At 37.7% G+C, this 144179-nt stretch overlaps 3 protein-coding genes and 1 long non-coding RNA gene across 5 annotated transcripts in view; 1 reads left to right on the top strand and 3 right to left on the bottom strand.

Annotated features, from left to right (window-relative positions):
* The window catches only part of TRAFD1 (TRAF-type zinc finger domain containing 1), a 32997-nt gene extending 21277 nt beyond the window's left edge, over positions 1–11720 (bottom strand). The window contains exons 1-5 of one of the 2 annotated variants that reach the window (XM_077159889.1): positions 11595–11720; positions 8359–8424; positions 4036–4171; positions 3870–3923; positions 1–379 (exon numbers count right to left, since the gene is read on the bottom strand). The exon at positions 1–379 is cut by the window's left edge and continues 27 nt beyond it. In XM_077159889.1, coding sequence (XP_077016004.1) covers positions 1–379; positions 3870–3923; positions 4036–4171; positions 8359–8405 — 616 coding nt within the window. In that variant the 5' untranslated portion in view covers positions 8406–8424; positions 11595–11720. The remainder of the gene's footprint in view (positions 380–3869; positions 3924–4035; positions 4172–8358; positions 8425–11594) is intronic. The other variant, XM_077159890.1, reaches the window with a different exon arrangement.
* A 663-nt stretch (positions 11721–12383) lies between these two features.
* LOC143682247 (uncharacterized) lies at positions 12384–31224 on the bottom strand. Its single transcript, XR_013175045.1, has 3 exons — positions 31165–31224; positions 30950–31020; positions 12384–13197 (listed from the first exon to the last, which is right to left on the bottom strand). It is a non-coding gene; the product is annotated as an uncharacterized LOC143682247 (long non-coding RNA).
* Positions 31225–50295: 19071 nt separating this feature from the next.
* NAA25 (N-alpha-acetyltransferase 25, NatB auxiliary subunit) lies at positions 50296–125802 on the top strand. The gene is made up of 24 exons (XM_077159882.1): positions 50296–50399; positions 57957–58042; positions 58674–58812; positions 62663–62781; positions 78819–78893; positions 80044–80151; positions 80566–80644; positions 82394–82505; positions 83252–83341; positions 85663–85832; positions 90220–90332; positions 94487–94694; positions 96029–96118; positions 101895–102075; positions 102718–102817; positions 107291–107442; positions 107921–108046; positions 109840–110083; positions 110483–110606; positions 111217–111282; positions 112625–112722; positions 113885–113995; positions 118083–118229; positions 119431–125802. The coding sequence occupies exons 1-24, from the start codon at positions 50342–50344 to the stop codon at positions 119551–119553; spliced, it is 2919 nt and encodes a 972-aa protein (XP_077015997.1). The 5' UTR covers positions 50296–50341; the 3' UTR covers positions 119554–125802.
* ERP29 (endoplasmic reticulum protein 29) lies at positions 124862–131927 on the bottom strand. The gene is made up of 3 exons (XM_077159883.1): positions 131606–131927; positions 127359–127497; positions 124862–125661 (listed from the first exon to the last, which is right to left on the bottom strand). The coding sequence occupies exons 1-3, from the start codon at positions 131747–131749 to the stop codon at positions 125162–125164; spliced, it is 783 nt and encodes a 260-aa protein (XP_077015998.1). The 5' UTR covers positions 131750–131927; the 3' UTR covers positions 124862–125161.
* Between the last annotated feature and the right edge of the window lie 12252 nt (positions 131928–144179).

The following is a 144179-nucleotide window of genomic DNA, read 5'->3' as shown; positions in this document are numbered from 1 at the left end:
ATGTCACATTCCTTTGGTTGGTAGTCCTACTGTGGAAAAGATCTGACTCAAAGGACCTCAGGTGCCTTTGAGGTAGCCTCATGGGTGGGTCAAGAGCTTCAATTTGTCTGAGGAGTTGGGATGCAATCCAGATTCCATCTTGACTCCAAGACTCATCACACGCATCAGGAGGCATGACAACCTCATCTCTCTTTTCCTCCCCCTCTCTCCCACAAACTTTAGGGTGATTCTTCAGATCTTTCACCAGGATATTACGCCTACAACTGCCACATAGCTCTGTCCGGGCACCACAGTAATCCTCGTGGTCCTTCAGTTTAAGAACAGAAAGTTCCAAATCACAGTGCTGGCAGAGGGCAAGTCGCAGAGGGCACTCAGTCTCCTGCAACACAGAACAATGAGCCGGTTAATATATGTATCTAAGAGAGGCCATGTTAGCAAAGGGTAAGGAAAACAAAAATCATCTACTCTAATATCTTCCAGCACTAATTTCACCTGCCATGTTTTCCTATGTATTTGAATTATAACTTCCTTTTATATTACTGCCACAGAGTTCTACAAAGGGAGAAAATCTCTTAAAAGGAATCCATTCAGCCATCACAATCATCATCAATTTACACACATTATTAAAGGACCCACAGCACCTTTTACTGGTGGGACCCGCAGACAAACATGTGCCACGAGCGCCACCTACTGGGCAGGATAAGAAAAACAGAACCCAGAGATTTCACAGAAAAATCTTTCAACCTGTTGGGTCCAACACCCAGAGAAATCTGACTAAATGCCCAGACGCCAGCAGAAGATAACGGATCACGCTCAGAAAATTGAAAATATGGCCCAGTCAAAGGAACAAACCAATAGTTCAAATGAGATACAGGAGCTGAGACAACTAATGCTGAATATACGAACAGAAATGGAAAACCTCTTCAAAAACGAAATCGATAAATTGAGGGAGGACATGAAGAAGGCATGGGATCAACAGAAAGAAGAAATAGAAAAACTGAAAAAACAAATCACAGAACTTATGGAAGTGAAGGATAAAGTAGAAAAGATGGAAAAAACAATGGATACCTACAATGATAGATTTAAAGAGACAGAAGCTAGAATTAGTGATTTGGAGGATGGAACATCTGAATTCCAAAAAGAAACAGAAACTATCAGGAAAAGAATGGAAAAATTTGAACAGGGGATCAGGGACCTCAAGGACAATATGAACCGCACAAATAAACGTGTTGTGGGTGTCCCAGAAGGAGAAGAGAAGGGAAAAGGAGGAGAAAAACTAACGGAAGAAATTATCACTGAAAATTTCCCAACTCTTATGAAAGACCTAAATATACAGATCCAAGAAGTGCAGCGCACCCCAAAGAGATTAAACCCAAACAGGCGTTCTCCAAGACACTTACTAGTTAGAATGTCAGAGGTCAAAGAGAAAGAGAGGATCTTGAAAGCAGCAAGAGAAAAACAATCCATCACATACAAGGGAAACCCAATAAGACTATGTGTAGATTTCTCAGCAGAAACCATGGAAGCTAGAAGACAGTGGGATGATATATTTAAATTACTAAAAGAGAAAAACTGCCAACCAAGACTCCTATATCCAGCAAAACTGTCCTTCAAAAATGAGGGAGAAATTAAAACATTCTCAGACAAAAAGTCACTGAGAGAATTTGTGACCAAGAGACCAGCACTGCAAGAAATACTAAAGGGAGCACTAGAGTCAGATACGAAAAGACAGAAGAGAGAGGTATGGAGAAGAGTGTAGAAAGAAGGAAAGTCAGATATGATATATATAATACAAAAGGCAAAATGGTAGAGGAAAATATTATCCAAACAGTAATAACACTAAAAGTTAATGGACTGAATTCCCCAATCAAAAGACATAGACTGGTAGAATAGATTAAAAAACAGGATCCTTCTATATGCTGTCTACAGGAAACGCATCTTAGACCCAAAGATAAACATAAATTTACACACATTACATAGTTACCCACAATCAGTCAGAGAACCCCAGGGACAAATATCAGGAAGCATAGCAATTTAAAAATGTCTGACAAAACTTCAGCAACCCAATATCCTCTTATCATTCCAATTCAGTCTTAAATACCTGGTAAGGAGGAAAAGAGACCGCCATCTAAAAAGATACTGCTTTTATGCACATCTGTTTACAGCACTGGCTTTAAATTGACCAAATAAGCTAGGAATCCCGAGAATATAAATTACCAGCAGATAAAGCACAAAACTTAATTGGAATTTGCTGCTAAAACACTAAAAATATTTTAAAAATAAAAAGGAAAATGTTAACTATATTACACACTTTTTAAAACTTGGGAGCTTAAGCTGAGAACTTTCATGTAACAACATTTCAGAAGTTTAGATACTTTACAGCCATTGTGCTGAAGAGCAAAAATTTCATTTATTTCTTTTCACACTACTTAAACCCAAGTTTTACTCCAAATGCTACCTCAAACTTTTTTAGTACTGTTTGTGTATGCATGGATTATCTCTTGCAGAAAATACCAGAAACTGGTAAAGAGGGCATAAGTAGCACAGTGGTAGAGGAAAGATAATTTTTGCATATCTCCTTTTGGGTCTTTAAAATGATATACCATGTAGATGCTATACCAATCCAGAAAGAGTTTTGTTGTTTTTTTTTTTTTTTAAGTCTTTTTTAACTGAAAAATGACACTGCTTTAAATTACTCTATAGCAAAAGGGCTAATTAATCAGCTAGCACATCCCATATATTAAGTATTTGGTTAACAATTCTAAAAAGTGCTGGTAACCCCCTAGAACAGCAAATGAAGTATAAAGTATTTTTTAAATGGCAAAATCTTTTAAGACTCTATCTAAGTAGTTCATTTCTGATCTAAAATTGTCATACACTTTCAGGAATGTTAGAGAACACTCTGTATTTTTACTTTTACAATGACAGGCGTATTACCACAGAAAATGCCAGAAGAAAGGGGGATAGTTTGTTGGAGGTTGTTTTACATAGCAGATTGAGGCTGGAGACAAAGAAATACTGATTATTATTGTTAATGTGACCGTAATAATACGTTCTAGGTTGGTGAGGCCTCATAAAACAAGTCAAATGCACAGAAAAAAACATGAAAGAGTGTCAAAGTATTTATGAGATGTTTTTCTCTGAGCTATGGGGCTATTAAGAGGTTCTTTTTTTCTTTTTCATACTTTCCTCTATTTTCCAAATTTTCTACACTGAACCTGAATCACCTTTTATGATTAAAGATAATTCAATTAAAAGTGAATAAAAACAAGTTGAATTTGTTTTGAGGTAGAGAGAAATGCACAAAACTTAAGAATATAACTTGAAAAATTTTTACATACATATATACACTCCTATGTAACCACCACCTAAAGAATTGTTGGATTTTTAAATTGGTGAATTAATATGGTCATTCATCTATGGCCACTTTTATCTCAATTAGGGACCAAACAATACCATGTTCACTCTCATCAAATGCCCTTGAGGAATTTCTTTGGATGTAAACAGTACGTAATCCAAGCGATCAAGAAGTCAAAATACAATTACAAGATTTCAAAAAGGTTGTGTGCTAAAGAATTTGTAGCACACTGGCAACACCCAAACTGGCTTACCCCACAGTGACACTGCCACCAGCCAAACGCCAACAGAAATAAAAGATGTGGTTTCAAAGGGAAAGATTCTGAGGTATCTGGCACAACAGTCATGCAGGTGAATCTGGCCACAGTAGATAGTAAGACTTTGAGAAACAGTGTGACCTAGAGAATAAAGACTCAAGTAGACTGGCTTTTAGCTCTGCACATGCTTCTGTAATTTCAGCAGAACCGGACACAGAGAGTAACTCACTCCCTTCATAGTGCAAAGAGACTGACCTCATGCTTCTTTAACTGTCTCTTCTCCAATTTCTGGTTACATTTGCAGGTTACCTAGAGTAAGAAGTGAGAATCAATACATTGGCTTTGTGACAACATGCTCACTTGCTAATACACAATAGCAAGTATAACACATTTATGAACATTTGGGAACTTGGTGGTTCACCTGGCAGTGTTCTGTAGCCATGTGAGTCTCCATGTCAGATTTGGGAAATGGTTCTTTGCAGACAGGACATACACCAATGTTCCTTTGACAGTGGATCTCATGGATAGTAAAGTTAAACACAGGAATTTCTTTTTTGCTAGAGAAATAGACCAAAGGAAAAGGCAAACATTAATGACTTATCTATGTCTTTCCTGCCTAGCAGTATCACATGGAAATTCATCCGGTCCAATCTTTGACTCACATAATTTTTCTTCAGTGAATATTTAGTCTATAAATTCTAATGATCGTCATCTCTCTTGCTTTTCAAGAATTAAATCCTGAAGGTTGAGTCTTCCGTGTAACACTCTTAAATTATCAGTGCTACACACATTACCTTGAAAAGTTCATCCTCACTTTATAGCCACAGCTGATCATAACCAATAACATGAAATCAACTGCCAAGAACCAAGCCAGGTTTTTCCAAAACGATCCATGCCCCAAAGCAGAATGATTCACTCAGGGATTATAAAGAAAACAGTCTACCATTTATTTTCACTCAGTTTTAAGATGTTTTATCTCACTGGATTTTATTTCATGAAAAGTCAAATAAAAAAGAATGGGAACGACCTCCCTTAAACTTTGTGCTTGGCTGCCATATTGTACTAGACTTAGTTCTTTCTGTTTTCACATCTCACTTTTACACTGTCTCATTTCTGTCTTCACGTTTCCTCTGAAGTGATAAAATCTCCCCACTCCAGTCATTTTGGCTGGGCAGAAACAACCAAAAAAAGGGATATAAAGAGGAAGAGGGGAAATTGTCTCCTTATGTTTTTATATGCCTGCCAAAGCAGGCTGGATACTAGTCAGGAACATACTCTCTGCTTGGGTTGGTAGAAACTTCACAGAACGGCACAAAAATGAAAAAAATTGAACTCCTTCCCTCAATCCTGCCTCTCACTCACTTCCTGCTATTCTCCTTTAGTTTATGGAATCCAATCAAAAATAATAACTAAGTTGCAGAAAAGAAGAAAAAAAAAACTGAAACATGACAATTTTAAGAGAAAGAAAAGAATAAGACTATTTAAATTTGAAAAAGTGTATATAAACTCAAGCAACAGACAGATTCATTCACTTTCTATTAACTCCCCTTTTTAGAACTCCCTCAACATAGTTATTCATATATTTTCTTAGTATTCAAAGTATTCAAAGGCCTTACTTTTACTTATTTGGATATGACTCCTAAAAATCTCCAATTTCACAGTCTAGCTATAGACTGCATTAAAAGATACATCAGCTAGGATAACATTTCAGAAAAACAAAATACCACAGATGACAGTCATACAACAAATCTATAATACCCTATTTTGCTTCTGAAACAATACTGCAGAGGCCCTCTCCCACACTAACTTGTAGACAGCTTATTTTGCCTTTATAGTTGCAATATTCACACATAGTCTTAAGAAGAATTTCAAAGTAGAGATGATGCACCTCCAACTATAGTCACACACCCAAAGTAAATTCATTTTCACCCAATGTATAACTAACAGATTTGGGACTCCAAGGTGGCTCTCAATGCAGAGGTGGAAGATGACAAAAGAATAATGAACTGTGAGAAAAGGGGAGAAAACTCAAATGGAAAGAGAAAATTACCAATGATGTGAAAATTTTAACTTCCCATTTCTCCCAAATTTCTAGCTGTCTAAGAAACCACTAGCTTTAAATTAAATTAATTCAGTTAAACATTTTTTAAAATGTTAAAATATAGAGTTGAAAGAGCTGTAAATCAGTTATCATCTTAAATCTATTACATGAAAAAAAATTAAAATCATTGAATCTCATTGCTAAAGATGAGATGAAACTAGGACCCTATTACATTCCTGGTGGCTGTGTAAACTGGTTAAAAACAGCCTCAAAATGTATTTTTTTAGTACCATAAAATTTTATACTCTTCAAACCAATAATTCTATTAGGATTACACATGAAGATGTTCATTACAGGGTCATAAAATGAAAAAGATGAAAAATCACACAAAGTGTCCAAACAATAATGGAACAACTAAGTTAAATAAGGTACATAATTCCATATCTGGACAAATTCCTAATATCTCATTTTAGACAGAAATGACTAAAAGACTAGCCAAGGCTTCCAGAAAAATTCCCAATCACCTTTCAAATACTAAACACAATCAGTCAGAAATCAAATCTTTGTTCATGCACAAATAAAAAGTCAAAGGCTTCTAAAACATTGACGCTCCATTTCTGTTCCAAATAAATTCTCCCGAACACCATCACCCCCTCATCCTTCCACACCCTAACCACCCCCCAGCCCCGCACCTGGGCCATCACAACAGTATGAAAAAACAAATTACAAAACGATTTTCAATCACAATAAACACTGTTCTTTTTATTACTGGTTGTTCAGTTAGGTCTAATCAGGGCTCAAATTCCTAAGAGTACCTCAACTTTTTCTTGGGGAACAACAATGGGGATAGGCTCTAAAGACAAATATTAAAACCTAGAGTTTAAACAAGGTTACTTAAGAGATCTATATTGACTCAGCCTTCCACATTGATCTGTTTTCTTTAAATAAACTGCTTTATCTCTGAGCAATCTTGCTTTCATTTGCTTTCTATTAACTCACCTTTTTAGAACTCCCTCAACATAGTTATTCATATATTTTCTTAGGCTTGTGATTCCTTCAAATTGCAGTAAACTGATAAAGTAAGAATATCTTAAGTAATGCTAAATCCAGTATGTCTGTTTTCTTATAAAATCACAATGTTTCTTGTGATTATTTGCTCTATTAACTATTTTTTATCAGTATGTATGCATACAACACCCAAACTAAGTTGCAGTATTTTATGAAATGGCACAAAGTGACCCTGGCATAGTAGGAAAATGTAAGACACTCTCAGTAAAATCTCAATTCCAATCAGGAAAGACTACCGTGTTCAACAGTTGCTCTAATTACATTCTAATTCTGCTGAACATCAGGACAGAAAGAAAAAAGGAACAACAACAAAAAAAAATTATCTCACATAAATCTTTCACCAATGTAAACTAAACGATTTTCTTTATCCCACATCACTTTCCTATTGCCACAATGAGGTAAGCTAAACATACCACAAAAATTCTGTTTTGCTTTTCTCTAGCTTTCAATAAGAACACTCTTTCATCAGTAAAATACTGAGGTAAGTTCTTGAGAAATCCCCACCAAGAACCAGCTGATTATTAACTGCACTCCTTAGGTTTCATTTCAGCAGGAAAGAACTGCTTTCTCATCAGTCACGTGGATTAAAAGAAAAAAACACTGAAAAACAGGAAGCTCCACATTCAAGACTGTATTCAGTCTTTACTAAATCTTAGATTTAGAATCATGAAATGATAAATCAGGACTGCTTTAAGAGTTCAACAAGTCACCACACACACCCCTCTTTTTTTAAGCAGAGAAACACTCCTCTTCAACAAAATCCTTTATTAAAAAAGTTAAAATTGATCTGATCTAAAGGGGTATAGAAAAAAAATAGGGGAAACAAAGGCTAAAATATATTGGGTAGATGGAAATACTAGCAATCAATGAGAGGAAGAGGTAAGGGGTATGGTGTGTATGAGTTTTTTTCTTTTTTCTTTTTATTTCTTTTTCTGAATTGATGCAAATGTTCTAAGAAATGATCATGGTGATGAATATACAACTACGTGATGATACTGAGAGTTACTGATTGTATACCAGGAATGGAATGATCATACAGTAAGAACGTTCATGTTTGTATGCTATGTTTAAAAAATTTTTTTAATAAATAAATAAATAAATGACCTGATCTAGTTGAACTGCTCTGCCACTAGATCTAATGCCAAGTTCATAAACCTTGCTTCCCATCAATCTCAACACAAATATTGTGGCCACTCACAGAAATTCCTGAAACATATTCTGAAAAACATTGATCTTGTCCAACACATTTTATTATATTTTCAGTATTTTTAAAAAATGTAGGCTATTTTCCAAACATAGAAAAAAGAAGAAAGCACCCTATTTCTATATCAGAAAAACCAGGCTCCAAAGCAGTCAAATGATTTATCAGAAGTCATTAACTAAGGCCAGGAGTCAGATCCCTCACCACCAGGCTCATCCCTTCACTCAAGCCATTACTTTTACACTGTCTTAAACCAACCATCTAGTCAAATTACAAAAGAGTCACCTTATACAAAACTGTTATAAAGCTCTAGTCTCATATATTTTCACAATGTATTATATGGCCACAATTTTAACCTGTTAACAAATAAACCAACTCTTTACAAAAGAAGTTTGTTCTCATTCCAATAAAATTTTTTAGATTTGATTTCTTACCAGTTGTCACACAGTTGAGTGTCCTGGTCATGTATAAATTCAGCCATCTTTTGCTCTTCCTGAGACCTACAAAGGAAGAAATGTGAACTTTCAATTTCATTTCTTCTTTAAGGATGTCACGCAAAAAACAAAACAAACAAAAAGCCAGTTCACATGCCCCTACTTGGGACATAACATTAAGCGGTAAAAGTCTCCCTGACAACATGGGACATGACTCCCAGGAATGAGCCTTGCCCTAGCACTTCCAGACCAAAACAAGGTCTTTCAGACCAAATGGGTGAAAAGAAATGTAACAAAATAAGGTATCAGTGGCTAAGAGAGTTCAAATGGAGTCCAGAGGCTTCTCTGCAGGCTACTCTTACACAAGAAGCTAGATATTGCTAATTACCATGGTTTGCCAAACCCCAACCAATATCATTCCTCTTAACTTTAAAGAACACCCAGGGCTCTTACTTGAGACTCTACGAAAGTTTCACACACTACGGTTACTTTTCAGAAACCTAAAAAACCTTCAGATGGTTCCTAGGCCACATAAGTCCTGAAACCCAGAGGAGTCAGTTTCTCCATGAACATCAACCAGTTCCAACCCCCATCCCATACTGTTAACTTTTCAACATGAAAAAGTTAGAACAGGCATAGCCCAAATATCTCTAATGACTGGGAGAAGGATCAAAGGAGAAGGAGGACTTATAACAGAGAACCTTGGATTTCACAAATGAGTATGACTACTGAATCATTATACTGATTATCTGTTTGGTCTCCAGTGTCTTGGAACAGCTAGAAGGAAAAACATGAAACTGTGGAACTATAATCCATACCAAACTTTGAAATCTGTTCTATAACTACTAGTTAAAATGTACTGCTTTTTTGTATGTTATATCTCACAATAAAAAATGTTAGAAAAAAAAACCCCACAAAAACAAAACAGTGCACAGAAAGTACACCACAACCAAAGTTATTTAAATACCCAACACACTTGGGTTGGTTTTGTTTTTTAAGTGTTAAATAATGTAATTTACAAAAGAGTTGTAAAAAGAACTCCAATACACTCTTCACTCAGCTTCCTTAAAAGTCACATCATAAATAATCATAAATTTTCAAATGTAGGAAATTAACATGGATAAAATAGTAGCCTGTATTCAAATTTCACCAAGAGTCCCAGTAAATGCCCTTTTGTCCCAAATCAAATCCAGGATCACATATTGCATTCAGTTGTCATTTCTCTTTAATCTTCTTTCATCAGGGAGAATGCTTCAGTCTTTGCCTTTTAAGACTTTGTTAAGCATACTGGCCAGTTATTTTGTAAAATGTCCTTCAGTTTGGACTTGTCCAAGGTTTCTTCATGATTAAATCCAAGTTACGTATTCTGGCAAGAATAGAAGCGATGTGTTCCCATCTCACTGCATCATATCAAAAGGCACATGACGTCAACTGTCTTAATATTACTGGTGATATTAACTTTAATCACTTATTTGAGAAGATGTCTTCTAGGTTTCTCCAGGATAAAGTGTTTCCTTCTTTTTAAACAAAATGTTAGTGAAGAAAACAAAGCCTGGCAACTTTACATCCAATTTTTATTTTACTCCTTTCTATAAGGCAAAAATAGTCTTGAATACTACCCTCCTTCTTGGCATTAACAAACCGTCACTTTTCAAAACTTGTGTTCATTAATCAACATGCTTCATGCTTATTAAGAACTTATTGTGTGACAGATACTGACCACTGGCACTAAGGATCCTTTACAAATTAAATAAATACAGTGTCTGACCTAGCAGAGCAGTCTAGTGGTCAAGAAAGAAAGAAATACAACTTAAGCTGAATATTTTGTTGGAAAAGTACACAGATAAATATGGGTGGGGTGGAGGGGAATCTATTTTAGTTAAGGGGTAGTCAGGGAAGAACTTTCTGGGGAGGTGGGGAGGTGACATTTAAACTAAGACCTGCAATAGAGAGGATAGAAACCCAGGGAAAACCCATCCACATAGTGGAAAGAGAAGGGAAAGAGAAAGTAAAGTTAGATCTGGTAGTGCATAATAAACAAAGGGAGTGGTGTTAAGAAGAAAAGCTATACATGCAGGACAGAAAAGATATTGGATTGTATTCCAAACTGGTTCAAGATGTCACTGTTATGAAATGTAAGCCAGGAGACAACAAGGGATAGGAAGCACCTATCTATGGAAACAAATCACTTTCCCTTAAGGGTTGTCCTACTGATTCCAGGTGTGCTCTACTCCAGCACACCGAATAGTCCATCTGAGCCAAGACCAGAGCCTCAGATGAAGGAAGGGCCCAGTGTTTTAGCTTCAACGGATCGGGGGTGGCATGTGGGGCTGAGAAGCATTACATCTGGGGGTCAGATTCTGTTCTGCCACTCAGTACAGATGTGTGATGTAACTACTCTGGCCCTCAGATTCCTCAAGCTGACAGTTGTCAATACTTCAAAGGTCGTTGGAAGGCGTCAGTAGCAGAATGCACAGAAGTGCTCTGGCACAGTAGAAATTTCCAACGCTGGAAGGAACCGGTTCGGGGTGGCCAGGTCTCTCGAGGTTTTGGGGACGGCCTCTCAGCCCAAGCCGCCGAGCTGCCAGGGCGGGTTCCAGAGCCGGGGACGATGCCCAACTGCCCCCTCCCCCAACGAGATCGAAACAGGAGGTGGGGAGCGGGAAGAGGCAAGCACGCCAGCCTCGCCAGAAACAGTAGTTAGTATTTACTGCGAGTTTAAGTACTAAATGCTTTTCACAGTTAATTTTTTCAATCCTATGAGATAACTGTCATTATCCCCACTTTAAAGCCTAAGAAAGCGAAGGTCCGGAGAGACAGTTTACTCCTCAGAGGCCGCGCTCGGCCTCCGCCGGACCCCAAGCCGACAGCTCCAGGCTGGAGTCCGGCCCCGCCCACCCCACTCCGAGCCCAGGCCGCCGCCGGGCCCAGCTCGGTCCGGGGCGCGGTGCCTACAGAGACGCTCCGAGAGACGCCCGCTGCCGGGTCCCCGGGGCAAGACCAGGAAAGGGGTGGTGCCGCTGGAGGTGGTTGAGACTTCGGTTCCCTGAAGAGGAAGTGCAACCTCCCCGACTGGCCTGAGGAAACGCCGCGGCGTAGGTACCTTTCTCGTTACCGCCGCGACCCCCGGGGTCTAGAACTCCTTCGTCCACACACTCCCTCCCTCGGAATGCGGGCCGCCTCCCGAAGTGGAGGCCACAGAGGATACGAAGGCGCCAGCCGCCGCTACATCTCACCTGAGCCGAGAGGAAAGACGTCGAGCCGACCCGCCAGCCACAACCACACAGCCTCCTCAGTCAGCCCCTGCACAGAACAACGGCCCCCAGAGCCGCCTCACCACTTCCGACCACCGTGGAGTAGCACGCTCATTGGCCAAGTGGCAGCTCGACCTGGCGGCTCATTGGGTAGCTGAGTTGTCGCTCCGAGTTCCCCATTCTATGCTCGCAGATTGGCTCTTCGGAGCCCCGTGGGGGCGTGTCCCTGGAAATCCCAACCCCTACAGCACAGGATAAAGGGGCAATACTGTCTAAGCTGTGAACCTGGTGCTGGACCCAGGAACTGCCCCTGACGTGGGCTAATAATATTTGCATGAATAATATTGTGCAGACATTACTAATATGCTTAATATATTAAGATAATCAATGGCGTTTGTTCTCTTGTCATGGGCCATTAATACTTATTAGTCACTCGCTGCTATTATAATACTCTTATGTCAAACTTCTCCAAGGCTCTGACCATACTTGCGCACTTTGCTTCTAGTGGTGGGAGGGTGATGGTAGCTTTTTTTTTTTCTTTTTTAATTCTTTTATTTATTTATTCATTTTTTTTAGAAATCATACCATTCCACATATGCAATCAGTAATTCTTAACATCATCACATAGATGCATGATCATAGTTTCTTAGTACATTTGCATCTGTTTAGAAGAACTAGCAACACAACAGAAAAAGATATAGAATGTTAATATAGAGGAAAAAAATAAAAATAATAATAGTAAAAAAAAAAACCTATATCTCAGATGCAGCTTCATTCAGTGTTTTAACATGATTACTTTACAATTAGGTATTATTGTGCTGTCCATTTTTGAGTTTTTGTATCTAGTTGATGGTAGCTTTTTAAAAAATTTTTATTAATAAAACCAATCAGTATACAATATAAACTTTTTTATCACATAGTTGTAAATTCATCATCATGATCATTTCTTAGAACATCTGCATCAATTCAGAAAAAAAATAAAAATAAAACAAAAAAATTCATACATACCATATGCCTTACCCCTCCTTTTCATTGATCACTAGCATTTCAATCTACCAAATTGTGATGGTAGCTTTTTTTTTTTTACATTGCAGAAAATGTGTCTATTTACTGTGCAAAGTTTTATTAACATTTGCATGAAACACTCTTATTTACACAGTGATGTCTGGGGGTCAGGACAGCAAGGCAACACAGAGCCACCATCGGGCATCTGGAAATGTGCGACGGTCCTTGACATCCAGTTAGACAGCCCTCCCGGAGAGAACTCGGCAGCACTGGGAAAGGTGAGCCGGAGCTTACATAGTTCAGTTTTCCTGCCTTCATTCTTCTTCACTTTCATTTTCAGGATCTAAATCAGAACCTCCATTTAATTCTTTTTCACTTGTCACATCTCTGTCCTCACCATTTTCATCTTTTTCTTCAGCATCTTCATCTTCCTCTTCATCAACATCTTCATCTTTCTCACTTTCCTCTTCCTCTTCCTCATCCTCATCCCAATTATCATCAGATGTGATGGTAGCTTTTGATCCAGGCTAGAGTCCAAACTTCTCCTCTTACTGCCTGCATGAAGTTGAAGCTCTTCTTCCTTCAAATGAAAAGGGGAGAGTGCTTACTTAAGTATATTGATCACATACAATTTAAAATTATTGTTTTACTGCAGATTATAATTGCAAAAATTTCATAGTACTAAACAGGGAAAGCAAGTTACAAAGCAAATTTACAACAGGATAGATTACTTAGATTAAATAAGCAACATATTACGCATGATTCGGAACATATAAAGTTCAAAGCAGGCAAAACAAATGTAAGGTGAAAGAAGTTAGAATAGTAATTACACTTGGAGAGTACAGCCTGCAAGGGGATATGAGAAAGATTTCCAAGTCCAGGAAATGCTCTGTATCTCAGTCTGCAAAGTGGTTAACATGAATGCGTTCATTAGCAAATAGTAATTGAGCTGTACGTTTAAGATTTAAGCACTTTACTACGGTATATTTCAATAGAGGTTTACAAAAAAAGAACAGTCATTAAGGATTAAGGAAAAATAAAAATATAAGTATGAATTAAGTGTATGAATGTATTAAATATATGTAAAGTATATATACTGATAAAAAAAACAGGAAGAAGAAATATGTTTTTCTTCAATAAAGAATTATAGCAAAAAATCTTAAAAATCTTTTTTAAGACTCTGAAAAAAAAGCAGACAAAGTAAACAGTATCTATAAAACAGAAAGTCTGCACAGACAAGATTGGAAGGCAATAAGAGGGTAATAAGTGGCAAAGTTCTATCCAAAAGTTAGTATTACCACCAATGGCTTTTGGCCAGCACCTAATGTAGGCATGTACTTTGATTACTCAATTGTAACTGAAAAAAGACCCAAGTGGTGTCTGGAGTAAATAAACACCAAAAAAAAAAAAAAACTTTCCGATATTCTTTATTTTGTATTTTGAAGAAGTATAAGAGAAATAAAACATTAGTTCTTACTTTCATAATCAGATAATCACAGATAACCATTTTTTAAAGTAATATTTAAGGTTAAGAAGTCAAATGATAGAGATGAGTAGTAAGAGAAAAGTAAAAGCCTCTTTCCTACTCACTACCTCCTTTCTCCAAAAATAGCAGTTTATTTGAATTCCTCCCTGTGCTGGTTTGAAAGGATGTATGTCCCCTAGAAAAGCCATGTTTTAATCTAAATCCCATTTAATAAAGGCAGAATAATCCCTATTCAATATTGCATATTTGAAACTGTAATCAGATCATCTCCCTGGAGATGTGATTTAATCAAGAGTGGTTGTCAAGCTGGATTAGGTGTCGACATGTCTCCACCCATCTGGGTGGGTCTTGATAAATTTCTGGAGTCCTATAGAAGAAGAAACATGTTGAAGAATGAAAGAGAGTCAGAGAGAGCCAGAGAAGAATGACATAGCCACGAGAAGCAGAGAGCCCGCTAGCCAGCGACCTTTGGAGATGAAGAAAGAAAACACCTCCCAGGAAGCTTCATAAAACAGGAAGCTAGGAGAGAAAGCTAGCAGATGATGCCTTGCTCGCCATGTGCCCTTTCAGCCAAAAGAGAAATGTGACTGTGTTTTCCATGTGCCTTCTCACTTGAGAGATAAACCCTGAACTTCATTGGCCTTCTTGTACCAAGGTATCTTTCCCCGGATGCCTTTGATTGGACATTTCCACAGACTTGTAACTGCCACATTTTCTCGGCCTTAGAACTGTAAACTAGCAAGTTATTAAATTCCTCTTTTTAAAAGCCATTCCATTTCGGAATACTGCATTCTGGCAGCTAGCAAACTAGAACACTCCCAGAAAAAAAAAAACTAAACTAAATATATGCATATGTATACGGGGTCATTTGCATTTCTTTTTAAATATTTACACAAAGAGAATTTACCATTCGATATTATTCTGCATCTTGCAGTTTTATTTTATTATTATTATTATTATTATTATTATTATTATTGCATCGGCAGGTACCAGGAATCGAACCTGGGTCTATGGCATGGCAGGTGAGAGCTCTGGCTGCTGAGCCACCATGGCCCCCCAAGCTGAGCCACGATGGCCCACCCCTTGCCGTTTTATTTTAACTACATAATCTCTCTTGCAGATCTATCCTTTAATAGCACATCTATCTAATCTAGAGCAGCATCAGTCTTGTTCGTGGTTGCATAGTATTCCATTATATGGATATACCATGACTTAATCAATTTCCTGTTGATGGATAGTTCTGTTATAAAGTATTGATTTCAAATCAAGCTTAACAAATACATGAAGCTCAGGAAACTTTTCTGCACCTGCCTCATCAATTTACTCAGCAAAGTATGAAGCATACGTATGTGATAGGCCCCAGACAAGATTATGAAGTTTCTATGGTAGAGAAAGACATGGACTTGCCCTCCATAGTTTACCAATGGTATGACAAGGGCACTGATGCATGCTTTAGTGGGGGGAGCCCAATTAAGCTAAAGGAATCCCTAAACAACATTGAAGGTCCACAAAGTCCTGGAGTCACAATGAATTACATGTGACCTCTGCTTGCAGTGAATTTAGATTATTTATAAACAAGTTCTGAACTTTGATTTTCCCATAAAGACAGTGTTAAGGTATTATTTCCAGACTCAGGCTGACCCACAAAAGTCATTCAACCTATAACAAAGCTTTCCAGTAATTCTATGAATTACATAGCTTCCTTTTGATGCTCATAACTTGCAGCTATAGCAACAAAAATGGAATATTATTTTCTCTTCCTTTAAGTTGTTTAGGCTTTTGACCAAGCAAGTTGGCCAAGAAACCTCTAGGAATTCACCCTACAGAAATCATCAGGCTGGATAATCACAAGGATATCTTGTACTGTTTGCAATTTTATATAGACAGAAATCAGGGGAATACCTGTGGTAACAGGTATTAAGGGTTTTGGATAATGGTGGGAGGACATAATGTTGGATCAGCCTGAATTTATTGGCATGGGCCCACCAAGTAGAGATTCTGGATTCAAAGTTGTAGCTCGAGGGGTAGGAAAAGGCTTGAACAATTTGTTTGGGTGGGTGGCTGAAACTCTGATCAAAAAGTAGCTGACTTCCCAGTGCCTGCCCATGAAAATTAAAAAAAAAGGGGTCGGGTGCTGACATTACCCAATATCAAAATGACAGAACTGCCATGGTATAATGTGGATGAGGGGATCCAAAGGCTTAGGGAGCATGAAATGTTAGAATGTATTTACCATGTAAGAGCTGCTCACCCACCCCAGGAATATGCAGAGGATGCACCTTTCACCAGAACTGTGAGGAATAAATTTGTGACACTTATTCCATCATCTCTGAAGAGCTCTGTAGTCTCCCTTCTCTGTAGGTCAGATATTACTGTGGGAACTGCTGTGATGGAACTGGAATCCATGAACACAATGGGGATGATCGGATCCCAATTTGGAAGAAGTCATGTGGTAGCACTTAATCACCAAAGACAAAGTGGGCATGGCCACCATAATGCAGACTAAAAGAAGCAATCAAAATAACCTGACTGGCAGAGACTTACAGCATTGGTTAATAGATCATGGGGTATTGAGAAGTAAAATAGATGGGGGCTCTACTAATTCTTACTTTATCTATGTGAGCAGAAGGGTTCTAGGTCAAATGAACAAAAGTCTTACTTGAAATACAAAGCAGAAAGTCATGGCCCTTCAATCAATTGCCAGACTTGAGATAGTTTACAGACTTAGAACAGTAAGACCAGGTCCCCAGAGAAAGGTCCCTGTGACACTGGCAAAAATGTATCCTGTTAATCTTCTTCCCAACCTTTCCCTAAAAAGAACTATGGCCTTCTACCAGGGTAACTGTGTACTGGGGAAAAGGAAACAATCAGAGATTTGGGGGATTATTAGACACTGGCGCAGAATTCCAGGAGACTCAAAATGTCACTGTGGTCCACCAGTCAGAGTAGGACTTACGGAGGTCAGATGATCAATGGAGTTTCAGCTCAGGTCCGTTTCACAGTGTGTGTTGGTTTGGAAGCTGCTGGAATGTGATATGCCAGAACTGGAATGGCTTATAAAAAGGGAATTTAATAAGCTACAAGTTTACAGTTCTAAGCCTACAAAAATGCCCAAACTAAGATACCAACAGTAGGTTACTTTCAATGTAACCTACTGAAAGGCCAATGGGGAGGGGCCGGCGCGGGCCCCAGCCGCAGATCCGTTGACGCTGCTGGTTAAAAGGAGATTTAAAAAAATAAGTAGAAAACAACAACTTTTAAGTCTTGGTGAAAGATTTTAAACAATACCTGAGCCGATGCAAGAATGTATAACCTTGGCTGGAAGACACTGTAAAATTGTGATTCTAAAATTAATTCACGAATGTATAATCTTTCCACCAAAATCCCAATTGGGGCAGAAAAGATGGTGGCTTAGTAAGACGCGCGGGTCTTAGTTCCTCCTCCAGAAAAGCAACTAAAGAAACAGAAACAACACGAAACAGCTCCCGGAGTCACGACAGAGACCAAAAAGACAGCGTACCCCATTCTGGAACGGCTGAACGGGCAGGGAGAATCCACTGCGGTGAGATACCCAAGGGGCGCACGTTTTCCTGGCCAGGGCGGCTGGCGAATGGGGTCCCCTCCACGCATGTGGCTCCCCTGTGGCTCCCCGATCTGACTAGGAACATTGGATAGCGGGGCCCTCCCGTCACGCTTGGCGTCTCGGGCCAGCTGGGCAATTTGGACCAGCACTCCCCCAAGCCACGGCCAGCGACCCCCGCCTCCATGCACGGTTTCCCGGGCCGACTGCCCCGCAGACAAACGACCGCCACGAGCACCACCTACTGGGCAGGAAAAGAAAAACAGAGCTCAGAGATTCCACAGAAAAACCTTTCAACCAGCTGGGTCCCACACCCAGGGAGATCTGATCAAATGCCCAGACACCAGCAGAAAATAATGGATGACGCTCGGAAAATTGAAGATATGGCCCAGTCAAAGGAACAAACCAATAGTTCAAATGAGATACAGGAGCTGAGACAACTAATGCTGAATATACGAACAGAAATGGAAAAACTCTTCAAAAACCAAATCAATAAATTGAGGGAGAACATGAAGAAGACATGGGCTGAACAAAAAGAAGAAATAGAAAATCTGAAAAAACAAATCACAGAACTTGTGGGAGTGAAGGACAAAGAAGAAAAAATGGAAAAAACAATGGATACCTACAATGGTAGATCTAAAGAGACAGAAGCTACAATTAGTGAACTGGAGGATGGAACATCTGAATTCCAAAAAGAAACAGAAACTATAGGGAAAAGAATGGAAAAACTTGAGCAGGGAATCAGGGAACTGAATGACAATATGAAGCGCACAAATATATGTGTTGTGGGTGTCCCAGAAGGAGAAGAGAAGGGAAAAGGAGGAGAAAAACTAATGGAAGAAATTATCACTGAAAATTTCCCAACTCTTATGAAAGACCTAAATATACAGATCCAAGAAGTGCAGCGCACCCCAAAGAGATTAGACCCAAATAGGCATTCTCCAAGACACTTACTAGTTAGAATGTCAGAGGTCAAAGAGAAAGAGAGGATCTTGAAAGCAGCAAGAGAAAAACAATCCATCACATACAAGGGAAACCCAATAAGACTATGTGTAGATTTCTCAGCAGAAACCATGGAAGCTAGAAGACAGTGGGATGATATATTTAAATTACTAAAAGAGAAAAACTGCCAACCAAGACTCCTATATCCAGCAAAATTGTCCTTCAAAAATGAAGGAGAAATTAAAACATTTATAGACAAAAAGTCACTGAGAGAATTTGTAACTAAGAGACCAGCTCTGCAAGAAATACTAAAGGGAGCACTAGAGTCAGATACGAAAAGACAGAAGAGAGAGGTATGGAGTAAAGTGTAGAAAGAAGGAAAATCAGATATGATATATATAATACAAAAGCCAAAATGGTAGAGGAAAATATTATCCAAATAGTAATAACACTAAAAGTTAATGGACTGAATTTCCCAATCAAAAGACATAGAATGGCAGAATGGATTACGACCCAGCAATACCACTGCTAGGTATCTACTCAAAGGACTTAAGGGCAAAGACACAGACGGACATTTGCACACCAGTGTTTATAGCAGCATTATCTACAATTGCAAAGAGATGGAAACAGCCAAAATGTCCATCAACAGACGAGTGGCTAAACAAACTGTGGCGTATACCTACAATGGAATATTATGCAGCTTTAAGACAGACTAAACTTATGAAGCATGTAATAACATGGATGGACCTAGAGAACATTATGCTGAGTGAGTCTAGCCCAAAACTAAAGGACAAATACTGTATGGTCCCACTGATGTGAACCGACATTCGAGAATCAGCTTGGAATATATCATTGGTAACAGAGACCAGCAGGAGTTAGAAACAGGGTAAGATAATGGGTAATTGGAGCTGAAGGAATACAGACTGTGCAACAGGACTAGATACAAAAACTCAAAAATGGACAGCACAATAATACCTAAGTGTAATGTAACTAGGTTGGAACACTGAATGAAGCTGCACCTGAAATATGGTTTTTTGTTTGTTTGTGTGTTTGTATCTTTTGTTTTTGTTTTTTTTTCTTTTTCCTTTTTATATATATATATATTTTATTAGTATTATTATTTTAATTCTCTTCTCTATATTAACTTTCTATATCTTTTTCTGCTGTTTTGCTAGTTCTTTTCCTAAATCGATGCAAATGTACTAAGAAATGATGATCATACATCTATGTGATGATACTAAGAATTACTGAGTGCATGTGTAGAATGGAATGATTTCTAAATGTTGTGTTAATTTCTTTTCTTTTTTTTGATTAATAAAAAAAATTTAAAAAAAAAAAAAAAAAAGAAAGGCCAATGGGTCAGATGGGTAGCCACATGGCTGGCATCTGCTAGTCCTTGCTCCTGGGCTCTGCTGCCTTCAGCCTCTGTTCCTGTGGGGGTTCCTCACTTTGCTTTTCTAGGGCTGGATTTCATCTCTTGGCTTCCCTTGGCTCTCTCCAGGTTCTGACTTGCTTAATATCTCATGGCGATGTCTACTGGGCTCCAAGCATCTCCAGGCATCCACATCTTTGTTCTCTGAAGCAACTGTTCTCCGAGCATCTATATCTACTCTCCCATTGGCTCCAAGGCTTCTGTCATTTCTGATTCTCTCCAAAATGTTTCCTCTTTTAAAGCACTCCAGTAAACTAATCAAGACCCATGTGGAATAGGTGAAATCACATCTCCATCTAATCAAAGGTCACACCCACAATTGGGCATGTCACATCTCTGTGGAGACAATCTAATCAAGTTTCCAACATTCAGCATTAAATTAGGATTAAAAGAAACATCTGCTCTCAAAAGATTGGATCAGGATTAAAACATGGCTTTCCTGGGGTACATAATACATTCAAACTAGCACACAGTGTGTCCAGTTGGTCCTCGAACCCATTCTGTGGCTATTTCCCCATTTATAGAATAGATATATTCCGTGACTGGCAGAACCCCCACATTGGTTCCCTGACTTGTGGAGTGAGGGCTATTATGGTAGGAAAGGACAAGTGGAAACCACTAGAACTACCCCATCTAGCAAAATAGTAAATCAGAAGCAACGACAGATTCCTGAAGGGATTGCTAAGATTAGTGCCACTCTTAAGGACTGGAAGGATGGAGGGGTGATGATTCCTACCACATCCCCATTTAACTCTCCTATTTGTCTGTGCAAAAAACAGATGGGTCTTGGAGGATGAAAGTGGATTCTCATAAACTTAGATGGATTGTTAACTTGTTAAGCAGCATTAAGCAACAGCTGCTGCTCTAGATGTAGTATCATTACTTGAGCAAATCAATACAACCCCTGGTGCCTAGTATACAGCTATTGATCTGGCAAATGCTTTTTTCTCAATTGCTGTTAGTAAGGACCACCAGAAACAGTTCGCTTTCAGCTGGCAGGTTCAGCAGTATGCCTTCACTGTCCCAATTCAGAGGTATAACAACTTTACAGCCCTATGTCATAGTCCTGTCTGCCAGGGATCTTGATCATTTCTCCCTCCCACAAGACATCACACTGGTCCATTATATTGATGATATTATGTTTTCCTGGGCCTAGAGAGCAAAACATAGCAACTATTCTAGGCTTATTGGTAAGGTTGCATGTCAGAGAATGAGAGAGAAATCCAACAAAAATACAGAGGCCTTCCACCTCAGTAAAATTTCTAAGTGTCTAATTGTGTGGAGCATGTTGAGATATCCTTTATAAGGTGAAGGATAAGCTTTTTTATCTGGTTCCTCCTATGACCAAAAATGAGGCACAAAGCCTAGTTGGCTCTTTGGATTTTGGAGATAACAATTCCTTATTTGGGTGTGCCACACCAGCCCATTTATTGAGAGACCAGAAAAGCTACTAGTTTTGAGTGGGGACTAGAACAAGAAGAGGGTCTGTGACAGGTCCAGGCTGCTGGGCAAGCTGCTCTGCCACTTGGGTCATATGATCCCACATATTCAACAGTGCTGGAAGTATCAGTGGCAAATACAGATGCTGTCTGGAGCCTTTGGCAGGGCCCTATAGGAGAATCACAATGCAGGTCCTCAGAATTTTGTAGCAAAGCCTTCCCATCCTCTGTAGGTAACTACTCTCCTTCTGAGAAACAGCTTTTGGCCTGCTACTGGGCCTAAGGAGAGACTGAACACTTAATCATGGGCCACCAAGTTACCATGAGACCTGAGTTGCCTATCATGAGCTGGGTGTTATCAACCTGCCAAGCCATAAAGTTGGGCATGTACAGCAGCACTCCATCATAGTCCAGAAGTGGTATATACAAGTTAGGACTCAAGCGGACCCTGAAGGCAAAAATTACATGAGCAAGTGGCCCAGACACCCACGGTCCCCACTACTGTCACATTATCTTCTCTTTCCCAGACCACAGCTATGGCCTCTTGGAGAGTCCCTTACTATCAGTTGGCTGAGAAAGAGAAAACTCAGGCCTAGATCATAGATGGTTCTGCACAATGTGTGGGTATAACCTGAAAGTGCACACCTGCAGCACTGTAGCCCCTTTCTGGGATGTCTCTAATGGACAGTGGTGAGGTGAAATCCTCCTAGTGGGTGAAACTTCAAGCATTACCCCTAGTTATTCATTCTGCTTGGAAGGAGAAATGGCTGAAGGTGCATTTGTATACTGACTCATGGGGCTGTTGCTAATGGTTTGACTGGATGGTTAGGGACTTGGAAGGAAAATGATTGGAAAATTGGTGACAGAGAGGTCTGGGGAAGATCTATGGATAGATATTCTTGAGTGGGCAAAAACATGAAGATATTTGTGTCCCATATGAATGCTCACCAGAGAGAGACTTCAGCAGAGGAAGATTTTAATAATCAAGTGGAGGAGCCAAGATGGTGGCTTAGTGAGGTGTGGGATTTAGTTCGTCCTCCAGAGCAGCTAGTAAACAGCCAGGAACAGCATAGAACAACTGCTGGGGCCACATCAGTAACCAGACACACAGCATACACCAGTCTGGACAAGCTGGACCAGCTGTGATCCCACCCCAAGCTGTGAGCCCCCAAGCTGTGGTGGCCAGAGCCCAACCCCCCACAGACTAGTTCCCAGAGGGGAAAAGGAAAGAGACTTTACTACCAGCAAAGGGCTGAGCTCAACCAAGCTCAAATCTGTGGAGTTAATTAACAAATCCTGACTACTAAAAATAGACACCCCCCACACCCCCCACCCCCCACCCCCACCCCCACCCCCACCCCACCCCCTCCCTGCTCAGCTCAGCTCAACCTCGAGTAAAAGCTGAAGTTGCTAGTTTTTGCCCTGGCACAGAGGGGGCAGGACTGACAAAAAAAAGAAAAAAAAAAAAACAGATTTTTTTGGAACGGACAGTACAAAATACTTGAAAGGGTCTGGGCCCTGAAGGAAAGGAGGGAGCACATAGGACCTGGAGAAACACAAAGCAACATACCAACTCAAGCCCTTAATTGGCAAACCCAAGGAACAGGGGTCCTGATCTGAAAAGGAGGATTTTTTTCCTTTCTTTTTTGTGGCTGGGTTTCTACTGCAACTGCCCTTTGGACACAACTGCAAGGATTCTCAGGCTCCAATTGCCAAAGGCAAGGGTGAAATTAAGCTTGTCTGAGAGCTTGTCTGGAGGCTGTACCTTCCCAAGGAGAGGGGTGGGGCCCAAATCACATGGAATCCCTCCCTCAAGGAATTCAGACCCCAGGGTCTGGAAAACAGAAGCGATTAAAACCAGCCTAAAATTTCTCCACTGTCTCAACCACACCCCAAGCAGGGAGAGTCTGTTGAAGTTAAAGGCACCACATTACCTTATGCTGGTGGGACCTGCAGGCAGACAAGCACCACATACTGGGCAGGATAGGAAAAACACGGAGTCTAGAGGCTTCATAGAAAAGTCTTTCAACCTGCTGGGTCTCACCCTCCTGAGATGAGGCCAGTTTGATCTGGGAAAATCTGATTGAAGTCTTTAATATCTAAGTAGACCCTCCTAAGGGGGAAAATAAAAGGCATCACACAGGCAGGGCACGAAACAAGAAAACAAGAACTGAAAATTTTTGATCTGTTAAATAAAACCTAAGCTAGAGGTCTAGAATAAGCTGAGCTGAATGTCAAAGAACAAATAGACAATAAAGTTATCCAGCAAGAAAATCCTAGGTTAAAAAAAGCAAAAATAATCTCCAGAATAAACTAATTAAGGAAATTAAATACCTAGATGCCAGCAAAAAGTAAGAATCATACCAGGAAAATTGAAGCTATGGCCCAATCAGAGGAAGAAACCAACAATTCAAGTAAGATACAGGAGTTGAAACAATTAATTCAGAATGTTCAAACAGACATGGAAAACCTCATCAAAAAACAAATCAATGAATTAAGGGAGGATATAAAGAAGGCAAGGAATGAACAACAAGAAGAAATTGAAAGTCTGAAAAAATAAAACGCAGAACTTATGGGAATGAAAGGCACAGTAGAAGAGATGAAAAAAAATGGAAACCTATAACATTAGATTTCAAGAGGCAGAAGATAGGATTAGTGAACTGGAGGATGGGACATCTGAAATCTGACAAGAAAAAGAAAATATAGGGAAAAAATGGAAAAATATGACCAGGGACACAGGGAATTGAATGACAACATGAAGCACACAAATATACATGTTGTGGGTGCCCCAGAAGGAGAAGAGAAGGGAAAAGGAGGAGAAAAACTAATGGAGGAAATTATCACTAAAAATTTCCCAACTCTTATGAAAGACTTAAAATTACAGATCTAAGAAGTGCAGCATACCCCAAACAGAATAGATTCAAACAGACATACTCCAAGACACTTACTAATCAGAATGTCAGATGTCAAAGAGAAAGAGTGACTCTTGAAAGCAGCAAGAGAAAAGCAATACACCACATACAAGGGAAGTCCAATAAGACTATGCATAAATTTCTCAGCAGAAACAATGGGGGTGAGAAATCAGTGGTATGATGTATTTAAGTTACTAAAAGAGAAAAACTACCAACCAAGAATTCTATATGCAGCAAAACTGTCCTTCAAAAATGAGGGGGAAATTAGAACATTTTCAGACAAAAAATTATTGACAGAATTTGTGACCAAAGACCGGCTCTGCAAGAAATACTAAAGGGAGCACTAGAGACAAACTGGAAAAGACAGGAGAGACAGGTGTGGAGAAGAGTGTAGAAATGAAGACTATCAGTAAAGGTAAAAAGAAGAAAAATTAGGTAAGACATATGTATTAGTTAGGGTTCTCTAAAGAAACAGAATCAACAGGGAACACCCGCAAATATAAAATTTATAAACGTATCTCATGTAACCATGGGAATGCAGAGTCCAAAATCCGCAGGGCAGGCTGTGAAACTGATGATTCTGATGGAGGGTCTGGACAAACTCCACAGGAAAGGATCGCCAGCCAAAGCAGGAAGAGAGCCTATCTCTTCTGAATCCTTCTTAAAAGGCATCCAGTGATTAGATTAAGCATCACTCATTGCAGAACACACACCCCTTGGCTGATTACAAATGGAATCAGCTGTGGATTCAGCTGACATGATGATGATTTAATTCTATGAAATGTCCTTACTGCAACAGACAGGCCAGCACTTGTCCAACCAGACAAACAGGCACCACCACTTCGCCAAGCTGACACATGAACCTTACCATGACAGTCCACCCCTTGACAACTTGGCAGTTATACATATCACCTTAAACCATACCTAATTTCTAAATAAAAAACAATAAAACACACATTTTTTCTTTAATCTAACAATAGTCAACTGTCCTGCATATAACTGGAAACACATTAAAACTCTCCAGAAAAAGTTGCAAATCCTTGGGTAATATTCATTCTTAAATTTAATATCTTACAACTTAAATAGTATAACATGAACATAACAGCATTACAGCCCTCATTTCTGTAACTGATCACATGGTCGAAGTTCTTATTTATCACTACTTTTTTCTACTACCCATTCCACGTTCACTTTGCCCTCAGCAAGCACTTCAGCTGGACATGGTTCTTTGCCTGGTGGGATGACCCAAACCTTCATTCCTGAAATTTCAGAGCCATTGGTAGTCCTGCTTGGATTGGGTTGTTGCAGTTTTCCATTGATTTTAATCACAGCACATGGTAGTACTAAAAGATGCCCTAGGGGATCTCCTACATTCCAAGAAAATCCTTCTTTACCTCCATTGTGTAGTTGTAGTCCTAATCCCCCTGATAGTCAGGGTCAATCACCCCAGCTGCATTAGTTAGGGTTTTCTAGAGAAACAGAATCAACAGGGAACTCACAAATATAAAATTTATAAAAGTGTTTCAAGTGACCGTGGGAACACAGAGTCCAAAATCCGCAGGGCAGGCTGTGAAGCCTACGATTCTGATAGAGGGTCTGGATGAACTCCACAGGAGAGGTTCACCAGCTGAAGCAGGAAGAGAGCCTGTCTCTTCTGAATCCTCCTTAAAAGGCTTCCAGTAATTAGATTAAGCATCACTCATTAAAGAAGACACTCCCCTTGGCTGATTACAAATGGAATCAGCTGTGGATGTAGCTGATGTGATCATGCTTTAATTCTATGAAATGTCCTCATAGCAAAAGACAGGCCAGCACTTACCTAACCAGACAAACAGGGACCACCACGTGGCCAGGTTGACACATGAACCTGACCATAACACTGGTGCAAATCAAAACCACAATGGGATATCATCTCCCACCCACCAGAATGGCCATTGCTGGAGAGGATGTGGAGAAGGAGGCACACTCATTCATTGTTCGTGGGAATGTAAAATGGTACAACTGCTGTGGAAGGCAGTTTGGTGGTTCCTCAGGAAGCTAAGTATAGAATTGCCATTTGATCCAGCAATACCACTGCTAGGGATCTACTAAGAGGACATGAGGACAAGGACACAAACAGACATTGGCACACCAATGTTTATAGCAGCATTATTTAAAATTGCCAAAGGATGGAAATAGCCCAAATGTCCATCAACAGATCTAAACAAGCTATGGTATATACATATGATGGAATATTATGCAGCTGTTTAAGACAGAAGAAAGTTATGAAGTATGTAAGAACATGGATGGACCTTTAGGACATTATGCTGAGTAAGATTAGCCAGAAACAAAACAAAAAGGACAAATCCTGTATGGACTCACTGATATGAACTAACATTAATGAATGAACTTGGATAATTTCAGATAAGAACAGAGGTCATCAGGAGATAAAAATAGGGTGTATATTGGGTAATTGGAGCTGAAGAGATACAGATTGTGCAATAGGACTGATTATAAAAATTCAGAAATGTCATGATGATGAATATGCAACTATGTGGTGATATTGTGAATTACTGATTATATATGTAGAACAGTATGATCAAAATAGGAATGTTTGTATTTATTTGGTGTTTTTTTGATATTTAAAAAAATCATTAAAAAATAAAATAAAAATAATACCCCCCCCAAAAAAGTGAATACTACTAAGAATTTGCACTATTCTGGAGAGATTTAGTGTTTCCAGTAGTATGTAGTTGAGTATTATTAGGTGAAAAATATGACTGTTTTTTATTTAGACAATCAGTAAGGTACAGCTGCCAAGTTGATAAGGGGTGAACTATGACGCTTAGGTTCATCTGTCAATTTGGCCAGGTAACAGTGTCTAGCTGTCTGTTCAAGCAAGCACTGACCTAATTGTTACTGCAAGGGCACTTCATGGACTTAAATTATCAGTGAGCTGATTGCATTTATGACTGATTACATCTACAACCAAGTAAGGAGAGTTTCTTCAGCAATGAGAGACATTTCATCCAATCAGCTGAAGGCTTTAAATGAAGAAGTGATGACTTCAGCAATCAGAAGAGACAATTTTCATCTCTACTTCAGCCAGCCAGCTTCTCCTAGGGAATTCATCAAAAACATTTGTCAGAGTTGCCAGTTTGCAGCCTGCCGTTATGGAATTTGGACTGACGTATCCCCACAGCTGCTTGAGACCCTTGTATAAAATCTTTACAGATATCACCTGATGGTTTTGTTTCCCTAGAGGGACCTGACTAATACACACACAATGTACTGATGAGAGAGTTATGAGTCATAATTTTGTCCCTTGCTGATTGCTCTGTATGCCTTATTGCTTGAATGATTCACGGCACAGTTTTGTTTTGTTTTTTTTTATGCTAATTTTTCCCACTTTTTATTGAGGCATAGCTTACTTACAATAAAAGCACACATTGTAAGTGCAGGGCACAATGTGTGTTGACAAATGTAAACATGACTACACTCAAGATATAAATTCTTTCTATCACTTGTCCCCTGCCAGTCCCTGCTCCTCACCCAACCCCTGGCTGTCACTAATTGACCCTTTATTACTATACAGATTTTTCTTTTCTAGAATTTCATAGAAATGAACTCATATAGTATGTCCTTTTCTGTGCAAGATTTCTTTCACTAATCATATTTTTCAGATTTATCCTTGCTGTTGATAATATCAATGGTTTATTCCTCATTTTTAATTAATTTTTAAATTAAAAAAATAACAACAGACACATTCTTAACATATGATCATTCCGTTCTACATATATAATCAGTAATTCATAATATCATCACATAGTTGCGTATTCACCATCATGATCATTTCTTAGAACATTTGCATCAATTCAGAAAAAGAAATAAAAAGACAACGGAAAAAAATTTATACATACCATAGCCCTTACCCCTCCCTTTCATTGATCACTAGCATTTCAATCTACTAATTTTTTTTTACCTTAACAAAATATGCAGGAACATTTAATCAGAGTTGGATTTACAGTAATTTAACATATCCTTATTTTTAACTTAGCTTAGTAAGGTATTCTTTTAAAGTCTTACCATCTAAATCAACAAAATAGAAGAAAATTTTTTAATTTAAAATGTTTTAAAAATAGAAAATATGGAAAATAACATGAAGAATGTCCATGAAACCACCACTCAACTTTGTCAAATGTTAACCATCTGCCATAGTTATATCAGATTTTTAAAGAAATAAAACACTAGAGTCATTCAAGAATTTTTGTACATGTTCCTCCTCATCTGTATTCTCCTCCTTCTGAATCCTTTCTGAAAGTTATTCACTATTCTGAAATTGTTTCCTATTCCTGTGCATGTTTATGTACTTTTTTTTTTCAGAGATAAAAAGTTTATTACAAGGCGCGTAGTAGGAAATCAGATGGCCTATTGGCCCAAAAATCTGTCTCTCTGAACTGCAATAATTCTGATAGTTTTATAGCATTAAAAGATGGGCAGGTTTTAGGATAATGAACACGATGGCCCCAGACGATGTAATTAGAGGTGATTTAATTACTGAGCATGCACAGATTGGTTACATGCTTAGTAACAGAATGTATATAAGAAAATGGAGGACTTAATATGATGATGGGTATGATTTTTGGTAATATAATGAGGTAAAGGTGACTTGTAGTTAAAGTCTAAGCCACTGCACATGTTAAGCAGGCCCATTTTGGTTAGATTCAGTCTTGGTTATCTAGATAACTTTGGACTTGGGGTGGGTTAGTTCTGGACTGACCCTGGACCCTTCATTAATAAACATTAGGGGCTGTCTTTAGTGGTTACAAACCTCCAAAGTAAAAAAAACTGGATAAATGGGTATAAGTGAAGGTTAGTCACAGGGTTTTATAATCACAAGGGCACAAGATAAAGTCAATACAATCATCATCAGAGATCAAAGCTGCTGAATTACAATTCAAAGATTTCAGGTATTTCCCTCTGTCTAGTCTAATACACCAGAAGGCAAAAAGGAACATATACAATAATTAAGTTGACAAAATCACTCTTTAAATCCCAATTTCTTGGTTACAAGTTTAGGACTTCTCCCTCCCCACCTGTGTTCTTTTTTTTTTATTATTATTTAACATTTGTTCCCCCTATTATTCATCTTTATTCCATATGTTCTACTCGTCTGTTGATACGGTACATAAAAGGAGCATCAGACACAAGGTTTTCACAATCACACGGTCACATTGTGAAAGCTATATCATTATACAATCATCTTCAAGAAACATGGCTACTGGAACACAGCTCCACATTTTCAGGCAGTTCCCTCCAGCCCCTCCACTACATCTTGACTAACAAGGTGATATCTATTTAATGCGTAAGAATAACCTCCAGGATAACCTTTAGACTCTGTTTGGAATCTCTCAGCCATTGACACTTTGTCTCATTTCATTCTTCCCCCTTTTGGTCGAGAAGGTTTTCTCAATCCCTTGATGTTGAGTCTCAGCTCATTCTAGGGGTTTTCTCAATCCCCTGATGCTGAGCCTCAGCTCATTCCAGGATTTCTGTCCCACATTGCCAGAAGGTCCACACCCCTGGGAGTCATATCCCACATAGACAGAGGGAGGGTGGTGAGTTTGCTTGTTGTGTTGGCTGGAGAGAGAGGCCAACAAAAGAAGTTCTCTGGGGGGTGACCCTTAAAGTTTCATATGAACAAACCCCAAGATGGGGGCTCAACCTATAGCTTTGATTGTCCGCATTGCTCGTGAGACTATCAAGAATTCACTTTGGGGAAGTTGAATTTTCCCCCTTTCTCATCATTCCCTGAAGGGGACTTTCCAAATACTTTTTTATTCACTGTTCAAATCCCTCTGGGATTTATCGGGGCATCACTCTGGACAAACCAACAAAATCTCATGTCCTACTCAAGGTTCCATGCACTTATGGTGTTCAATTAAGCTGTCTATGTAAGTTATATTAGGAAATGCACTAGTAAAAAAACATAAATTTTATACCAAATAAACATTTTTTAATTTAGTCTACACATAAGGTAAAATTTTTAAATATTAATTACCATCTATTTTCAGCACCCTGCAGTAATGACATTCCTTTGTTCTTCCTCATGCAAAAACATTTTTAAAATTTGTTCTAAATTTATTTTAATATTTGTTCCCCCTATTATTTATTTTTATGCCATACGTTTTACTCATCTGTTGTGGTTCATTTCTTTTTAACACATAGTCATCCGTCATATGGATATACTACAATTTGTGTTGACAGAAAAAGAGTCGTTTCCAGTTTTTGGCTAATATGAATAAAGCTGCTAAAGATATTTTTGTACAAGTCTTTCTGGGGATATGTGTGATATTTTTCTTAGATAAATACCTACCTGTGGAGAAGCTGAATCATATCATATATAAAAGTTGCAGTTTTAAAAGAAACTGCAAAACTGCTGTCCAAAGTGATTGTACCATTGAACGTTCCCACCAACGACATGAGAGTCTCAGTTATTCCGCATACTTGCCAACACTTGGTAAAAATACATTTTGAATAAATAAACAAGAGAAATGCTCACCTGTCTCCTGGGAATAGATAACTTTCTTCTCCTGCATCGGTGACCTAAAAGAAGTTTCTCTGAACTCAGAGCTTACAGTGAGAGAAAATATGAATCAGGATAGCAAGGAATAAAGCAGAAACAGTAACAAGCGCAAACCTCACCTAATCCCTTAGGGTACCTTATTTTTGCTGGCCCATACCCAGCAGCAGAAATGAAAAAGAAAGTTTACTTACATCTTATTTCTAACCAAAAAAGACAGGCAGGACATGGTGTGATTATAGCGGCAGCAGAAAGGAAACTTGAGGAAGATCTACTTCCTGGTTTACTAAGAGGCAGTCAATTTGTTAAGAGGCGATTCCAGGAGGTCCCTTTAGGCATTGTTTCTCCAATTGCAGTTTGAGCTCCCTCCCTCATTCCCCCTTGCACCAGAATCCATCTGCCCATCCTCACAAACATATCCAGATTTCCTTAGTCTGAATTTTCTGGGAACATGGGCTAAACTTGCTTTCTGGTCCCTAGCAGATTCGGTGTTGGCTTCAACAGAATTTTGATAAAGCACTGGGAGAGAGGTGTTGCCCTGCTCCTTTCATCCTAGATCAGGGCCCAGCCGGATCGGGGTGGGGAATCCTTGGCTTCCAGCCAAGCTGTCACCTCCAAAACTACAAAGCAAGCCAGTTTGGACATCACCCACCCACCCATCCCCAAACCCTGCTCCCTTCAGTCTGCCAACTCCCTTACCTTCCTCCCTGTCCCCCGCTCAAGGTTAGGGAGATTTTCCTAGACTAAACACTGCTTTTCCTTGTTTCCAGTCATCAACCTCTTTCCTTCCTCCCATTTCTACTTTCCAACAGCTGCTTAGAGTCACATATTCCTGGACTTGTGCCTAGCAGGGACTCTTGACGCTTGGAAGGCACTCAATTCATACTTGGGGAATTACATCAAGGTGTTCTTAATGGTTATCTCTGGCTTGGAATAGTAGATGGTTTTGTTTATGTGCTGCTTTATTATAAACATTAAAAGATGGCTTTGTTTTATGACCAAAACCACATTTGTTTTCATGGAATTGAACTGCATGTTATTCTCTGGCTTCCGATCTTTTGTATTTCTCCCAGACCTTCCTCAGTGTTCTCCTGTCTTTTTAGGCCTCCGATTCTGCCTCCCCATCATTGATCCTCCTGGCACCTTTTTTGGGCACAGCAAGGGGGAACCCTCGTAGTGAGTCACTGTCTCCTGGGTGTCCAAGTGGGACAAATGCTTATCATTTGCCCTGTCCCTTTCCACCTATCTTGTCAAATATCTCTGTGAGGATGACACTGCTATTTCTTGTTTGTTTTCTTTTAATTTTTATTGAGGCATAAATTACATACAATAAAGTATATCAAATCTTAATACATTTTTGTAAGAGTTTATTTTTTCATATAACATATAATTCACCCATTTGAAGGGCAAAATTCAATGTTTTTTAGTATATTCATAGAGTCGTGCAACCATGACCATAATCTAATTCTATAACATTTTTAACACCCAAAAAAGAAATCCCATTCCTTGTTGGATCCACCCCTGACTGGCCTGACAACCATGCCATTTTTGATGCTGTATAATATTCCATTGCATGACTAAATCACAATTTAGTTACCAAGTCTACTGTCGATGAAAATTTGGCTGGTCCCTAGCTTGGGACAAGTATGAATCCACTTTTTGTCTACATGGATTTTTCTACCCAGTATATTTCAGATAATATTCACTCTTAAGCTTTGATATCCTATAACTTAAATACTATAACATGCACAATACAATTTATATCATATAAGAAGAAAATAAGATATTTGCTTTATGTACAAATACAAACACACTCATAACAAAACAAGGAAGAACTATTTATACCAGTCTTCATTTATACACAGTCTTCATTTCTGTCACTGGTTACATGGTCGTAGTTCATATTTATCACCACCTTCTTTTACTGCCCATTCCATGTTCCCTTTATCCTCAGCAAGCACTTCAGATGGCCATGGATCTTTGCCTGGTAGGGTGACCCAAATCTTCATTCCTGAAGTTTCTGGGCCATCGGTAGTCCTGCCTCGACTGCGTTGTTGCAGTTTTCTATTGACTTTAATCACAGGGCAAGGTAGTAATAAAAAATGCCCTTGGGGATCTCCTATATTCCAGGAAAACTCTTCTTTACCTCCATGGTGTAGCTGCAGTCCTGTTTCCCCCTGATAGCCAGGGTCACCCCAGCCAGTAAGGTAATCCCCTTCCTTGCCTGTTAATTCAGAAGAATGAGAAGCACAAAGTGGCCAGGTGGCAATCTTAACTTTGAGTTTAGTGGAATCACTGTTGTGTCTCCTGGTAGAAGCACTCCTTCTTTTGGAACTAAGACCTATGGACCAGCAGAACTTAAGGTTTCAGGGAAGGAAGGAAAAATTTTTCTAGTGGGTCACTAGGGGTGATAGCGAATGGTGCCACTACCATTTCCACCCTTTGATTCCTGGACCCATAAAGCCTGGCTATGGGAACAAAAGCACATAGAGTGGATGCTGATTCAGAGCATATACAACCTCCTGGAGAACACTGCCCCAAGACCTGCAAGGTATTGCCATTTCTCTCTCCGGCCTTCTTTTTTTAAGCCAACAGAACTCCCCTTGGTATTTCTTGTAGGATAGGTCTCTTGTTAACAAATTCTCTTAGCATTTGCTTATCTCAGAATTTTAAACTCTCCCTCAGTTTTCAAGGACAGCTTTGCTGGATAAAGAATTCTTGGCTGGCAATTTTTCTCTTTCAGAATCTTAAATATATCATACAATTGCCTTCTTCTCGCCCCCATGGTACCTGATGAGTAGTCAGCATTTAGTTTTATGTGGCTTTCCTTGTATGTATGGATTCGCTTTTCTCTTGCTGTTTTCAGGACTCTCTCCTTGTCATCAGCATTTGACAGTCTGATTAGTGTGTCTTGTAATAGGTCTATTTGGATTTATTCTATTTGAAGTTCATTGCATATTTATGTCTTTCATAAGGGTTGGGAAGTTTTCCCTAATTATCTTCTCAAATAATCTTCCTAGCCCTTTACTCTTTTCTTCTCCTTCTGGGACACTAGTGATTCTTATATTTGTGCGCTTCGTGTTGTCAATTATTTCCCTGAGGTCCAATTCAAATTTTTCCATCTTTTACACCATTTATTCTTTTCTGCATTCCAATTCAGTTGCTGTCCTCAATTCACTTATTCTTTCTTCTGCTTCTTCTTTTCTGCTATTGTGTGTCTACAGTATATTTTAAATTTGATCTACAGTATCTTTCATTTCCATAATTTATTTCATTTCTACTTATCCTTTCAGATTCTTCTTTATGCTCTTCTAGTGTCTTCATGATATCCTTTCTCTCTTTAGTGAACTCACTGAAGTTATGTAGGAAATTTCTATGAACATCTTTGATTAGTTGTTTGAAACCCTGAGTCTCCTCTGGCTATCTGATTTGGTCATTTGGGTTGGCCATATCTTCTTATTTCTTCATGTGCTTTGTGATTTTTTGTTCATTTCTTGGCATTTGATTATCTTGATAAGGTGATATTGAACATTGATTTCCCTTTCTTGTCTAAGATTTTGGAGTTGGTTGGGTTTGCACTGAATGCCTCCTTTGTCATTTGGTTTGTTGGTTATTCCTAGCCAAACCAGGGTTGGGGCCTCACACAGTAGGTACAACCCTTTTCAGAAGTCCATTCCGGGCTGGACAGAGAAGCAGTTTCCCAGTCTGCACTTTCCTTGACATTCCAGTAGACGGTGCTGTTTGCCTAGCTCGTCTGCACAACCCAGCCTCTCCCCGACTGCAGCAGCCCACCGGGCTCTGACCAAACCAGGTAACAATTCAGTCAAGGCTGCAATTCTCTGTGTGTGCTGAAAGCCACCAGCTCTGGGGGCAAGTGGGGGGGGGGCATTATGCACCTTGACTGAGGCACCACCTGTGGGCACAATGTATCTGGTAATTTCCAAGCTCCTGCGTAGAAAGATTTCAGGGCTGCAGGACTGAGAGGTTCAACTTCCCTAGCCAGCAGCTAGGAGTGCACTGCCTTTCACCAGTCAGCAAGATCTGGGTTTCTATTAGGGCACTGCATCAACAGTTGGGTTGTCTGTATTTCTCAGCCAAACAGGGGTACCCATACAGGGGATGTAAACCAACTCCAGTGAGCCTGGGATAGGGTCTGGAGAGGCTCTGAAAAGCCCTGAATTTCCAGCTTCCCCAGGAGATGGTGCTGTTCAGTGACTTAATTGTCCTCAGAAGCAGTTTACCTCCAGGAGACTAGGCAGTGTCTAACTGGGTTGGGCTGTAGTTGCTGGGTTCCTGTGCCCTCACTTTGCCAGCCAAAATCTGGCTCAATGTGGGGCTGTGCCCCTGACTTTACTTATGGTGAAGGACTCCCCCAGCTGCCCCAGTCTGCAGCCATCCCTCAGGCAAGGATCAGGGTTCCTGCTGCTGTTTTCCTGGGGGATAGGTACCAGGATCCAGGGCTGGAAACACAGTCTCTGCCCACATTTTCTCAGACTCCTCATCCGTCACTGACCTGGGCCTTAAAATGTCCTCTGCTGTCCCCTGGGTCCCCCAAACAGTTCATTTGGGTATTTTCTGCTTGGCTACTTGCTGCTTTTAGTGAAGAGGTTATGGTTCCCTCCCTTATTCTCCATTTTGGAATTTCCTCCTTGCTGCCCTTTTGTATTCCACCCTTTCCTGCTGCTTAAGTCCTTTCATGAGTCTCTGTGGTCTTGGGTCTCTGTGTCTGAATATAGGTGGGGACGTGTCTCACTGCTTAAGAGATTTTATGGTCTGTGTTCCTGGGGGGAGACGGGAGAGATTCCGGCTGCTGCCTCTGTGCACGTCCCGAAGCGTGTGACTGAGTAGGGGAAGGGAAGAAAACCGGTTGGGTCTGGGACAGAACTTTCCCAGTTGATATGTTTCTCTTTCTTTGATTCACTTTTGTGGGATCCTTCTCGAGTTTATACCTTCCTCCAGAGTTATGAATAAGTGAGAATTGTCGTTTTTTTCACTGAATATTTGGCAAGAGGTTTTCAGTAGCTGTTTATGGTGCCATGTTGATGAAATCACTCCTTGTGCAATATTTCAGATGTTATATTCACTCAGACACTGTGCTTTGCTTTTCATTGCTGTATGGCATTCCATTGCATGAATATACCACAACTTATTTACCAATGCTAGTGTTGAACATTTGGATTGTTTCTAGTTTGGGGCAACTATGAATATTTTATTTGCTAAACATTCATTTTTTTTGTTAGGTGTACACCCAAGAATGGAACGGTGGGGCTGGGCTCTACGGTATAGGTTATTTAGCTTTTGGTTATTAAGTGTTCCAGCCACCTGTGTGTTCATAAATATCTACTTAGTCTCATGAGTTTGTAAGGCTAAAGTATTAACATTTAGCTACAGTTGTTTCATTTATTTTTTTAAATCTCCACCCACAAGCTCTGCAGTTTTTTCATCTTCTTATATTTCTTGGAGACCCCAAGGTATGCCCCATGTGTTAGGTCCTCACTCATTAGCTGGCCACATGATGATAACTCAGAGGGGCTTAGACAAATGACATTCATGCCCCCAAGAGACTCTACCAGGTAGTAAGGGTGGAGGACTATCTATTAAGGAAGCAGACAACAGTCTGCTATAGGAAGGATGCATCCAAACACTCTTACTTCATAATGGAGTGAGGGGATGAAGGAAGACTTTGTTCGATTTTATAAGTACCTACTCACAAGTACTGCATCTATTACTGGAAAAGCACCTGTGAAACCACTATTAGAAAACAGTTTTCCAATTGAGGTGCCAGGCCCTGAAACATCCTATGGGTCTGTTCTCAGGCCCTGAGTTGTTTTGCATTATTTTGTCAGTTCTGAAGCAGGGAGATGGAGATGTCACCAACAATTGTGGAGAGGAGGAAGGGTAAGGGATTCGTGGGCGGGGTGGGGTGGGGTAGTATTTAGAAATCCAGCGGACATCCAGACACATTTCTGTGAAGTGAATGAGGATAGGATCAGAGCAGCCTGGGAAATTTTCCAGACTGCACGGTTACTATGCAGAGTCTCCAGGAGATGTTGCTCCCTTCCCTTGGCAGGTTGATCCCTCAGACACCTGCACAGAGCCCTTCTAATTTCTAGGAGGAGACGTAGAATTGCCTGTATCATAGTGTTATTTTCCAGGAGAGCCTTCAATTCTCTCACATCCTGACAGCATAGGAAAGTCCTTCCTGGTTCACCCAGGGAAGTCTCTGAATGCTACATATGTGCTTCTCAGAAGGTGGCTTGAAAACTGTTGGCATTAGCATCACCTGGTGTACTTATTAAAAACGCTGATTCACAGGCCCACTTGGCACCTGCTGGATAAGAATTTCAATGGTGGGTCTTGCCCCCCACCTCCTAGTCTTCCCCAGCACCTTCTTAAATGATCAATTAAAGGCAAATGAAAAACACTGACACATTCTTATGACTTTACCAAGTTCCACCCACCTGCTTCAAGCAAACTGAATACAGTGCCATACAATCCACCCTTCTTCCTGCCAGGTCTTTGCAAATGCTGTTTCATTTCCTCTGTCACAACCTGTCTGATTTTTCTTATCCTTCAAGAATCAGCTTTGATTTAACATATTATGAGATGCCTTCTCGGAAGTCCGGGGAAGGTGCCCCTCCCTTAGCCCCTCCTGGATCTCGGGAATACCCCAATCAGACCCCTAGACAGCTGCAGTATGATTGCCTGTGTAGGTGCCCGTCTGTCCCTTTAGACTTAGCTCCTGAAGGGCTGGGCTGACATGGTTTTCACAGGTGTGTTTCTGACCCCTAGCATAAGCCAGGGTGCACAGTAGTCACTCAGTAAGCACAGAACAAATGAGAGCGCTTTATCTATTATGCTTATGCCGTCTGTACCTATTTAAACAATCTTTGCCTACACCACAGTCACAGAGATAACTTCCTTTGTTTTCTTCTAGAGGCCTTATTGTTTTACCTTTTACATTTAAATCTAGGACCCATTTTGAATTAATATTTGTGTATGGTGTGAAGTAAAGCTCAAGGTTCTTTATATTCGTCTCCTTTTTTTTAAGAGATATCCGATTGTTCCATCTATTGAGGTGGGGGGGAAACTATTCCTTCCTCTTTCCTCCTTTGAATTACATTTGGGCATTTGTCTTAAATCAAGAGACCATACATGTAGGAGTCTATTTCTGAACTCTGTCTTATTAATCTATTTGTCGACCCTCATGTCAAATTCACATTGTCTTCATGACTATAGCTTTATAAGTTTTGAAATCCTACTCTGTTTCTCTTTTTCAGGATTGTCTTGGCTATTCTAGTTCCTTTGCATTTCTATATGAATTTTGGAATCAGCTTGTGGTTGGTTTTAACCTCTTATACTTTAGGTCATTGGGGAATTGACCATATGGCAACAATGCTTCACAGAGATTCCTTCATTTCAAATCAAGGATAGCCTTCTTAGCAATCAGCAACCAAATGTAGCTGACAAGGCTCTCCGGAACCCAGCAGCTCAAAGCCTATACTGGACAAGTCCAGACTCAGACCACAGAATCTATCCAGCTCTGCAGATGCCTTATTTGTGGCTCTAGCTTCAACTTTCCCTTGAACGGGGCCTAGACACTGTTGCATGACTAAACAAAAATGCACATGTAAATTTAATATATGATAAAGATGGCATTGTGGGCTTGAGTGAGAAAGGATTATTCAATAAATGGGGTGTGGAGCAACTAAAACAGATAAAACAAAATTGGATCCCTACCTCATTATTCACACCAAAATAAATTCCAAAATGGATCAAGGACCTAAATATAAGAACTAAACCTACAAAATTCTTAGGAGATAACACAGAACAAATCATCATGATCTGGTGTGCTGGTTTGAAAGGATGTATGGACCCTAGAAAAGCCATGTTTTAATTAAAATCTCATTTCGTAATGGCAGAATAATCCCTATTCAACACTGTATGTTTGAATCTGTAATTAGATCATCTCCCTGGAGATGTGATTTAATCAAGAGTGGTTGTTAAGCTGTATTAGGTGATGACATGTCTCCACCCATTTGGGTGGGTCTTGATAAGTTTCTGGTGTCCTATAAAAGAGGAAACATTTTGGAGAATGGGAGATTCAGAGAGCATAGCAGAATGACACAGACACGAGAAGCAGAGTCCACAAGCCAGCGACCTTTGGAGATGAAGATGGAAAATGCTTCCCGGGGAGCTTCATGAAACAGGAAGCCAAGAGAAGAAGCTAGCAGATGACGCTATGTTTGCTACGTGCCCTTCCAGATGAGAGGAACCCTGACCATGTTCACCATGTGGCCGTCCACTTGAGAGAGAAACCGTGAATTTCATCAGCCTTCTTGAAACAAGGTATCTTTCCCTGGATGGATGCCTTAGATTGGACATGTCTATAGACTTGTTTTAATTGGGACATTTCCTCGGCCTTAGAACTGTAAATTAGTAACTTATTAAATTCCCTTTTTAAAAGGCATTCTGTTTCTGGTATATTGCATTCTGGCAGTTAGCAAACTAGAATACCTGGCATTCAGTAATGGATTCTTAGATATGACACCAAAAGCAGGAGCTAAACAAAGAAAAATAGATAAATTTTACTTCATCCAAATTAAAAACTTCTGTGCATCAAAGGAAATTATCAAGAAAGTGAAAAGACAACCTACAGAATGGGGGAAAATAGCTGCAAATCATATATTGGATAAGGGCTTAAATAACATCCAGAATATAGAAAGAATTTTAACAATGCAACAACAAAAAAACAAGCAACCCAATTAAAAAATAGACAAAGGACTTGACTAGACATTCTCCAACGATATACAAATGGTGAATAAGTATTTGCAAAGATGTCCAACATCATTAGACATCAGGGAAAAGCAAATCAAACCATAATGAAATAATCATTTCACACCCAAAAAGATAGCTCTTACTTTAAAAATGGAAAATAACAAGTGTTGGAGAGGATGTGGAAAAACTGGAAGTCTAATGGATTTTTGATGGGGATGTACAATGGTACAGCCACTAGGGAAAGCAAAATAGAGGATCCTCAAAAAGTTAAGCATACAATTATAATACGACTTGGCAATTCCACTTCTAGGTATATAGCCAAAGAGAGTAAGGAAAAGAGTATTTCAGGCCTATATTCATTTATCACTGCTCCAGCAGCATTATTCACAATAGCCAAAAGGTGGAAATAACCAAGTGGTTCAACAAGTGAATGGATAAACAAAATGTGGTACACACACACAATAGAATATTATGTGGCTATAAGAAAGAATGAAGTTATGAGAATGTTGCAACATGGATGAAACTTGAAAACATTAGGCTCAGTGAAGTAAGCAAAGAACATAAGGACAAATATTGTGAAATATCACTAATAACAGATAACTAGAAATAGTGAAGTCTTAGAGAGGAATGTAGATTAGAGGTTACCAGGAGCCTGAGGGGAAGAAGAGTAGGGGCATTGTTTGGAGAGAAAAAAAAGATAAGGCAGCACATGATAGGATTATGTGATTCTCAAGGGTAGACATAGCTAAAGAAAATAATGATAATAGGAGAATACATAAAGTAATTTAAAAATAATATTGGATTCCCCATGTGGAGAATTCCTGATACTCTCACAAGCAGGGGGACAATCAAAGCAATAGACTGAGCCCTCAATCTTGGGGTTTGTTCATATGGAACTTATCCCCAGGATAAGGATATGCTAAGCCTACTTAAAATCAAGCCTAAGAGTCACCCCCAAAGAACCTCTTTTGTTGCTCAGATGAGGTCTCTCTCTTTCAGCCAACATGACAAGTAAACTCACTGCCCTCCCCCTCTCTATGTGGGACATGACTCCTAGGGGTGTGGACCTTCCTGGCAACTTGGTACAGAAATCCTAGAATGAGCTGAGATTCAGCATCAAGGGATTGAGAAAACCTTCTTGACCAAAAGGGGGAAGAGCAAAATGAGACAAAATAAAGTGGCAATGGCTGAGAGAGTTCAAACAGAGTTGAGAGGTTATCCTGGAGGTTATTCTTACATATTATACAGATATTACCTTTTTAGTTAAGGTATATAGGAGAAGATGGAGGGAAATGCCTGAAAATGTAGAGCTGTGTTCCACTAGCCATGTTTCTTGAAGATGACTGTATAATGATATAGCTTTTGCAATGTGACTGTGTGATTGTGAAAACCTTGCATCTGATGCTCCTTTATCTATGGTATGGACAGATGAGTAAAACATATGGATTAAAAATAAATAAATAAATAGGGGGAACAAATGTTAAAATAAACTTAGTAAATCGAAATGTTAGTGATCAGTGAAAGGGAGTAGTAAGGGGTATAGAAAAAAAATTAGGGGAAACAAAGGTTAAAATATATTGTGTAAATGGAAATACTAGCAATCAATGGGGGGGGTAAGGGGTATGGTATATATGAGTTTTTTTCTTTTTTTTTTAATTACTTTTTCTGAATTGATGCAAATGTTCTAAGAAATGATCATGGTGATGAATATACAGCTATGTGATGATATTGTGAATTACTGATTATATACCAAGAATGGAATGATCATATGGTGAGAATGTTCGTGTTTGTATGTTATATTTAAAAAAATTAAAAAATTAAAAAAAAACCAATAATACTGGAGTGGGGAAAGACTACTGAAAAACCCTACAATTCTTCATTGCAAAAAATCCATTCTAAGAAACCAAAGACAAACAATACCTTAGAGAAAAATATTTGCAACATATATTCAGGGCACAGGGCTAATTTCCTTACTACATAAAGAATGACTGCAAATTAATATGAAAAGACTAACAACCTGAAAAGAAATTGCCAAAGCACATTACCAGAATGATCAAAGGAAAATAAATACAAATTGGTCTTAAACAGATGAAGATATGCTAAATCTCATTTACAGCCTGAGGAACATGAATTAGAGTTACACCAAGGTTCCATTTTCACTATATGATTGCCAAAGATCCAAATGTTTGAGAACACACTCTGTTGGTAAGGGAAATTGGCATTTGTACAAACTGTTGTTGGGAGTATAAACTGGTACAATTTGATGAAGTATAATTAGGGAACATTTATTAAACTATTAGGCTAAAAAAGCAACTTAGAAAAGTATATGAATAGTTTAACATTTATGCAAATTTTAAAGGAGACACAACAATATCATATATTGTTTATGGATACATACCAATAAAATGGCAAAACTGAAGGAAGAATAGCTGCCAATAGCAGAACAGAGGCTACCCCTGGGGAGGTGGAGAAGGGAGGGAGTGAAGAAATGTACACGTAGTTTCAAGTTACACTTGCAAAATGTTAAGACTTATTAAATCTCCATGATAAGTACACGTGGATATTATTCTCTTTACTTTTACATGTGTTTGAAAAATACTCCATAATTAAAAAAAATAAAACATACAGTTTATAGAGGGGTTTTATTAGGATGACAGGAATGTTATAAAACTGTATTATTGTAATCAATGCACAACTCAGTAAATGTACTAAAAATCATTGAATCGTAGATTTAAAACAGGTAAATCTGATAGTATGTAAATTATACCTTAATAAAGTTGAATGTAAAAAAATATATACAAATATATCTTTTTAAATTACCTCGTTTTACCTGGTATTTAGAGATAAGACTGAAGCTGATCAGGTTGGGATTAAGATAATTCAGAATACAGAGGTAAGGAAGACATTATCTATATTTTAGATCCTCATCTACTCTGTGAAACCAAAGCAAGAAAGGTTTATTTTGTCCAGAACCTAAATTTTCTGTACCACATAATCTAACTCAAACAGTCTGGATAGATCATTTAAACAATCCAAACACAGGGAGTCCAGAGTAAGAATGAGAGCCTGTAATCCAGTATAGTTTAATGTAATGCCAGGATACATCCCAGAGTATATTAAGCAGATATTCAAAAAGTATTGGCAAAATTCTTGAGGGCTGGGAGAAAAAATATGGAACTATTAAACTTTAACACCAGGAAACCCCTGATACTGTGTCAAACATTAGGGACACACAAATCAATAGGCCAAGCCCTTGATCTTGAGGCCTGCTCTTATGAAGCTTATATATGTAGCATACTACAGGTACGCCTAAGAGCTACTTCCAGAGCACCTCTTTTGTTGCTCAGATGTGGCCCCACTCTCTCTAAGCCCAACTCTGCAAGTGAAATCATTGTCCTCCTCGCTAGGTGGGGGGTGAAAGTCTCCCTAGTGGCATGGGAGATGACTCTCTGGGATGAGCCTGGCCTTGGCACTGTGGAGTCAACAATGCCATCCTGGCCAAAAGGGGTAAAAGAAGTGTAACAAATAAGGTTATCAGTGACTGAGAGAGTTCAAATAGAGTCAAGAGGCTACTCTGGAGGTCTCTCCTATGCAAGCTTCGGTTAGACATTGCTACCTACCATAACTTGCCAAACCTCAACCAAAACCATTCCAGCCAATCCTAAAGAAAACCTAGGGTATTATATAAGATTCTACAAAGATTCCATGCATTAGGGTAACTTTCCAGAAACCTACAACCTCTGGATGGATCCCTGGACCAGATAAGTCCTCTGAAATGCAGAGGGGCCAGCCTCTCCAGATTATCAACTAGTCCCATCCCCTATTCCATATTATCAACAGCCCCTTCCAACATGAAAAAGTTAGAATAGGCATAGCCCAAACAACCTTAAACAGTGACAGAAAGATCAAAGGTAATGGTAGACTTATACACAGAAGGTAGGGTTCAACAAATGAGTATGATTGCTGAATCATTATATTGATATTTCTTTTAGTCTCCAGTATCTTAGAGCAGCTAGAAGCAAAAACCTAAAATTGTGGAATTGTAACCCATACCAAACTCTGAAATCTGTTCTACAATTTTTTTGTATATATGTCAGTTTTCACAAAAAAGAGAAAAAAAATCGATTGTGATGATTATGAAATATACATATTCCTTCTAGCCTCCAAAGTTCTGGAGCAGCTAGAAGAAAAAATCTGAGATGATGGAATGGTAGCCATAACCAACTCTGGGTTCTGTTCTGTAACTACTTTTTAAAGAGTGCTTTGAAAATGATTGCTTTTTTCTTTCTTTGCTTTGTGTATATGTTATATTATGGGGTAAAAAAAGTTTTTAAAAAATCTCGTTTTATTAAACCAAAAAAAAAAACAAAAACAAATTACGAAATGAGATATATCCTTTCTGATTTGTAAAGTGACCTGGGCAATTTGGCACTCGTATGCCACCTATTATTGGCCAGCTGCTGCAGGTTGGGGATTCAGAGCTAGAAGAGACCGCAATCCTATGCTCTCTTTCTGAAGCAGAAACTAAGGCCCAGGATCCTACTTTGAACCAAGACCATAATTCAGTTTCTTCCAACTCTCAGTCCCAAGTTCAGTGTTTCTCTGCCTTGGTCTCTGTCCAATTTTAACTCTGCACCTACCTTGTACTTTCAATCTTCTCTATACTAAGCACTGTGAGGGAGTCTAAGATATTATTCCTACAGGGGCCACAGTATGTCTGACTTGTGTAAAATTCCTTCTTTGTTGTTCTCAAGCATCAAGGGAGTGATTTCTGCAGTTTTAAAAAAAGAGAATAATAATACTAATATTAAAGATAATAATACCTGACTGCCATTTTTTAAAAAAATATTTTTATTGAGCTATCTTCATGTACCATACAGTCACCCGAGTGTTTTCCTTGTACCTCCTTCTTTATACAGATTATAGAATTTAATCAACACATTAACCCTATGAGGTGACCTCTTATTTTCATAATTTCACAAATGCAGAAAATGAAGCTTGGATATGTTCAGTGACTTACTTAGAATCACACAATTGATAAAATGTCAAAGCCTGGATTTGGATCCTTTGATTTCTGAGTCAGAGTTGTTCTTTATTCTACTGTCAAAAGTGCAGGAAATCAACCATGAAGATTGTGCAAGACATCAGTGTTCTCTTTATTCTGTGAAGGATTAGGATTAGATATTGAGACATATTCATCAAGATGGAAAAAAAAAAAAAAAAGAAAAGGTAGAAGAGTCATTGGGTGGAGATGCTAATAATGGGGCCCGCCTCTGTATCCCCCAATTATCCTCACACAATGCCCCCAGGGAGTTTCTCACCAGAGTAAATCTGCTACCAAAAAGACAGGAATGAAGACTGTACCATCTGCTAAATCGAAAACAGGGAAGCCACCATTCAATAAGCACCTACTGTATGCCAAGCACTTTCGAAATAATGCCATCTCTGACAGTTCTGAATTGTAAGCAAGAAGGATGGGCTTTTGGCTCCCTTGCTGGTCATTGCAGTTGTCACTTGAAATGATTCAGGCTTGCCAAAGGGTGTGAAATCTGGCTCCCAAGGAGCAGGTAAAGACAGGCCTGGGGCCGGGTCACTGCCTCAGCCTTACATAGAAACAGGAAAAAAGAAAGGCCAATTCATTCTTCTTGGATGCCAAACAGGCTTTCAGGGTGTAGAGAAACCTATTCCACTAAGGATGGGTCATGAGGATCAAAAGGCTTTCATGAGGTCACTGCTATTATGTAGGGGCCCTGCCAAGTTTGGAGAGCTGGCTGCCAAACCCTGTCAGGGTTCCCCTATGGCCAGGACAGCAAGAGGGAATCTAAGGACGTAGCTGAGCAACCATGGTTCTGGCCAGGAGCTGCATGCATGCCCTCCTCCTCCCCCGAAAATGATGTGTATTTCCCCTCTGGGAAATCTGGAGACTCAGGTTGACTCATCATTCTTTTCATCTGCACCCTTTTCAAGCCCCACCTCAGCCCAATCACATTAGGGCATGTCATCTCAGGGCGATCCCGGGGTCTGCTTACCTGAGGTTCCTGCCCTTCATTCTTGATGGTTAGCATGATTTCTGGAGCCAGAGTTCTCACTGAGATAGGGTTGCCAGATTTGACTTAGCAAATCAAAATATAAGCGGTCCAGTTAAATACAAATTTCAGATAAACAATGGAAAATGGTTTAGTCTAAGAATGTTTCAAACATTATAACATACTTTATGTGGCAACTCCACCTTGGGAGTAGTTAAATGCACTCCACTGACTTTGAGCAGGGGTTGGTAAACTTTTTCAATAAAGGGACAGATAGCAAATGTTTTAGGCTCTTGGGCTATACAGTCTTTGTTGTAACCACTCATCTCTGCCATTGTAGCTCAAAAGCAGCCACAGATAAGGCCTAAATGAATGGGTATGACGGTACTCCATAAAATTTTATTTATGGGCATGAAATTTGGACTTCATAATTTCTAAGTATTATGAAATATTATGCTTTTTAAAGTTATTTCCAGCCATTTTAAAATGTAATAACTATTCTTAGCTCACAAGCCTCACAAAAACAAGCGGTAAGCTGGATTTGGTCCACGTGTCAGTTTGCCAACCCCTGACCTGGATCAGAAAGTTTGATTATCAATTCTGAATCAGAATCACCAGGAGGGTATGTAAAAACACAGATAATTGGATCCCAGTCCCAGAGTTTCTGATTCAGTAGGTCTGGGGCAGTGCTGACTATGTATATTTCTAATAAGTTCCCAGGTAATGCTGATGCAGTTGATCAGGAGACCACACTTTTTAAAATTTTTTAATTTTTTTAGGTTGTTTAAGGTGTTAATGACAATTTTGGGGGGGGGGTTATAATTTTTTATTAATTAAAAAAAATTACAAGAAAGAAATGCAAACATCCTTAATATATGCTCATAGGGGATCACACTTTGAAAACCATTAACCTAGAACACCACTTCCTCCTACTCCCAAACTTTAAATCTCTATCTGGAGTATTTTAGAGCCTTCCCGGACTCGGGAATTATTTTCCACAAATATCACAGATTATACCTTGGTTGTTCTCAATAAAAATTTTTCTGTGCTCTTGATACTAGAATTTTCTCTTTTAGTTAGTCCACGAACAGAGTTGAGGATGAACATTTCTAGTGCATTTGATTTTTAAAAATAGCATCTTTCCTGATCATTAAAAAGGTGGCAGTTAAAAATAATTTTTAAACTTTGGAATAATTTTGAATTTATAGCAAAGTTGCAAAGAGAGTAAAGAGAGTCCCCATATGCCCCTTACCCAGGTTCCCCTAATGATAACACCTTACAAATGTACCACAGTGCATTTGTCAAAACGAACACACAACATTGGTATGATATCATTCAGTCCAGTCTTTATTTGGACTTCACCTGTTTTTCCACTAATGTCCTTTTTTCTCTCAAGATTTCAACCAGGATATCACAAGGAATATAATCATGACATCTCCATAGTCTCCTTTGATCTTTAAAAATGTTTCATTGTTTCATTCTTCATGACCTTTTCAGTTTTGAAGAGTACTGGCCAGACATTTTGTAGAATGTCACTCAATTTGGATTTAACGTTTTTTCATGATAATCTGGAGTTATGGGTTTTGACGAGGAATATTCAGAGGTGAAGTTCCCCTTCTCATTATATCATATTATGAAGAATAGATTATCATCATGACATATCACTGATCATGTTAATCTTGATCAATTAGATAAGGGAGTGTTCACCAAGCGTCTCTTCTGTGAAGTTATTATTTCCCCTTCTTAAACTCTATTCTTCAGACGCTGGTCATTAAGTGCAGCCAGCACTCAAGGGGAAAGGGTTATGCTCCACTGTCTAAAAGAGGAAATATCTACATTTTGTTTGAAATTCCTCTATAAGGAAGATTTGTCTGTTTTCCCTCATTTATTTAACTAGCCAATCATTTATTTATATCAGCATGGACTCTTGTATATTTATTTTATACTTTGGGTTATACTCCAATACATGTTACTTATTTTGCGGCTCAAATTCCTCAAGTTTTGATCATTTGGAAGTTTATCAGGATGGCCCATTTGATTGCTCTCCTATCTCTTCTTTTTTTGACCACTTCCTTACTTTCAGGCACTCCAAGGTTCTCTAAGCTCATCTTGTATGTTCCCTGTCCCAGTCCTAGAATCAGCCATTTCTCCAAGGTGCCCTCACTTCTTTTTTTGGAATGTGGTATTAGAAACCAAGATTTGAGTACTGGGTGCATTTAATGCTATTAAAATACAGGTTTTGTTTTAGTTTTTAAACAATTCAAACAATAAGGAAAAGTTTAAAGAATAAAGTAAATAGACTCCTAAGAGGTTCCATCATCAGGAGACAAGAAGCATAAGATTTGTGAATGTCCTTTTAGGTATCTCTCTTAGATACATGTGACATCCATCTATCGATGTTAGCTAAGCTAGCCATCATCTTCACAATCTGATCATGCTACATATACTCCTCTCTCTCTTTATAAAGTCAGCGTGTCATAGGCATCTTTCCATGTCTATAAATGAAACTCAACTTCATTGATTTTAAAGGCTGCTCTTTTTTCCTGTTTCATAGGTACACCACAATTTATTTCCCCTGTCCCTATTGATGAACAGTTAGGACTATAAGACTGTTTGGAAATAACCTCTATGTTATATTTTCTGTACTCTGCTGATTATTCTTCTTGAAATAAATTATTAGATCAAAAGGCTTGAAGTTATTTATTTTCTGTTGTTGCCATTTTTGTAAATGTGAATTTTTAAAGTTTTTTTTTAATTACAAACGCAATATATGCTCATTGTAAGCAAACCAAACAGTGTCCAAAAATGGCACTTTTATATAACTTTGTATAAAGTAACAAGTGAAAATGTCTTCCAACAGGTAAGCATTGGTAATCGTTTGGTGTAATTGCTAAAATTTGATTTGGTCAGATCACTAGAGATTTTACCACAGGCTACTGGGTGATTTTAGGAAAATTGCCTTACAGTTCTCTGCATCAAGTTTCTAATTTTAAAATGAGGATTACAATAGTACTATATGCCTTTTCCACAGGTTATGAAAATGAAATAAGTTGATGTATGTTAAAGTGCTTAGTACAGTATCTAGTACATAAGTGCTCAATAAATGCCCACAATAATTATTATTATTGTTACTATTTTCTGCAGAGCTTTTTTTTTTCTAGGCATACATGCTCAAAATTATAATAACAATAGCTAACCTGCCCTTCTGGAGTATGCTAAAGACTTTTGCTCTAGATCCCTTAATTAGTATTTCTCAAAGAAAGGTCTCCAGATCATATATAGTACTTGGAAGGTTGGGTTAAAATGGCAGATTCTCCAGGTCTAGAACTATTGGACCAGAACCTTCAGGAAACTCATATTTATCAAGTTCCCCAGGCCTCTGATGTCCACTAAAGTTTGAGAATCATTCTCTTGGACACTAAAGTGCCCAGAAAGGGAGAGAGAGGGAACATCAGAGGAAAAGATTAACCCCAGGGGACCAAGGTTGCCACTGGGACACTGAACTGGACACCACCATCTGCACTCAGGAAGACCTGGGTTTGAATTACAGCTACTAGTTGGGCAGCCTTAAGTCACATCCTCTCTCAGCCTGACCTACTGGCCTGGCTCCCTCCCTCTCTCACATCCTTCAAGTCTTTAATAAATGTTACTTTCTCTTACAGACTTTTTCTAAACAGGCTTTCCATTTAAAAGTGTCTGCCGCTCTCCAAATCCTTGCTTTACTTTTTTTCTCAGTAGCATTTATCACCATTTTAATATACTATTTTACTTATCTGTTTATCGTCTGCCCCCACCCCTGCCCCGCAGAAGTAAAGCTCCATGAAAGCACTGTCTATTTAATTACCTACTGCTATTTATCTTCAGCTCCTAAAACAGCATATACTACATAATGGGCCCCTCAATAATTAATTGTTGCATGAATAAATCCACCTGTAAAAATGGAGATGAGTCCTTCCCTAGGTAGGACCAGGCCTGTTAGGAGTACTAAACGAGATAATACAATTGAAGAGTTTACCACACAGCGTCTGGGTACCTACTGAATTACGATTATTTTAGAAAATGCTTCTAGATGGCTTAGCCCCAGGAGTGGGAAGGAGGGTTTTCGAACTTTTCTGGCAGATTTTTACTGTTGATCAGCCTCATTTCCCCAAGTTTCGTCTAGGTCACCCTCCCATGGAGTTCCTGATTCTTCAATAATTAATCCAAGACAAATCCTAATTGGTCCTTTAGGTCAGAAGATAAGCAGGATAAACAGGATCACCGGAGCCCTAATTTTGCTAAGCGCTTTTTTTTTTTTTTACCTCAGGACCTCACTTTCCAGTAGGTGACTCTGAAAGGATTTTAATCGCAACAGTCCCTCCTCTAGCCCGGTGAATTCCAACAGCACCGGAACAAAAACTCCTAACTGAGCCGCGACTTGGGGCTTCTCATTCAGCGCAGACGCCTTCAGCCGCAGCGCCGACCCGCGACTATCGCGATAGAAGAGCGAGAACGGCGCTGGCCCTTTAACAGCCCCTTCCCGAGGGCCCACCCCGCGCGTGCGCACTACGGTTCTGTGCTTGTCATCATGGCGACGCGGGGCCATGTGCAGGACCCTAACGACAGGCGCCTCCGGCCCATTTACGGTAAGTGCCTGGGGCCAGCCGGGCCGCCTGCCGGACGCACCGAGGGCTGCCGAGGCCGGGACGAAGGTCAGGGAGGGGTGGCCAAGACCCAGGCGTGGAACCGATGGGTGCCGGGGGGCGGGCCGCGCGGGCCTCTAGGCCGCAGCCGCGGGCCTCGCGTAGGCGCCTGCCGGGTAGCCCTGAGGCCGCAGGACGGCGCGGTCCAGACAGCAGTGGGGCGGCCGATCCGGCCCGACAGGCAGGCCCCTTCGGACGCCTCTTCCTTCGGAGACCTGTGCTACCCTACAGGTTACGTTGTTACGGCCGCTTCGAGAGAGATGAGAGATTTCCCTGCAGGGGGAAGCCGGCTGGGCGGGAGGGTGGGAAACTTGACCTGAGGGAACATTCCCCAGTGAAGATTCTCTCTTTGCGGGAACGGAGTCTAGCTGGTTTTGGGCTAGCTGGGCTTCGGCGCACATGGAACAACCGAGGGCCAGAGAGGGGAAGGGGCTGACACAAGGTCACCCAAACAAGTCAGGGGCAGGCCGGAGACTCGAGGCTCCGAATTCCGATCTCTTTGGTAGAGAAACAGCTGCTCTGGGCTCACGTAGGAGGCGGGGTTGGGAGGGAGGGTCTTGGGCCCAAAATAGCGGTGGAGAGAGAGTGGTAGCGCTTGTCCGAGGGGGTATGCACGTTGCTGCAGGCTTTTGCTCTCTGCAGCTTCTGTGGTTTTCGCTGCAGCTTCCCTTCTGTGCTAAGTGGGTCTTATTCCACAACGCTTACCTCAGCCCTCAAGCTTTAAGACCTTGATGTCATCCTGCTACCCTGGTTGTGAAAAATCTCAGATTTAGTCAGGGAGAAACACCTTTTCAATAACTGAGATGTTTCGGTAGTTGGAGAATAGTTCCTTTTACATTTCCTTTCCTTTGGTTTATCTCAATGTTGAGGGGTGCCGGGGGGCGGGCCCAAGACCCTCCCTCCCAACCTTCAATGTTGAGGAAGCTTCAAGGTCAGTGGTCTTTGTAAAATTAAATTTCATGTTTTTAATGTGGATATTACTAAGTGAGGGCTTCTCCAAATGACTGAGGTAGTTTAACTTTTTTTCGGGGTGAGGGTGACTGTGTTTCTGGCGCAATTGGTCTTTTTATTTTGCGATTTATGTGATGCCTTACATCTCATCTGATTGTAGCAACCCAGTGAGGGTGGGTAAGAATAATAGTGGTTAATGTGTATAGTACTGCTGATGTTTGTGTCGGGTATTGTTCTTGGCCTTTTATATGGGTTATCATTTAATCTTAATGACATTCTCATGAGGTGGGTTCTGGTTTTTTTTAAGGCCCCTCCCCCTTTTTTTTCCAAATGAGGAAACTGGGGCTTTTATTGACGTATAATTTATCTAAGGTCTCTTAGCTAGCATTTGGTGGAGCTAGGATTTGAACCCCTGTGGATTGTTGCAGCCTCACCTTCTTAATCACTGTGCTAGAAACCACCTCACTTGGCTCTGAGGACACTGACTTACCTAAGGTCAGAAAGATGGCCGAGATTGCATCTGACTCCATTTCTCTGGGAGTACATATCTCATGGCCTCAAGTACATTTTTTTCATAGGGAAGAGATTATATGATTGAGGGTAAGAACTGAAACCAGAGTTTGCCATTTGTGACTTACAGCTATATGCAACAGCTGCACACAGGCTTTAAAAAATTTTTTTTTCAACTAAAAACACTATTTTTAAGAATAATTGGATTATTAAAATTTTACTTAAGGACCAAAGAAAATGCTTTTGGTTTTATGAGTCATTTAGAATTAGTTGTGCTTTGAACTGTCCAGGAAGGAAAGCCATGTCCATTTCACATTGCTAAACATCAAGGTATGCTGATCAGAAATGCCATGTCATATTCTAAACGCTGGAGGTCAGAATTATGTACCTTTTTGTTATAGCTACATGGGAAGAGGGTTAGAAGAGGCCTTCTTTAGGAATTTGAAAGTGATTACTGTAAATTAGCAGGAATAGAAAAAGAAAAGGTAGGTTGGCTTTGACTTAAGCACTTGAACTCTTGACTTTGGTAGAGCCCCTGATTTTGTTGTTTAAATACAGTAATACCCCTAAACTACTATTGTTCCTTAAATTCATACATTCATTAGCTGACAGATGAACAGCCTCTTGCATGTGGCGCTTGCCCATCAACCATAAGTTCAACTGCCAGCTTTGAGTACTTTCTTGTGTGCTAACTATGAAGTAGGTAAGATTATTATGATCAGAGTAGGAACTGAAACTTAGAGAAATAGGTTTTCAACTTAGATGACTTGGTAAGCCCTGGTTCTTTACCATTATGATTAATTTTTAAGTGTTCTTAGTGTTATGGTGGTTCAATTTTATTAAGACAATCTAATCTCTCCTCTCCATACTTCTAATAATTTGAAGTGATGGTCCAGTGTGATACTTAATAGATATGTATATAATATGTGAATTTCTAAGTCATCAATAGCAAAATAGAAATAGGAATTTCAAAGTAAAAAAAATACTTCATTTGTCATTAGAATACATACACTCACACATGCAGATTTATATTGTCTTTTCTGGATACAAGGTTCTTTAACCTATTTCACTAACCCTGCAGTCTTGTTAGCCTGAATCAGGTGTGACATATTTTCCAGTTGTGTTTTCCTGAATGATAATCAGTTTTTTGGTGAATTTGGCATTTGGGTGCCTGGCCAAACTCCAGTTCAGGTAGTTGTTCTGCTATAGTTTATTAGTTAAAAAAAATAAATAAATAAAATAGCCTCCAGTTTTTCCATTGCATATGGTATTCTGAGCCTTCTGTTGGTCAGTGTTGCACCATGAGCTTTGTCCTCTTTTACCCCAGGAATGGCAGTGTGTCTTGATGAATGAAGACCATTTTACCTTTCTGTAGAGAAGTTACTTGGCGCACTCTCTTTTTATTTTTTGGACAAGAATGGGAATTTACTCAGTTTATGTGGAGTTTATAACACCAAAAGATAGCGTTGTTAGCAAACACAATAGTATAATGCATGGACATCTGATTGATATGAGGCATTATCCTGTACCCATCTTATTGGGTTTTGTTTGTTTTTCTCTGTTTTGAAAACATGGCCATTTACAAACCCTGGCTTGGACTTTAAAAATATTTTGAAACTTAAAAGATTTTAATGCATAGAACATCCATTGAAGAATCAATAGGCATGGTTTCTGTTTTCAAGGAGCTTACTGTCTTGACAGATTTTTAGATGTTGGCATACCTGATCATTACAAATATGTTAAAGGCTTTGAAGGAAAAGTACAGGTTGCCATGAGTTCAGAGGGAGAAAAGATTCCTTATGGAAGTAACTTTTTACCTGGGACACGAAAGATGAACAAAAGTGAAAAGATGGGGAAGAGTGACAGAGAGAGTGAATGCATGTGTGAGACCCCGAGAAAAAGAGCTTGGTCCATTTGAGGAACTAAGAAAAGATTGTATGGTTACAGTCTAGAGACTGGGGAAGGGGAAGTGAGCTGAGGCTATAGAAGTAGACCGGAACTCGTTTTTATGAGCCATTTTAAGGATTTTTGACATTTTAAAGACAGCAGGGAGCATTGAAGGGATTTAACCAAGAGTGATGTGATCAGGTTTGCAGTTTAAAAAGTTAGCTCTGAATTTTGTCTGGAAAATAGTTTAAACAGGGGTAAGTGGAAAATGTAAGATGATTTAAGAGAGATTATTCACTTTTAAATTCAGCCCCCTCAGCCCTGCCTGCAGCTGGTATTCAACAAAAGTTTGTTGATTCAAAAATGCTTCAGCAATATGTTTGTGGTAAAAGCAAGCCTTCTATTTAGGAATTTTTAGCAAAGGACATTATGATTTAAAGATGAGACTATCTTGCTTTTGCTATTTTTCTAAATTAGAATATTATCTTTAGTAGTCTCTAAAGCTCTTGCAGGAAGTAGAAACTGCAGGTAATCATTTCAGCTGCTCTGGAGCCTTTTGCATCAGCTGCAAGAATATACAAGTTAAAGGTTTTCTTTTACTTTTGCAAGACTGATACCTTCCCTTTTGTCAGCATCCCTGAGTATTGGGCAGACCATTCCCTGGGCCTCTTCTCTGTGGCAAGTAGACTCCAGATCTGCATGTATGCAGAGCCTAGTACTGTTTGTATCTCAGAGGAGCTTCCACTCGAAATATTATGCAGGAGTGTGGCTCATTCATTCAAATAAATTTTGTTAATCTCTAGCTAGTTCTTTTCAGGAGTCAGTGGTATAGCCAATGATTTAACCCAGTGTTTCCCACATTTCTATCATTCTTTTATCTGATCTGATGATTTTTACAATATTCTAGTATTATATGTACGATTATTTACTTAATAAATTTAAGTTGACTTTTTAACTTAAATCTCTTTTCGGATAATTTATGTCTCTACTGTTAATGGAAAACCTGTATCACTTGTCCTAAGAGAATAAAACCATAAAAATAAGTTCACAGAAAACAAAACAATGATACTAGAATTTTAACTAGATTCTAACACTTGTGAAGATTTGCGACCAGATCAGTTGTGGTTAAAAAAAGATACTAGCTGAAGTTCTTTTACTTGCTGCAACATGGGTGAAACTTGAAAACATTATGCTAAGTAAATCAGCCACAAAAGGACAAATATTGTATGATACCGTTTATACAGAATATCGAAAAAAAGCAAATTCGTAGAGAGAGAAAGTAGCTGAGCCGTTAACAGGATTTGTATGGAGGCGGAGTTCAGAGTTACTGCTTAATGGGTATAGAGTTTCTGTCTTGGGTGATGAAAAGCTTTACTAATGAAAGGTGGTGATGGTAGCACAGCATTGTAAAAGTAATTAATGCTACTGGATTGTACACTTAAAAATTATTAAAATGGCAAGTTTCATATTATATATTTTACACAATTAAAAAAAAAGATATTACCCAGCATTAGAGAAGCAGTAGACAGGCTAGCACCAATTTGAGACTTCTTAATGTAAAGAAATATTAGAAAAGGGATTAACTTTGTCCCTGTGAGTGTTATCTAATGCTTTCTCCAAGAACCACCTCAAAACATTCATTTGGAGTGGTACTTGCTTTGGAAATATTGCTTTAACCATCACATCATAATCCTATTATTTCCTCTGCCTGATTTGTGAATGGCTCATTTTGGCTAACCTCTGTTATTAAGGGAATAACACCAATCTTCATGGCCAAACCTCAATTATCCTTGAATGAGTTTTTTAAAAAAAGACTTACTAAAAAGACTTAGGATATTGTTTTATTGACCAGTTTTCTCCAGGGGCTACATAGTTTATATTATATAGCCAGTAATGGAAATGGAAATAAACTTTCCCAAAAGACTGAGCAACCAACTAATTGGTAATCACCTAGGTACCCAGAAAAGGGGAACGTGACATCAGGGTGAATGTTGTGGAGTGTTTTAGTTAAAACTCTTTTGGGTGCTAGGAACAGAAATCCATTTGCATTAGTGCAAGTAAAATGGGCTTGCAATAAATGCTTGTGGGAGCCCGGAGCAATAACGTAGTGCCCTAGGGCCTCATGGGAACGGGAAGAGTCCCAGAAACTGAGACTTCTTTCTCAATTGCTCATCTCTGTTTTTCTCAATGTGTTTATTCTTTTGTCTGCTTGATTATTCAGACTGCTTTTTAAATGCTTACTCATCATTTTACCCAGGGCCCAACAGTAAGCTGTGGCTGGAGGAGAGAGGGGTCATTAGTTCTCTCCCCACAAGCTTAATCAGCACTTCTCTTAAGTTTTTGATAAAGATAATTGTCACTTTTTACACTCCCATATAAAATATTATATGAATATTATTGTCAAGAGATAGGTATCTCTTTTTCCTCCCTTTCCATCAACCAATTTGTGTCCTCTCAAGTGCCTTCAAAATAGAAATTCTGGATCTTCCACTACTAGCCTCTGATCCAAAATATTTATGATCTTACAACTTGGGTCATTGTTGGAGTTACAGCTTCCCAGGAAGAAACCTGATTTGCTCAGCTTGGATCAGTTGTCCACCCTGGGTTGGCTGCAACTACATGATATAGACATGGTCATCCATCGTACCCCTTTAGCAAGTGCAGTGGGAGCCATTCCCAGAGAAGACGTGAACAGTGAGGTACAGTATATCAGAACCTTGTCAGTTACAGAGGGAAAAGGAAAAGATCCTTATAGCTCTGACCTGTGTTTTGGTCCATGTGTACAGACCCTCAGCATTGGGATCGCATCAAAGAGGTCTACTTCTTACCTTTGAGAACACTTCGAGATATGTTTTATGATCCAGGAATCTTGTAGGACCAAGTCAGAACTAACTGTCAGATATTCTTTAAGGACAAATGATCATTTATTGGTTGAACGAAGGACTGAAGAAAACTAATAGTATATACTTGGGTCATTTAGGATAACACTGCATGCTTTTCAATTCTTGGTGATTCTCCATTCCCTGTGCCTGAGTATTAGGTGTTTGACCTTCCTCACGGGATTGTGATTCCCTCCAGAGCAAGGTTTATCTTTTTATCTAGCGTTATTGGTGCTCGTTGGTATTAAATACATTGGGAAAATACTGAACAGAGGAAACTCATGCATTCATGTGGCTGTTTTAAAAGTTCTAGTAAAGTGGTCACTGGACAAAAATTGAAACCCTGAGGTGAAAGGAGATTTAGGGGTAGTCTGTTGATTTCTGTTATTTGCGATCTGTTAACTTGAGTTGTCTATGCCTCATCTATTCCTATGCTGATTTGGGACTCTGATGACCAGAGGGTCCTGGTAGTAAGTGCACTGTACTTTGTGAACCCGAGTGTGCTCTCTCATCTTTCTATGTTTAAAGTTGACAACTACTTCCCTGTTCCCCATTTAAAATATTTATTTTGATTTCTCTGGAAATGCATCATTGCTTTTGTTAGACTTTTGAATAATGATTGATTTTCTTCTGTAAATAACTTCAGAGCAGGTCTCCATAATCCTTAAAATTTGGAATGGACACATTGTTTAGGGAAACCTTGAAGTCAGTTTTTCTTCAAAATGAGTACTAGTTTATATTTCAGATGTTTGAAAATGCTATTTTCCCTACATTCTTGTCCATTCCTAATATTACTGAACTCCATTTTGTTTTCTCTCTAATTTATGGATTTAAAACCTCTTATTATTGTTTTCATCTTCAGGCAATTATATTTAACTCTGTGACGAAGTACTCATTAAATATATTTTATTGGCTAAATGTTTTCTACTTGGTAGATTTTAAGCTTTAATATTAGAGAGGGTTCTTTTTTTGCTTTTACTGGCTTATTTTAAGTGACTAAACCTTTAATTTCCCATTGATACATATCAGTGTACTCCTTCTAAACATATATAGTATTGAATCTTCTTTAAGAAGGACCAATATATTACTTTTGGGTGAGAGATGACTACAGGAATATGTGATTATATTTTGGACCATCGTAGTCATTCAGAGTTAAAATTTGCTCCAAGATGTTTTTAATACTGAGTAATGGCAGTTTGAAAACATCCAGCTTGTACATTTTTCATGTTTGTTGTTGAAGGAATATAATAATCATCATGTATTTTTTTCACAGATTATCTTGATAATGGTAATAATAAAATGGCAATTCAGCAAGCAGATAAATTGTTGAAGAAACATAAGGATCTTCATTGTGCAAAGGTAAATTCATTTGCCCTTGAGTTATTTATATTTGAAGGGTTATGCATTATAGTTCTTTGCCTTAGTAGAAAAAGGTATTTAATTAATCTCTCTAGTGACCGTAAGCTATGTTTTTTAGACTACTTTCTAGGTCATTTATTTTCTTGATCACTTAGATACTGTAAATAATATTTAATTAAAAGCTAGCTTTTTATTTCTTTGGACATTGCTTATCTAATTCAATTATTTTACTTCTACTATATTCTTTTTTTTTTCTTTATTTAGAGGAGTTGTAGCTTTACACAACAATCATGCATAAAATAATAGGATTCCAGTATACTACCCTATCATTAACAGCTTGCCTTGGTTTGGAACATTTATTACAATTGATAATAGCATGTTTTTATAATTGTACTATTAACTATAGTTCATGGTTTAGTTTAACTTAGGGTTCACCCACAGAGTCCTTTTAAAGAATATTGTTTGCTCTTAATATGACCAAAATATTAATTTGTTTATATTTTTAGTAAAAATTGATTTGGCTTTTAAATGCCTGGGCATCTAAAAAAACCTGTGCTTTTAAATTGGCTTTCTTTGGTTTGTATTTCCTTTTCTGTCCTTTAAAAGCTGATCTTTCTTTTATTTCTTTCAGGTTTTAAAGGCAATTGGTTTACAAAGAACTGGAAAGCAGGAGGAAGCATTCACCTTGGCACAAGAGGTGGCAGCCCTTGAACCCACAGATGACAACTCTCTACAAGCACTGACTATTCTTTACCGGGAGATGCATCGACGTATGTGCTTTGGTTTCTTAATGCTTCTGGAAATGCAGTGTACCAGAAATGGGTTGGGTTAGCTTTTTTTTTTTTCCCCTCATGGGCAGGCACTGGGAATCAAACCCAGATCGCTGGCATGGCAGGTGAGAGCTCTGCCTGCTGAGCCACCATGTCCTGCCCTGGGTTGGCTTTTATAAAGGGAATTTATTAAGTTACAAGTTTACTTTTACTTTCGAAGGCCATAAAAATGTCCAAACCAGGGCATCCAGAGAAAGATACCATGACTCAAGAAATGCCGGTCTAGGAAGTCAGGTAGCTGATATTTGTTGATCCTTTGACTTCTGGTTTCAAACAGATTCTTTGAGGGAATTTTCTTTTTGCATCTCCAAATGTCTGTCTGTATGGGTTCTGAAGCTGTTTCCAGAATGGTTCTCTCTTGAAGAATTAAGACCCACTTTGGATGGGTGGAGACACATTTCCATGGAAACAATTTAATCAAAAAGATCCTACCCAACAATATTGAATCAGAATTAAAGAACATGGCTTTTACAAAACAGTTTCAAACTGGCACATATGTTTCTTTTTGCATACTTTAGTAATTTCACAAAGTATATTCACCACAATTAAACTAAAACAATGACAATCAATTCTACAACATTTTCATAACTCCAAAAAGAAAAACCTCATACCCCTTGGCAGTTACCTGTCAATCCCTCTATCCTTCTCTAGACCTATATAACCACTAATCTAGTTCTGTTTCTATAAATTTATTTATATTTACATTTTATGTAAATGGAGCTGTACAATATGTGATACTTTGTGTCTGGTTTCTTTCACTTGGCACAATGCTTTTTGCTTTTTGTTCAATTATTATTATTTTTTAATTAAAGAAGTTGTAGTTTACAGAGAAGTCTTGTAAAAAATACAGAGTTCTCATATACTATCCTGTTGTTAACTCTTTGCATTAGTGTGGTACCTTTGTTATAAGTGATGAAAGAATATTAGATAGTAACTATTAAATTTAGTCCATAGTTTACGTTAGGTGTTGTATTAGCTACGGTTCTCTAGAGAAACAAAATCAGCAGGAAATATCCTTAGATATAAAAATATATAAAAGTGTCTCACGTAACTTTTGAGGAAAGTAGAGTCCAACATCCGTAGGGCAGGCTTTGAAGCTAATAACTCTGATGAAGGGTCTGGACAAACTCCACAGGAGAGGCTTGCTGGCCGAAGCAGGAAGAGAGAGAAACTCTCTCTTCTGGAGTCCTCCTTAAAAGCTTTCCAGTGATTACATTAAACACTGCTCATTGCAGAAGACACTCCCTTTGGCTGGTTACAAATGTAATCAACTGTGGGTACAGCCCACGTGATCATGATTTAATTCTATAAAAGTCCTTATAGTAACAGACAGGCCAGCACTTGCCCAACCAGACAAACGGGCATCGCCACCTGGCCAAGTTGACACATAAACCTGACCATGACAGGTGTTATTTTTTTTTCCTGTATACCACCCTATAATCCTATATTAATATCATACATTTGTTATAATTCATGAAAGAACATTCTTATATTTATACAATTAACCCCAGTCCCTTGTCCACAACAGGGTAGACTGTGTTACACAGTCCCGTGTTTCATCTTCTATTTAAGCTTGTAAGTTGCTGGAATGCAATATACCAGAACTGAAATGGCTTTTAAAAGGGGAATTTAATAAGTTACAAGTTTACAGTTCTAAGGAAGTGAAAGTTCCGAATTAAGGCACCAACAAGAGGCTACATTCACTTAATCCAGGAACATCCCTGTCAAGTCTGGCAAGTCACATGGCTGGCATCTGCTGGTGCCTTTCTTGGGTTCTGTTGCTTTCAGCCTCTGTTCCTGTGGGGGCTCCTTACTTTGCTTCTCTGGGACTGGTTTTCATCTCTTGGCTTCTCTTAGCTCTCCAGATTCTGGCTTACTTAACGTCTCATGGTGGCATCAGCTGGGCTCAAGCATCTCCAAACAGCCGTGTCTCTCTTCTCCAAGTGTTGGCACCTGTATCAGCTCTACTCTGACATTTCTTTGGCTTTGTTGTTTCTGAGCTTTCTCCAAAATGTTTCCTCTTTTAAAGGACTCCATTAAACTAATCAAGACCCACCTGGAATGGGTAAAGTCACATCTCCATTTAAGCAAAAGGGCACACCCACAACTGGGCGCACCACATCTCTGTGGAGATAATCTAATCAAATGTTCCTGGCCTACAGGATTTAAAGAAACAGCTGCCACCACAAGATTGAATTAGGATTGAAACATGTCTTTTCTGGGGTACATAATAGCTTCAAACTGTTACCTCTTCTAACTTTCATTCTAGTAACATACACAACCCCAAACTTCCCCTTTCAGCCGTATTCACATAGTTCAGCAGTTATTTACACTCACAATAATGTGCTACTGTTATCATTATCCATTTTCAAACCTTTACAATCAACCTAAATAGAAATTCTGTACAAATTAAGCATCAGCTCCCCATTCTGCATCCCATAAGTTTGAGTGTGTTATATTTTCATTCTCGTTTTGCCTCAAATTACTTCCTAATTTCCCTTAAGATTTCTTCTTTGACCAATTGGTTGTTTAAGAGCGCATTTCCACATATTCATACATTTTCCATTTCTCCCTCTGTTGTTGATTTTTAGCTTCATTCCATTGTGGTCAGAGAAGATACATTGTGTGATTGCTATTTTTGTATTTATTGTGACTTGTTTTGTGATCTAACATATGATCTGTCCTGGAGAATGATCCATGTGTCGTATAGAAGAATGTATATTCTGTCGTTTTCTGTGTTTGTTAATTCTGGCTGGTTGGGTTTTCTTCTCGTATTTACTTAGCACTCTTGATTTGAGTATGGAGGCTATAGGATATATGTATGTTCAGTTTTAAAAGATAAAGAAAGATAATGTAAATTTGTTTCCCTATTTACTCTCTCACCAGCATTTCCAATTGTTCCCCGTCCATGTCAACACTTGGTATTCTTATACTTCAAAATTTTTACCTTCGTAAGTGAGAAGAAGATGCTGTCTTACAGTTCAGTTTTGGTTTTCATTCTTATAAAAGTTAAGAGTTTAGTGTCATATCTCATTAATTAGGAATTATGTTGATTTAGGGATAGGGATTTTCCCTCAGTGTTTTTTTAAAACCCTTTCATCTATGCCTCAAGTATTGAAAGAATGATTCTCCCACAGGTATTGTATCAGAGTCAAGGATGAAAGATGCTGTTTCTGCCCTCATGTTACTCATAATCTATGAGGAAGAATAGATCGATAGTGTACTGTATTACTGAATACTATTATATACTAATGTATTAGTAAATGCTGTAACAGTTATTTAAAAGACTCAAAGATGACAGAGGGAGGCAGTGACAATTGAGGTGGAGGAGCAGAGATGGTGCTCAGGGAAGGTTTTACAGAGATTACACTTGAGCTGAGTCTTGGATGATGTTCACTAAGTTGAAAGGAGGAAAGGCAAATCTAGACAGTGGGAATGATATAAAGGTATGGAGGTATGAAACAGCACAGGGAATCATTGGGACTACAAATATTTTGATGTGCCTGGAGCATAAAGTGCTGGGGGAAAGAAGTAGGAAGGAGCAGAGAGACAAGCTGTTTGGGATCTTGTGAATTATGAATGTAATGTGGAGCCCTGACTTACTCCATACTTCCTTAGATAACACCTAAGCAAAAGAAGAGTAATAGTCAGATGAGACAAAACAAATAACTCTCTTCATTCTTGATGACAGGAGAAATCTATTTTTGCCAAATAGGAAAGAAATTAAATGCTGTTAGAATTTTCTTTAATGATTGAAGTGTAATTTAACTGTTATTTCTCTTTATCTTAGCGGAATTAGTTACAAAACTTTATGAGGCAGCTGTGAAGAAAGTTCCCAATAGTGAGGAGTATCACTCTCACCTCTTCATGGCCTATGCCAGAGTGGGCGAATACAAGAAAATGCAACAGGTAACTTGATCCTCAGACTTCCTAGGCTGTGGGATTTGCTTATTAGAGGTAAAAATCTCTTTAAGGTGTTTTAATTGCAGTGGTTTGTGTGTGTGTGTGTGTGTGTGTATGTATGTGTGTGTGTGTGTGTGTGTGTGTACGGAACAGAATTTGTGTTTGTGTGTGACAATATCCAGTTATTTTCCTTGTGTATTTGAAGATGAACAATTATTCAAATTCTTTAAAAATGTTTTATTGGAGAAAAAGTTCATCATCCTCATTTTGTGGCCTGATGATGTTTTGTTTGATTCTGATAAATCTATTTTATATCATAACACTGATACAGATTGCTGTTATAAATGTTCAGAAAATGGGCAGAAATCCCAAAGCAAAAAATGAACAGACTATACAAACAATAACTTCAAAGTTTGTATCTAATTTATAAGTTTAATTGTTTATTGTCTGCTGAAATGTTTAAGTCCTCAAAGGGAAAATAATCCACTGTCTGGTATTTTTATTTTATTTTTTGGCCTGAGGCAGTTTTTTTGCCAGCTAGTTCCTGTCGCATGCTTATGTGAAGGGGCCCTTTAGACGCATGCTTGGCCTAGTGCTTGGGTAGAGCTGGCATTTCAGAGAAATGGAACCCATACATTTAAGCCCATAAAAGTTTACAAAGTCAAATTAGTGTTTTCTTTAGAAATGCTTTGTTCGTGGGTATAATGTCTTTTTGAAAGCAAAGCTTGCTTATTTGGGTTCTTTAACCTTTACTTGCAATATCAAAATATAACAATAAATGAATTAGGCAGGGTGGTAGATACTGTATTAACATAATAACTTTTCTATTCACTAAGACAGGTTTTCAAGAAAAAATTCTTAGGCAAGTATTTTTTTTAACCAACTTTAATTCCCTTAAATTTTTGCTTTATTTGCACTGCAATATATTGTTACAAAAGTGTTCAGAAATTATCATTTGTCTTTTGCTATAAAATGGGTCTGTTTTACAAAATTGGCAACATTAACATGTATGCATAAAAATTCTTAATACCATTTTTATTTCTAGGAATATTTTGAAAACTTTTTATTAGATCGGATAGGGTTACAGAAAAAATCATGTAGAAAGTAGAGTTCCCATGTTACAACCCCCTTCCACTCCCACCCCCAAACACACAGATTTTCCTTATTAACATTTTGAGTTAGTGCGGTCTGTTTGTTATAGCTGATGAAACAAGATTATTATAATTGTATTAACTGTAATTCATAGTTTACATTAGGGTCCACTCTGTTGTATAGTTCTTTTTTTTTTTTTCTTTGTATGCTGTATGGCTATATGGCAAGGGTCTTTCTTTTTCCATGTGAGTATCCCCTTATTGCAGCACCATTTGTTGAATTTTTGTTTTTGTCTGGGTTTTCATTTGTTTGTTTGCTTGTATTTTTTTGGGAGGGAGGGAGTGCATGGGACAGAAATCGAACCCTGGTCTCCTACATGGCAGGTGAGAATTCTACCACTGAACTACCCTCACACCCCTTCTTTGTTTTTTCTTGTTTTTTTTTAAATATTTTTTAGAGAAATCTTTACACATTTACAGTCCGTCCATCGTATGCAATCAGTGACTCACAATATCTTCACATAATTGTGTATTAATCACCATGATCATTTTTAGAACGTTTGCATCACTCCGGAAAAAGAAATAGAGAAAACTCATATATCCCATACCTCTTACCTTTGCCTCTCATTGACCACTAGTATTTTAATCTACCTGATTTTTTTACCCTTTATCTCCCCCCCCGTTATTTATTTCTTTTTTAATCTTCTTTTTTTACTCATTTGTCCATACCCTGGATAAAAGGAACATCAGACACAAGGTTTTCACAATCATGCGGTCACATTGTAAAAGTTATATAGTCGCCTTCAAGAATCAAGGCTGGGTGGGCCCTGGTGGCTCAGCAGGCAAGAATGCTTGCCTGCCATGCCAGAGGACCCGGGCTTGATTCCCGGTGCCTGCCCATGTAAAAAAAAAAAAGAATCAAGGCTACTGGAGCACAGCTCAGCATTTTCAGGTACTTCCCTCCAGCCATTCCAATAAAGGTTATCTATACAATGCATAAGAATAACTCCTAGGATAACCTCTCAACTCTGTTTGAAGTCTCTCAGCTATTGAAACTTTATCTCATTTTTCTCTTCCCCCTTTTGGTCAAGAAGGCTTTCTCAGTCCCATAATGACAGGTCCCAGCATATCCCAGGAGTCCTGTCCCATGTTGCCAGGGAGAGTTACAGCCCTGGGAGTCATGTCCCACTAGTGGGGGAGGGCAATGAATTTATTTAGAGAGAGAAGCTACATCCGAGCAACAAAAGAGGTTCTCTCAGGCTGACTCTTAACGCATAATTATAAGTGGGCTTAGCCTATTCTTTGCAGGAATAAATTTCATAGGGGCAGACCTGAAGACTGAGGGCTCAACCTATTGAACTGGTTGTCCCCACTGCTTACCAGAATATCAGGAGTTCCCCAGATGGAAAAGTGAAATATTTCTTCCTTTCTCCCTGTCCTAGTTTGCTAGCTGCTGGCATGCAATATACGAGAAACAGAATGGCTTTTAAAAGGGGGAATTTAATAAGTTGCTAGTTTACAGTTTTAAGACTGAGAAAATGTCCCAATTAATGCAAGTCTATAGAAATGTCCAATATAAGTCATCCAGGGAAAGATACCTTGGTTCAAGAAGGCTGATAAGTTCAGGGTTTCTCTCTCAAGTGGAACGGCACATGGCAAACACAGTCAGAGTTTCTATCTGGGCTAGAAGGGCACACGGCAAGATATCATCTGCTACTTTCTCTCCTGGCTTCCTGTTTCATGAAGCTGCCCGGGAGGCGTTTTCCTTCTTCATCTCCAAAGGTCACTGGCTTGTGGGCTCTTTTCTCATGGCTATGTCGTTCTTCTCTGCTCTCTCTGAATCTCTGTCGTTCTCCAAAATGTACCCTCTTTTATAGGACTTCAGAAACTAATCAAGACCAACCCGAATGGGTGGACATGTCATCTAATCTAGTCTAACAAGCACTCTTGATTAAATCACATCTCCAGGGAGATGATCTGATTACAATTTCAAGCATACAGTATTAAATAGGGATTATTCTGCCTTTATGAAACGGAATTTTGATTAAAACATGGCTTTTCTAGGAGACATACATCCTTTCAAACCAGCACACTCCCCAACCCCCCAAGGGGACTTTGCAAATACTTTTTTATTCTCTGCCCAAATTACTCTGACATACATCAGGGCATCATACTAACCTGTACAAACCAACAGGATCTCACGCCTTGATCAAAATTCCATGTAAATATGGTGTTCAAATAAACTGATTGTGCAAGTTAGATTAGATAATGCGCTACCCAAAATATAAATTTTGCACGAAATAAACATCTCTCTCCTTGGTCTCACACACAAGTTGAAGTTTAAAAATAAGGACCGTATTATCCTTTAACCCCGTATTCTGATTTACCTTAGTCCTGTCCATATCAGCTTCATTCATGTCTCTAATCAAAGTCTGATCACTTTTTCAACTTTTTTAACAGTTGCTATATGGGGTAATGCTGACTTTCATACCTTCAGTGCTCTAACTCTGAGTTTCAGGTGTCATACAAATACCCGAAGTTTCAGGAAACAACTGGGTTAAACACAAGTAGCTCAGTATCTCAGAATTCAGAAATAATGGTTACTACTCTGGAATAGATATGACTCCTGTAAGAGCTTACAGTCTAAGACTCTTTCCAGTTAGCCCCAACCTGATAATCCATGCTGTCGACTTCAGTTTTCTGAATTTGTGTATTATAGCACAGTCTATAGAGTGAGGCATGATAATATTTGCCTTTTTGTTTCTGCCATCTCATTCAACATACTGTCCTTAAGGTTTGTTCACGTGGTTGAATGCCTCACAACTTGATTCCTTCTTGCAGCTGCTCAATACTCTGTTTTATGTATACACCACAATTCCCCCTTCTATTCCTCAGTCATTGTAGCCTTAGGCCACCTCCATCCATTGCAAATCACGAACACCAGTATGCAAACATTTTTTATTCTGATAACATATATACAACTTAAAATTGATAATTTTAACCACTTTCAAGTATACAATTCAGTGTGTTAAATACATTCATGATGTTATGCTACCATCACTGCCATCCATTACATAAACTTTAGGAATATGTTTTGTGTGTTTTTTTTTTTTTTTTTACTCTTTTTTTCCAAATTTTTTTTTATTTAAGAAAATGATCAATACGCTTAGAACCACCAAAAATGGATATCTTGGTTAGCTTAGCCATAGGCATATTTAAATAAAGTATCCATATAATCATTGTAAAACCTGTGTTTACGCAGTAAGTTTCATAAACCAATTTAAAATTGAAGGCAAAAATTAAAATAATCTACAAATTCAGATACCAAAGTTCTTAAATTCTAAATATTAAACACTAACTTGATACCATTTGATCAGCTATCAAAACTGTAGATGTTCTCAAAATATCAAGTAGAAAGTTCTTATAAATAGCTGTATTGCTATAGTAATGACTTATGTCACTAAATATTTTCCTGATTTCAAGGAAATATGAAGATACAAATATTTTTATAATTAACGTATGAAAATCTACCACCTAAAATAGATATCTTTTTTATGTAATTTTAAAAAATTTATTTATTAATTACAAAAATAAAATTAAACAACATACATAATCAGTAATTCACAATATCATCACTTAGTTGCATATTCATCATTTCTTAGAACATTTGCATTAATTCAGAAAAAGAAATAAAAAGACAACAGAAAAAGAAATAAAACGAATACAGGAAAGAAAAAAAGATTATACCTACCATACCCTTTACCCCTTGCTTTCATTGATCACTAGCATTTAAACTAAATTTATTTTAGCATTTGTTTCCCCTATTATTTACTTTTATTCCATATGTTCTACCCCTTTGTTGACAAGGTAGATAAAAGGAGCATCAGACACAAGGTTTTCACAATCACACAGTCACATTGTGACAGCTGTATCATTATTCAATCATCCTCAAGAAACATGGCTACTGGAACACAGCTCTACATTTTCAGGCAGTTCCCTCCAGCTTCTCCATTACATCTTGAATAACAAGATAATATCTACTTGATGTATAAGAATAACCTCCAGGATAACCTCTCGACTCTGTTTGGAATCTCTGAGCCATTGACACTTTGTCTCATTTCCCTCTTCCCCCTTTTGGTTGAGAAGGTTTTCTCAATCCCTTGATGCTAAGTCTCAGCTCATTCTAGGGTTTTTCTCAATCCCTTGATGCTGAGTCTCCATTCATTCCAAGATCTCTGTCCCACGTTGCCAGTAAGGTCCACAACCCTGGGAGTCATGTCCCACATAGAGAGGGGTAGGGTGGTGAGACTGCTTGTTGTGTTGGCTGGAGAGAGGGGCCACATCTGAGCAACAAAAGAGACTCTCTTGGGGGTGACTCTTAGGCCTAAATTTTAAGTAGACTTGACCTATCCTTTGCGGGGTTAAGTTTCATGTGAACAAACCCCAAGACTGGGGGCTCAGCCTATAGCTTTGGTTGTCTACACTGCTTGTGAGAATATCAAGAATTCAACTTGGGGAAGTTGAATTTCTCCCCGTTCTCACCACTCCCCGAAGGGGGCTTTGCAGAACTTTTCCACTCACTGATTGAATCACTCTGGGATTCATTGGGGCATCAATCTGGACAAACCAGCAAAATCTCATGTCCTACCTGAGATTCTAAGTACTTAACGACGTTCAAACTATCTATATGAGTTATATTAGGAAATGCACTAGTCAAAATATAAATTTTGTAACTAATAAACGTAAAATAAATATCTTAAGTTAGCTTATCCATGGGCATATTTGAGAAAAAAAATCTAATCATTATAAAGCTTGTTTGTACAGTGTTTCATAAACCAATTAAAATTGAAGCAAGGAAGGGGGTGGTGTGATGGTGGCTCAGCAGGCAGAATTCTCGCTTGCCATGCTGGAAACCTGGGTTCAATTCCCAGAGCCTGCCCGTGCGAAAAAAAACCCATAAAATTGAAGCAAAGAAGGAAAAAAAATCTATAGATAGAAATTTCAGAGTTTCTTAAATTCTAGATATTAAACACTATCTTAAGTACCGTTTGATTAACTATTAAAACTGTGCATTCTCAAAATATCAACTAAAAAGTTATTACAAATATCAACTTTGCTATAGTCATGAGCTTTTACTAAATATTTTCAAATATAGCTGCCTATAGTTTTGTTATTCTTGTTGTTATAAACTATAACATATATACAAAGAAAAGAAAGAAAAAAACAATGATTTTCAAAGTGCACTTCAGAGCAGGTCCCAGAGTTTGTCATGGGGTACCATGCTCTCTTCTCAGATTTTTCCTTCTAGATACTACAAAACACTGGTGACTTTATCAGAGTCATAAAAATGGAATGTTATAGTATCTGTCTTTTTGTGTCTTACTTATTTCACTCAGCATTATGTCCTCAGGATTCATCCACGTTGTCATATGTTTTGGGACATCATTTTGTCTAAATGCTGTATAATAAGGAATATGTTTTAATCAAAGTATATTAAATGTTCATTGATAGACATATGGTTAAATAAATTATGCTACATATATACAGTAGAATAAAATGCAACCCCCAAATAATACTGTCTTTGTTTGTTGACATAGAAAGATGTTTCCAGTATGTAATGTTAATTGAGTAAAACAAAATAGTAAAATGGCTTTCTCCCACATCTCTACATCCATCCCTCTCTGATGAAGGATATGTCTATTAAGGATGTATACCAAAATTTACCAGGGTATAGGGCTATGGATAATTTTTTTAATCTTAATTAATTTCTCTTTTTACAAAATACTAGTTTGTATTAATTTTATGATCCCACAGATTAAAACTGTAATTTTTGTATGATTTACCTTTGTACGTTGCCACAGATATGCCCAATTTTGCATCTTGCTTTCAGAGACATTGATTCGATGTGGTTTAACAGTTATAGTTCCTTAAAATGTTTTAGCCATAACTTGATTTTGCATTATTCCAATCTAATAACATAGTAGAAGAATGGAGTGACCCGGATGTTTAATGTTTTAGATGGAATGTCTAATTTTTATATTTCCTTTGTTGTTGCTTAAGTTAGTTACATTCCTTAACTGTGTAATATATTTATTGTGAAAGTTGTAGGTGAGTCATGGATAATCAGTGTTCAACATATTTGGTGTCATGTTTCGTGAGGTTGGGAGTTTTGTTAGTTTGGTTTATTGTTGGCTCCCCAATACCGGAATATCCTCAAAATAAATATTTGCTAAGTAAAAAAGTGATTTTCAATAAATTGGTATAGGTAGAAGGGGGTAAGCCAGGGAATCAGAAAACTCAAGAGCTTCTGCTGTCCTAGATTACATCACTGGCAGGTAATATATAAAACCACAGCAGATGAATAGTTTCTAATCATTCATTGGTGATTAAATTTCCTTTTCTCTAAATGGCATTCCATTCTCTTACAACCTTAGGATCATGTTTTTCAAACTTGTCCTTCATCAGTTATTTTCTGTATCAACAAAAGAGTAGAGTTGGCAAGATGAAGGGGTATAAGCATGCATTTTAAAATTATGTTTATATTAAAAGTATATATTTATTTTATATTCTTTTCCTTTTTCTCTGTACGTGTCAACATAATGTTTTCTTTCCTCAAATTATCAAGTAATATTGATTTTCTAACCTTTTCATTCCACACTTCTAGAGTACATGTGCTTTTTAGAAGCAATGACCTCAGGCCGTTTTAAATTATTCTTCTTATCTGTACATCAATTTTCTGTCCAGATCATCTTGATTCTACTTCTACAATGTCTTTCAGTTCTCTTTTTTATCTGATTCACTTCATCCTGGTTTAGTTTCTTACCTCCTTATCCCTTCTTCCTATTCTGTCTCTTCACAGTGCTGCATCGATTTATACATGTCACTCCCCTGCTCCCTATAGACTTTTTTTAATAGTCTTTATTTACGTTTTCTTTAAAATAGAGAAACTATGAGTTTATAGAAAAATCATGTAAGAAATGTAGCATTCCTATATATCCCATCCTCCTATTATTAACACTTTCCATTAGTGTGTACCTTTGTTATAATTGATGAAAGATTATTATAATTGTACTATTAACTATAGTCCATCGTTTACATTAGGGTTTTTTTTTACCCCCGGTATACCACTCTATTATTAATGCTTTGCAATAGTGTGGTACATTTGTTACAATTCATGAAAGAACATTTTAATAATTGTACTATTAACTATCGTACAATGTTGTACTGTTGTACTATTACAGTAAGGTTCACTGTGTTATTCGGTCCCATTTTATTTTTAAATTTTTGTTCTAGTAACATGTATGACCTAAAATTTTCCCTTTTAACCACATTCATATGTATAATTTAGTGCAGTTAATTATACTCACAGTAACGTGCTACTGTCACCGTTAACCATTTCCAAACAGAAATTCTGTACAAATTAAGCATTAACTCCCCATTCTCTACCCTCAGTCCATCCCCTGCTACCTATATTCTACATTCTGATTCCATGAGTTTGCACATTTGAATTATTTCATTGCAATGAGATCATATAGTATTTTTTCTTTTGTGTCTGACTTATTTCACTCCACATAATGCCTCAAGGTTCATCCATGAACCAAGGTTCATTCTCTTCAATACTTGTAATTTTCTGTTGTTTTTTTTAATAAGTAGCCATTCTTGTGGGTGTGAAACAATATCTCACTCTAGATTTGGTTTGCATTTCCCTAATGTCTAGTGATATTGAACATCTTTTCATGCGCTTTTTAGCCATTTTTGTATCCTCTTTGGAAAAAGATCTATTAAGTCTTTTGCCCTTTTTTTAAAAATTTTTTTTTATTAATTAAAAAAAAAATTACAGGAAAGAAACACAAACATTCCTAATATGTGATCATTCCATTCTGCATATATAATCAGTAATTCACAATATCATCACATAGTTGCATATTCATCATCATGATCATTTCTTAGAACATTTGCATCAATTCAGAAAAAGAAATAAAAACACAACAGAAAAATAAAACGAAAACAGAAAAAAAATTATATATACCATACCCCTTACGCCTCCCTTTCATTGATCACTAGCATTTCAAACTAAATTTATTTTAACATTTGTTCCCCCTATTATTTATTTTTATTCCATATGTTCTACTCATCTGTTGACAAGGTAGATAAAAGGAGCATGAGACACAAGGTTTTCACAATCACACAGTCACATTGTTGAAGGCTATATCATTATACAGTCATCATCAAGAAACATGGCTACTGGAACACAGCTTTACATTTTCAGGGAGTTCTCTCCAGCCTCTCCACTGCATCTTGAATAACAAGGGGATATCTACTTAATGTGAAAGAAGAACCTCCAGGATAACCTCTCGACTCTGTTTGGAATCTCTCAGCCATTGACACTTTGTCTCATTTCACTCTTCCCCCTTTTGGTTGAGAAGGTTTTCTCAATCCCTTGATGCTGGGTCTCAGTTCATTCTAGGATTTTTCTCAATCCTTTGATGGTGAGTCTCAGCTCATTCTAGGAATTCTGTCCCACGTTGCCAGGAAGGTCCACACCCCTGGGAGTCATGTCGCACATAGACAGGGGGAGAGTGGTGAGTTTGCTTGTTGTGTTGGCTGGAGAGAGAGGCCATACCTGAGCAACAGAAGAGGTTCTCTTGGGGGTGACTCTTAGGCCTAATTTTAAGTAGGCTTGACCTGTCGTTTGTGGGGTTCAGTTTCATATGAACAAACCCCAAGACTAGGGGCTCAGCCTATAGCTTTGGTTGTCCACACTGCTTGTGAGACTATCAAGAATTCAACTTGGGGAGGTTGGATTTTCCCCCGGTCTCACCACTCCCCAAAGGGGACTTTGCAAATACTTTTCCGCTCACTGATCAAATCATTCTGGGATTCATCAGGACATCACCTGGACAAACCCACAAAATCCCATGTCCTACTGAAGGTTCCATGTACTCATGTTGTTCAACCAAGTTATCCACATAAGTTATACCAGAAAATGCACCAGTCAAAATATAAATTTTGTACCAAATAAACATTTTTTGCTTCAGTCCCACATGTAAGCTGAAATTTTAAAACATTAATTACCATCTGTTTTCAGCACCCTGCAATAATGACATTCCTTTGTTCTTCCTCATGCAAAAACATTTTTTAAATTTGTACATTTAATCACTGTCATTATACACTCTAGGCAATCCTAGATTATACCATCTCAATCTTTATCGTCTTTCTTTCTGATTTCATTTGTGCCCCCAGCCTTCCTCCCTCTATCGTTCTCACATTCAGATTCATTCAGTGTTTTAACATAATTGTAGTACATTTAGGTAGTATTGTGCTGTCCATTTCTGAGTTTTTACATTCAGTCCTATTGCACAATCTGTATCCCTTCAGCTCCAATTACCCAATATCTTACCCTATTTCTATTTCCTGATGGTCTCTGTTACCAAGGAAATTCTCCAAGTTTATTCACTAATGTCAGTTCATATCAGTGAGACCATACAGTATTTGTCCTTTTGTTTCTGGCTAATCTCACTCAGCATAATGTCCTTAAGGTCCATCCATGTTGTTACATACTTCATAACTTTATTCTGTCTTACAGCTGCATAATATTCCATCATATGTATATACCACAGTTTGTTTAGCCAACCATCTGTTGGTGGACATTTTGGCTGTTTCCATCTCTTGGTAATTGTAAATAATGCTGCTGTAAACATTGATGTGCAAATGTCAATTTGTGTCCTTGCCCTCATGTCCTTTGAGTAGAGACAGCATATAGATGGGTCCCGTTCCCTAATCCATTCTGCCAGTCCATGCCCCCTGATTGGGAAGCTTAATCCCTCAACATTCAGTGTTATTACTGCCTGGACAGTACCCTCCTCTACCATTTTGCCTTTTGGCTTTTATATGCACTTCTAATTTTCCTTCTTTTTACCTTTACTCATATTCTTACTTTCTACACTCTTCTCCACATCTCTCTCTTCTGCCTTCGTATCTGTCTCTAGTGCTCCCTTTAGTATTTCTTGCAGAGCTGGTCTCTTGGTCACAAATTCTCTTAGTGATTTTTTTGTCTGAAAATGTTTTAATTTCTCCCTCATTTTACTGGATATAGAATTCTTGGTTGGCAGTTTTTCTCGTTTAATAATTTAAATATATCATCCCACTGTCTTCTTGCTTCCATGGTTTCTATTGAGAAACTGCACATAGTCGTATTGGGCTTCCCTTGTATGTGATGGATTGCTCAATTCATTGATTTGGTTTTTGATGAGGTTTTCCATGTCTGTTTGTACATTCTGAATTAATTGTTTCAGCTCCTGTATGTCATTTGAATTGTTGGTTTGTTCCTTTGACTGGGCCATATCTTCAATTTTCCTAGTGTGATTTGTTTTTTTTGCTGGTGTCTAGGCATTTAATTACCTTAATTAGTTTATTCTGGAGATTGCTTTCACTTCTTTTATCTAGGGTTTTCTTGCTGGATGAATTTGTTGTCTGTCTGTTCTTTGACATTCCGTTCAGCTTTATCTGGACCTTTAGCTTAAGTTTTGTCTAACAGAGGAGAATTTTTCAGTTCTTGTTTTCTTGTTTCTTGCCCTGCTTGTGTGGTGCCTTCCCCCCCACACACACTTAGGAGGGTCTACTTAGATATTATAGACCCCAGCCAGATTTTCCCAGACCAAACTGGCCTCCTATCATGAGGAAAGAGTCACCTGCGTCGGTTTTCCCTGAGGGTGAGACCCATCAGGTTGAAAGACTTTCCTGTGAAGTCTCTGGACTCTGTTTTTCTTATCCTACCCTGTGTGTGGTGCTTGTCTGACTGCAGGTCCCACCAGCATAAGATGATGCAGTACCTTTAACTTTGGCAGGCTCTCCCTGCTGGGGGCGTGGTGGAGACAGAGAAGAGGTTGTAGTCTGATTTTAATGGCTTCAAATTACCAAGCCCTGGTGTCTGAATTCCTTGATGGAGGGATTCCACCTGAGTTGGGCTTCACCCCTCCCCTGGGGAAGGCACAGGCTCCAGATAAGCCCCCAAAAGAGCTCACTTCTGCCTATGCCTGGGGCAGTTGCAGCCTGAGAAGTCCTGCTGCTATATCCAAAAGCAGTCAAGCCTTTGTAGAAACACAGCCACAAAAACCTCTGTTTCCTTTTTTTTTCTTTTTCCGTCAGCACTGCCCCCTTGGCGCCAGGGCGAAAATGAGTGACCTCCGCTTTGACCAGGTTCACCTGAGCTGAGGGGCCTATTTTTAGTAGTGAGAATTTGTGAATTAATTTCACAACTGGTGTTTGGTTGGGCTGCCCCTGCTGCTGGTTAAGTCTCTTTCCTTCCCCCTCTGGGAAGCAGCCTGTGGGGGAGGGGCGCTGGCCGCAGCGGCGTGGGGAACTCACGGTTATGGAGGGGCTCGCATCCGGTCCAGCTGGTCCAGACTGGAGTATGCTGTGTGTCTGGTCACTGTCATGGTCCCAGGAGCTGTTCTGTACTGTTTCTGGTTATTTAGTAGTTGTTCTGGAGGACGGACTAAAATGCGCACATTGCTAAGCCGCCATCTTGGCCTGGAACCTATAAGGGGTTTTGAGGCAGAAAGGGGTGCAAAGGCCTTGATATGAAAGCATGTTTGTGACCTCGCCCTTTTTTTTTTTTTTTTTTTTACAGCTATAAACTTCTTTTATTTGTCCTACTTTGCTTTCCATAAGTGCAACTTTGGATGATGCCTTGTGTCACACTCAGGGAAACTTCTAGTTAAAAAGCTACTGGAGAAATACATTAATCTTCTGTTATTGCATATGTTGTATGACTCCATAAACATGTACCTTAACCTAAAACTGCATTGTTGAAGGTTTTTGTGGATGTGTTTGCTCTGAACACATTTGGTTATTAGAAGAAAAAAAAAAGTTTAGATCTGTGGTATAACATAAATAACGTTTAGGCAGTTGAATTAAAAGTCATCCAACATCCTTAGTCTGCCATTCGGGGATATCCTCAATCTGAATTTCCTTCCTTCCTTTCTTCTTCCTTCCCTCTCACTTATTCAGCACCTCCTTATGACCTATACATAGTAAACCCTACTTCCCCAATGTATTTGGATGATACTCAACCTTCCCTCTCTCTCTCTCCGTCTCTTTTTTTTTTTCCAGAAAGAGATCATTTCTATTTTATAGAAACCATTGCAAAACATGGTGGTATCATGTCAAAATTGTATTGTTTAATTTACAAACGTAGCATGTTGCTGATAGCAAAACTTGATCAAATTTATAGCTACTTGAACAACAATTTAGAAATGACGATGATCAGCTTAGTGGTTTTTTTTTTTGTCATCACAATCAACCTTTTTTTTCTTTTTTGCGAAAAATAACATATATACAAAAAAGCAATAAATTTCAAAGCACATTGCAACAATTAGTTGTCGAACAGGTTTCAGAGTTTGGTATGGGTTACAGTTTCATTTCCACAATTTTAGGATTTTACTTCTAGCTGCTCTAAGATGGTGGAGACTAAAAGAGATAGCAGTATGATAATTTAGCAGTCATACTCATTTATTAAACCCTACTATCTCTGTAATAACTCTACCATCACCTTGGATCTTTCTCCCACTCTTTTGGGGTACTTGGGCAATGCCTATTCTAACTTTTTCATGTTGAAAGGGACTGTCAATAATATGGAATAGGGGAATGGAACTAGTTAGTTAATGTTCTGGAGAGGGTGAGCCCTCTTCATTTCGGGACTTATCTGGTCCAGCGATCCATTTGGAGGTTGTAGGTTTCTGGAAAGTTACCCTAGTCCATGGAACCTTTGTTGAATCTTATATAATGCCTTAGATGTTCTTTAGGATTGGCCGAGATGGTTTTGATAGGGTTTGGCAGGTTATGATAGGTAGCAATGTCTAATTGAAACTACCCAGAGTAGCCTCTAGACTCTATTTGAACTCTCTCAGCCACTGATACCTTATTTGTTACACTTCTTTTCCCCCTTTTGTTCAGGTTGGAATTATTGATCTCACAGTGCCAGGACCAGGCTCATCCCTGGGAGTCATCTCCAACACCACCAGGGAAACTTTCACCCCTACGTGATCATGTCTCACGTAGGTTAGGAGGATTTTGCCCATTTTTTTGTTGGGTTGTTGGTCTTTTTATTGATGAATTGTAGGATTTCTTTATATATTCTGGATATTATACCGTTATTTGATATGTGGTTTCCAAACATTTTGTTTCATTGAGTTGTCTGCCTTTTTACTTTCAGGAGAAAGTCCTTTGATGCACAAAGTTTTTAATATTGTCATGGCCCCTTTTATCTATTTTTTTCTTTCGTTGCTTGTCCTTTGGGTACAAAGTCTAAGAAACCATTGCCTAACAGGAGATCCTCAAGATGCTTTCCTACATTTTCTTCTAGAAGTTCTTTGGTCCCCATTCTTATATATTTAGGCTTTGATTCATTTTGAGTCTATTTTTTTAAGAAAGTTTCAGATGGGGTCCTCTTTGATTCTTTTGAATATGGATAGTCAGTTCTCCCTGCACTATTTGTTGAAGATACCATTTTTTCCCCCATTTAATGGGCTTTGCAATCTTGTCAAAAATTAGTTGGTCATAGATGTCAAGATCTGTTTTTGAACTGTCAGTTCGAGTCCATTGGTCTGTATGTCTATCCTTGTGCCAGTATAGATTCCTTTTTGAATACTTTGCAGGAAAGGTGCTCTACTCTACTTTTCAACTTTTCCCCCTACTATACTCTTCATCTTTTATTTCAGCCAGATGTCTTCATTTTTCTTGTTGAAATGTGTCCCTTGATATCTTCAATATTTTTTTCATTCATTTGCCTTCTACATAGAATTTATTCATCCACTTACCCATTTACCCTGAACATTTGTATTCAAATACATATCCCTACCTCCTACCTTTGCCTATTGACATTCTGTTTGATCTTCAAAGTCCATCTCAAAGACTTGCTTTGGCAAATACTGTATTAAGTTATCTTCCCTACTGTCTCTTAAGAAAAGGAAAGAAAATAAACAGACTAACTTAAAACTTTATCTTCCTTGGAAACATCTTTGGATATGATTTTTGTGAAGAACATTTGCCTTAATTGCCAAGTATATTTTAGTCAGTTATCTGTTTATCTCTTCCCTTAGCATTAAATTTTTTTTTAATTTAAATGTTATTTTATTGTTTCTGTATATACAACACAGCATTTCCAATTTTAATCGCTTTCTTTTAAGTGCCTTTGCGATAGGGATTCAATCTCTGTTCTTTACAGGAATAGGCATTTCTTTCCACTTGGTTGTGTCTCCATGTAATTTTTGAAGTGGACGATGGTAATCAAAAGATGAAAAAAAACATTTGGAAATGGTTAAAATGGAAATGTTGAGTTTTCTATAAATTAATACAATTAAAAAAATACAAAACAAAATGGTTACTGTAATTAGCCTTGATTATTCATGGGCTAATTATAGATATTTTTAGTTATGCATGTATAGGTCTTCATTTCATACCACAAAAGTTCAATTCTAACTAATGATATCTTGAAAGCACCTGATTATTTTCCAAACCTACGAATTATTTTTTGTCTTACTAATATCAAATATACTGTCTGGATTTCTTTATGTTTTTGTTTTACTATAACTGGTTAGTATGGTATCTTTAGTAAAGTTCGTTTATTGATGTATATTTGTAAGCCACATTTTTGTGTTTGCTTGATTGTCTACTAGAAATATATTGAGTTGTGTAATATTCTTGAAGTATTGAACTTTAATTTTGGGAAAATGTTCAACAGGTGAAATTCCACTCATGATCTTATAAAGATTTATCTTTGTGATTGTGTCTGTTGCTGTCTCTACCAAGTGACCTGGCACCTTACGATAACTGGGATATGTAGACATGTTGCTCTTCTCCTGAGAAACTTCTTGCCATATATCTGGATCTTTTAATTGCCCTCTGTAAGATGTTTTCTAAATTAAGTGTTTATGGCTCTCTGTCTTTCAGGCTGGCATGGCTCTGTATAAGATTGTGCCAAAAAATCCTTACTACTTTTGGTCTGTGATGAGCTTAATTATGCAAGTAAGTATGGTATTCAGAATGGGATTCAGATTCATTTTTACTTTTGTATATAATTAAAATAATTGCCCTTACTGTTGTTTTCAGGATACTTTTGGTAATAATACTGTAGAATGTGTTAAACAGGGACTTTACATATTGTCAGTTGACTTTTTCAGATGAGGGTTTTAGCTATTCCTTCAGAGTTCGTATAGGAGTTTTGTTTGTATGCTGCATGGATTGTATTTTCCCTGAATCTTAGATCCGTTGCTGAATTGTGATTGGGTATGATCCTTGCAATATTTGAGATTTCCCTTTGCTCTGTCTTTGAAACGATATTGTTGGTCAATGACCAGGTCATTGAACTGGATTATCTTGTTTTATTACTACTCCTTTCTGAGTCTCAGTTTGCTCTGTTGCAGAGTGGAAGTGCTGATCTCTCAGAACTACTAAAAGGACCAGAAAGTAATACTATATAGGACAGGAAGGGGAGGAAGGAGTTATAATGTAGAGATTAAGAACAGAAGCCCTGAGATCACACAAACCTGGTTTCAAATTCTTTACATGCCTTGGAGAGCTGTTGGGGAATCTTTTAACCTTAGTTTTTTTATAATACCTGCTTTAAAGGGTTGTTTACAAGGGTTAAATGATGTATTTAGAGCTCTGAGCAGAATATCTGGCAGTATTGAAATTATGAATATCAAGCACTAATTTTAATTATCAATTAAGGTAATTATCAATCTAATAGTAAGTGGTATAAATAGGAGGAATTGGCATTTCCTTTCTTTTGGTATGTGGACATCTCAAAAAGAAAACTCAAAGCTTTTATTTCCATACACCAGATGATAACTCTTCATATAGAAAAAGCAGTATAGGCATACTCTACCTTTTTTTTTTTTAAATGTATGAATAACTTATTTAAAAGTTTGGTCAAATCGTGGAAGCTCAGAATTTCGAGAATGCATAGGATTTTGACTCTTTAGTAAAGAGTAACTCACTGAAAAAGCAACTCAATCCCTGATTTTATCTACTTGGCAAATTCAAATTAAGTCTGATATTTAACATAGTGTATCGATAATTGTATGCTGGAGTCACAGTAATGGTCTGGCTGTTAAATGTAAATAGTGTAAGCAGGGGAGGAATTAGACGGAAATGTTAATTTTTTCTCCTCAAGTCTATATCAGCACAGGATGAAAACCTCTCAAAAACGATGTTTCTGCCCCTTGCTGAGAGAATGGTAGAAAAAATGGTGAAAGAGGACAAGATAGAAGCTGAGGCAGAAGTAAGTAATATAAGCCTTACTTGTGTTTTTTTATAAGCCTTATTTTTAATTTTCATTATTTTGATATTGTTACAATATCATGTTATGATAGAATTGTTACTTTATTCCAATTAGATGTTGAGTCCTCACTCTTGCTTTTTGTGTAAATGTGAAGGTTTGGAAACCACCAGCTCATAATGAAATAATGAACACTGAGCTGTTTCCAGCAAGTACTTCAAGCTGAAATGTATATAGATAAGGGAGATAACTGTTGTCTGATTCTTACCATCAATTTCAACTCATTTGTCAATGTTTTTTCCCCTATTATCTGCCTTTTAAAAGGCTTACCAAACGATTAACTTTATTATGAAAAGTTTCAGTGGTTGCACTTCTTGTTGTTTTTCTGTAAGGTTGAAATTTTTTTTTTTAATTAAGGTTGAACTTTATTATATGATCCTGGAACGTTTGGGAAAGTACCAGGAAGCCTTGGATGTCGTCAGAGGGAAATTAGGAGGTAATAAAGTTTCCTCAGTTATTTTTAAAAATGTTCACTGTGGAGAATTTATTCCTCATATAAACATATAAAGATAAAAAGACAAAAAATATCATGTGATCGTTTGTCCTTCTCGATTTTTCTGTGTGTTATGAATTTATTTTGAAAATATATATTTTAAATTTTTTTATTTTATTTTTTTAAATACCAAAAAACACCAAACGCAAACATTCATATTTTGATCATTCCGTTCTACACATATAATCAGAAATTCACAATATCATCACATGAAAATATTTTTTAAATGAAAATAATCCGTGGATTCAGAAAATTCTAGAAATATGAAAAATTATACTCTAGATTCTCAATCCCCTGTTCTCTGTAGGTTCTTTATACCTTTCAAAAAAGTATTTTCCCCTCCCCCTTCCTTTTTTTTTTTTTTTTTATTAGAACCATATACAGGAATGTACTATACCTGGATGACTGTCCCATAGAGTAATCTTATTTGGTTAATACAGTGCTTTTTTTTTTTTTTTAGTTTAAATTTTTATTGTGATAAGACATAACACGTAATATTTCATTCTACCATTTTTAAGTGTACAAGTTAGTGGTAGTCACAGTTTTGTGCTCCCATCACCACACCATCTAGCACAGTGTTTGTTTTTTTTATAGTTAAAAATTTTTTAATGTGAATATTAATATCTCCTGTCTGGACATGCAGTCTCTAGATACAAGCATTCCTTGTTTACCTGCTTGTTCACTGAAGGCATTGTGAATGCTGCTCTGCTGATTTTATTCATTGCTTGTTTTTTTAATTTAATAGTATATCTTAGAGACATACTTTATACCGCACTTTCTTTAATGACTGCCCAATGTTTTATAGTATAGATGTAGACGATATATTTAACTAGTCCTTCTTGATGGATATTTAGGCTATTTACAAGGGACATTTTTGCTATAAACCAAATTGCTTTCCACGAGGCACCAGTGTGCATTCTTACCAGCTGTGTTTACGATCAGTATGTAAAGGGGCCTGTTCCTTTGCATACTTAGCAACTTTTTATGTTATACAATCTGATAGATAAAAATGCCTTAAAAATCTTTTATTTCTGTAATTATGAGAGAGGGTGATTACTTTTCATTTGTTTAAAAGCCAGGGCCATGAATGCTTTCTTTTCTCTCAGCTGCTTTTCCTTTTTAAAATATTCAGTTAATTTTTTTCTTATTGATTTGTAAGAGTACTTTATATGTCAAAGAATTCAGCCTTTTTATATTGAAAATATTTCCCTTTTTTGTTGGGAAACTGATTTTTATGTACTTCATAAGTTTTTTTTTTTTAAACATTTTTCCTATATTTAAACACCTATGACAGAGCTTCTGTTTCATAAATATCTTTGATGATTTCTTAAAAAGAAATCCCTGGAAGTACAATGATTATTTTCATAAAAATTATTTTTTTAATTGTGCCTTGAAAGTCAGTGGGAGTCAGCTCAGATCTTTCATTAATTACTGTTGTTAAAAAGACTTTGTATCATACAGATGTGTATATATCCTGTAATAGACTAAGTACAGTCATAAAATGGTGTAATACCAATTAACTATTAACTACTCTGTGTTAAATGTACATGTCTTTAAAACTTGTACCCTGCATTATCAGATTTGTCAGATGTATAGTTATAGTTTTTCTGTTCTCAGTTGTTTGAAAAGAGTTTGAGTCATCTCTGCTCTTTTTTTTCTTCCTCCTAACATTCCACCAACTTTTAATTGTAGAGAAGTTGACAAGTGAAATTCAGAGTCGGGAAAATAAATGCATGGCTATGTACAAGAAGCTGAGCAGGTGGCCAGAGTGCAATGCCCTTTCCCAGCGCCTCTTGCTGAAAAAGTGAGTAGATTCTTCTTTTTAAACTATGGAACTTGAGTGGCAACTTTAAGATCTCACTGTTGAATTTTATTTTGTGTGTGTCTTTTGAGATCTCTGGGCATAAATATTCCTTTTGGGTTGGGGGGGTGCATAGTCTAGGAAATAAATATTCTTTTTTTTTTTTTTTTTTTTGCATGGGTAGGCACCGGGAATTGAACCCGGGTCTCTGGCATGGCAGGTGAAAACTCTGCCACGGAGCCACTGTTGCCCGCCCGTAAATATTCTTTCAATAGTTGTATCCTCGATGTCGATGTTGTTTAAAGTTTTCAATGAGCCTTCTTTCATTAAAGAAGTATAATGGTATTTGTGCCACCTGGATAATATTAATTAGGTCTTCAAAATGAAAGCTGAAAATCATTAATTCCTTAAATTCAATATTGACTTGAAAGAAAGAGACATCTGTGCTACAGCACCCTCACCCCTATTTAAGAAATGAAAATCTGGGGAGTTTTTTTGATAAGGATACTAGCTTTCTATTCATGGTCATTTTATTGAAGAAAAGAGTGGTCTCTTGAGGTTTTTTTTTACTTTGAAAATGCCTCTGGAGTGTTGCCTGTTCATGGATCCACAGAAACCTAGAGGATGGATGGAAAAGAGGGCTCTCCTAATAAGGACTAAAACATAACTTATAAAATAAGTTGAATATTTTAGGCAGATTTGCCACAACTCATGTTTAATCTTGTGTGCCTCATTCAATCTATTTTTAGCTCAGATGACTGGCAGTTCTATCTGACTTATTTTGATTCTGTCTTTCGATTGATTGAAGAAGCCTGGACTCCTCCTGCTGAAGGTGAACAGTAAGTTGTCTTCTTTCCTGAATTACAAAGGCACTTTAATATGTTGTAACCAAAGGATTTAAATGATGTATATATAATTTTTAAAAAATATTTTTATTGACAAATCTTCACACACATACATTCCATACATGGTGTATAATCAGTGACTCGTGATATCATCACACAGTTTTGTATTCACCACCATGATCATTTTTTAGAACATTTGCATCACTCCAGAAAAAGAAATTAAAAAACTCATACATACCATATACCTTACCCCCTCCCTCTTATTGACCACTAGTATTTCAATCTACCCAATTTATTTTATCCTTTGTCCCCCCTATTATTTATTTATCCATATTTTTTTTAGTCATGTGTCCATACCCTGGATAAAAGGAACATCAGACACAAGGTTTTCACAATCACACAGTCACATTGTAAGCTATATAGTTTATGCCATCGTCTTCCAGAATCAAGGCTACTTGTACACAGCTTAACGGTTTCAGGAACTTCCCTTTAGTCACTCTAATACACCATAAACTAAAAAAGGGAATCTATACAAAGCATAAGAATAACCTCCAGGATAACCTCTCTGCTCTGTTTAAAATCTCTCATCTATTGAAACTTTATTTTGTCTCATTTTTCTCTTCCCCCTTTTGGTCAAGAAGCCTTTCTCAATGCCATGATGCTGGGTCCTGGTGAATCTCAGGAGTTTTGTCCCACGTTCCCTGGGAGATTTACACCCCTGGGAGTCATGTCCCATGTAGCGGGGAGGGCAGTGAGTTCACTTGCCAAGTTGGCTTAGAGAAAGAGGCCACATCTGAACAACAAAAGAGGTTCTCTGAGGGTAACTCTTAAGCCCAATTTTAAGTAGGTTTAGTCTGTCCTTTGCAGGAATAAGTTTCATAGGGGCAGACCCCAAGATAAGAGCTCTGTCTGTTGATTTGGTTGTCCCCACTGCTTGTGAGGATATCAGAAATTCTCCAAATGGGGAAGTTGAATATTTCCTCCTTTCTCCCTAGTCCCTCAAGGGAACTTTGCAAATACTTGTTTATTCACTGCCCAAATCACTGTGAGATTTATTGGGACATCACACAAATCTGGACAAACCAACAAAATCTCACACCCTATTCAAGATTCCATGTATTTACGGCGTTCAAACAAAACTGACCGTACAAATTTAAATAGGAAATACATTACCCAAAATAAAAATTTTGCACCAAATTAACAACTCTCCCTTTGGTCTCACACAGAAGTTGATATTTTAAAATATGGATGATATCATCCTTTACCCTGTATTCTGATTTACAGAGTATTTAATTTAATTTTATTTATTTATTTATTTTTTATTAATTAACGGAAAAAAAGAAATTAACCCAACATTTAGAAATCATACCATTCTACACAGAGTATTTAATTTTGAGCCTAATCGAATTGTCTTTCTCTGTCCCAATACTGTATCCCTTTCAAAGTAAGGGATTTTTTTTTCTTTTTTTGATTATAAAATAAGCATATACTTGTAAAAATCTGAAATTAGTAGAGAAATATGTGATGTAAGAAGTATTAGACTCCAGTGTTCCTACTATCCCAGAAGTAACTCTTCATGGCAGTTGGGTATCTCTTCCTCCAGATTTATTCCTCCTGTCCATATAGTAACATAATAATAATATTATTATTAGCATAAAAATGAAATCGTATTAGACATAATGGTTTGCAACTTGATATATCTTGGGTGTCTTTCTATGTATGGCACATATACATATATTCTATTATTTTTAATGGCATGAGACTACTCTGTCTTAGAGATGTACCATAATTCATTTAGTTTCTCCCTTAATGACAGACGCTTAGATTGTTGCTGATTCCTTTCTTCCTTCCTTTTTTTTTTTGCTATGATAGACACAGTACTGCAATACGAATAAATGGCATCTTTCCTAAAAATATAAGCACAGAAATAAGATTTAAGGTAACAAATATGAGCTGATACTTTCTTCATAATATTAACTAGGATGTAACTTTTTTCAGCCTTCACCCTTCAAGAAGGCTTGAATTTTTAATTAGGCAATATTTTATGTATACAAAATAATCTGTTTTTTTTTTTAAAAAAGAGGTAGAGATGATTAATCAGTTGTCAAAATTGGAAATAATTTTTATGCCATATTATTTTCCAGAATTTACCCGTAATTCTCCTTTATTCCCATGTATATTCCTTTAGGATTATCAAACTGCTTTTTCTTATACTTTACTTTGTTTCTTTTGCTTTGTTTTTAACACTATTTGACTATAAGCTTTACAAAGGACTTTATGGAGGCACAAAACACATTTTTCACGTTTATACCCAGCTCTTTAGAAGGAGAAGTACATTATTCTGCAGAAGAAGCTGTGAAGTTTATAGAAGATCGGATATCAGAAGAATCTAAAAGTTCACGCCATCTCCGAGGACCACATCTAGCTAAACTGGAGCTGATTAGGCGTTTACGACGTCAAGGTTGTAATGATGAGTACAAACTGGGTAAGAAACCCTTGTGATATATTGGAGAAGATACAAGTGCTTTCATTACCCATGTACAGTATTGATTTTCTGAAGTCTACAGTAACAAAGTTGTATTAGGAAAGGAAAATCCTCATAACCTGAAAATACTAATGAATATGGGTCAATTAGAAGAATTAGTCCTGTTACGTGTTCAGCTTGGCTTAATGTTAGCATGTATCCCTGTTCCTTCAGAGTATTTCTCAGGCATTCTCTTGCTAACCCAACAATAGAGTCAAAATCAGTTTCAAAGTAAAATAGCCATTTTTGTAAAAGTTTCAGGATTTCATGAAGTGGATAAAAGGCTCCTTGAAAATCTTCTGCCAGCACTCACAAAGCCTTGATGAAAGAACTTCTAGCAGAGTTAGACTGGTTAAAAGTTGAGTGAATTACAAGCATAATGACTAGAAGAGAGATAAGAATGATTTGAATAGTAAAGCATTAAGAGAGGCTTATGAAAATTGAGGAAGCCATTAGATGCTTTTATAAAGTGGTTGTTTATGGTCTTACTGCATAATAAGCAAAAGAGTTTCATACTCTGTTAGCTCACTTGGCAGAATGTCAACCAAAAAAAAGCACAGTAATCCCTTGCTCATTCAAAGCTAAGAATTAGCTTATGGTTTAATTATACCTAAATTTTGTTAAATTTAAGATAATAAACTTAGTTTTGTTTCACTTTTTAAAGATAAAGCCCCAAAGACGTCCTCCCCACCCCACCCTCTCCCCCGTTTTTTCTCCACTACTCATTATAAAAAATTGATCTCCATTAAAGGCCAGTTGTCTTGAGTTAATGAGAACCTCTTTTATCTTAAACCTGTCTTAAATTTAATCACTGTTCTTTGCATTCATTCTTAAATTACTGTGGAATTTCTCTGTCATTCTTTGTGTAGTGAATTCCCAGCCAATTTTATGCTTTTTATTTCTGCAGGGTCAGTAGTAATGCCCCTCTCTCACTCCTTATTTTACTTATTTGTATCCTCTGTTCTTTATTTCATTTATTTCTTTCCCTTCTGCTTGCTTTGGCTTCAGTTTGCTGGGTTTTTTTCCTTGGTCTTCCAGATGTGGACACCTAAATATGTGCAGTTAGGTTTTTTATTTTAACTCTTAAGTCATTCAGAGTTATCAGTTCCCCTCTGAGTACTGCTATTACTGCATCCCATAAGTTTTAATATGTTCTTGTTTTCATTCATTCTTCTTTGACTCATTGATTACTTAAAAAAGTATTAACTTCAGTATATTTGTGGATTTTCCAGCTTCATTCCATTATGGTCAGAGAAGATGCTTTTTATAATTTCACACTTTTAAAGACCCAATTTCGTGGCTCAAACGTGGTCTGTCCTGGAGAATAATCCATATGCATTTTAGAAGAATTTGTATCCTACTCTTTTGGGATGCAATAATCTGTATATGTTTGCTAGTTCTAGTTCATTTATCATATTATTTAAGTTCTCTATTTCCTTATTGGAAGTGATGTATTGAAGTCTCCGTCTTTTATTGTGGAGATGTCTGTTTCTCCCTTCAGTTTTCTCAGTGTTTGCCTCATGCAGTTTGGGGCACCATGTTAAGATGCATAAGTATTTATGATTGTTATTTCTTGTTGGAGTGCCCCCTATATTAATGTATAGTGTCCTTCTTTGTCTCTCTCAACAGCTTTCAACTTAAAGTCTATTTTTTCTGATATCAGTATAGCTACTCCAGCTCTTTTTTTTGTTACTATTTGTATGGATTATCTTTTTCTATCCTTTCATTTTCAACCTTTCTGTGTCTTTGGGTCTAAGGTGAGTCTCTTGTAAACAACATATTGTTGGATTGGGCTTTGTTATCCATTTTGCCAGTCTCTGTATCTTTTGAGTTTAGGCCATTAACATTCAGTGTTATTACTATAAAGGCAGTACTTTAGCCATTTTGTCCCTTGCTTTTTATATGTCATATCTTTTTGTCTCTCTTTTTCTCTAATGCATCTTCTTTTTTTGTGTAGTTGATCTTTTGTGCGGTGTCTGATTAATCCCTTTCTCATTTCTGTTTTTGGATATTTAAACTTGTTTTTTTGTGGTTATTTGTATTATACAGCCTAAGTCTGTAACCTGATAATTTGAAAAGATACAACTTATTTTCAATAGTATACATTGCTCTGCTCCCATATGCCTCTGTTTCCCCTTTTATATTGTTTTTGTCTCATATTATCTCTTTATATTTTGCATGTACATTATCAAGAAATATGACTATTTCTTATTCAATCGTATTCTAACTCTTATAAGAATTAAACAGTAGAGTTGTATATTGAAAATACAGTACTATTGGGTCTCACATTTACCCATTTATTTACCTTTACTGAAGATCTTCACTTCTTCACACTGCCCTAAGCCACTCTCCTGTCTTTTCCTTAGCAGTTCTTTTAGGCAGGTCTTTTGGTGATGAACTCTCTCAGTTTTTGTTTGTCTGTAAATGTTTTAAACTCTGCTTTTTTCTTTTTTTTAATGTTTTTTTTAATTCTTCATTTTTGAAGGAACACTTTGCTGCATTAAGAAGTTGGGGCTAGCAGTTTTTCTTTTCAGTCCCTTAAATATATCATACCATTGCCTTCTCACCTCCATGGTTTCTAATGAGAAATCTGCTCCTTAGTCTTATTGAAGATTGCTTTTCCCTTGCTGCTTTCAGTATTCTCTCTTTGTTTTTCGCATTTGACATTTTGATTAGTATGTGTCCTGGTGTAGGTCTAATATCATTTATTCTATTTGGCATATGTTGCGCTTCTTGGACATGTATATTTGTGCCTTTCATAAGTTTTCATCCATTATTTCTTCAAATATTCTTTCTACTCATTTTCCCTTCTCTTCTCCTTCTGGAACTTCCATGATGCGTTTGTTTATACACTTTTTGTTGTCATTCAATTCCTTAGATGCTGCTCTTTTTTTTTTTCCCATTCTTTTCTCCATCTGTTCTGTATGTTTGCTGATTCTTTCTTCTGCCTGTTTAAATATGTGTGTTGTATGCCCAGTGTATTTTAATCTCCGCTATTTTCTCTTTCATCCCCATAATTTATTGTTTCTTTTTAAACTTTTTAATTCTTTTTGGTCATACATTGTCTGTTAATATTCTTTAGCTCTATATACTTCTATATCCATATTTCATTTATTTTATCCATATTTTCCTTCAACTTCTTAGATTGCTTTCGGAGAGTTGATTGAGTGTCTTTGATTAGTTGTTCCAAAGTCTGTGTCTCCTCTAAAGTTTTAATTTCTTCCCTTGAATATGTTTTTTAATATGGCTTGTAAATTTTTGCTTTGTCAGTTTCTCCCTCTTGCCTAGTCTTCTTTTTTTTTTTTTTAGATTGGCTGTGTATTAAGGATCTACTTGGTCCAGGTTATACTGAACCTTTAGAGCAGCCCGTGTTTGTTCAGATTTTTCAGATCTCATACAAAAGGCAGATAAGACATGGATTGGATTGGTCACAGTTTGAACAAATTGTTCTTAAAATAGATTCCAAAGAATTGCCTCTTTCCAGTGTTGCAAATGAAAGTGGCTGGATTTGCTTTATTACTTGCTGTACCCATTTCCTTCCTGTCTTTCTCTTCCCATCCAGCATCTGGCATCTCACAAATTTGTGAATTTTCCTTTTTGCTACACAATGTTTTTTTTGCCTCACCAGTGAGTGATTCTTAATCTCTTTTGGATCACAAAGTCCCATGAGAATTTGATTAAAAGCCTTGGGCCTCTCTTCCCTGAAAAATCTGATAAACAAATTTGATGAACAAATCTAAAATCGTAGGCCCAGAATTAAAAATCCCTGATTCTTATATCTAGCTAAAGTTTTAGAGCATTTTCTTATATATATTTATTATTATTTTTAATTTGGAGAAAAATAATGACCTGGTAGCATTGTGCCTATCCAGGTTTAAATTTTCCATAGTGACTAATCTTATTGTTGGTGTTAATTATTGGCCTATGGCTTTTCTGTTTATTTTTTCTTCTAATGGTGTGCCTGTTGACAAGTATTACATTTTATTTAGTTAACGTTTACTTGGTAAATAGCTTAGGAACTGTTGTGGAGGGAAGCATTTTTGCTTACTTAATGTTTGCATATAAACTTAAGTCCACTATTTTTTTTTTAACTACTTAAGCGTCAATTACATGAAAGCCTCACATTTATAAAGTATAATAACAAGTAAACTGAGTTTGTGAGATTCACATCTTTTTAAAGTATTTGTTTATTTTTAAACATGCAAGATATGTTCCAGCCCTAGTGCTCATTCTCATTTAAGCAAAATTTTAATTTAGTTGAAATAGATATTTTCATATTATACATATCACTTAAATTAGAAATTTCTTTGTTCATGAATACTTTAGTGATTTTTTTTCCTCTTCTTAGGTGATCCGGAGGAACTAATGTTCCAGTATTTTAAAATGTTTGGGGATAAACCTTGTTGTTTTACAGACCTCAAGGTGTTTGTTGACCTCTTGCCTGCTACACAGTGTACAAAGGTAAGCACAGTTTCTAATTATGTTGGGTATTTTATTTACTGAAAACAGGTTAAGTATTTGATTTTCCTTTCTAAAATGTGTAGGAGTGGTAAACACAAGAAATCAAGGTTAATGTTTTGTATCAGGACAAGTACTCTTTTTTAACTTTTTAAAATTCAAATGTGTAAATTCAGATGTGGGTCTCAGTAGAGTGTTCTGTACTAGATGTGAAGACTTGTGACTTATTGGCACGTAGTTCTGAATACTCAGTGTATTAGAGTGAGAGAGAAGTGATCAGGAGAATACACATTGTAGAACATCAATATGTAAAGGGTAATTAGAGAAAGTGGATGCTGAGAAAGAAGAAACAGATAGTTAGGAAGGATAACAGAAAGGATGGTATCAGGAAGCCACAGAGGAGGTGTTTTAGTTTGCTAATGCTGCTGGAATGCAAATACTGGAAATGGAATGGCTTTTATAAAAGGAAATTTATTTATTTTTATTTTTAGTTTTTTTGCATGGGCAGGCACCAGGAATTGAACCCGGGTCTCCTGCATGGCAGGAAAGAACTCTCCCTGCTGAGCCACTGTGGCCCACCCTAAAGGGAATTTATTTAAAGTTACAAGTTTATAGTTCTAAGGCCTTAAAAATTCCTAATACATTCAGAGAAAAACCTTGACTCCAAAGAAACGCCGAATGGCATCTAGAATTCTCTGTCAGATGAGAAGGCATGTGGCTGACATCTGAAGTCTTTGTTGGTGGTTCATTGCTTCCAGCTTCTGATTCCAGTGGCTTCCTCTCTGAGCATCTGTTGGCCTTTACTTAGCTTCTCCAGGCAACCCAGGGCAAAACTCTGGGTTCTGGCTTGTTTAGAATCTCATGGGAAGGCATTTAGCTATATCTGCTGGACTCCTTTCCTGGCTTCTGTTGGCTCTCTCAGCTCCTGGCATCTCCTGAGGCTTCGCATTTCCAAATACCTGCATCTAGGCTCTCTCTGTTGGTACTTCAAGCATATCCAACTGTTTGCGTCTATGCTGTCTCTGAAGTAATTGTTCTCCAAGCCTGTAATTACTGGGTTTTAATGTGAATGCATATGAAGATTTTTAAGAGACTTCCAAACCATTTTCCACTGTGGCTATGCTATTTTTGTATTCCTACCAACAATGTATGAGTGACCCAAATTTTCCACACCTTCGCCAGCATTTAATGTTGTTTACTATTTTTTTATTTTAGTGATTCCAGTAGGTGCATAGTAAAATCTCATTTTAGTTTTCATTTGCATTTCCTTAATCGTTAATTTTATTAAACAAGTTTTTCATGTTGAACACCTTCTCATTTGCCATCTGTATATCCTCCTCAGTGAAATGTCTGTTAGTGTTGAACATATTATATACTAAGCTCTCAGATGGGGAACAGTTGATCATGTCTCATAGTTGAAGCATCAGTGGTGGGATGGCATTACAAAGGAGAAACACTTAAGTTGCTTTCCGCCGAGATTTCCTAAAGGTTTGCAATCATGAATCTGGTACAAAAATCTTTCTGTACAGCTCTCCTTGATTGGTAAGTTTGACGATATTAGGCCATCTCATGTGACCCCAAATAGTAAGAATTATCTATTCAGAGGAATCCTCTAGAATTATTGGAATGTATAGCACCAGTAAGGTAGTCCTTGTTCTGAGAGATATGATTTAAAGCTGTTGCAGTCAGTTTTGTAGCCCTACTGTCTGTAAATTTTAATAGAGAGGTAATTTTGCTGTTATAACCTTTTGAAGGCTGTAGAGTGTCTTCAGTAGCTAAACAGACTGCAACCTGCAGTCAGAGGACTGTAATCTGTCTAAGTTTCATGCTGAGAACTGTTGTCCCAATGAGATATCTGCCCAATCTTTCTAAACTGTGACTAGCTCCTAAGAGTGGGCCATTTAATCTAGTTATCCTAAAGTGGTACCTTTAGGGTAATGCTTTCCTTGCTTTGGAGGTTTTTAGCTAAACAATAAAATGATTCTAGTATTCAAAGAAGATGTGAAACTTCACATTTTTAAAATTTATTTATATCTTTGAAAAAGTCAAATGGTACTGTAGGGCTTGAATTGAAAAACAACTGACATCTCCAGTGCTGTTATGGCTCTCCAGAAGCAAACCATTTTCAATTTTTAACCTTTTCTTTTATTTACTTCCATATATCTAAATTACAAACTTACATAGCTACATGTTAATTTTTATAGTTAGTCATCTGTTAGTATCTTACTGTGGAAAGCGATCATTTAATTGTTTATAGCATCCCATTTCACCCCCCTTAAGCATTTCCCTGCATCTTTCCCAATATAGCTGTCATTATTCAGTATTTGTATTTTTATGGTTGTAAATATTATTCATAGCTTGCCACTTAGTACGTGGAGATTACTGTTCTTCCACAACTTTCTTTTGCTTGTAATTAATATTTGTTTGATTAACTCCAAAATTCCAACAGAACCAAAAAAAGTTTAATACTTTTAGCACAGTCTAAAGTGTGAGGTAAAAGCTCTGTTCCATTATTCCCCCCTCTTCCCCTGGACAAACTTTTTTATAGAGCTTATTTCTGTCATATCTGGGGACGTGCACATTTGACTAATAACATTCTGGGATCCAAGATGGGAGCGGGATGGTGTGGGACTGGGGGAATCTCATCACTGAATATGCAGTTTCACTTTGCCCCCATTTTCAGCTATGCCTGCTGTCTCTGAGTCCACCATGTCTCTTATTCAGTTTTTCCTGGGGGAGTAACCTGCCAGGCTTCTGCTAGGCTTAGTAAGTCTGTCTGTGAGCTTGGGAAGAGGTCTTAATTCTTAGAAGAATTTAGCAAACTCTCTTCTTTTCCGTCCCATCAGCACCTTAGCTTTCAGAGATGCCTGGTGCCCACAATTCCTCAGTCTTCCAAGGTTCAGTGGCTTGAATAGGCATGCATTATTGGTGTCCTCTCTACTGCAGAATGTTAGAGTTCAGCTTTCTTGGCCTTTCTAAGTAAATTATTATTTACCATCTGCCCTACTGCTTTTTATCTTTTGAAGTTTTGTTAATGTTTTTTATTTACTGTTATCTTTTCATGTGTTCTTGATCCTCTGGGTTTTTTAACCTTTTTTTTTTTAATTCCTTACTATTTTCTTAATGAGACTTTGGGAGAGAATGAAAATAAGTATGTGTTTACTGTATAGTTGGGACTGTGTGGGGTTTAAAAAAAAATTTTTAACATAGAGCCAACAGAATCAACAGAGCCCACATAGCCAGAGACTTTTGGAAATGTGGAAGGAAGAGGCCCCCAAGGAAGCATTATGAAATGAAGAGGGAAAGCTAAAAGATGTCCCCGTGTGCCTTCCCAGCTGAGAGAGGTTTCCAGAACCCAAAGACCCCATCAGAGGCCAGTCACGTGATTTCTCAGCTGACAGAGGTGTTCTGGACAGCATCAGCCTTTCTTGATCGAGTGTAACCTCTTGTTGGTACCTTAATTCGGACATTTTCATGGCCTTAGAACTGTAAACTTACAACTTAATAAATCCCCTTTTTAAAAGCCAAAAAAAAAAAACTTAACAAATTTAAAGAATTAAAAACATTTTAAGGCGAGATGCTACCTTTGGGAGAAACTGGGTGAAGTATACCCAGTCTATCTCTGTCTTAGTTTTTACAACTGCATGTGAATCTGTAATTATCTCAAAACAGAGAGTTTAATTAAAAATTTTTTTTGAGGCTACTGACATGACATAACCATTTCTTTCAATGTATCTCCTTTCCTTTAAGAATTAATTTTGTAAGTCAGTATAATTGCAGGGTGTATTTTATTCATATATTTCTATGGTCTTCCTAACTATGCTTTTTAATTGCTACATTATACATTAGGTTGATATGCTATTATTTCTGAAACATTCCCACATTATTTCTAATCTTTTAGTACCTAGAATACATGGTATTGACTAAGTACTTTTGCCAAGCAATAAATGAGTATGGAGGTTCGCCATTATGGTATACTGTCACTGATTTTTTAGTTTCTGCTCTTTTGGTAGGTAGAAAATGGTGTACTAAAGGGGTTTTAACTTGTATTTCTTTGTTGTTTTCTTTTTCTGGACCATTTTAATTTCTGTTAATTATGGTCCACATTAAGACTAGCTGTGTTTTGAAATCTGTGCTCCTTTTGTTTCACTTTGTAGTTTATTAATCAGTTACTTCGAGTTGTTCCTTTGTCGGCACCAACAGAGGATAAACTGGCACTGCCTGCTGACATCAAAGCTCTGCAGCAACATTTGTGTGTGGTACAGCTGATGAGGCTACTTGGTTTGTACCACACCATAGATAAAAATCAGAAATTGAATGTGGTCAGAGAATTGATGCAAAGGTACCAGCATGGACTAGAATTTGGTGAGTAATCTTTCAAAATGTGTGGCAGTACCATGGTCTGCTAAGATGTAAAGTCAATTTTAAGAGCATTTGTAGCTTTTAAAAAGGACTTGTAGCATCCTGTTGTAATGAATTTGGCAAGGAAAATATTCAGTCATATAGGAAGACCATTCAAGTAATATGCCAAGACTTTCTTAAGCTTATAGATGTAAATAATTATGGTTGGTGTATTAGTTAGGGTTCTCTAGAGAAACAGAATCAACAGGGAACACTCACAAAAAAGTGTCTTACATGACCGAGGGAACACAGAGTCCAAAATCCACAGGGCAGGCTGTGAAGCCGATGATTCTGATGGAGGGTCTGTATGAACTCCACAGGAGAGGCTTGCCAACCGAAGCAGGAAGAGAGCCTGTCTCTTCTGAATCCTCCTTAAAAGGCTTTCAGTGGTTAGGTTAAGCATCACTCATTGCAGAAGACACTCCCCTTTGGCTGATTACAAATGGAATCAGCTGTGGATGCTGCTGACATGATCATGATTTAATTCCTTGAAATGTCCTCATCGCAGCAAACAAGCCAGCACTTGCCCAACTGGACAAACAGGCACCACCACTTGGCCAAGTAACCACATGAACCTGACCATGACAGTTGGCTTCCAGTTGATTATATTTTTCCTGACCCCATGAGCTACACTCTATTACATTGGAAAACATTTGAATTGCATAGAGTTTATAATAATAAATGCCACATATTCTCCTTAATAAACTTATTATATAGACTGTGTAGTGAACAAAAGACATTTTATAAATTGCGAGACAGATAATTAGTTTATAAATAGTTGATCTTCAGATTGGCCTGGCCTTTACTAGAAATATATGATAGAAGAACTGTATCCTAAAAAACTAGATGAAGTAAGGGGTATAATGTTAATTTACTATATGGTTCATGGCCTATGTTCTTTTCTTCACCTCAGTTCTCCTTCTGAATCTTGCTACCCTCTCTTTAGACCTTGCAGATACCACCTCTGCTCTGGATTCTTCTTTCTGTCTCTAGCTTAGGTGGTCTTACCTTCTTTTGAACCACTTAATTCATGGCTTTTGTTTTTTTTCTGGTGCTTATAACATTCTTATTTTATTTTTCCTCTTTTTTTCTTCTCTCCTTTTTCTACTTTAAAAAAGCTCCTTTGAGGGCGGGCCACGGTGGCTCAGCGGCAAGAACGCTTGCCTGCCATGCCAGAGGACCCGGGTTCGATTCCTGGTGCCTGCCCATATAAAAAAAGAAAAGAAAAAAATAGCTCCTTTGAGGTAATAATAGTTGAACAGATGTTAAAATATAGATATGATGTTTTTTCCTTATAGGGAAGTCCTGTTTGAAAACAGAATTGCAGTTTTCAGACTATTACTGTCTCCTTGCTGTCCATGTGCTTATTGACATATGGAGAGAAACCGGTAAGTAATAATGATTTCATTTTAGTTTCACACTTTGTTTTTATTGATAATAAATACTGCATTCTTTCTTAAGATTAATTATATAGTCTGAGGAATGAGTTTACACTTTTGTATTTTCCTTCTTGCCATCTCCAGGGAGCTTCTAGTCTTAAATTGATAGATATTTGGACCATTTTTAAATATTTCTGAATAGTAAGGACTGTTCAAAACCCCATTATGGAGCTATACAAATTAAAATTTAGTGAAACTGGTTCAAAGATAGAGGTATAGGTCCTTTTGAGTAACTTTAATGTAAATACAGTAAAATTTATTTTTTGTTGAATATAATTCTTATTAGCTTAATGCCAGAAATATAAATGGTATATGATAAAGGAGGTATCATGAGTCACTGAGGAAGAGAAGGATGATTGAACAAAAGGTTTGGGATTGCCTTCTTGACGTTTTCCCTTATTAGCAGTTTTTGGGGAAAAATAACTTTAGATCTTTGTTGAATATTATTCACCAGTAGTAAGCAAATTAGGTACATCCCTTGTCTGTATGGAGCATTTCACATGGCATTCAGTTTTGGTAATATTATCCCCATATTTAAAAATTTGTCACAGGTTTCCTGTTTTTCTGAGGATAAAGGTCAACCTTTTTTTTTTTAGGGTTGTTTTAAAGTTCTTCATAATCTGGCCTCTGCCCGCTTCTGCAGATTCTTATATACTTACAGCTCTGAATCCATTTTTCTTTCTTTTTTTTTGCCGTCACTGAATCATGTTGTCTCTCTTTGATATAACTTTTGTACCGCTTAATTTGTTTAACTGTTTATCAGATTTCAAAAACAGTGCTTCTGACAAGCTTGATTATACTCCTTCCACAATTGTGGGTTTTATGCCTATTCTGAACTTCTGTAGGATATTGTATGTATCCATATCGCAGTTACACTGTATTGTACCAAGGGTGGGAGTGAAATCTTTATCAGAATATTTGTTATCTGAGCCCCTGCCCTCATGAGGTTGTGTAGAGCTATGAGTCCTCTGCAGACTTCTGTATTTTAGAAGCTCATCTAGTTTTTGAGACCAAAGGAAGAAATGTTTATTTTGTCCAAAACCTAAATTTTCTGTAGCACATAATCTGACTCAACTTGTCTAAATAGATTATTTAAACAATCCAAACACAGAGAACCCAGGGTAAGAATGAGGGCCTTTAATCCTGTATAGCTTAATGTAATCCAAACACAGAGAACCCAGGGTAAGAATGAGGGCCTTTAATCCTGTATAGCTTAATGTAATGCCTGGATACATCCCAGAGTATGTTAAGCAGATAATCAAAAACTATTGGCAGAGTCCCTTGAGAGATGGGAGAAATATATGGAACTATTAAAATTTATCAGCAGGGAAACTCTGATACTGTGTCAGACATTAGGGATGGCCAAATCAGTAGGCCAAGACCTTGATCTTGAGGCTTGCTGTTGTGAAGCTTATACATTTAGCAGAGAAGCTTATCCTACCTATAGAAATGCCCAAGGGTTACTTCTAGAGGACTTTTGTTTCTCAGTGTGGCCTCTCTCTCTCTAAGTCCAACTCTGCAAGTGAAATCATTGTCCTCCTCCCATGTGGGACATGACATTCAGGAAGTGGTGTGGGAGATGGTGTGGGAGATGACTCCCAGGAATGAGCCTGGCCCTGGGATCATGAGATCAACAATAACATCCTGAATAAAAGGGTGGAATGTTGTGTTAGTTAATTTTTTTTTAATTAAAAAAAAAGGGTGGAATATGTGTAATAAATAAGGTATCAGTGGCTAAGAGAATTCAATAGAATCAAGAGGTTACGCTGGAGGTCACTCTGAGGCTAACTTCAGTTAAACATTGCTACCTATCATAACTTGCAAACCCCAACCAAAACCAATCCTAAAGAACAACTAGGGCATTGTATAAGATTCTATAAAGGTTCCATGCCCTAAGATAACATTCCAGAAACATACAACCTCCAAATGGGTCCCTGTACCAGATAAGTTCTGAAATGCGGAGGGGCCAACCTCTCCAGAACATCAACTAGTGCATTCCCTATCCCATGTTATTGACAGCCCTTTTCAACATGAAAAAGTTAGAATGGGCATAGCCCAAATACCCCTAAAGAGTGGGAAAAAGATCCAAGGTGATGGTGAAGTTATATAGAGAAGGTAGTTTTTTTTTTTTAATTAATAAAACCAATCAGCATACAGTATGAACATTCTTTTTCTAATCACATAGTTGTATATTCATCATCATGATCATTTCTTAGAACATTTGCTTCAATTCAGAAAATGAAAACAGAAAAAAAATTCATACATACCGTACCCCTTACCCCTCCCATTCATTGATCATTAGCATTTCAATCTACTAAATTTGTTTTGACATTTATTCCCCCTATTATTTATTTATTTTTAATGCATATGTTTTACTCATCTGTCCATAAAGTAGATGAAAGAACCATCAGGCACAAGGTTTTCATCATCACACAGTCACATTGTGAAAGCTATGTCATTATACAGTCATCTTCAAGAAACATGGCTACTGGAACACAGCTCTACATTTTCAGGCAGTTCCCTCCAACCTCTCTGTTATGCCTTAACTAAAAAGGTGATATCTATTTAATGCGTAAGAATAACCTCCAGGATAACCTCTTGACTCTGTTCGGAATCTCTCAGCCATTGATATTTTATTTTGTCTCATTTTTCTCTTTCCCCTTTTGGTCAAGAAGGTTTTCTCAATCCCTTGATGCTGAGTCTCAGCTCATTCTAGGATTTCTGTCCCACATTGCCAGGAAGGTCCACATCCCTGGGAGTCATGTCCCACATAGAGAGGGGAAGGGCAGTGAGTTTGCTTGTTGCATTGGCTGAGAGAGGGGGGGGCCACATCTGAGCAACAAAAGAGGTTCTCTGGGGGTGACTCTTAGGCCTAATTTTAAGTAGGCTTAGCCTATCCTTTACAGGGTTAAGTTTCATATGAACAAACCCCAAGATTGGGGGCTCAGCCTATTGCTTTGGTTGTCCCCACTGCTTGTGAGAATATCAAGAATTCTCCACTTGAGGAAGTTGAATTTTCCCCCTTTCTCACCATTCCCCTGAGGGGACTTTGCAAATACTTTTTTAGAAAAGGTAGGTTTTAACAAATGAGTATGATTGCTGAATCATACTGATATTTCTTTTAGTCCCCAGTTTCTTAGAGCAGCTAGAAGTAAAAACCTAAAAATTGTGGAATTGTAACCGATTTCAAACTCTGTAATCTTATCTACAACTAACTGTTGTGCTGTGCTTTGAAATTTATTGCTTTTTTGCGTGCTATTTTTTCATAAAAAAAGAAAAGAAAGATGCTACCAAAACTTCTATCAATAAGACAATAATGATTACCCAAAGGCATGACAAGAGAAAGGAAATTTAAAACAAAAAACCAAACAAGCAAACAAAAAATGCCATCTGAAAACAAACCAGTAAGGAACAGACTACTTAGTAGTTTAATCCCTATGCAAACATCCTTCCCGACTCATCCCTAGCATCCGTTCTCTCTCATAGGCACATAACTTTGTTAATCTCTTGCTTTTTAAGCAAGATTTCTGACCATATGTTAATAATGATAACTAACCTGTATTGATTATCAGGCACTTAAAAGTGCTTTCTATCAATTAACTATTTTAAAGCTCCTAAGCAATACAGTTACTGTGACAACTTTACAGATGAGGGAAATGTAGGGCAAAGAAAGAAGTGAGGTAAATTGAACAGAATCACACAGTATAAACACACTGGAAATTATCTGCAGGATGAGATTTACATATTTTGCAAAGATTCAGCGCTTCTTTGTCAATGAAAGTGATGTTGAAGAAGTGCCCCAGTCATATGCCGAGGCAGTGTTAAAGGTAAATCTGGAAGAAATCACAATTTGTATAAATTTGGTGAGGATGTGGAAAGAGATTGATGTGAATGTAAAAAAGGATCAAGAAAAACCCTTTGGAAAATTGGTAATGCTCTCAAATATTTTTGCAAAAAGGGCATTTCTTTATGATTTTGTTGCACATGGAAAGTGAAGGATGTTATTTTGTTCTGTCACAAAATTTAGTTAGAAAACAGTAAGACCCAGAAGATCTCATCAACACTTGATTTGGTGAAGAGTTTGCATAGAGTTGTAATTATATCTTAAATTTCACAAAATAAAATGAAACAAAATAGATATATTTTCATAATGTTTGGTTTAGTAGTTCTGAATGAAATTTAAATTAAACTGTTCTTTATTATTTACTTTAAAATTTTGTTTCTATTTTTAAAGAGATTCTCTTTAAGAAGTTCTTTTTCTTGATACTGGTTATTCTTTCATCAGACTTCCTATAATTATCTATTCCTATAATTGTTGGTCATTCCTTCTACCCAATCCTATTGATGTTTCTGTGTATAGATGTTACTGTCATTTACTTAATTATTCCCTCATTATCAGATAGTGCAACGAGAATTTTTGTATATAAATCTTCAGGTATGTTTCACATTTTCTTTATAGAGTCCTAAAGGACAAGTAACTTAATTTTAATGATGGTTGATACATATAACCATGTGAAATTTGATGGGCAAAAAAAAAAAAAAAGTATTTTAATTTATTAGTGAGCTTTTTTTTTTTTTCTGAATGTCTTATTTGATATCCTATTGATTATTACATGTGGAAGAAAAATGATGCTTAGGGAGAGCATCTGTCTGGGGCCTTATGGAAAAGAATTCTGCAGTGGGAAGATTGGTGGACTCTAGCTCTCCTTCAAAGTCCATCTCCCAGAATCTGCAAGATTCCATAACTTAATCGCCATAAGACCTGGGCAACTTTGTATCACTTTTGTAGAGCACATGTGTAAGAACTGAGTTAACTTTTGAATGATGGTATATTTAGGAGAAGTCTCTGTTTCCATTATAGGAGCAAATCTAAAATTTGTTCTCAGCCGTCTAAGCTCATACTTTGAATAGTTAGGGGAGGTGATAGTGTCAGTAAGCTTTTTTTTTCTTGGTTACATTATAAATCTCTGCACAATTTTATAATTTTTCTGTAAATCTGAAACTATTCTAAGAGAAAAATATATTAAACAACATTGTTATGTTTTTCCTAACATATTATTTAAAATTTTTTTATGTCTCCCTATATATATGTGTATCTGTACATATGCATAGACACAAAGAGGCAGTATGTGATATCATGCATAAATTTTATTTAATCATTCCTTCTACTAATTGCTGTTCCCTTTGATAACAAGTTCTATTGTTGTTTTAATAATAGTATTTAATGTAGAAAATAAGGAATCCAAGATACTATATGATATCAAATAAAAGTCTATTATATTCACATTATTTTGGGGGCTTTTTGATGTTTAGCTGTGTCCTGTGTTCATTCTCTAAAAATCTGGTCATTGTAGACCAGGGACATGATTCAGCTATTAAGGAATGTATTTCATATCCTTATTTAACATATTTAAGCAGCTGGTTTGTTAAAAAAAATTCTTTTAAGTCTCATAACAATTTGGTTAATTGTGACTGGCTCACTTCCAAAAATCTTTATTTTGTTTCCCTGCTTACTTTTTCCCCCCTAATGTCCATTTTATCTTTAATTTTAGTTTTTTAAATGCAAGTTTATTGAGATATAGTCACACACAGTGCAATCCATCAGAAGTATACAGTCAGTCAGTGGCTCACGTATCATTACATAGCTGTGCATTTTGTTTTTGTTTTTGAGAAACCTCTGTTGCTGTCAAGATCTGTATGTAATGCTATTATATTTTGATTATAGGTGACGAGACTGCTGTGTGGCAGGCCCTGACTTTGTTGGAAGAGGGATTAACCCACAGCCCTTCTAATGCTCAATTCAAATTGCTGCTTGTTCGAATCTACTGTATGCTGGGTGCATTTGAACCAGTGGTGGATCTTTACTCCAGCCTTGATGCTAAGCACATACAGCATGACACCATTGGGTTGGTAGTATACACTCTGAATAATGAACCAGTTACACCAGTGCAGGGTTCTCATACATGGAATCCTGACTGTTAGATTTTAGCAGTAAAGTTCTTCCTGGCCTCAGTCATTTTAGATTTAGCAATTACTATTATGACCCATTGCCAAGCAGAAAGAGATTTATATCCCTAGCATTTGTGTCAGTGTTTACAGTTGCAAAATTTGCAAGGGCTTTGAGCCCTTATTCTTAGCACACTAATTTGAAATCCTTACTTCTGTCTTGCAGTCAGGGTTGACACATTTGTTGACCTTTGAGATAACCTTTGAATTTTTATTTTGACTCTTCTTTGTGAATTAAGGGCATTGTTTCCATCCTCAGTGGTTCTGTTTTAGGAAGACAGTATGTTCTTTGACAAGTTATGTTTCATTAATCATCAGAATAAAAGAGAGCATGGCATAGTACTTTAGGCCTCCTGCAAAACAGAATTAACTCTGCTTATTTAAAAACAAAAAAAAGTGACTCTGATGATTTCTATGGCTAGATGTTTTTATTTTTCCCTTTACCTAACTATTTCTTTGTCATAGTCATTTTAAGTATAGTGTTTGATATTAGATATGGATAAATGTAAATTTTTTTTCCCCTTTCTTTCCTTCTCACCTAGTTATCTTTTGACCCGATATGCTGAATCCCTAGGTCAGTATGCTGCTGCATCCCAATCCTGTAACTTCGCACTCAGGTTTTTCCACTCCAACCAGAAAGATGTGAGTTATTTGTTTTTTAAAAATATGTTCTTGCCTGCTGAATGTACATGATTCAAAGAGCATCTTACCTCACTTCACAAATGTACATGTTGAAGTACACCATGCTGTATGTGCAAGTGCCCTTAGGCCATGGCTTATTGTCCAAGGCTGTTTTTATTTACACAGTAGGAAGCCTCTTAGATCTATCCTTTGATCTTTAAGAGACTCTTTCTAAGGGCATAATAAAGAGCTCCTAAGTTTATAGCCTTGGGGTGCCACATGAGATTGTGCCATAGCAGCTGCTCTGTGTTACTTTTATTTGTTTCTGAAGTTTATAACCACTGTGCTCTTGGCCAACATTGAATGCACTTCCATTTTCTTAGTATTATTAAATTGACCAATTGAAAGACATTTCAAGATACTTAGATAATAAATAGTATGTTTTTAAAGTAGCAATAGATAAGATAGAGCTTCTGTGTGCCACCATGAAAGGTTGGGATTTGCACCATATTTTTCACTGCAAGCAGGTTTGGGTGCCATTTTCAGTTAAGCAGAGGTTTTTGGTCTCTGCTTCAGTTTACAAGTATAGATACCAGCTACCTGAGAATATATGTTGAGAAAAGAAAGGTCTCTAGGATCGTCACTCTGTCTGCTTTGATATCATATACTTCTAAGACTGATTTCTGGAATGTGGACCTTGCCCATAGCTCTCTTTTCCCATGTTCTACCAGCTTCTGAGGAACTTGGCAATGAGCAGGTTTCTGGGGTTCTGCTTGGCAGCTAATCATGAGGATTAAAAAAAAAAAGCCCTTTGTAATTCAAGATACCTATGGCTAATCTAATTCATTAGAGTAGTGTTCAGTAGAAGGCAGAGCACAGGTGGTTTTGAACAATAGTATATGGGCTTACTGGTTTCAGCTCATGATACTTGTAGCAAGTTTTAGGGAATGGCATAGAGGACTGGGGTAGCAAATGGCTACTGAGGAGGTGGGAAGCTGGCTCTAGTGCTTAAGTGGTAAGCTGTGCATGTTTAGTTGGCTTTTAGGCCTCCCCCTTTCCTTGCCAATTGGTATCTCTGTTGAAACCTAATTTTCTGCCAGAACTTCTGATCAGGGAGAGGGGGAAGTAGATATCAGCATGGAGGCACTCTGTTCAGTAGGTGGTGACCTGGCGTAGGTATCAGAAGGACATCTCTAGGACATTGGGTTTCTAAAATCTCCTAATATGTGGGGGCAGTTTGGTTATAAATCTGTGAGTTTTTTGTTTGCTCAGGCCTCTATGCTTGACCTGCCTTATTTTCAAGAAGTTTCACTAACTTAAAAAAAAGAAGTCCAAAAGAAGAGTGCTCCTCAAATCTCATCCTGGCTCTCATTTTTATATTTGGTATGAGAGAGTTTAAAGAAACATTTGATTTATTGAAGAATCCTTTTCAAAGTTTTGTTCTTCAAATAGCTTTGAGGTGTGGGAAGAGGAGGGAGGAAGAATAATTCAACCTTTTGACTGTTTTAATTTTATGTCATCCAGCAGTTCTAGAAGAATACTGTTCATAAAGATTTTTGTCAATAAAGGCACATTATTTTATACTAATAAAAATTAGACTTTAATGTTTTTTTTTCCCACAAATATCGTGTCTGAAGAGTTGATTCAACCAAAGAAAAAAGTAATGTAACAGGGAAAGGACATCCAGGAGCAATGTGAGAGGACATGTTGTTCTCAATGACTTTCTTTATCTTTGATTGATGTTTTGCTGTGGTTGTGTGGCAAGGATAGCTAATTCATCTGTATATATGTGAGGCTGAACCTGATAAAATTATAGCATTTCATTGATCTGTGGCTAGGACTTTTAGTTTGAAATTCATTTTATTACTACTAAGAAGATGGATCATATTAAAGTAGATAATCTTGTTGGAGGTGGGGGTGGGGGGCAGGGAGTCCTGGGAGCAAAAGTGAACTACGATACATCAAGAAAAATGAACCATGAACTCTCTCACTACCTAGCTTAAGTTCCTCAATAGGTAAACAGAGACTGTTATATATTGTTTCCTAAAGGAATCAAGAGTAAGATAAGAAAATCATTTTTTAATGTTGTATTGTTTAAACCTGCTGCTCGTGGTGTTAGAAATAGCTCTCTCGAAAGCCAGTTCTCTATGTTCTGCATGTTTTATTCTTGGTAGTTTTTGGGCTCTCTGGATGTTTTCTCTTTGGTTGACTGATATATTTCAATTCCTAACTAGGTCTTTGAAAGAACACCTTTGGTCCTTACATGGAAAAATGCAGTGTTCTTCTTTGTGCGGCTCTGTGCTGTGGGATTGGAAGTTATATTAGGAAGGTTTTCACAGGGATTTTCTTTCTGGATAAATCATTGTCTGGTATCTTACTTTGGAATAGATTTTTTACAGTAAGATAATCAGAGCTAGATTTCCATAGCTCCATATTCGTTTATATATTTAGACTTAAAAAAAATTCCACTTAAAATTTTCTAATTTAGCAATTCGCAAAGCTCATTAAGAGATTTGCTATCCATGAATTTTCCTAATTTTTACATTGACCAGGGTTCATTTCAGGAGTCCATATGGGATCTAAATTACCTCACTGGTGCATAAATGAGTAGAAATAGGTACTGACAACATACTCTGATATCCAAAAGTGTTTAAAGTGCCTATGGCTTCTAGTTTTGCCTGCAGTTCCTTTAGGGGGTTGTTTCTTTAAATAGCTACAACTTTCACAGCCTTTGTTTATTGGTTGTTTCTCAGGCCCCTGTCTTTCTCTGTGGTAGTGCTTTACTGCAGCATTAAAGGAGGACTATCTGAAGACAAATAAGAGAATTGAAGTTACCTTTTTAGTTTGTTAAAGGACTATATTTCCTCCTTTTTGCCCCTTTTTCTCTTTTGAAAGCTTTGCTTTTTGATAAAGTGGTATTCTACGAACCACTCAGAAATTAAAACTGTCTCTATACTTCACGAGGCTTGGCTCTCTCACCGAATCCTAGCATATTTTAGAGTTGTAATTTATAAATTGATTGGGACCACCAAAGTCATTATTTCATTTTGATTAATTTCTAAGTCATTTGTTCCTCAGCTAGTTTTCTGAAACTGTAGGTTCCTATTGCAAGAACTATGGCAAGTCTTGCTAGGTTTTACAAGCAAAGGGCCATAGGATGTGTGTTTAAAGTATCCTGGCCTCTGCTTGATGAGGTGTATCACTGTCCTTTAGTCAAGCGAGAAGGTACACTCAAGCCTTTTCAGATAGTCCTTCTTTAAACCTGCAGGATCACAAGTAATCTTTTTAATTTTCTTGTGTCCGTCCGTCTTTAATTTCTCCAGATACTGCAGGCAAACAGCTCGCCGAGGTGTCCCATGGGGGTTTAAAAGCCGCATCGAATGCAGTTGAATTAGCGCCCGTGGCGCAATCCCGCGGCCTGAAATGAACCCTGCGAGGCTGTATATCAGAGGGTATGTTGTTGACTATTGGCCTATTTTCCTACTGGGCAAATTATTCAGACATATGGAAATGGGGGCAGAGCTGACTGACTGAGGCTGTGCAAACAGATTGGCTTTTCTAGAAAGTGTCCTTGTTTGGGACAGACAGTAGTTTTGAGCTTAATAGTTGAGCCAACAGGGTGGTCTTCTGTCTTTTGATCCTGATGGCATAGACTCACAACGATAAAATGTTTTACACTGAGATTTTCTTTTATTTTGCCAGAATTTCTTTTTAGAATTCTTGTGTCTGTTTTACAACATTTCATCTATATTTATGCATTAAACTAAAACATGTGGTCATTGTTACCTTTGCTTCCTTATTTATGGGAATCTTCAACAGATGTCATATGTAGTTTGGATGGACAATAAACGTGGTTCTTAAAGTTTTTATGTCCCCAGAATGGATTATTATATGAATTTTCAGAGGTCTTTTGTTTGATGTCTTACTTCTATCATCATGTATAGTGCACATATGCCTGGTGTTTTGATTCAGTATTCAGAAATAAAACTAAGGCGCAGCCTGTCTTTTTCTGAAGAAGAGTGATTTTTCTTTGGGTTGGTGTGGGGTGGTAGTTATGTTATACTGGTGCTTTGAGAACTTTTGTATAAAATAGAAATTACCTTAGATGCAGAAAAACATGGAGTAATATCCCTTCCAGAATGGCACTAACCAAATTTTGATTGATAAAGCATAATAAAATTTCCAGTTGAATTAAAAGACACAACTGCCAAGAGAAGGTCTGTGTGGTTGTAGCAGCAGCTGGGCATTATTTATAGTAATATTAATAAAAAAGACGCTTAAAGGAATATACATGACTTAAGAGGGAAGGAAAATAATGTTTTTAGAGGGCTGATATTATATGTTGTGACTAAGACTTTTAAAAATTAGATTCATAATCTTTTACTTAATTTAGTGTTGAATTTTTTTGTTTTGTTCTGTTTGGGCTGGCAAGGTTTGCTTACATTACCTGACCTTTGAAAATATTTATACCAAGGTGATGTCTTTCCTTCCCAGACCTCAGAATATATTATTCAAGCTTACAAATATGGTGCATTTGAGAAGATCCCAGAGTTTATCGCTTTTAGGAACAGGCTGAATAATTCTCTTCATTTTGCACAAGTCCGTATTGAACGGATGTTATTAGACCTTCTACTTGAAGCAAATGTGTGAGTATTATATAAGAGCTACAAACAAACTAAACAGATATATCAGATACTGAAAGCCGTCCATGGGCCCATGGGTGTCTTTAGCAAGATAGGGGGAAAGAGAGGGGAGAGAATAGGGAAGAAGGGGGAAAGAACCTGGTGTTTATTAGGAATGGTAGGATACTGCCAGCACCACCTCAGGTTCCAGACAAGTTCCAGTTAAGCCATGGCCATCACCCATGGGTCCATATTGAATTTTCAGTGTTCCCCCTCTCCTACAGATGTGGAAATTCAAGAGTGAATATTGATATACTTTTTTAATTTGATTGCTAGTAAGCTTTCTGCTGCTGTATAGATGCCAGCATTGTCTGTGCTTGTTTCTGTTTATGAGACTAATCTCAACTCTCCCTAGCTTTCTAATAAAACGAAGTCCTGGCTGATATGTTTTCATGGATCTTTTACTGTTGAAATTGTACATAAATAAATTTCTATATCACAGATCAACCAGCTTAGCAGAAAGTATAAAGTCAATGAATCTTAGGCCAGAAGAAGATGACATTCCATGGGAAGACTTACGAGACAATAGAGACTTAAATGTTTTCTTCAGCTGGGATCCAAAAGACAGGTAAATGGAATTTAACCCAAGACAGTTTATTTATGTTTTGCATGCTGTATGGTGGGGTCACATTTCATTCTTTTTCCATGTGAGAATCCCGTTATTACAACACTATTTGTTGAATTTTTTGTTTGTTTTTGTTGTTTTCTTTGTTTGGGAAGTGTATAGGCTGGGAACTGAACCCAGGTCTTCCACAATGGCAGGCTAGAATTCTACCACTGAACTACCCTTGCACCCTCCAGAACAGTTTATTTTTAAAGAATCATGATGAATTTAATATTTTAAATATCTTTATTTTATATAAGCGTTTGTTGAAAGGGTCAGAAAATATAGATAAGCCAAAGAAAAAACATAAATCCTACCCCTTTGCTGGGATATACACATAAATATCCTTAATATTATATATATATACATATATTTATATATGTATATATATATATGAGAACTCTTGATCCATATTAAAAAGATAGCCCCCCAAAAAACAAATTGGTCAAAGGGCTTAACAGGAAATTCAAAGAAATGTGTGCTGTAGCAATATTTTGATCCTTTTTTTAACTAGCCGAATAAAGACAGAAAAGGTCTTTATTCTGTCTTGCCTACTTGGCATGATTGTAGGGAAAATTGTTATTGTATATTTATGTGAGGGTAAAATGTCATATAACTTTACTATAGGGAATTTTGGTTATATATATATATATATATCAAGATTGGAAACTGTCACCTACCATTTAATTGTTGCAGTTCCACTTCTAGGAAAAAGAAACCTAATGAAATAAATGCACAAACATACAAAGATTTATATATGAGGTAGTGCTGAAGATTATGTGATTTTGAGAGTTTTTAAGACCACATTCAATGATTCACTTAGAAGAACTCATATAACTTGGCATATAGTTGTACTCACAGCTAAGTTTTATCTACTACAGCGAAAGGAAACATGACAAGATCAGCTGGAGAATAAGAACATGGAGTCTGGAGAACTCCATACAGAGGCTTCTGATGTTTGTTCCCACCTGTGAAGTCCACATTGAATGTGCTTCATTCTCCAGCAGTGAAAAATGCATTAATGTGTTCAATGTTTCTGCCTAGAGAAGCCCATTAGCAACTCAGTTCTCAGGGTATTTATTGACTGGTTATGTAGGCACACTCTGCCTAACATATACCAAAATTCAGTCCCCTAGAGAGCAAGCAAAGTGTTCACCATAAGCCACATGGTTTATATAGTCTAAGCCCAGTGAGTTACTCTTATTATTTAGGGAACAATTGGAGTACCATGTCCCCAGACATCAACCAAGGGCCAATTTTGTAAGTAGGTCCTTCTAAAGATAACCCCAGACCTGCTGTAATTCTTCTGTATACCCTGTCATAAAAAGATACAGTTTGTAAAATTGTTTGAAGACTGTGAACCCATTTTATTTGTTTAAAAATTGTTGAATAAAATGTTTTAAGTTAAATTTTTGTACATCTGTATTGTAAGAGTCTGAAAGGATCTGTACCAAGCTTGTTAGTGTTCTGGGGGTTTCATTACCAAGGCATTTTTGCCTTTTATATGCTTTTCTGTCATATGAATTTTTTGCATCATGTGTTTCTTTTATCATCAGGGGAAAAAGTCTCATTTAAAGGGAAAATGACCAGTGGGTAGGTTATCATTGCAATTTTATGAATTCAGAACTTTTAGGTTTTTCAAGATCATTCAACTAGTAAATGAAAGCTGTCTTGCCTGGTATTAACCAGGTGAACATTGCAAAAATTTGGAGCGAGCAGATTGAATAAATGGACAGTTTGGGATGTTTCTATTTAAGGGATGTTTCTGAAGAACATAAGAAACTTTCCTTGGAGGAGGAGACCATGTGGTTAAGAATCCGTTCCTTAACGTTGAGACTGATTAGTGGACTTCCAAGTCTTAACCACCCTGTGGAGCCAAAGAACTCGGAGAAGACCACTGAAAATGGTGTATCTTCCCGGATTGATATTCTTCGTTTACTCCTTCACCAGCTGGAAGTGGCCCTTGATAAAGGAAAGCGATTTATTGAGAGGGAAATTCAGGTATTATTAAGTTTTCATAATTAAAACCACAATAATTATTTTTATGACCGTCTTTTTAAAAATAAGAGTATGGGGTAAGTGAGTAGTAAAGAACACTATATTGCCCTAGTTTATAGTATCAATAGGAAAATAAGGAATATTATAGAATCAGAAGGAATTGCAGAGCCTTCCTCAAAGTCCAGACTAGGTAGTGAAGAAAACCAAAATATTTTTTTGTGATGGCAAATTAATACATTGTTACTGTTTTCATCATAATGAGTTAGCTATTAGTTTGCTAATTATTAATGATTTGTGCCTTATTGAGAAGGTTTTTGTCCAGCAATTGGATACCTTGTTTTTTATTTTGTATTTTGACTTTATACGGTTTAAAGGACATCACTTTTTTCCTTTCTTTCCCAGTATCCTTTTCTTGGACCTGTACCTACCAGAATGGCTGGATTCTTTAATTCTGGCTGTTCTCGATGTCAGACCTGCTCTTTTTATCTTGTTAGTGATATTTATGAGCTGGATACCAATGGCTTAGGTAAGTGTTGGATTAGTATGTTGGCTGGGATTTTGTCATTGAAAATTTAGATAAGCAGTAAAATATCTGTAATCTTACATTTAGAAAAATTGGGGGGGGAGATTGAAAACTGTTCTGGAAATACCTGAGAAATACTTAAGTCCTTTCAGTATTTGAAATCACTTGTTAGGTCCAACAGTTGAAGAAATCCTTGATTTGTTGAGATATTGTTGAATTTTAGATGGAATGCTTTCCTTAAAAATGAAAACCTAAACTTTGTGAAGAAGAAACTTTTTCTAAGCACTGAACCCAGTGAGAATTATAAATATCCCATAGATAATGTTTTATTTATCATAAAGTTCACAGATCCTATGATTGAGAGTATTGTGTACACATAGAAGTGCTCCTAAAATTTTAGGTAGTACATATGGTAAAAAGGTTATTGATGATTTTCTTTTCTTTTCCTCCCCTTCATCTTCGTCTGTCTCTGTCTCTATCAATAATGGAATTTAAATAGAAATCTTAAGAGAAAATAAATCCTTGCCCATGTGTTGTATGCAGGTACTGATCTTGCTTCTTTATCTTCTGAAAAATGAATTGAAATATTTCATTTTTGTTTTTTAAATTTTAGAGGATACAGTGGAGAGCCAAGAGCGAATAGAGAATAGTTTTAAATCTTTACTAGAACAGTTAAAAGGTAAGTGCTTTTACTGTGTTTCTTCCCTGACTACATTATATCTGATTGTCTGGCAGTAACTCAATTTTTAATAGAAATTTGTGGGAGGATTTGAAAGTAATAATGCATACTTATGGTGTGGGTTTTTTTTTTTTTTTTTTGCATGGTCAGGCACTGGGAATCAAACCCGGGTTTTCGGCATGGCAGGCGAGAACTCTGCCTGCTGAGCCACCGTGGCCTGCCCGTACTTTTGGTGTTTTAAAATAATTGTTTTTAACTTTTAAAAGTTATTATTACAAGAGTAGTAGATGCCTATTATAAAACAGTATACCAAGTAGGTATGCTTTTTCCCCCTTTCCTAATCCTTTCTCTCAGAGATAAATACTGATAGGACTTTGGAATCTATCTTTCTAGATACCACCTACATAATCTTATGTGTGTATATTTATTAACATATATATAGGTGTAATACGTTATTTTCAGATTTTTATTTTTATGTTATCTTGGACACGATACCATGTCAGTTATATATACCTCATTTGTTTTAAGGATTACATAATATTTCATAGTATTGTATTAGTGTACTACATTTATTTATGTACTCCCCCACTGAGTATATTATGTACTTCAGTTATTTTCTATCTTTATAACAATGCTGAAATGAACATCTTGGGATGTAAGTGTTTAATCTTCAGGATTAAGTTCTTGGAAGTGGAATTATTTGGTAAAAGGGTACATATAATGCATTTTAAGTCTATACGCATCTTTATTTTCAGAAATCCAAATGGTCTTTTATTTTGTTGCCCAAATTAAGAATGTCTGAGAGGGTGGGCCACTGTGGCTCATCAGCAGGCAAGAATGCTTGCCTGCCATGCCAGAGGACCCGGGTTTGATTCCCGGTGCCTGCCCGTGTAAAAAAAAAAAAAAGAATGTCTGAGAATTTTTAAATGATGAGGATTATGAGTATAAAATATGGTATCTCTGAGGAATATGCATTCTTGCAATGTAGTTTGGTCTTTCAGTCCATAATGGCACGAGTTCTTCCATATTCTTTCCTGGAGTTTTAATTTTATTGTGCATATGTCCTATCTGAGAAAGGCAAAGCTGGAGTCTAGAGCATAGAATATATAATTAATAATGCCACTCTTTATTTTTTTGAAGGCAGTAGAGCAGAAATAATGTAACAATTTTTAAGAGCTTAAAATAGATAACCCTTTTGTGTTTAGTTCATTGTAGAAAGTAGAAAGAAAAAGCTCTCTGGATTACATGCTTATTTTTGCTTATTTGAGTGTACATTATGTTCTTAAAAATAGTGTTGGAAAAACGGCTGAATTAAAACCATAAAATATTTTTCTGTTTTTAGATATCTTTATTAAATGTAAAGGGGACCTCTTAGAAGTTAAAGATGGTAACTTGAAAACACATCCTGTTCTTTTAGAAAATCTAGTCTTCTTTGTTGAGGTATGTTTTTGTTCCCTTCCTGAAAAACTCTGTATTCCTTTATTGTATGCAAGATTCACTTTACACAAATGAACAATTAATAGGTACCTTATAACTGTAATATAACCAATGGTTCTGCCTTTTGTTAATTGAAAAGCAATTTAAATAGTTTCTGAATCATCTCTTTTGAAAAATACTGTGAAGATTTTATTCAGAGCTTTTAGGCAAACTTCTTGAAATGTGCTTTTGCCCATTTCCAAGATTTACTCCAAATATACCTGTTTTTTCTCTTTGTTCTTTCTGACACAACTCTGTATGTTAATTTGAGTCTTCTAGCGTCTTCCATTTGTTATTCTTGTTCACTAATTACTGAGAATGTGTATTATGAAGGAGAATCTAGAATCTGTTGCAGCAAAACTCGTTTTTTTTTTTCAGCCAGGGAAAAGAAGAGGTAGATAGCGAACACTCGGAATTCAAAGTTTTGCCTTTTTTTTTCGTCTTTCCTGTCATGTTTGTTTACCCCTCCTAATCTTTTAAGATACCTAAAGGCAGGGTACTCTTTTCTAGTGAGTGGCATGCTGTAAAGCCTAAGAAATATTTAATGAATGCATGAGTAATAATTACATTTATATTTATGCCTACACTGTAGTATAGAAAACCAGTAAATAGCTAACTGAACACAAATCAAGCTATATCCTAATCAGCTGGGGCGGTATCTCCACATTTATGTAAGCTAAGGTTGCAGCTGAGACAGTATTACCTAACTGGAGAATTAGGTGGGGGAGATGCATGTGTGTGTAAAGGGCCTTTGGATTCCATGCTTATAAATCTTTGGACTTGTCACTCAGTGAAAAGGTTATATTACTGACGCCCCACTTCTTTCAGAGCAGTGAAAGGAAACTGGGGTGTTGTGGTAGATGGATTTAGAGTTGGAAGAGCCAGAAGAAAGGATAAAAAGTTAGGTTCTTGGAGTGTTCTGAGTAAGAGGTGATGAAGACCTGGATCAGTGTGGTGATTGTAGAAATGGGATAGGGGAGGATGGATTCAAAGGAAAAATTGGGGAGATTTGTATAGAACACCCACCAGGTAGAATTTCTTTGTTTAATACATTGCCTTTAACTGTTCATGGTAGATATCTTTAGTTCAGTCCTCATTGACGAATTTACAATTTTGCCCCTTTCAGACTTTTTCTATTGTCCTTTGGGTGTCCAGTTACTGTGAGAGTGTCCTGCGACCATACAAATTAAATTTACAGAAAAAGAAAAAGAAGAAAAAAGAAACCAGCATCATCATGGTAATAAAAGAAAAACACAAATAACAATCTGATCATATACTGCTTTTTCTTTTCACTATTTTCCTGCATGTTATAAGAGTCCTTAAGATCCTATATGAATTATTTTTTTCTCTTTTTTTTTAAGAAATTACACATTTACAGAAAAATTGAAAGGCTAGTATAATGACAGCCATAAATATCTTTACCTGTATTCACCACTTGTTAACAGTTTTCCATATTTGCTTTCTCTCTATATATGTGCACATATGCATACATACATTCATACTTTTTGTGTGCTAAACCATTTGAAAGGAAAGTACAGAGTCTGATACAATAGTATGATCTACTGAACTCCAAATTCAAATTTCTCAGTAGCCCAATCAATTCCTTTATAGCCTTTTTCAAATAATAGAATCCTACCAAGGATCTAGCACAGCTTTTAGTTATCATACTTCTTTACCCTCCTTTAATCTAAAACACTTCTTCAACCTTTCTTTTTGTCTTTATTATTGAGAGTCTAGCTTGATTTTTGGTAAAATGTCCCACAATCTGGATTTGGCTAAATTGTTTCTTTAGATTGAAGTTAAACACAGACACTTTGTGTTCATTTTAGTGAATGACATCATCAGGCACTAATATTGGTATGTCCCATTTTTGATGATGTTAGATTTAATTCATTGTAATGGTGACTTTTTCCCTCTCTAATTAGTAAGTAATCCATGAGATAATGCTTTGAAAATATGAATATTCTTTTTCCAAGGAAAAACTGCCCAATATCCATTGTTAGTCTAACTTACCTGAATCACTTATTGTATTGATCGTTCCAAAATGGTGGTTTTTAAAATTCTGTCGATTTATTAGCTGACATTATTCTGTGAAATAGAGCTTTTGTACCTATATTCATTCCTATACTTACATACATACTATTTTACAGAAACCCTACACACATTTCGTATTAACTCTTCTTTGTCCTTTCCCCCACTGCTGGTAACCTATTCTTTCTGTCTCTATGAGTTTGCATATTCTCTGGTATTTCTTGTGTTTATCATGGGGCTTAAATTTAGTATCCTGAATCTGTAACAATCTTGTTTGCTTTGATATCAACTTGATTTCATTATCTTAAACTATGTTTTTTATCTCTGTCCCCTCATCTTTATATAGTTCTTGTCACAGATTAAATTTTATATATTATGAGTCCAAAACCACTGATTTCACATGAAATTTATGCATTTGCCTTTTAGATCCTGTAGGAAGTAAAAAGTATAGTAACAAATCAAAAATGCAAATTTACCCACATCATTATTTTTACCAGAGATCTTTAATTTTTCATGTGGATTTTTGTCAGTTGTCTAGTACCCTTTCTTTTCAACCTGTGAATTCCCTTTAGGATTTTTTTTTTAATACGGTTGGTCTAGTGGTGATGAAATACCTCAGTTTTTGTCTTGGAATATCTTGATTCCTCCCTCGTTTATTTTATTGTTGTTGTTTGTTTGTTTGTTTGTTTTGCATGGGCAGACACCGGGAAACGAACCTGGGTTTCCGGCATGGCAGGCGAGAATTCTACCACTGAGCCACCGTTGCACCACCCCTCCCTCATTTTTGAAAGACAGCTTTGCCAGATATAGAATTATTGGCTAACATCTCTCTTTGGATTTTCTCTTTGTTTTAATCTGTCATTTTCCTGATTTTCTTTAGTTCTTTGTTGATGTTTTCCTTTAGCCCACTGAGCATATTTAGAACCACTTTCTTACAGTCTTTGTTTAGAATGTGCCAAGTCTGGTCTTCCTCATTGATGGTTTCTAATGCTTTAATCTTCACCTTTGACTCGGCCATCTTCCCTGTTTCCTTGTAACCATGTATTGAAACATGGATATTGACATTTTAAAGTGTTATTATTGCTGCAATGTAATTCCTTGAGGTCCCTGTTCCTTAAGCTGGTATCCAGCTAATGTTGTGACACAATTGTCCCTTGAATGCCAGGAGCTAAAAAAAGAGAGGGGAAAAGACAAAACCTTTACAGATTGACCTGTGTGAGTGCTCTCCTTGAGAGCTTATTCATATGCTGAATTTATACAATAGTTCCAGGTCAAAATGTAGGGTCCTCCGTGGTCCTTTCTGTGTATGAGTCTTGTCTTGAGCATGCAGGTGTGGTCGTAGGAATTCTCCCATTTACTTGGGTATGAATGTCCCTTCTTCCCTAGGAAACAGTTTCCTCATGGGCTGGGGCACCGTACTATATGTCTTACAGCTAGCAATCCCTTGCCCCAGGCAGCCAGCCACTTGACTGTTCTCATACAGTATTCTATAGGACATCTTTGGGAACTGCCTTCTCTACACAGGGCAAATTCTGGGACAGCTAGACCCTCAGGCTACCACCAGACAGATTAGGCCAGACATACATGCTCCCAGTTTGTACCCAGGGGTTACTCTACTCCCTCTGGGACCGGAATAAGGGATTCATACTGGGAGTGTGGTCTTGCTCCTTATTGAGCTGGTGAGGGAATTGGGGAGAAACCAGCCAGGGAGTCAGGATATCTTATTGTTTTTAAGAGGTCTTTTTCTTTCTCTGTTATTTTCAATACTTCATTATTTTCTGCTAATTTGAGGAAGATGTTTCTGCCAATTCTTCCTGGTTATTCAAAGCTTCTGTAGGGAGATGGAGCTTTGAAGCTTTTTACTCCATCATCTTGATCAAGTCCTACCACCTACCTGTTCCCACCACCCCCCACCTTTTTCTTTTGTAAGCTGTATGGTGGGGGTCACATTTCATTCTTTTTCCATGTGAGAATCCCTTATTGCAGCACCACTTGTTAAATTTTTGTTTGTTTGGTGTTTCATTTGTTTGTTTTCCTTGTTTGTTTGGGAAGTGCATGGGCCAGGAATCGAACCCAGGTCTCCCACATGGCAGGCAAGAATTCTACCACTGAACTACTCTCGCATCTGTTACCTGGTCTTAATGTACACTTTTCTTCATAAAGTTGTGAAATTCCCCTTCTCTACTGTTTTTCAGAATTATCTTGGCTGTTGTCAGCCATTAGTTTTTTGTGCTTGTTTTTTGTCATTTTAACAGAGTGAAAACCAAATTCTTGTTGTGTATGAAGATACATCTGATAAGAAAACTATTAAAAATCTTAGCCAACATTAACCGCAACCAATAAAATTCACTTCTAACAAGACTTCTACAACTTTCTGTTATCTATCCATTTTGTCCTATGCATTTCTGTTTCTCATTCTGCAACAATCAGTTATTTATTTATTTGGTTTTTTGGTATGCTGTATGACAGGGTCACATTTCATTATTTTTCCATATAAGTATCCTGTTATTGCAGCTCCATTTGTTGCATTTTGTTTGTTTGTTTTTTTGGGAAGTGCATGGACCAGGAATTGAACCGGGTCTCCCAAATGGCAGGCAAGAATTCTACCATTGAAAACTACCCTTGCATCCCCCAGTTATTTTACTCTAGGGGAAAAAGTACTCACTTTTTCCTTAACAAAAACACTTCCTGAACAGTTTACATATTTAAATTACCAAAAAAGTTCTTGAAATCAGTCTTCTAGCTCACATCCTACAAAACACAATTCCTTTTTTTATCTTTTTTGTGAAAAATAATACATATACAAAAAAGCAATAAATTTCAAAGCATATCATAATCATTAGTTTTAGAACAAATTTCAGAGTTTGGTATGGGTAGCCATTAGTTTTTCTATTTGAACTTCAAATTGTCAGTTTCTGTTCTTTCTTAAATCTGTAAAGACTTAATGAGGGAAATAAAGTTCTGGTTCCTCTCATTGCCTTTAGTGTTCAGGAAGTTCCCAGTCCTAAATTGAGTAATGACCAATTAAGACCAATTATGATATTTTCTATTGGTGTTGTATCCCTAGTTCCTGGGGTGAAACATTTTAAATGTTTGTATGTTGACAATTATTTGGTGCCAATTAACATTACCTTGATTTGAAAAATTCATATTCATATTCAAAACTATATTCATTCCTCTTACTATTAACAGTATTAAGGAAAGCTCCAGCAATAAATTTGTCTAGTTTATGTGATGTAAGCAAAGGGTGTATGTTTGATAATCTATAACTTTTATTTTTAATCTTTTCTCAGCCACCTGTCTTTACCAGTTTCCAAGACTATGTTACTGGGCTTCAGATTTTAATTTCCAATGTTGTTGATCATATTAAAGGGCTTGAAACACATCTAATTGCACTTAAACTTGAAGAATTTATTTTAGATGATACGTCTTTCTCACCGGTAAGAGATTGTGGGCGCTCAGTAATTATATATATTCAGATGTTTTTTATCTCACCCACAGTTATTTTCAAGTTCATCATTTGCTTCTTATAGGACTTATAGTTGGGAGTGCCTTAGTCATAGTTTTTGTTGTCACTGATGGTGGTGGTAGAATTTTTTTTCTTCCTTCATTTTTCTTTCTCTCCTTTTTATACATTTTTGGAGTGTTCTTTTGCTATGAGAACTGAAGCCATCATGATAAATTGGTAAGGGGAAGGTTTAGTATTGTTCCTGTTTTGTACACTAGAAGGAACTCGGTATACTTTTAAGGTCCAAAGAAAATCTTTTTGAGTGAGACCTTACCTGCTTTTGGGTAGGCTAGCTTCCTTCCAGGAGTTACCACTTGAAAAAGGAAGGATGCTGGGCACCTGAAATAATTGTGTCAATAGTAATTAGGCTAGAGGAACCCATCAAAAGAGATAATGCCACCAAGTATGCCATCAAAGGTACCAGGCATCAGATGTCTCCTGATATTATTTTAGACCCTTTTCTTAAAATTTTGCTAAATCCCTGTAAAGCCTTTGCCTTTAAAAAAAATGGGTTATTTTTTTAAAAAAGCTTTTATTCTCAAACTGTTAAATATTTAGTGGTGTCAGATGAGTGTTAATTCACCAACCCAAAGTAGATTTAGAATTTTGGTAGGGCCAGAGGGGCAGTGGTGGAGCCATCCATTTCTATCCAGTTGCTCTCGTGATAAAGTCCCATTTTTGATGGACTGCATCCCTGCAGTACAGTCTGACCTGAGCCTCTGATAGGGAGACTCATCCAATAATTTGTGGACAGCCATCATCCTAGCCCCAGAACTCTATTTAGGTACTGTTAGAGAAGGAAATGAATGGAATCTTGTTTAGCACACCACATTAACTTATATAATTGATATAAAATATAACAAAGGTTATACTTGAGAATAATAATGCTAAAGGACAGGGTCTCAGTGGAAAATCACATGAAAAAATATTCATTTATGATGAACTTTAGCCTTCTTTGCCTTTTATGAAATTGAAAATGACTCTTCTGGTGGAGTTTTAATGAAACCAAAGATAATGGTAATTTTAACTTTTTTTTTTTTTTTTTTTTTAATTTTAACTTTTAACTTGGGAACTATCATCTGGGAGTATAATTTCTAAACAAGACCACTAATCTTATGTTTCCTTCTTTGTAGGAAGAGAGAAAATTTTCAAAGACTGTGCAAGGGAAGGTGCAGAGCAGTTATCTGCACTCACTTCTAGAAATTGGAGAGCTGCTGAAAAAAAGACTTGAGACCACAAAGAAGCTAAAAATTTAATAAGGGGGTGTGAACTAAAGTCATTGGTGACTCCACAACAGAAAATGACACTATCTTCCCAGGCAAAAGTACATCTGGTTGACCATCATTCTAATCCAGAACTTCCTCATAAATGCATGAAGGACTTTGATCGTGAATTAATTTTTTAGGTATTAAATATATACAACTGATTAAATTATTGTATATAAACCAGAAGCAGGACCCTCATCTGGGTTTGACCACTTTTTATACATGTTCATATGCATATGGCAGCCACAAAAGAAAACCCCACTTTTCTTCTTCCCTCCCATCACCAGACAGCATCTGGCCAGGGGCGGGAGGTTTTATAAAAGCAGCAATAGAAATTAAGCATAAAGCATCAACCTCAGAGCAGCTGAATGGCCTTCCTGTAATAGCAGTGGGAGTTTTGGCCTGGAGGCTTAGGAAGCAGAAGGCAGGAAACAGATGGAGACCATGACTGGAGCAAGCTCTCTTTCCATACTAGCAGGTTAGTTTTGAAGCTTCTCTCAACCCAGGGCAGCTGCAGAAAGGGCCTCAGATGAGATTTGCACAAACACACTGGGAGCACAGGCACCTGCCTTTGAAGGGCACCAGCCAGATGGTCACAGACACTCATTTTGTGATATGTCAATTCTGATAGCTAGGATATAACCCATTTTAGCTCCCGTGAGAGTTAAATCCAGGATAGAGAGGAAACCAGTGAAGAGCACTTAAAAGACTGCCAAGGACTAGCTGCTGTCTTTGGGAAAGATAGGAATCACTTGTTTTAAAGAAGAGAAGTGTACTTAGTTTATGTAGGCAAGTCTGATACCAATTTCATTGGTTTCCCAAGTCATATACTGCAGTCGGTTCATGAATTTTACACATATGTATGTATATGCATATGTATATGTAAATTTTATACACATATACCATGCTTGAAAACTAAGATTTAGTACTTTAGTAAGTGGGGAGTTTGAGAAGGAAGGGAATATATATTATGGACTTAACCTAGGCTTTAAGTTTTAGGTTGGCAAAAGAAATGTCATCCTATGAGTTTGGAGGCTCTACTCTCTTTAGATTTCAGAATTATATTTCAGATGGTGTTTACTTTGTTCAGTTGGAGGTCTCCAAGAGTATTAGCTTCAAAGGTTGGTCTGATAGAAAAGATACAGCTCTTGAAAATGTTACACAATTTATGTAATTGCTTTGATAACTTTTTTGTGTTTGAATCCCTCCTTCTGCTTTTAATTTAGTCTTTGTTACCCAAATATGGTTAAAGTTAATAATTCTTAAGAGGAAAGAAATCTGATGCGGTAATTCAGGTATCTGATGGAGGACTGGTTTTGAAGACTTTACATGTCCTTTCCAACTTACTGCTCTGGTAAAATGTGATATTCTTTTAAAAGCAACTAAAAGAAAACTTAGAAAACCTCTTTATATAAAGCTATTGCATTTTGTCCCAACATTTTGACTTTATTAGTTTCAAAATTTGATACAGTGATTAATTTCCAAGAAAAAAAAATTTTTTGATTACATTATCTCTTCAAAATAAGATCTGTTGGAAATCCTAGTCTATCAAGTAACTTTTAAAAAAATATTTTAAATGCAAATTGATAGCCAAAGCTGTCACATATTTCACCCTAAAGGGAAGAACTGCTCTGAACCAGATGAATTGAAAATTCTGATTCTGAATATTATTTAATGACAGCATATTTTTTCATGAAACTGTGGCCTGTTGAGATGGAACTTTGTGTGTGTGGCATGTGTTCATGAAGTGATGTTTCTTTGACTATCAAAAAGGTACTATAAATAGACATGCTTTTTGAAACTGACCACGATCAGTCTAGCATATGTGTGCTTAGTGGCCTGGCCTTGGTCCTCGGGGACAGAGCAGAACGCCAGTGGTTTATCTAACCAGTCTCCTGCCTCGTGACATCTGGGATCTTTACTGGTTTAAATGACAAATAATGTTATGTCAAGGTTTTACCCCCTTTGTTATTTTCTGATTTTCCTACTTAAAATGTAGCATATTTCAGTTAGATCCAACCTCTTACATTGAGATAATTGTAAAAAGAATGAAATTATGCAGAAATGGTCAATATCTTTTATTGATTTGTTCTTTTGGAAACTGTCATGCACTATAAATTGTGTACAGTTAAAAAAAGATATATATATATATATATATTCTTACATGAGTAAAAAGTACCCTCTCCCAGCAATCGTATGTCATTGGTATTTGAAGAGAATTCCCAAATAACTCATTGCTGCTGCTCTTTTTGGTTTGTGTGGGTTGTTTTGTTTTTGTGTGGTGAATTGATATTTAAAAAAATAGAAAAAGGAGAAATACTACTACTGTTTACAGAATGAAAAATTATTACTTTTTATACTACTGAGGTCCTAAGTTAAGATTCTCCAAAGCAAACATTTGGTTTAGATCATTTATCTGATATGGTTAAAAGGTAGAGAAATTTTTAGTGTTCTCCACATAATGGAAAATGTACAAATGCCTAGCTGTGTTGCCCATTAATTTTGTATATTTTCATAAATTTACCTGTTTAAAATTGCATTATATTTTGCAATCACTATGTTCAATCTGGATTTGTCTTTCATTTTAACTTTTAATATAAAAAGGGGTTTCAATGTATCTATGGCCTTATTATTGAAACTTCCTAGTAATTTGATGTGACTTAATAATATGGGAAGTATATATTCTTCGTTCTTCAGAATTGAGTGAAGCATAGCAAATCTGCTTTAGACCGGATGGGTTAATTTATATAAATAGTTTCATTTTATGTTGGCATTTCTGCCTGGTTCATTTTTTTTATTATTAATTAATTAAAGAAAAAAAGAAATTAACACAACATTTAGAAATCATTCCATTCTACATATGCAATCAGTGCCTGGTTCATTTTTGTTCAGATTCTTTTAAGCCACAACTTTCTAAATGGTGTAATGCATCTCAGTTTTGTATTGAGTGTTTTATCCCCAGGACAATTTGAATATTGTGAATTTAAAATTTTATTCCAAGGCACCAGTCTTTCGTTTAAAATTAGTACTTTACATCATTAATTCAACAAATATGTATTGACCATATGCCATTTACCAGATTCCAATTTATGTTCTGCTGTTATAATAGTGAATGAGACTCCCAGTTGGCGGCTGTGGAATGGGGGAGAAATGAATAGAAATGCATATTAGATTGTAAGTAAGTTCTGTTTAGAAAATAAGTCCGAGTAAGTATGTAGAGGCTCACTATATTAGGTCATGAGAGGGCCTCTCAGATGGTAACATCTGACCTGAATGAATCCATGGAAGAAGGAAAGTACAGAGGCCCCAAGGCAGCATGTTCTGCTATTTTGATGCCTGGCATGTTCCCATAATAATGAAGGGCCCTGAGAAGGGTAGGGATTGAGATAGGAGGGTGTGGTGGAGATCAGATTAGTCAGGACTTTGTAGCTGGGGAAGGAAGTTAGCTGGAGTTCCTGGAGGATTTCAGGCAGTCAGATGACATGATTTCTCCAAGGGTGCACCCAGTCTGAAATTAAAAATTTACGATGACACACTGACAACATAGTGAAAATAGGAGCTGTTTCTGTTTTTCCTCTTACTCCTTTCTGTCCATATTTAATCCCTTTATTTGAGCCTGGGAAAAAAGTTTTTGCCTGCTCTTCAGTTATGAATTCACTTGATCCCAACACTTTTCCCCTTAACAAAGGTGGGTACTTGGACATACCTCGTTACCATTCCTAACTTTCCCCCAAAAGAGGTGTTCAGGTTCATATTTTTTCAGGTTCCATTTTTAGATGCTGTCACTGCCTTGATGCAAATATGTATTTCATAGTGATGACTGGAAGGCAAGCTATCATGGGGGCCAAGTTCTCCTTATAAAAGTCATTTGTGGGGTCCCTACAGCAGGTTATGCCGTAGGAGCACAGAACTTTCCTGCAACCTTCAGTGTGCTATTTTACATATGGAAAGGAATCCATTTGAGCTAAGTTAATTATCAGGGAAGATTGAATTTTATGTGGTAGATACAAATCTCTTTAGACACCAAACTAGTAACAGAGGGCCTATCTTTAATGAAAAATGTTAGATACAAAGAATTATCTGTCCCTGTCCCCTAGTTACGTTTCTTCAACTCAAGACAAGGCTTATAAATGAAATTCACCCTGGGCCATCCAAAGTCTCAGCCATGGATATACTGCCACTTTCATTTTAAAATTTCATTCCTCTCACAATTAAGAAAGAATCAAGATTAGACCACGTTCAGGTACTGTGGATGTATTTAGTTTTACAGTCCTTTCCCAGACTATTTGCCTTTATATTCTGATTTCCATAAAACAGTGAATATTTTGTTCTTTGGAAGTGAACCTGTTTAGATATGAAATGAGATAAAACTGAACAGCTAAAGCAAGTTTTCCAACGAAACACATCAAAGGATCTTCCAAAAGTTTCAATTAGAATTGGACTAATGAGACAATATCAAAACTGTTGAGCTAAATTTGTAAAGTATAAGTTATATCCTTTCATCATATGTAAGGTAAGTATGCTGGCTATGGGCAAGTGGGTTTTTAGGTTTGAATATCTTTTACCAACTTGTTATAATTGTTAGCTATAGCCACATTTTGTCCCCATCCAACTCAACACATAAATTTGCACCTGCCTTTTTTGTTTCTAGTGACTAAATACTAATCTCACTGAAATGGTGGAAAATAAACAATTTTAAGGTTTTATTTGCCAGTTTCGTTCAACTTAAATTGTGTGGATACAAACTAAATATTTCCAAACAGTTAAAGAGAAGATATTGTCAGGAAACTTCAGCAGATACCCATTATCATTGCTGTTAACTGCTCCTCATTCCTGGAAATAAGTACAGTTTCTCCACTCTTTGCTCTTTTGAAGTGCATACTTATAGATTAACTGACAGTGAAAGAGTGACTTAGATGGGGAAAAAAGATCCCCCCTTTTTTTTAACTTTCAGATTGGATTACACTTTCAGATTTAGCTACATAAATCCAACTTTTAAAGTAACACAGTTTGCTGTATGTTCTTCCGGGCATATGGAGAATAATTACATTATGGCATCAATGTTGCTATTTAATTGTACGGTCCAGAAAATGGGCAACCCAATTTACTTTTCACAATCAGTCCAACTTAGTCTGAACACCAGTGGAAAATGATAAAATGTAATGCCTGGAGTAGTTTTTGCACTATTACCAGGATATTTTGCTTCCTTGGAAGAGCTAAAATTCAAAAATAAATTCAAAGGGGAAAGCAGGTCATAGACCAGAGTACAATTTGAAAAAGAAAACTGAATGGCTTCAGGTCCACTTAACCAAAATGCTGAAACTTTAATTGCATCAGAATTACACCTCTCAGGGACCTAGGCAGTACCCTCTATAGCACCAATTCCTTATGAGGGGGAATTTCACAAGCCATTTGAATAAGTATTCCAGCTAGCCACTAAATCTGCTACAGACAGGTCCCAAGCATAGTCACGTCAGCATGAATGTCTAGGCATACCCAGGGCTCAGATTTCTGGGGTAGTACCAATTTTTCTACCAACCCCACAGGGGTCTCACAGAAAGCACATGACTCTACCCCAACCGAGCCATGGAGTGCCTTTTTACAGTTCTTCCTTTCCTCCCTTCTTCTGGAAGGCAGTCAGGATGTTTAAGCTCTTCTGCAGCTCTTCCTTCTTCCCATCACTCATCTTGTTCTTCTCAATCAGCTTGGTGATCCGGGTCATCTCTAATGACGGGAAATCCTCACCTTGGTCTAAGACTTTTCCCATTATCTTCAGGTATTGCTCGGCCCACTTCTTCTCAGTCTTCTTAACATTTGCGAGGTTGTCCTGCCCTTGCTTCAAGAGGGCCTGGCGTGCCTCTATGTCAGAGGCCTTGATGAATTCCCCAGCCAGGGTGTCATATGCAGGCAGGCAACCAGGCATACCCAGGTAGACCCCTTGCCCTTTTAGCCAGCGCTGGATGGCTCCAACCTTAACTGCCCCACTATACAGGACTGGGTTCTCAAAATCCCCATCCCGGAAGAGGTAGAAGACTGGGTAGTTCTCTTTGTCCAGCTTGTATTTCTCACCCAGCTCCATGTTCAGCTTGTCACCATAGTCTATAAAAAGAAACAAGATATAAAGAGTAAGACCATGGGAAACTCAGGGCAGGATATAGCTATGGGACTTATCTGAGCTAAGGGGAAGAAGATTCTTCTTGGTTAGGTAATAGTTCACAAATTAAGGACTAACCATACAGACTTTGGTTTCAATCCCTCTGCCATTTCCTAGTTACGTGGCTTCAGTTGAGTTATTTAACCTCTTTGGACTTTATGTTCCTCATCTACAGAAGGAATTCTTTTGAAAATTTCTATATGCCCACTATGTGCCAGATACTATTCTAGGTGCTAAAGGATCTAGTTGTAATTAAGAGTATAGCGCTCCCTGCCCTTGGGGAGCTTATTTTCTAAGAGAAGAGAGATAATAAACAAATGAACCTAAGTGACTAGTGCCATGATGAAAATGAAACAGGGTATATGAAAAAGTGAGTGGGTAAGAAGGCCCTTGCCACCTGAAATCATGGAAGACCTTTCTGTGAGGACATGAGCTGAGGGTCCTGAATGTCAAGGAGTCAGCCATATGCTGATCCAGGAAGTGTCTCAGGTAGAAAGGACTGCAATTGTAAGCTCTGAGCTTCGTGTGTTTAAGGATCAGAAAGACCAAGCTGGTCAGAGCTTAGTGAGAAAAGGGAGCATGTGGTAGGTAATGAACACAGTCCCTGCCATATAAGGACTGTGGGGAAGACCCAATGAGGGAATGCATGCCTATGACCCAGCAGAGTTAAGTGCTCATTACATGGTAGGTGTTGTTAGTATCTGCTACGTCCTTCCTAACAGGCAGTAGCAGTCCAAAAGTCTGATGAGTGATGACTGGTTGCTTATACCTTGCCAGGAAGAAATGGCCAAGACCGCCCATTACTGGGTTAAGGAGAGTGTGGTTTTCCAATCCTAGTTCGGCCACTTAACAGTTTTGTGATCTTGAGCAAGTTACTCTAAGCATCACTTCATTTGAACAATGGGGGTAATGGTACCATTGTACTTCTTTCATAGAGTTGTCACAAGAATAATACATGTATAGCACTTTTAGCACAATGGCTTGGCACACAGTAAAATTTGACAAATGTTAGCTATTATTCTAAAAACCCCAAAGGCATTAACTCTGAAGTAGAGTCAAAACTGATTTTCCTGGAGGGGTGTGCCAGCTTAACTCTACCAAGGATCGCACTCACAAGCCTGCTAAGGAAGTGAGGCATCCTGGCTGGGAGGAAGTTGAGGTAGTTAAGAACCCTCTGCACTTGGGAATAAGCTCATAGGCAGAGATCTGAACGAGTTAATTCCTACCCCACAGTGTGAAACAGGCCATCTATACTCATGAGCTTCCTCATTTTATACTTGAGTTTTCCTCAAGTATAAAATGAAGATAAAATGTGCCTTCCTTCTCAGGCAGGGTTCAAGTGAAGATTAAAAATGCCATAATGTCTAAAAACTTTATAGACTATAAACCATTAAATAAATGTCAGTGAATATTATTATTAGAGTTGTTACCAAGGTTGAGAGTTGTCCTTGGATTAGTGGTGACACTGCTGGATTTGAGCTAAAGCAAAAACCCATTAGTTTTGATACAAAAACTGAAATGCAGAGGGAAGGAAAGACCATCACTATCCTCCAGGAAATATGGCACCCCCTCTGACACAGTCCCTTGCAAGCAAAACCTCATTCCTTTGTGTCCTCTCCTGTTGTCCTGCATTTGTCCTTACCTGAGATCCCCACCTCTGCCACCAAGAGATCATCGCTGGAGGCGGAGTTTTCAGCCAGACGCTTGAACTCATCTTGCTTCTCACCATAGGGATACTGGGTGTCGAACTTCACTAAGACGAACTTGCTTTTGGGAATAACCTGAGGACATATAGAGCTGAGCAAGTTGGGGGTTCCAGGAACCTTTGGGATTACTTTCTCTTCCCGAAGGGGTTCCTATTTAAGAAACCAAGCCTGGGAGGGAAACAAACTCTCACAAACTAGTACTCATTAATTCACAAACTAGTACTCATTAATTCACAAACTAGTACTCATTCATTCATCCACTGATCCATTTAACAATTTAATGCCTGCTATGTACCCGGCATTACAGTAGGCACTTTTTCACACTAATCAAACACACACAACCCTGTCCAGAAAAAACAAAGCTGTAGCTGTAGCTTTGCTAATGAACTTCTGTGTGGTTTTAATTAAGGCTGAGGAGATTCAGCACATCCTATGTCAGCTAGAACCTGTCCTGCTCACCATCCCAAAGGAATTTGGACAAAGTTATGGCTAGGGAGGCCAAAGTCTGAGCTCTGCAATTTCAGCTGGACTCACAGGAAGTTGTTGAGAGTAGGACAGTGTTCCCTCCCTAGGTCACACTTCCCTTTGGCTAGATCTCTGGGTCCTAGTCTGTCAAGGCCAAGGAAACTTCTCTTTTAAAAAGTTAAAATCCACCATTTAAAAATGAACAATTCAAAAAAAAAGAAAAGAAAAGAGAGAACGACAATTCAGTAGCATTTAGTACAGTTGCAATGTTATGCAACCATCACCACTATCCAGATCCAGAATGTTTTCATCACCTCAAAAGGAAACCCCAAACCTATTAGGCAGTTATTCACCCTTTCCTCCTACCTTCCCCCAGCCTCTGAGAATCTGACAAGTCTACTTTCTGTCTCTATAGATTTGTCGTTCTGGACATCTCACATAAATTACATACGTCATACCATATGTGGTCTTTTGTGTCTCCCTTCTTTCACACAGCAAAATGTTTCCAAGGGTTATCTATTTTATAGCATGGATCAGCATTTCATTCCTTTTTTTTATGGCTAATATTCCATTCTACGGATACACCACATTTTGCTTATCCACATCCACTGATGGGTGTTGGTTGTTTCCACCTTTGGCTATTGTGAATAGGACTACTGTGAACATTTGTGTACAAACTTCTGTTTGAATACCTATGTTCAGTTCCTTCAGGTATGTACCTAGGAATGGGAATGCTGGGTTATTATATGGTAATTCTGCTTTTGGTCAATAATATTACTTTCCATTTGTCCCACAACTTTTTGTTTTATTGATCAAAGTGATCACTGATGGTAATCAATGACTGCATCCCAAGCTGAATAATTCTAGTTGAAGGCGAAGAAATTTGATGTTTTTGTTAGTCCTTGTTCTCATATTGTGTGCTGGTATACCTTTAGTTTTAGTTTAAAAAAAAAATTGAACATTGTCTAGGAACACAGGGAGGAAGAGGAGAAGCCACCAGAACGCTAAGTGGTCAGTGACCCCAAAAAGTCTGACCCCTGGAGGCCGAAAAGCTGCTAAGTTTAAAAATACAAATCAGATCACATCCCCCAGGCCCAACTGGCCTTATTTTAGTTCAACATGCAAAACTTGTTCCCAATTGAGTACTTTTCTCATTTGCTATTTTGGCTGGCTGGAATGCTCTTCTCCCATATGTTTCTATGGCTGTCTCTATCATGAAGGTCTCAGTTCAAGTGTCCCCTCCTAAAGGAGAGGACTTCTCCAGTCTTTCTAATACCACTTCACTTCCATCATACTCTATCACATTATGTGTATTTTCTTTACTACATTAATCACTCTCTGAAATCCTTATTTGCTTGTTTGCTATTTTTCCATTCCACTAGAATGTACATTTATGAAAACAAGGAGTTTGTCTGACCTGTTGTCTGCTGTACCCCTAATGCCCAACAGTGCCTGCCATGTACAGATGCTCCAAAAATATGTTATCAATGAACAAAAGTCCAGCAGGCTTTGGTAGCAGATTCTGCATGTTTACAGAAAAAAGCACAATAAAGGATCTGTACCTTCAAGGTGCCTACACTCCTATGATGGAATAATAGTAATCATGACAGTGATCTCATAAAGAAATAGACTTGAAAGTCATACATCTTTTACTTTCTTTCTTAAATACCACTGTAAGGAAGGATGGTTTTGAATGACCAAACATTTGCATAATGAGTTCATTTCTTATTCCTTTACTCAGTCTTTAATTGCTTCAGAAGTCTCTCTCCCTTCCTAATCCTTGAAGAACCAGCTTCATCATTATCTAGTTGCCTAAGCTTCTTCCAAGTACAGATGATTTCCTCATCCATCCATTCATTCATTCAATAAAAAGTTGCTGAGGGCCTGTCATGTGCCAAGTACAGCTCTAAGTCCCATGCACAAAGTAGTGAACCAAGCAGGCAGGGTCTCTTGTTATATGGGACTGATATTATGATGGTGAAAGGCAAGACACACAAAAAAGGTAACACTAGGAAATTCCTCTTTTATTCAATAGTGATGGTTGAGAGTGAGATCTGAAAAAAAACTGTAAAAAAAAGTTGCTCATTCAACACATTAAATAATTTAATTTGAGCACCTCCTATGTGACAGGTAACTTGCTAGGTTGTGAAGAAATAAACAAGGTGCTTCCTTATAAGCACATACTATTACAGTGTAGGAGAGAGAAAATAAAATAGTCAAAAAAAATCAGCAGTAAGTGCTCTTTAGAGAAACAGGGTAATGTGATACAGGTACTGGAACCCAGAAAGGATTCTGACGGGACCATTTAATCTAAGTCTGAATGACGTCTGAATGACGAGAAGTAACCAGCCTTGCTAAGATTGGGGCAAAGAATGTCCCAGGCATGAGGAACAGTTTGTGCAAAGGCCCCAAGGCAATATTGAGTTAGGAATATTCGCAGCACAGAAGGAAGGCCTGTGGGGCTGGAGCAAAGAGGACAATGGTGGCAATGTATAGGAGATGAGAGAGGGAAGAAGCAAAGCTTAGGTCCTGTAGGTCTTAGGTTACTGTATGGACTAAGAGGCTCTAGAATGACAACAGGGAGACAAATGAGAAAACTATTGCAATGCCAGTATAGACCAAGGTGGTAAAGATGGCAAGGCACGAACTGATTAGGAAATACTGTTAACCTTTCGGTGCAAAGTTCCCTCTGAGTCACACACTTGGTCTGGTGATGTTACTCAATTCCCAAAGCTGGGTAGGGGTGCGGAGGGCACTTTTCTAGCAAAAGCTCCAAATCAGGTTGCCGTGGGGTGGGCATGACAACCAGTTACACTTTTAACTAGTTACAGATGCTCAATCCACCAGAGGAAACTCTTGAAAATAGGACAGGTTCAACTACTTGAGAAACATTGAGAACTCCATTTTTTTGGTTTCACTTCCCCACAAAGTGCACAAAAATAAAATAAAACGATCTTTCTCAATAAGTAGCTTGCCCATGTGGTGGGTTTAATTAAAGGCTGCTGGAGGGTGAAGGTAGGTGCAAGGGGAAGGAGTTGGGATTGTCGTGTCGCATTCAGCCTTCAACACTTCCAACGTCCCCTTACCCCGGCCAAGACCCAAATTTTATAAAGGTATGCTGGAGCAAATCCTTCCATGCCCTGACTCGATCTTTCTTACTCATTTTGTTTCCCGTTCCAAAACGTTCCCTTCAGGGTGGCTAAACCGAAGCTTAATCTTAACTCTAGCGCTTCACAAGGAGACTCAGGATATTTGAACACTGTCTCCATATTGCAAAGCAGGCTGCTGCAATCCATCCCAGGGGAAGAGCGGCGCATAAATGGACGCAAAAACACCGAGTTTCCACCGCCGGGATCTTGCAAGAGCGGCGAGCTGAGCGGCGTCAGCCTCGCACAGTTCTCCTGGCTCCCACTTGGGAGTCGAGGATTGGGTGTCTCCCGGCACCGCCCACTGCCCATAGGTGAAGGGAAGGGGCAGTTGGTTCCCTGAGCGGTATCTTTGCAGCTCTTTTGCAAAAAGACAACCAAGTATAAATGCTGCAAAAGCAAGGGTGCGCGGGAACTGAAAAGACTATGTCTAACAGGCCCATAGGATGGAAGGAAGCCCCGGGGTCTCCAGACCACCTCCTTCCAAACCTCGGTCCCTCGCGGCCAGCAGGGGTGCGCGCTCCCCCGTACGCTCTGCCTGCACCTGCAAACGGCATTCTCGGCCCCGTTACCTTGTAGAAAGTGACTGTATCCAGGGGAAGGGCACCCTTGGTGTGCAGGCCGCTGCCGCCATGCGGAACGGAGAGGAGCAGCAGGCCCAGGAAAAGGGGAAGCAGGAGGGACACAGAAGTGGCGCGCGGCACGACGGCAGCCATAACGCCGGATTCCGGCAGTCAGAGCGAGGAAGACAAGGGAAGAAAGCCTGGGGGCCGAGAGTCACGTGTCCGGGAGGGCGGGCTCTAGGGGAGCGCAACTGTACAGGCCGGAAGGCTCGCGCCCGCTCCGGGTGAAACCGAAGGCCGGGCGGAGGTGGGCGGTGAAATGGTTCTGCCGCGCGCGCGCACTCGGCGAGGCTCGCGCCGGCACAGAGAACGAAGGAGGGGCCGCGGGGCGGGGGGCGGGGAAATGGGGCTTCCGCGCACGCGCACTCGATGAGGTTCGTGACGGCCCGGCAGCGTCCTCGTCGTGCTTCGCGCCAGCAGAAGCGTGAAGCGCATGTGTTGGGTTGTCGCGCCACGCCTTTTTTTCCCCGCTGTCTCTGTTCACCGTCGGAGTCGTCGAGGCCCGCTATTATTTCTGCCTGCCTTTGGTCCGTCAGGAAGTCAATTGGGACCTGCTAGTACTCTCGGTTAGTCGGTCAAGTCCAGCCATTGCCCTTAGTCAAGTCAGATTTTGCGACTACCGAACTCCCTTGGCCAGTCAGAGTCTGCCACCGCCCTTAGCCCCGCAGTCTGTTCCACTCCTGACTTGAATTGCGTGGCCAGACTCGCCTTTTAGGCGATGTATAGTGGCGGCTCCTTCCCTCTGCCGAGGCCGACTGTCGGGCCTACTTTGAGGTGAGTGCCTCATCTAGGAGACGCCGGGCTCCTAGATAAACAGCTTTCCCAAAAGCTGTATAACTGCCCACCCGTGTTCTAGGCTGCAGGAAAATTTTTTTAAAGCCCTGATAATCTTGTTAAAGAGGTACGTGGTTCAGTGAATACCTTGTGTCAGTTCCTGGTGTTACCTGAGGAAATAGAGATGGACCAGACAGAACTCTTGTGCTGAAGGAACTCATACCTTTAGGGGAGGAGGAGATAACAGGGATAATAACGTACGTAACCAGTACAGAATAAATGTTATGAAATAAGATTATATTAGAGATTTAGTTATCTACTGAAACACCTACGGAAGTTCAATCCGTCTTGGTCAGGAATGTCAGGAAAAGTTATAAACAGGAGATAATTTTTAAGAGGAGGCATTCACAAGGTAAAGGGCAAAGGACATTTCTTGCAAAAGAAATTCCCTTCAAACCCAGCTCTTCAAGTGAAACATTGCCCTCCCCAGCTCATGGGACGTGACATCCAGGGTTGAAAGTTTCCCTGGCAGTGTGGGAGATGACTTCCAGGGATGAGCCTGGCCTGCCATTGTGGAATCAACAATTCCAGCCAGACCAAAAGGGAGAAAAGAAATGTAATTAATAAAGTTTCAGTAGTTGAGAGAGTTTAGAGTTGAGAGGCTACTCTTGAGGTCACTCTTACATGACCTTCAGTTAGACATTGCTACCTATCATAACTTGCCAAACCCCAACCCAGACCATTCCAGCCAATCCTAAGGAACACCTAGAGCAACATATAATTCTACAAAGATTCCATGCACTAGAGTAACTTTCCGGAAATCTACAACCTCCAGATGGTCCCTGGACCAGATAAGTTCTGAAACCTAGAGGGCTCAACCTCTCCAGAACATCTGCAAGTTCCATCTCCGTACCCCATATTATTATTATTATTTTAGCAAACAACAGAAAACTTTATTTTTAACCAGATTCTGCCGATATACTACAGGGTGGCAAAAGGCATGTGTGCATTTCCTGAGGGAACAGAGTGCTCATGTTTCAGTGCTCTCTTCCTTCATACTTAACATAACCATTTGGGGTAAGCATTCTCTTCCTCCCAGACTGCCCTACATAACAATCTCCACAATTTGCTGCTGCCACCACCCTGACACCAGCTGCTCCTAACAAATTCTGCAGGTCTTGTTTTTTACTCTTGCTCCTACATTTCCGCCTTTTTACTTCATTAGCCAAGATGACTGTGCCTGTTTTAAGTGACCCTTAAGCGCTGAAGGAAGGATCTTACCCATTATTGGCTACCAATCAAGCTCTCTGACTTTGATTCAGGCAGGAACCAAGGGCTTTTACAAGAATCACATTCTTAGCACAGCTCTGCTTAGTGGCGCGGCTTGCTACTTTGACATAGTTACATTACAGTTAGGTAGTATTGTGCTGTCCATTTCTGAGTTTTTATATTCAGTCCTGTTGCACAATCTGTATCTCTTCAGCTCCAATTACCCAATATCTCACCCTATTTCTATCTCCTGATGGTCTCTGTTACCAAGGACATATTCCAAGTTTGTTCACTAATGTCAGTTCATATCAGTGAGACCATACAGTATTTGTCCTTTTGTTTCTGGCTAATCACACTCAGCATAATGTCCTTAAGGTCCATTCATGTTGTTACATACTTCATAACTTTATTCTGTCTTACAGCTGCATAATATTCCATCTTATGTAAATGTCACAGATTGTTTAGTCAACTGTCTGTTGATGGACATTTTGGCTGTTTCCATCTCTTGGTAATTGTTAATAATGCTGCTATAAACATTGGTGTGTAAATGTCCATTTGTGTCCTTGGCCTCGTGTCCTTTGAGTAGAGACAGCATATAGATGGGTCCTGTTTTTTAATCCATTCTGCCAGACTATGTCTTTTGATTGGAGAGTCTAATCCATTAACACTCAGTGTTATTACTGCATGGGTAGTACTTTCTTCTACTATTTTGGCTTCTGGATTTTATGTCATATCTAATTTTACGGCTTGCTACTTTGAACATTTGTTGTTTGATACAGCTGAGGAGGAAGAGAAAGTGTACGAACAGCCCCAAACCTAAGCCTATAGTAGTCAAAAAATGATGTGACTTCCACCAGCAAATAGGATTAAGATTTTTTAGGTCTTGGGTAAGTGATTGTATAACATCATTTCCATAGGCTACATGTAAATTATTCTGAGATATTTCTAATACCCTTTTTTGTAATTTTAAGATATCAAGACTTAAACTATCCAAATGCCCCAAAAGATGCCTCTTTACTTTTTCACATTCTGTTTCAGAATGATTATATTTTAAAAGAGGTAATACAAAAATTGCTCTCATTCCAGTCACATTTTAAACTTCATAAAAAATTTAAATTATACATTTGATCTCCAATATGAATCAATGCTGTCTCCATATCATTTAGTCTATTATTAATTTGCTCATCAATATGAGATTGACTATGCCACAGTTCACTGGCATTTTATACCATTCTCTAACAATGCTGCATCTGTATGGTTTGATGCAATGTAGTTCCTGTGGCTGCAGCCGCTGTGATACTTCTAATGATTCAATTGACAGCTGCAATAATGGGTCTAATTAGTTTCTTAGTCCTTTTTAGACGTTCTTTGACCAAATGTATCAGGATTTGTGTTTGTGGAGAGATTTGCAAAGATCTTGACATCTGCATGGGCAGCCAAATACCTCTTCTTCTCCTTGTTGCTATAATCGTCTCATTTTCCTGAAACATGGGTGCTTGGAGACAGGTGAATAGAGAACAATTCTCACAATTAAAAGTTTGATTTCTGGGGGTTCCAAGATGGCGGCTTAGTAAGGTACGTGCGTCTTAGTTCCTCCGACTCCAAATCAACTAATAGGTGAACAGAAACAGTGCAGAACAGCTCCCGGGGCTACGACAGGGAATGGACACACAGCGTAACCCAGTCTGGACTGGCTAGTCTGACTGCGAAACTCGGCTGCGGTGAGACCCCCGAGCGGTGCGTGATTTCCAGAGCAGCGGCAGCTGCGGCGGTCAGAGCTACTCCCTCCCTCCTTCCCAGGCCGGCTGAGAGTCTCGGAGAGGCAAGTTTCCTAAGTTGAGGCGGCTGGCGCCCCTCTTTTGCGGGCGGCTTTGAGTCTCGGCTTCGAGTCCGCGGCTACGAGTCTCGGATCACAGGGCTATCCAAGCCGCGGTGCCCCCCCCCCCCCCCACCGCAGGAGGCTTCCTGGTCCAGTGGGGAATCCCCCAGGCCCGCTGTGGCCGGCGACCAGCCACAGGGTCCCCTCAAGCCGCGGCAGTTGACGCCCCCACCACACGTGGCCCCTGAACCAACGGAGAGAATTGGATCGGAAAACCCCAGGCCGCAGAGATCGGTGACCGGGGGGGACCCATTCCAAACACTTAAGACAAACGTGTGCCACGTGTGCCACCTACTGGGCAAGATAAGAAAAACAGATCCCAGAGATTTCACAGAAAAATCTTACAACCTTGCTGGGTCCGACACCCAGAGAAATCTGAATAAATGCCTAGAGGCCAGCAGCAGAAGATAACTGTCCACGCTTAAAAGATTGAGAATATGGCCCAGTCAAAGGAACAAACCAATAGCTCAAATGAGATACAAGAGCTGAGACAACTAATGCTGAATATACGAACAGAAATGGAAAACCTCTTCAAAAATGAAATCGATAAATTGAGGGAGGACATGAAGAAGGCATGGGCTGAACATAAGGAAGAAATAGAAAAATTGAAAAAACAAATCACAGAACTTATGGAAGTGAAGGATAAAGTAGCAAAGATGGAAAAAATAATGGATACCTACAATGATAGATTTAAAGAGACAGAAGATAGAATTAGTGATTTGGAGGATGGAACATCTGAATTCCAAAAAGAAACAGAAACTATCGGGAAAAGAATGGAAAAATTTGAACAGGGTATCAGGGAACTCAAGGACAATATGAACCGCACAAATATACATGTTGTGGGTGTCCCAGAAGGAGAAGAGAAGGGAAAAGGAGGAGAAAAACTAATGGAAGAAATTATCACTGAAAATTTCCCAACTCTTATGAAAGACCTAAAATTACAGATCCAAGAAATGCAGCGCACCCCAAAGAGATTAGACCCAAATAGGCGTTCTCCAAGATACTTACTAGTTAGAATGTCAGAGGTCAAAGAGAAAGAGACGATCTTGAAAGCAGCAAGAGAAAAACAATCCATCACATACAAGGGAAACCCAATAAGACTATGTGTAGATTTCTCAGCAGAAACCATGGAGGCTAGAAGACAGTGGGATGATATATTTAAATTACTAAAAGAGAAAAACTGCCAACCAAGACTCCTATATCCAGCAAAATTATCCTTCAAAAATGAGGGAGAAATTAAAACATTTTCAGACAAAAAGTCACTGAGAGAATTTGTGACCAAGAGACCAGCTCTGCAAGAAATACTAAAGGGAGCACTAGAGTCAGATACAAAAAGACAGAAGAGAGAGGTATGGAGAAGAGTGTAGAAAGAAGGAAAATCAGATATGATATATATAATACAAAAGGCAAAATGGTAGAGGAAAATATTATCCAAACAGTAATAACACTAAATGTCAATGGACTGAATTCCCCAATCAAAAGACATAGATTGGCAGAATGGATTAAAAAACAGGATCCTTCTCTATGCTGTCTACAGGAAACACATCTTAGACCCAAAGATAAACATAGGTTGAAAGTGAAAGGTTGGGGAAAGATATTTCATGCAAATAACAACCAGAAAAGAGCAGGAGTGGCTATACTAATATCCAACAAATTAGACTTCAAATATAAAACAGTTAAAAGAGACAAAGAAGGACACTATATACTAATAAAAGGAGCAATTAAATAAGAAGACATAACAATCATAAATATTTACGCACCGAACCAGAATGCCCCAAAATACGTGAGGAATATACTGCAAACACTGAAAAGGGAAATAGACTCATATACCATAATAGTTGGAGACTTCAATTCACCACTCTCATCAATGGACAGAACATCTAGACAGAGGATCAATAAAGAAATAGAGAATCTGAATATTACTATAAATGAGCTAGACTTAACAGACATTTATAGGACATTACATCCCACAACAGCAGGATACACCTTTTTCTCAAGTGCTCATGGATCATTCTCAAAGATAGACCATATGCTGGGTCACAAAGCAAGTCTTAACAAATTTTAAAAGATTGAAATCATACACAACACTTTCTCGGATCATAAAGGAATGAAGTTGGAAATCAATAATAGGTGGAGTGCCAGAAAATTCACAAATACGTGGAGGCTCAACAACACACTCCTAAACAACGAGTGGGTCAAAGAAGAAATTACTAGAGAAATTAGCAAATACCTCGAGGCAAATGAAAATGAATACACAACATATCAAAACTTATGGGACGCAGCAAAGGCAGTGCTAAGAGGGAAATTTATTGCTCTAAATGCCTATATCAGAAAAGAAGAAAAGGCAAAAATTCAGGAATTAACTATCCATTTGGAAGAACTGGAGAAAGAACAGCAAACTAATCCCAAAGCAAGCAAAAGGAAAGAAATAACAAAGATTAGAGCACAAATAAATGAAATTGAAAACATGAAAACAATAGAGAAAATCAGTAAGACCAGAAGTTGTTCTATGAGAAAATCAATAAGATTGATGGGCCCTTAGCAAGATTGACAAGAAGAAGAAGAGAGAGGATGCAAATAACTAAGATCAGAAATGGAAGAGGAGACATAACTACTGACCTCACAGAAATAAAGGAGGTAATAACAGGATACTATGAACAACTTTACGCTAATAAATACAACAATTTAGAGGAAATGGACGGGTTCCTGGAAAGACATGAACAACCAACTTTGACTCAAGAAGACATAGATGACCTCAACAAACTAATCACAAGTAAAGAAATTGAATCAGTCATTCAAAAGCTTCCTAAAAAGAAAAGTCCAGGACCTGACAGCTTCACATGTGAATTCTATCAAACATTCCAGAAACAATTAGTACCAACTCTCCTCAAACTCTTCAAAAAAATCAAAGCAGAGGGAAAACTACCTAATTCATTCTATGAAGCCAACATTACCCTCATACCAAAACCAGGCAAAGATATTACAAGAAAAGAAAACTACAGGCCGATCTCTCTAATGAATATAGATGCAAAAATCCTCAATAAAATCCTAGCAAATCGTATCCAACAACACATTAAAAGAATTATTCATCATGACCAAGTAGGATTCATCCCAGGTATGCAAGGATGGTTCAACATAAGAAAATCAATTAATGTAATACACCATATCAACAAATCAAAACAGAAAAATCACATGATCATCTCAATTGATGCAGAGAAGGCATTTGACAAGATTCAACATCCTTTCCTGTTGAAAACACTTCAAAGGATAGGAATACAAGGGAACTTCCTTAAAATGATAGAGGGAATATATGAAAAACCCACAACTAATATCATCCTCAATGGGGAAAAATTGAAAACTTTCCCCCTAAGATCAGGAACAAGACAAGGATGTCCACTATCACCACTATTATTCAACATTGTGTTGGAGGTTCTAGCCAGAGCAATTAGACAAGAAAAAGAAATACAAGGCATCAAAATTGGAAAGGAAGAAGTAAAACTATCACTGTTTGCAGATGATATGATACTATACATCGAAAACCCGGAAAAATCCACAACAAAACCACTAGAGCTAATAAATGAGTACAGCAAAGTAGCAGGCTACAAGATCAACATTCAAAAATCTGTAGCATTTCTATACACTAGCAATGAACAAGCGGAGGGGGAAATCAAGAAACGAATCCCATTTACAATTGCAACTAAAAGAATAAAATACCTAGGAATAAATTTAACTAAAGAGACAAAAAACCTATATAAAGAAAACTACAAAAAACTGCTAAAAGAAATCACAGAAGACCTAAATAGATGGAAGGGCATACCGTGTTCATGGATTGGAAGACTAAATATAGTTAAGATGTCAATCCTACCTAAATTGATTTACAGATTCAATGCAATACCAATCAAAATCCCAATAACTTACTTTTCAGAAATAGAAAAACCAATAAGCAAATTTATCTGGAAGGGCAGGGTGTCCCGAATTGCTAAAAACATCTTGAGGAAAAAAAACGAAGCTGGAGGTCTCGCGCTGCCTGACTTTAAGGCATATTATGAAGCCACAGTGGTCAAAACAGCATGGTATTGGCATAAAGATAGATATATCGACCAATGGAATCGAATAGAGTGCTCAGATATAGACCTTCTCATCTATGGACATTTGATCTTTGATAAGGCAGTCAAGCCAACTCACCTGGGACAGAACAGTCTCTTCAATAAATGGTGCCTAGAGAATTGGATATCCATATGCAAAAGAATGAAAGAAGACCCATATCTCACACCCTACACAAAAGTTAACTCAAAATGGATCAAAGATCTAAACATTAGGTCTAAGACCATAAAACAGTTAGAGGAAAATGTAGGGAGATATCTTATGAAACTTACAATTGGAGGCGGTTTTATGGACCTTACACCTAAAACAAGAGCACTGAAGAAGGAAATAAATAAATGGGAACTCCTCAAAATTAAACACTTTTGTGCATCAAAGAACTTCATCAAGAAAGTAGAAAGACAGCCTACACAATGGGAATCAATATTTGGAAACGACATATCAGATAAAGGTCTAGTATCCAGAATTTATAAAGAGATTGTTCAACTCAACAACAAAAAGACAGCCAACCCAATTACAAAATGGGAAAAAGACTTGAATAGACACCTCTCAGAGGAGGAAATACAAATGGCCAAAAGGCACATGAAGAGATGCTCAATGTCCCTGGCCATTAGAGAAATGCAAATCAAAACCACAATGAGATATCATCTCACACCCACCAGAATGGCCATTATCAACAAAATAGAAAATGACCAGTGCTGGAGAGGATGCGGTGAAAGAGGCACACTTATCCACTGCTGGTGGGAATGTCAAAGGGTGCAACCACTGTGGAAGGCAGTTTGGCAGTTCCTCAAAAAGCTGAATATAGAATTGCCATACGACCGAGCAATACCATTGCTGGGAATCTACTCAAAGGAATTAAGGGCAAAAACTCAAACGGACATTTGCACACCAATGTTTATAGCAGCGTTATTTACAATTGCAAAGAGATGGAAACAGCCAAAATGTCCATCAACAGACGAGTGGCTAAACAAACTGTGGTATATACATACGATGGAATATTATGCAGCTTTAAGGCAGGATAAACTTATGAAGCATGTAATAACATGGATGGACCTAGAGAACATTATGCTAAGTGAGTCTAGCCAAAAACTAAAAGACAAATACTGTATGGTCCCAATGATGTGAATCGACACTCGAGAATAAACTTGGAATATGTCATTGGTAACAGAGTTCAGCAGAAGTTAGAAACAGGGTAAGATAATGGGTAATTGGAGCTGATGGGATACAGACCGTGCAATAGGACTAGATACAAAAACTCAAAAATGGACAGCACAATAATACCTAATTGTAAAGTAATCATGTTAAAACACTGAATGAAGCTGCATCCGAGCTATAGATTTTTGTTTTGTTTTGTTTTGTTCTTACTATTATTACTTTTATTTTTTTTTCTCTATATTAACATTCTATATCTTTTTCGGTTATATAGCTAGTTCTTCTAAACCGATGCAAATGTACTAAGAAACGATGATCATGTATCTATGTGATGATGTTAAGAATTGCTGATTGCATATGTAGAATGCTATGATTTCTAAAAAAAAAAAAAAAAAAAATGGTCTGCACAATACTACCTAATTGTAATGTAATTATGTTAAAACACTGAATGAAGCTGCATCTGAGCTATAGTTTTTTTCTTATATATTTTTGTACTTTTTATTTTTATTTTTATTTTCTCTCTATATTATCATTTTATTTCTTTTTCTGTTGTCTTGCTATTTCTTTCTCTAAATCGATGCATATGTACTAAGAAATGATGACCATACACCTATGTGATGATATTAAGAATTACTGATTGCATATGTAGAATGGAATGATTTCTAAATGTTGTGTTAGTTAATTTTTTTTAATTAATAAAAAAAAGTTTGATTTCTTATATGCATATGACCTCCTACCCCATATAATTGACAGCCCCTTACAACATGAAAAAGTTAAAATGGCCATAGCCCAAATACCCCTAAAGAGTGGGATAGAAAGATCAAAGGTAATGGAGTTATACAGAGAAGGTAGGGTTTAACAAACGAATGTGATTGCTGAACCATTAAATAGATATTTTTTAAGAGCAGCTGGAAGTAAAAACCTAAAGTTGTGAAATTGTAAACCACACCAAACTCTGAAAGCTGTTCTATAACTAATTGTTGTGCTGTGCTTTGAAATTTATTGCTTTTTTGTATATATGGTATTTTTTTACAAAAGAAAAAAGTCGATTGTGATGGTAAAAAAATATTTATTCCTTCTTGCCTCCAATGTTCTAGAAGCAGCTAGAAGGAAAAATCTAAGATGATGGTATGGTAGCCCATGACAAACTCTGGAATCTGTCCTGTAACTACTACTTGTTGAAGTGATATTGCTTTTTTCTTTCTTTGCTTTGTATATATATTATACAAAAAAAAAAAAAAAAGGAACTGGCAGAGATGAATCCATATAGGTAAGCTGGAGCAGTTTCAAAAGGCTCTTGCCAAACCAAAGGATTTGGGTTTTATGCTGAAGGCAACAGAGAGCCATGAGAAGGTTTTAACCAAGATGGTGACCTCAGATCTGTGTTTAAAAGTATCACTTAGGAATGAGGGGAATGGTTTGGAAGGGAGTAAGATTGCAGGCAGAGTGGCCAGGTAGGAGTCTGTTGGAGTGGTCTAGGTAAGAGAGATTAAGGTCCTGCAATAGGACATTAATAGCAGGAATGAAGAAGAAAAGAATGGACTTGAGAAACTTTTATGGAGTAGAATTCACAAGACTTGGACAATTGAATGTGAGGGTGGGAGATTAAATTATATGGTGTATTAAAAAGGACTTAGGGGCAGGCCACGGTGGCTCAGCAGGCAAGAATGCTTGCCTTTCATGCCAGAGGACCTGGGTTCGATTCCTGGTGCCTGCCCATGTTAAAAAAAAAAAAAAAAGGACTTAGCACTAGAGTTAGGTAATGTATGTGTGCAATATATGTGTGTGTATTTGCATTTGTATGTATACAAAATAATGAAGTCATCAAAGATAGCAGAATTGAACCTCAGGCAGCCGGTTTGGTTGGGTAGAGATTTTGAGAGAGAAGGAGAATAGTCAATGTATGTGTATGTTTTGGTGGAAGTTCAAAACAATTATTTTGACTTTGCCCTAAAAAATATTAAATAAAATGAGCTACATTTAGACAAATGATGGGAGTTATAGGAGGGAAAAATTACTATGAGCTAGGGTGTTTAAAGAAGTATTCATGTAGGAGATGGAAATGGAGTTAAGTCTTGGAAAAATGTAGTAGGCAGAAAACAATTTGTGCTGGTTTGGAAGGATTAGGAAGGCCACGGACGGCTTAACCCTAATCCAATCTTGTTGAGGCAGCCACTTCTTTTAAACCCTATTCAGCACTGTATGTTGGAACTTGATTAGATTATCTCCATGGAGATGTGGGTATTAACTTTTTTTTTTTTTAACTTTTTTGGGGGGGTGCAGTATTACTTTTGAATAGAGGAAGATGTGAGCCTACCCATTCCACATATCACTTGATTACTTTACTGAAATCCTTTAAAAGAGGGAACATTTTGGAGAAAGCTTCAGGATGATGAGAGAGTGACAAGAGCCGGAGCCCATGCAGCCAGTGACCTTTTGAGATGAGGAAAGAGTACGCCTCTCAGCACTTTGTGAGTCAGGAAACTGAAAGAGAAAGCTAGAAGACGTCAGCATGTTCACCATGTAGCTTTCCAGTTGAGAGAGAAACCCTGAACTTCATCAGCATTTCTTGAGTAAAGGTAACCTCTTGTTGATGTCTTAATTTGGACATTTTTTTAAAAAATTGTTATTTATTAATTTAAAAAAATTGACAACAAACAAAAACATTAACATATCATTCAATTCTACATATATAATCAGTAATTCTTAATATCATCACATAGTTGCATATTCATCATTTCTTAGAACATTTGCATCGATTTAGAAAAAGAAATAAAAAGACAACAGAAAAAGAAATAAGACGATAATAGAGGAAAAAAGCGATTATACATACCATACCCCTTAGCCCTTGCTTTCATTTATCACTAGCATTTCAAACTAAATTTATTTTAACATTTGTTCCCCCTATTATTTATTTTTATTCCATATGTTCTACTCGTCTGTTGACAAGGTAGATAAAAGGAGCATCAGACACAGGTTTTCACAATCAGAGTCACATTGTGAAAGCTATCTCATTGTTCAATCATCATCAAGAAACATGGCTACTGGAACACAGCTCTACATTTTCAGGCAGTTCCCTCCAGCCTCTCCACTACATCTTGAACAATAAGGTGATATCCTTATTCTTACTTAATGGGTAAGAATAACCTCCAGGATAACCTCTCGACTGTTTGGAATGTCTCAGCCATTGACACTTTGTCTCATTTCCCTCTTCCCCCTTTTGGTCGAGAAGGTTTTCTCAATCCCTTGATGTTAAGTCTCAGCTCATTCTAGGGTTTTCTCAATCCCTTGATGCTGAGTCTCAGCTCATTCCAGGATCTCTGTCCCACGTTGCCAGGAAGGTCC

Source organism: Tamandua tetradactyla, chromosome 5, assembly GCF_023851605.1.
Source record: "Tamandua tetradactyla isolate mTamTet1 chromosome 5, mTamTet1.pri, whole genome shotgun sequence".
NCBI classification, from domain to species: domain Eukaryota; kingdom Metazoa; phylum Chordata; class Mammalia; order Pilosa; family Myrmecophagidae; genus Tamandua; species Tamandua tetradactyla.
Note: the sequence above shows the minus strand (reverse complement) of the source record. Positions and strands in the feature narration are given on the sequence as shown.

Bases quoted from the DNA above. Each gene is read 5' to 3' on its own strand.
- NAA25 (XM_077159882.1), top strand. From the start codon at position 50,342: ATGGCGACGCGGGGCCATGTGCAGGACCCTAACGACAGGCGCCTCCGG. The intron at 58,043-58,673 runs GTAAATTCATTT...TATTTCTTTCAG, and splicing joins AGGATCTTCATTGTGCAAAG to GTTTTAAAGGCAATTGGTTT. The intron at 110,607-111,216 runs GTAAGTGTTGGA...TTTAAATTTTAG, and splicing joins GCTGGATACCAATGGCTTAG to AGGATACAGTGGAGAGCCAA.
- ERP29 (XM_077159883.1), bottom strand. From the start codon at position 131,749: ATGGCTGCCGTCGTGCCGCGCGCCACTTCTGTGTCCCTCCTGCTTCCC. The intron at 127,498-131,605 runs GTAACGGGGCCG...ATATGTCCTCAG, and splicing joins ATACAGTCACTTTCTACAAG to GTTATTCCCAAAAGCAAGTT. The intron at 125,662-127,358 runs GTAAGGACAAAT...TTCTTTTTATAG, and splicing joins GGCAGAGGTGGGGATCTCAG to ACTATGGTGACAAGCTGAAC.